The sequence below is a fragment of the Caloenas nicobarica genome, chromosome 13, assembly GCF_036013445.1.
Source record: "Caloenas nicobarica isolate bCalNic1 chromosome 13, bCalNic1.hap1, whole genome shotgun sequence".
NCBI lineage: Eukaryota > Metazoa > Chordata > Aves > Columbiformes > Columbidae > Caloenas > Caloenas nicobarica.
Genome location: NC_088257.1, coordinates 19,242,783 through 19,351,278, shown reverse-complemented (window position 1 = coordinate 19,351,278; position 108,496 = coordinate 19,242,783). Strand labels below are relative to the sequence as shown.

At 49.9% G+C, this 108,496-nt stretch overlaps 8 protein-coding genes, 2 long non-coding RNA genes and 1 other non-coding gene across 18 annotated transcripts; 6 read left to right on the top strand and 5 right to left on the bottom strand.

Annotated features, from left to right (window-relative positions):
• The first annotated feature begins 1,270 nt into the window (after positions 1-1,270).
• Positions 1,271-4,140, top strand: LOC135994132 (uncharacterized). 2 transcript variants are annotated; one of them, XR_010606963.1, is made up of 3 exons: positions 1,271-1,727; positions 1,867-2,671; positions 3,831-4,140. It is a non-coding gene; the product is annotated as an uncharacterized LOC135994132 (long non-coding RNA). The 2 variants fall into 2 exon arrangements; XR_010606962.1 differs by having other exon boundaries at positions 1,272-1,698.
• LOC135994138 (small nucleolar RNA SNORA74) lies at positions 3,471-3,670 on the top strand. Its single transcript, XR_010606965.1, has one exon. It is a non-coding gene; the product is annotated as a small nucleolar RNA SNORA74 (small nucleolar RNA).
• A 2,670-nt stretch (positions 4,141-6,810) lies between the features above and the next one.
• MATR3 (matrin 3) lies at positions 6,811-33,104 on the top strand. Of its 3 annotated transcripts, none has more exons than XM_065643724.1 (15): positions 6,978-7,057; positions 15,090-16,169; positions 20,592-20,653; positions 21,287-21,328; positions 21,589-21,692; positions 22,873-22,925; positions 23,382-23,507; positions 24,131-24,256; positions 24,442-24,612; positions 25,903-26,034; positions 27,407-27,450; positions 27,895-28,285; positions 29,999-30,392; positions 30,972-31,093; positions 32,686-33,104. In XM_065643724.1, exons 2-15 carry the CDS (start codon positions 15,279-15,281, stop codon positions 32,734-32,736), a joined length of 2,709 nt encoding a protein of 902 aa, XP_065499796.1. In that variant the 5' UTR covers positions 6,978-7,057; positions 15,090-15,278; the 3' UTR covers positions 32,737-33,104. The 3 variants fall into 3 exon arrangements, with proteins under 3 accessions (XP_065499797.1, XP_065499796.1, XP_065499795.1); XM_065643723.1 differs by lacking the exon at positions 6,978-7,057 and adding an exon at positions 7,131-7,220; XM_065643725.1 differs by lacking the exons at positions 6,978-7,057; positions 15,090-16,169 and adding an exon at positions 6,811-6,883.
• Positions 33,105-36,372: 3,268 nt separating this feature from the next.
• On the top strand, positions 36,373-45,333 carry PAIP2 (poly(A) binding protein interacting protein 2). Its single transcript, XM_065644065.1, has 4 exons — positions 36,373-36,498; positions 40,503-40,662; positions 42,817-42,996; positions 44,247-45,333. The coding sequence occupies exons 2-4, from the start codon at positions 40,525-40,527 to the stop codon at positions 44,310-44,312; spliced, it is 384 nt and encodes a 127-aa protein (XP_065500137.1). The 5' UTR covers positions 36,373-36,498; positions 40,503-40,524; the 3' UTR covers positions 44,313-45,333.
• Positions 45,334-47,915: 2,582 nt separating this feature from the next.
• SLC23A1 (solute carrier family 23 member 1) lies at positions 47,916-52,304 on the bottom strand. Its single transcript, XM_065644100.1, has 15 exons — positions 52,269-52,304; positions 51,721-51,783; positions 51,438-51,539; positions 51,188-51,345; positions 51,020-51,108; positions 50,873-50,940; positions 50,620-50,801; positions 50,399-50,519; positions 50,135-50,291; positions 49,278-49,425; positions 49,077-49,182; positions 48,876-49,005; positions 48,551-48,694; positions 48,322-48,417; positions 47,916-48,163 (listed from the first exon to the last, which is right to left on the bottom strand). The coding sequence occupies exons 1-15, from the start codon at positions 52,302-52,304 to the stop codon at positions 47,916-47,918; spliced, it is 1,848 nt and encodes a 615-aa protein (XP_065500172.1).
• A 452-nt stretch (positions 52,305-52,756) lies between these two features.
• On the bottom strand, positions 52,757-53,782 carry MZB1 (marginal zone B and B1 cell specific protein). Its single transcript, XM_065644358.1, has 4 exons — positions 53,591-53,782; positions 53,217-53,323; positions 53,038-53,142; positions 52,757-52,934 (listed from the first exon to the last, which is right to left on the bottom strand). The coding sequence occupies exons 1-4, from the start codon at positions 53,780-53,782 to the stop codon at positions 52,757-52,759; spliced, it is 582 nt and encodes a 193-aa protein (XP_065500430.1).
• Positions 53,783-55,090: 1,308 nt separating this feature from the next.
• Positions 55,091-60,564, bottom strand: PROB1 (proline rich basic protein 1). The gene has a single exon (XM_065644224.1). It carries the CDS (start codon positions 59,868-59,870, stop codon positions 55,494-55,496), a length of 4,377 nt encoding a protein of 1,458 aa, XP_065500296.1. The 5' UTR covers positions 59,871-60,564; the 3' UTR covers positions 55,091-55,493.
• Positions 60,565-61,084: 520 nt separating this feature from the next.
• LOC135994041 (uncharacterized) lies at positions 61,085-62,540 on the top strand. 2 transcript variants are annotated; one of them, XR_010606949.1, is made up of 3 exons: positions 61,085-61,434; positions 61,586-61,795; positions 62,446-62,540. It is a non-coding gene; the product is annotated as an uncharacterized LOC135994041 (long non-coding RNA). The 2 variants fall into 2 exon arrangements; XR_010606950.1 differs by having other exon boundaries at positions 61,086-61,434; positions 61,586-61,710.
• A 1,851-nt stretch (positions 62,541-64,391) lies between these two features.
• DNAJC18 (DnaJ heat shock protein family (Hsp40) member C18) lies at positions 64,392-76,862 on the bottom strand. Its single transcript, XM_065644386.1, has 7 exons — positions 76,810-76,862; positions 76,592-76,737; positions 75,212-75,397; positions 71,539-71,651; positions 70,778-70,887; positions 68,810-68,982; positions 64,392-65,706 (listed from the first exon to the last, which is right to left on the bottom strand). Exons 1-7 carry the CDS (start codon positions 76,845-76,847, stop codon positions 65,582-65,584), a joined length of 891 nt encoding a protein of 296 aa, XP_065500458.1. The 5' UTR covers positions 76,848-76,862; the 3' UTR covers positions 64,392-65,581.
• A 2,237-nt stretch (positions 76,863-79,099) lies between these two features.
• On the bottom strand, positions 79,100-97,466 carry ECSCR (endothelial cell surface expressed chemotaxis and apoptosis regulator). Of its 4 annotated transcripts, XR_010606943.1 has the most exons (12): positions 97,365-97,466; positions 89,519-89,560; positions 88,388-88,438; positions 87,011-87,124; positions 86,628-86,675; positions 84,747-84,794; positions 83,616-83,714; positions 82,257-82,355; positions 81,636-81,672; positions 80,268-80,367; positions 79,659-79,722; positions 79,100-79,451 (listed from the first exon to the last, which is right to left on the bottom strand). XR_010606943.1 is itself a non-coding variant. In XM_065644128.1 (11 exons), the coding sequence occupies exons 1-11, from the start codon at positions 97,459-97,461 to the stop codon at positions 79,714-79,716; spliced, it is 744 nt and encodes a 247-aa protein (XP_065500200.1). In that variant the 5' UTR covers positions 97,462-97,466; the 3' UTR covers positions 79,100-79,713. The 4 variants fall into 4 exon arrangements, 3 of the variants coding, with proteins under 3 accessions (XP_065500200.1, XP_065500199.1, XP_065500202.1); XM_065644128.1 differs by having other exon boundaries at positions 79,100-79,722; XM_065644127.1 differs by lacking the exons at positions 79,100-79,451; positions 79,659-79,722 and having other exon boundaries at positions 80,241-80,367.
• Positions 97,467-100,287: 2,821 nt separating this feature from the next.
• SMIM33 (small integral membrane protein 33) lies at positions 100,288-100,710 on the top strand. The gene has a single exon (XM_065644443.1). It carries the CDS (start codon positions 100,288-100,290, stop codon positions 100,708-100,710), a length of 423 nt encoding a protein of 140 aa, XP_065500515.1.
• Positions 100,711-108,496: the final 7,786 nt, after the last annotated feature.

The following is a 108,496-nucleotide window of genomic DNA, read 5'->3' as shown; positions in this document are numbered from 1 at the left end:
AGTTCTGCAAATGTGCTGTGTGAGCCAGTCCCGTCTCCCTCAGCCGTTACTGCCGCCAGTACCGGGGCTGTCACCCAAAGCCCAACAGCAAAGCAGCTTTGGGGCATTAGCTGGGCACTTTTATAACCGAAATTGTCTGTCGCAGCTGGGGACTGGCTATGGCAACACACTGTGTTTGTCCCTGCAAGCACTGCACAATGAGATTGACACCAAAAACTCAGCAAAAAGACTCCTTAACGCTGTTTTGAAAGTGTTAAAAGCAGCACTTTTATTACAGTGCGCTGGATGTTCCGAGGATTGCTCCTCTGACCGAGCGCATGTGTGATTCGTGCTTCTTCATATTTATTACATACACCTATTGCATACTTGTTTCTACCGCTTAGTTAATGCATTAAACATAAATTATTTCCATAACGCCGCCCTTTGCCGGCAGTATTGCTATTCCGGAGTCTTCATCAGGGGTCGCTGGTGTTTTCACAGGCTGGTGCCGCCCCTGTGTCAGCTTCTTGACCTAATTTCTTGAGTATGCACATTGTCATTTTGTGCCGTTACTCAGCAAAAGTCACGTAGCTCTTTTCTTCATTTAGCTGAACATTCCGCTTTCCCAGCTTGCAAACCGAGGACATCCCGCGTTGCCTCATGTCCAGTCTCTACAGAGCTGTTGTTTCTCTGTTAGGTTTCTGTTGCATTACGCCTGGTCTTGCTACGTTAGGCCTAGGGGGTTCACTTTTATAACAGAAATTGTCTGTCAGGGCTGGGGACTGGCGATGCCAACACGCTGTTTGGCCCTACAAGCGCTGCACGGTGAGACACAAGCTCATGCTCCACATCGCAGAGTCGCAGAGTCGCAGAGTCGCAGGACATCAGGGGTTGGAAGGGACCTCGAAAGCTCACCCAGCCCAATCCCCCCGCCGGAGCAGGAACACCCAGATGAGGTTACACAGAAGGTGTCCAGGCGGGTTGGAATGTCTGCAGAGAAGGAGACTCCACAACCTCCCTGGGCAGCCTGGGCCAGGCTCTGGCACCCTCACCACGAAGAAGTTTCTTCTCATCTTTCAGTGGAACCTCCTGTGTTCCAGTTTGCACCCACTGCCCCTTGTCCTATCACTGGTTGTCAATGTCAACCAGCACTTTATCGACCCCCGACCTGCCTTTTCTCTATTTACAGAGCTTATTTTTACCCAGCCTGCCCCGAGAAAGGCCGGGCCGGGACCCGGGCCCGCCCCGAGGGGCGCGGCCGAGGCGGCGCCTGCGGAATCACCTCAGCGGCGCGGCCGGGCCCGCGCCCTCTGTGCGCCGGTGCCGGGGCGGGAGCACCGGCCGTGTCCCCGGCCCGGCCGCCGCGGGGTGAGCGGGCACCGGCCGTGTCCCCGGCCCGGCCGCCGCGGGGTGAGCGGGCACCGGCCGTGTCCCCGGCCCGGCCGCCGTGAGGGGAGCGGGCACCGGCCGTGTCCCCGGCCCGGCCGCCGTGAGGGGAGCGGGCGGCGCTGGGACCCCCGGCCCGGCCGCCGCGGGGTGAGCGGGCACCGGGGCTGTAGGCCTGTAGGCTGTAGGCCCGGGCTGCCTCAGCGCCCCCCGGGGCTCTGGGGATGGAAAACGCCACGTGCAATAGTCCCCCCGCCTTTTGAATTGCTATTAATTTCCGAAGCGCAGTTCGACCACGCTGGCTGATAACCTGTGAGGCCGTGGGACTGCAGGGTAATTTCTTCAGGCTCTGCCGTTTAGAAGTAATTTCTCAGCCTGTTATTCAGTTTGATTTTTTTGTTCTTTTCCCTTCTGCAAGGCTGATCCCGGCCGTTTAGCTTTATTAATACAGATTTAATTAATGGAATATGCGAAGTGACGTTTCTCTTGTGCTCTCTGCAGGGTTTCCAGCTGGCAGGAGGCCGAGGCATGTGAGCCAGGCTCTGGGTGCCGGGGGCTCTCAGGGCGACGCGCCCGCCGGTAACGGCTCCTCACCAGCATCCTCCATCCGCGCCCGCCGGTAACGGCTCCTCACCAGCATCCTCCATCCGCGCCCGCCGGTAACGGCTCCTCACCAACATACTCCATCCGCGCCCGCCGGTAACGGCTCCTCACCAACATCCTCCATCCGCGCCCGCCGGTAACGGCTCCTCACCAGCATCCTCCATCCGCGCCCGCCGGTAACGGCTCCTCACCAGCATCCTCCATCCGCGCCCGCCGGTAACGGCTCCTCACCAACATACTCCATCCGCGCCCGCCGGTAACGGCTCCTCACCAGCATCCTCCATCCGCGCCCGCCGGTAACGGCTCCTCACCAGCATCCTCCATCCGCGCCCGCCGGTAACGGCTCCTCACCAACATACTCCATCCGCGCCCGCCGGTAACGGCTCCTCACCAGCATCCTCCATCCGCGCCCGCCGGTAACGGCTCCTCACCAACATCCTCCATCCGCGCCCGCGGGTAACGACTCCTCACCAACATCCTCCATCCGTGCCCGCCGGTGACGGCTCCTCACCAACATCCACCATCCGTGCCCGCCGGTAACGGCTCCTCACCAACATCCTCCGTTCACGAGAACCCCGAGCCTGGCGGCAGCGCGGCCCACGGGGCTGTGAAGCCACAGGCGCACACGAGGCGCAGGGAGAGCTGGGAGCGGCGTGGGTGAGGACTCAGCACGAGCCAACGCGGGGACATGGGCAAAAAAATGGTTTGTTCTGCCGTTTTGTGTAACCCAGGGGTGTCAGACTCGTCACCGGGGGCCACATCAGCCTTGCGGTTGCCTTCAAAGGGCCGAATGGAATTTTAGGACTGTTTATACAGTCCTAAAATTACATTTATACGGCCCTGTTTTAAAAGGTCTATATAAACTAAATCAAATAGATTTAAGTCTTGCATTTTTGAATGCCAGATACGGTTTTAATTAACAAAAGCAAATATTTGTAATACTCTACTAAATGTTTTGAGAACAACAGGAAAGTAATAGGCTTTCAGAATAGGATCAGAAATGGTATGTGGCTTCTTTCCACTCCATGGCAACAATAGCACTAGTTTCACCAGTTTCAGTAACACTAGTGGAAACTCAATAGTTTCCACTCAATAACTGCAATTACATGTTAACTAAAAAGGGATAAAACATTCAGGTACTCTAATGCAGGCTTCAGCTTTTTTGATACTTCTCTCTGACCCTCCTCATCCTCCAAACAGTTACACATGAACACATCTTCTAATCAGAAATAGCCGCAGAAATTACAGCACACCGCTCCACACATTGCTTGAGCAACTTGAAATGTCCCTGTTAGTGCAAGCAGAAGAAGGAAACGCTGGCGTCTTGTAAATGCAACATACAGCTGGTAAAATTGTAAATACCTGAGAGAAAAACAAACAGAACAAAGTTACTTAAAAAACTGTGCTGCGCTCTCTTCTAAGCCCCGCGTTGCCGGGAGTACGTACTTTTGGGTCTCTGCTTCCTTCTGTCCTTTAAAAACACAGGTTTGCGTTGTGTTTGGTCCAGCGGTAGTCAGCTGCCCGTTGCTGCTCGGTGCTGGGGCCGGTGTTATGCCGCTGGGAGAGAAATGTGCTGCCAAGTCACTCCTGGCGCTGCCGGGGCTGTTCTAGTGCCGGTCGGGCCAGGTTTCGGCAGCGCTCTGCATGCTTGAGAGTGGAGGGACTCCTGCGTGGAGTCAGTCCTGGATTGGATGCAGACAGTGCACAGTCAAAATTTAAAAAAAAAAATCCATTGCAGGTATTTTGTTTAATATTGAGTTATATAAAAATGAAGGTCAGTTAATTTAACTGGTCAGTGTTAAGGGTTGAATTTGGGGTCTTTAGAGATGCTCCTGTTAACTGTCTGTGTTTTTTAATTACAGGCAATGGTTTGGATGTTTTGCTGCAGGCGGGGGCTTGCTGGGGCAGCAGTAGTTGTCAGAAGAAAAGGAATCAGCTGTTGGTGCCCATTTGAAAGAGATTGAGAAGATGGGAACTTCCACAATTTGAATGGCAATACTGGAGAAGTACTTGTCAGGATCTGGGTGTAGTAGCTTGAAACATCAAAGGTGGTTGGGGGCAAGGTGTAACAGGAATTACACACACAATTTGTTAATTGGTAATCCTCTCTCACTGCTTGTTTAAAATATTTTTTTATGTGACCTCTATTTATTAAACTTATTTTTATTTAAACTTGGTCTTTTTGGTTTTTGTTATCCCCTAAGGCTGTGGGGTATAGCAGAATTGGAAAGTCACAGTGAATTCCTGTCTGCGGGAGACTCTGAAGAGGCAGGAACGCAGCACTGGGCACCCTCCTGCTACACACACACCCTCTCCGCTGTACCCTCTGCTGCGAGGACTTCCTTTCCTCCAACACTTTTTTTAGGCTAAAGCTTCCATTTTCAGTTTTAAAAAAAATGGTTCAATGGCCTTCAGTCAGGTTACATTACAATTACCCTGTTGTAGATGCTCCAGTGCCATCTACTTAGAAATCAAACAGAAATGTGAGGCTTTTGGTAAAACACTGGCACACATCAGGTTAGTTCCCGAGTTTCCGATGGTTTATGTCAAATAGGTGCTCCAGTTGATATAAATGAATTACAGTGCTCAAGGTTTTCACGGCTCTCCTAATTTTTAAGTGTCCCTGACTCTGCTCGCTTATCTATCACTAATCTCTGAACATGCATTTCTTACACGCTACATGGAAATGTTTGTCAGAGTATTCAACATACTGGAAAAAAGCTTTTTGTAGTTGAAACCTATGACATAACCTAAATAATTTGACTGGTTCTATATGAACAAGTTTTACCTGCGCAATGAATGATCAGGACTTGTGTCGTACCCAGCGATCTTCCTGTTCTCTGGTGCTCGTGCTGGTGGGAGCAATGGGTGCCCATGTCTGGCTGCCCTTGGGGGGCTATAGGCTCTAGTTCTCACTGCTAGGGCTCTCTGCTAAAAAACACACTTGCTGTCTCTGCTTCTGCACCAGGTATTTCTGAAATCGGCAAAAAATGAGGAATATATGCCCTACTGTCAGCCACATAAAGCATGTGCTTTATGGACAATAAATACACGCTGACCGGCTTATTTCCTTGAAAAAACGTGTCTGTAATAAACCTCTACCACATTTGTCTTGGGGCTGAACCCAAGACTTGCGGGCCTGGTTGTGCTGTAATAAAAATTGCAGCAGAAAAGGATGGAAGAAAATCTGTTGGCAGCAATTCTGAGGCCCCACGGTGCTGGAGACAGCTGGAGGGGTGGTGCTTTTTCCTCAAATCCACTGGGTTTTGTGCACATACTGGAAAAGAAAAACAACATGTGGATGTTGAGAACATGCTCTGGTGACCAGCACGTGCACAGGCGCCGGAGCACGCCGTCTTACCGCAGCAGCCGCGTTAGCAGGGCAGTGACGGTCAGCGCCGCGCGGCTCCTGCAGCGCAAACACAATTGATAAAGGTCAAAATGATTCACCTCACCGCCAGTTCAGCGCCTTGTTGACCAAGGGACAACAAAGAAAATTGAGAGAAAACCCACGTGGTCTCAGAAGCACAAAATCCCAGTGTTGAAATAAAGCTGGGGAAACGGAGCAAGGCCCGCTCTCGTACTCAGCAACTGCTAACGTGATTTATGATTCTATTTATTAGCACCGTACGTTTTGCAATCTATATATGACTTTTACTGGGCAAAAGTGGCTGGATCGTTTTACATTTCATCAAGGCGCTTTGCTTTTACTGCTCTGCAGTGCTGGAGCACAGAAGTATTGTTAACTTAGATTTACGTGTTTGGTTTTGAGCAGTTAATTGTGTTTTATCTCGAGCTTGTTAAGAGAGCTGCGTTTCTTGCGATTGTTCTCAGAGCACTTTCATATTATTTCAACGTGTATTTTGTATCAACCTCCCGATTTTTTCCAACTTCACCGTGCTCTCCAGCCACACACAGAGAGGAACAATCGGTCTGTGATGAATTCAAAAGGCGGATTTTTCTCTTCTGGAGACCGAATTCAGCCACAATCCCTCACCTTTGTAAAGCTGCCCGAACACAGCGGCTTCCAAGACGATGGGGAGACCGAGCCTTTTGCCACAAATCTATTGGAAAGAAGGATATCGAATATGGAAGAATTTTAAATCGGAAATATTACTTGCCCAAGTGCTATTTTGGTCACGAAACCCAACGAATTTAAGGAAAGCGCAGGAAAAGTGAACTTTCCTCATACCAGCACAAGGTGGCAATATCGGCTTAGATAAAATCGGCTTTGCACATAAGCTGTGGGGCCTTTTTTTTTTGCCAGAATGTTCTAATGAACCTGACAGGCCCCGAGAGCCCGTTGTGTCAAACGTGGCAGCGGTGGTGCCGCCTCCAGGGTCAGCGCTGAGGGGCAGCGCTCGGGCTGGAGCGGGGACTGCGTGCCTGCCCCGCCACAAAGGAAATAAAACTTTGGTGGCTGGAAGGGCCAAGCGGCAGCGAGGAACCCTTAATATCTCGGGCGATGACACGCCGAAGCGCCTGGTTACCGTCACCCACTCCTCCATCTCCAGTCATGGAAGGTGGGAGTAGCGATGAGGCGCTGAGGGGAGCCTGTGTGAGGAGGGTTTCCCTCCGCCATGGCTGAGGACGCATTTCATCCTGGGGTTCAGAGGGCACCGAGCCCGGGACTGTCCCTCCGGTTGTCAGCCCGGTGGCAGGCGGGGATGGCGGACTGCGCGGGCGGAAAGCGCTGAAGTGGCTGAGGGCGGCCGCGAACCCGCGACCCTGCTCCGTCCTCCGTTCTCCCCCGCGCTTCCCTCAGTCCGGGCCGGGGGGCGGGGACAGGCGGGCGCCGCCGAGCCCCGCCCCCGAGCGCCTTCCCATCGGCCCCCGCGGGAGCGCGCGGACAATGAGCGGGGGCCGAGCGGCGGGCCGGCGCCGGGCGGCGCGGTGGTACTCTCGCGAGAGCAGGGTGAGCGGCTCCCACCTCTCGCGAGACCGGGCCCGGCGGCACCTCCTTCTCCCCCCCCCCACCCCTTCTCCCGGCCACATCCACACACGGAGGGCGGGGCGGGCGGCGGCAGCGAGCGGCGCGGAGCCGAGCCGAGCCGAGCGGAGCGGCACGGAGCGGGGCGGCCGCCGCCGGGCACGTGAGCGGGCGGGCGGGCGCGGTCTCGCGGGCGCGGTCTCGCGAGCGCGGGGCTCGCGCAGCCGCCTCTCTCCCTCCCTCAGTCTCCCCGTCCCTCCCTCCCCCGCCGCCGCCACAGCGAACGGGAGGCGCCGCCGCGCTCCCTTCCCGCCGCCCGCAGGTAGGAGCGGCGCTGCGGCCGCCCCCGGCTCGCCGCCGTGTTGGGCACCGGCGGCCGCCGCTCCGTGAGGGAGCGGAGGGGCGGGAGGGGGCGTCCGTTAGGAACGGGGGAGGGGGGAGCGCGGCGGGCCCGGCAGCAGCGCGCATGCGGGAGCGGCGGGCCCGGCAGCGCCCCCGCCCGCCGCCCAGCGCCCTGCGGCGGCCACGAACAAAGCGCCGCGGCTGCCCCCGCCGCGCCCCTCACCGGGAAGGGCCGGGCTGTGGTGGCCGGCCTGCGCCGCCCGCCCTCCCCCGGCCGGCCCCAGCGCCTGCTGAGGGCACGGACAGGGGGTTCTTTCTCGGCCCTTGGGCGTTCGGGCGCGTAAAACGTGTTTCGGGGTGACCCCGGCTCCAACCGCGCTTCACCCGCTGGCCGGAGCTGCCCCCGAGCGCCCGGCCGGCGCTGCCGGTTCCCGCAGGCGGCCCCGTCCCGCCGCAGCCCCCTAAAAACGGCCCCTGGGCAGCCGAACAGCGCGTCGGTAACGGCTGAAGGCCCTTAGTCCCCAAAACGTGCTCGTTCCGATGTTTTATCCGGCATGCAGAATTAATGAACTGACTCCTCTTTCTGCTCAGTTTCACTTTCATATAATTTCGGCTCTGGTTGCAAATCATGCTGCAGGGATTTTTTAAAAAAATTTTTATCCCTCCTGTGGTGGTTTAATAACGGTCTATGTTTTTTACGTACGTATTTTGTTCCCAAAGTCGAAATGATGAGATGTTAAGTTCACTTACGGTGAAAATAAGCCAAAGTGAAGAAGAACTTTCTCAGAACCCGAAGAACTGCTTTGTTCTGATAAATGAAGCATTTATGCTGTAGAAAGAAGGCTGAAAAATCCCTCTTTTAATGTGCGGCTTTTTTCTTTTGCACGAAGCAAACCTTTGGGAAAAAAGTGTCTGCTACTGTTATAAAACAATTGAATAGTCTTTGTTCTTTTTACTTAGCCTTAAATTCTTCAGGTTTTTTTGCTGTCGTTGGAGTAGGTGGTCCTGACTTCCTGGAGTAAGATAAGTAGGGAGCAACTCTTGTTGGAAATACAAGTCTCTTAAAGCAGTCTGTGTAGTTTTCATGCCTCAGAAGAGGAAAAGGCAACGTTTTTTGATGCTTCTTTGTTAACAATCCGTTGATCTAGTGGTTTAGTCTTCCTGAATTTGGAAACATGTTAATACATTGAAAACTTTATATATTAAAATCATAGATTATTTTTGCAAAATGTATGGGAACATATATATTAACATTTTTAATGTATTACTGAGAAATTAGTGAACTTCTGTGTTGAATTTTATCAAAACAACCACACAAAATGATTAATTACTGAATTACATAGAATAATTTGAGTGAGGATACTGGCACTTGAGCCTTGTATGTGTGTTTGTTTGGTGGTAACCCGATATCTGTACTTTTACATTGTGTGCTAGGTAAGGAGGTAAAATCTGAATGACCGGTTAAAGAATTTGGATCACTTCCTAATGATTTTGGTGAGGCTTGCCACATCACGAGCCTTTTCTGTGTGGTTGTTTTAGGGAAGCTATCTGGAGTTACTCTGTATTGAAAACTTCAGTTTCAGTGTTTTGCAGGTATCTGGGTGTTACATACATCTCCGCACTAAATGGTGGAAAGAATAACCAAGAGAAATTCCCAAATGCATCCTTAAAATGTGAATATCCGTGTTCCTTAAGGTGAAAACTGGAAAATGGTTAAGGAGGAGGGAAGAAGAGTCAGTCTTTGAGACTGCAGACAAGATTAAGTGATCCACAGTATTATTATCCATACAGCTGAAATGTGATTGCCACCTGGTTTATTTGGGGCTACACTTAAATAAAGATGCTCATTAATTTGGTGGGAAATAATGGATGTTTACTGCCCTTCTCTGTGACTTGCATACGTCTCTGCTGAGAGTTTTGGCGAATACAAAGATATTTTGTAATCTAATACTCGACAGTGTTCTGGGTAGCTCAGCAAATCTGGGGGAGAAGCTGCTCACACAAAGCTGTGAAGAAATTATTTCCATTTCATTATGTTAATTTAGGAGCGTATTTTTGTAGCCTCCGTGCTGCTTGCATTCTTCGTCAGTGCTCTAAGTCAACAAATCTTGAAAACAAAAGCGAAAAGCTCACAGTGTTTCTGAACTAATTTAGTTTTCAACTGTTCAAGTACCATATTGTGTAGCCATAACTTAAATAAGAGGTTTTATTTTGAGCACTAAAGCACAGTCCCTTGATTCTTCTCTGCAACCAGATACATGTCAACAACTTCATGCAAGATTTCAGCTGGGAAAGAATGCGGTTTTATCACAGCTCTGGAAGTGCCTGGAGGCAGACTTAACATTCACTGATTATTCAGAAGGCTTTTTAATCACCAGATCAGAATACGAAAGTGTGGTGTGGTGGTTTGGTTTTTTGTTTTAAAAATGATAACATTGGTTCTCTGTCACAGCGATTAACTCTTGTTTTCCATCTGTCCGTGGTCACGTTATGTATGACCTATTTATTTTTTAAAAATATTTTTTTGTCGAGAGTTTTGGTACCTGTGAGGCTATTAGTCTCCAAAATGGATGGAAACGAATAGCGATGTTGTTTCCTCACTTTGCCAAGTGCATGAACGTACGGTCATTATTACCAGAGCTTCCAGGCTGAGATCCTACGTCGTTGTGCGGTGACTCTGGTTTTGGCAGACCCCTTCTGTTGAACCCACTCTAAGTGGCTTCATGGAGCTTTTCGTGCATTCATCTTGCTGTAGAGTTGCAGCTCTGCAGGTAGTGACAACGAGGGGACCTACCTGTAGTAGGAAGGTGTGCGTGGAAGCCATAGAGGTAATTGCATGTTTATGGAGCAGTCGGAGCACAGAATGGTGGTTATTCTATATCTACCTGGCTGTTTCTCTTTTCACTTTCTAAAAAAGCACATTTTTTGCCTCCTCTCCTCTTTGTGCACTGTTCCTTGGACACTTTTTTCCACTTCTGTTGTTTCTGTAAAGGAATAAATGCACTTCTTACTAAAGGATGCTTGAATTTATTTTATAATGAACAGAAATAAGAAATCAGTGCCTTTTACATTGCTTTTTTCTGCATTCAAATGTTGAAATCTGAAGTTCTTTTGAGATTCTTAATTGCTAAACTAGTCATTTTAGTTGCCCATTTATAAATAAGTCTGTTTGATATGTAATACTTCTCTGTTCTGAAGCAATCCTCTGTTACAGTAACTTCAGATCTCAGATTATTATGTGCTCCTCTGATCAAGCAAGTCACTGAGATGGAGCTGAACATAAGGAGTGAAACTCTCTCGGTTGTTCTGCAAGGCCTCAAACAGATTGTTTAATCTGGGCACAAAAAAGCATGTGCCAGGTGCTGCTTAAATTTTTGAGATAATAGCCTTTGAAGATCAGTTGAACAAGATAAGTCGTTCTCTTGCATGTGAAACAGCAATATTAAGTAACCACTCTGAATACAGACACTGAAATGGGCAATAACCTGCATTTTCTCCGTCTAAGACTGCTGGATAATTCCTCCTTTGCCTTTGGAAAGACAGTGGTCTCTTTTGTATTGTCTGAGTTAAAGTAATCTTGTAGACTTCAAATCCACGACAGTCATTCAGCAGCTAGATAACATCTGATCTCACTTCCTTGCAAGTTCTTGGGTTTACTGCCATTATTTCCCAGAGCAACATGGGGAACTGTCTGCCTAAATTTTTCACTTGGGCTTCCGGATCTCTTCCATCTATAACTTTTTTTTACTGTGACACATTGGTGATGCTTTTGCCAAGAAGTGTATTAATTCTTCCCTAGCAAAAGGGATTACTGCACTGAGTGTAACTCATGAGGGAGGGGAAGAAATCTCTTTAGAATTTTATCCCAAAAGCAGGGATTGTGGGTCTGAAACTTCTTTGAGACTTTTTTCCCAAGGGTGTGCAGCCTTCAAAAGTCTTGTGTTGTTACCAACTGGGGGTGTTTTTTCAGCTTGCAGATGACTTTGTGTTTTTTACCATAATTGAGTTGATTTGATTAAATTTAATGTGATTTGAGTAATTTTTTTTTAAGTGAAAGTGAAACTGACTAGAAAGTGAAAATAGTTATTCTCAATTTTTGAGACTTTTCTATAAATAGTGGAAGAGGAATGGGTAAAAGATAAGTTGTTTTATGAATGAGATTAATATTAAAGCTATACTATGTATACACAGATTTAAAAAAGAGTGGTAGAAGGAATAGGGAGCTAAATTATTTTCAACCTACCGTTGTTCCATAAAATATGGTAATCTAAGGTTATCATGTATCCCAAGAATTCACTTAATTAAACTATTTTCAGGAACAAAATTAATATTTATGTGGAGTTCTATAAGTTTTATTGAAGAGTTTATAATCAATTCTACACAAAAAGAAAACCCCTCTATAGTGTTTGAAAATCAACCTTATTTTGGCCTTTATTTGGTAGCAGTGTATCCTGTAGGATTCAAATTTCTTATTTTTGTTGTCTGCCTTTACAGAAAACTCTTGCCACTTGTAGATATAAAGTGTTTTTTTCATTGTCCACATTTGTCTGGAAATCTAGTAACATTTTGACTTTCAACTTATTTCAAGGTTGCTTTATATTATATATTTTCAAATCTTAATATAGCCAAATTTCTGTCCACAGATCTTAAAAATGTATTTCTGTCTGTTCCCAGAATAGCTGAAATTACATGAAGAGCAATTAGCATAACGCTTTCAACTTGGCTAAATCCCATCTGGCTCTTTAGACAGCTCTGCTCAGTTGTACTCCTCTTGTTGCTGTGACTCAGTTGATGGCACGCTCGCTTCAAACCTGGCTTTGGGAACCCGTCTCTATCAAATACTGACATGAAATCTTTCAGAAGTGATCACTGTAAAAAATGCCGTTTAAAAATCACATAGTAAACCTGACCATGTGGAAGTTAAACATTCCTTGGTATGATTTTTAGAGCTCTTTCCTCACCTCGTTTTGTTGTTGTCTTCATCTGATCTTAAAGAATGGAGACAGTTAGGAGTAGACTGCAACAGTAACTGCAAGATGACAGTGATGTGATACATCATGATTTTTGAGGATAAATCAGAAACTTCGTTTTTGTAAGTACTTGAATATTAACGAGGCGTAGGGCACTTCACTGCCTAGCACACCAGCTGCCCACATTATATTCTGTCTTCATCACACAGTCGTCTTACTGTCCCACTTCATACTTTTTCATAAGATTGTCCGTCCTTGTTTCTTTGCCTTTTTTTTCCCATCTTTGTTGCTTTTATTTTCTCTTTGCTTCTTTCATCTCTGGGTGTTTGCAGCGGCAGCACATCGTGGAGCTGTAAAACCTCCGCGTGTCCTGTCATCAGGTTCTCTGCAGCCCAGGTCCCAACCAGACTGGGATGTGATGGGTTTTGTTCTCTGCTAATCCCTCTGGAGCAGCAGACAGTGAACTGCCAATTGAAACTCGTGACAAGAGGATTAGTGAGCGTCTGTTCAAAGGGAAAAAGGGTATTTTTGAAGAGCGGAGAACTTTCCTGGTTGAGTGAAAGCTCGCATAGTGCAGCTCTGTGTGTTAGCAGCAGGACGCACCTGCATTTCCTGACCATGTGGTTCTCTGCTGAATCGCTGTCAGGGTCTGGTTTGCAAAGCTCTCTGAATACCCGATTTTATGAAGAACCTAGTAAGTTCAGTTTCAAACCGTTCTGTGTGTGAATGAACTAGAAGGAAATTTAGATTGAAAAATGGGAGGAATAAGGATTAACTTGTAAAATTGTCATAAAGTACTTTGAAGAGTACTGAATGTATGTAAGTTAAAACATGGTACCCAAGTGAATATTAGTGTTTTTCTCATGTTTGAACTAAAAACAGTCTTGATTTTTACACTATAGTTCTTAAATGCTTTCTCTTTAGGTGTTCTTCGGTGTGGTCAGCTTGTCCTGAATCTCACACTTAGAATTTGCCGTGTCCGCTCTCCCTATATTCTTGTTTTCCTGTTTTCCTCTGAAGCTTTCTGCAGCGCTTTTCTGTCTTCTGCCTCAGATAATTTTAAACTTACTGCCATCCCCATGTTTCTCAATCTCTTGCTCTTAACCAAATGTTATACAATTAAGCTTGCTTTAAGTGGCTCCAACATATGTGGACCTTAAAAGCATAACCGAAATATGAGTTTAGATGTACTGATAACAGAATACGTAGCAAACTGTATAAAGCAGTTACTTTTCACAGACGGGGTTCTGTGAGGGTTTTGTGTGCTTTATGTATCTCTCACAGAATCCATTATTTTTCTACATAAATACATCGTGCTGCTACTGAGAAACAGAACCCAAGTACATTTCAGCTTCAAGTAGAAAAAAACTTTCCGTGCTATTGAAACAGGGCTCTGGATTGAGCAGGCACTTGTGGTAGAGACATGCCCATAACCTTGACCTTTTTTTCTTCTGTTTCCAGTACAAGAGAAATTACCTTCTGCAGAACTGGTCTCTTCAAGGAAAAGTCCTCGCTTTCATTTTGTCCTTTCCATTCCTTCCCAAACGTACCTGTTCTTTTAGAAGCTGATTTCATTTGGAGCTATGCAATTTGTGCCTGTTCTTTTTTTTTCCTCAAGTGATTATGTGTTTTATGTGCATCTGAGTGGCAGTGCTGGAGAAGCAAAACTGCTCCGCAGAGATCTGAAAGGGCTTTACTACATTGGGGACCCAAGAACAACATGTTCCTGGTGGAATGTTTCCATGTGTGTTGAATTGCTTTAAGTTTTGTGTATCTATCCCAAGGCTGAAAGAGTATGGGGAAAAGTGTTAACAGTTTTTTCTGCTCTGCACGAAACGAACATTTTATGTAAATATATCCATTGTACCATAAAATACGCTATGGATATTGAGACACGGTTTAGTTAAAACTTCAAGTAAATGCAGTTGAACCAAATATTTAAATACAAGGTTAGGATTTTAGTGAGACATGGGGCAGGTATCTCTCATGAGGATTGTTCCAGGATCTTTAACTACCACATGTGGTCATGGTGTCAAAGTGTTGGGCCTGAACCAGGCAAGAGCCCCGGGTGCCGGTGCCATCTCCTGACTCACCAGGGTCTCTTCCTGCAGGGCCAGGGCTCTCCTTGGCTCTCCTATCCCAGTGCTAAGCCTGACCTTGTTTAGCTTGAGGTCTGAGAGGCCAGGCTGATGTCACGACTGCAATATAACAGAATAAAGAATCCCTTCCTAAGTGCTGTTATCTGGATAACTGCAATTTGAACAAGAGGTCTTGTTTACTTCCTGCAAAATTTAAAACTTATTTTTCTTGTTCACATCTGTCTTCATGTCAGTAATTGGAATTTTACTCCATAAAGATTGAATATGATGTTTGGTCTTATTTACCAGATCTTAGAGCAGAAACTTTTTGCCCAAACTTCAGTTACTTTTAACTTCCTTTCGTCCTGTTCTGTGGTGGTATAGGTTTCATTTTCAAATATGTGTTATATGCCAAAATCATCTTGGATTCTATGGACTTCAGTTTTTTGTGGTCTTCTCACAGACACAGTAGAGTGATGTAGGATATAAACAAAACCATTGATCAGAGGTCAAGGCTTATATGCTAGTAAACTCTCAGACATCCCAAACTTCTGAAATTCACTTGTCTTCGGTATGAAAGTAGCTTTTTGTAGAAGAAGAGTAGCATGTATAGGAAACGCTACTGTATTTTTATCTGAAATAATAAATGCAGGTTCCGGGTACCTCTTGAATCTGTTAAGTTACGTAATAAAAGCCTTGTAAGATTGAGATCTTGAATGTTTTTAGATCAACATGATGCATAAGTTGAAAACTGCATCTGTTTAAAGGGATTTATGACTAAAACTGCTTGTTTTTCTACAGAATTGTCTGGTGTTTCTCAGCTTGAAGAAGATCTGCAGTCATTATTGATCCTCTTTCTTGGCGTTACCATTTTCGAAGTGAAGTTTGCCTAGCTTTCTAGTGTGAGCTCTCTTTTCAGCCATCTTTGAGACAAAAAAAAAAGGAAAAATTTTTTTGTGATCCATAAAGTAGACGAGCGATAGTTCTACAATGTCCAAGTCATTCCAGCAGTCATCTCTGAGTAGGGATTCCCAAGGTCACGGGCGTGAGCTCTCTGCAGGAATAGGCCTTCTTGCTGCTGCTACCCAGTCTTTAAATATGCCAGCATCTCTTGGAAGGATCAACCAGGGTACTGCACGCCTTGCTAGCTTAATGAATCTTGGAATGAGTTCTTCATTGAACCAACAAGGATCTCATAGTGCACTGTCTTCTGGTAGTACCTCTTCCCATAATTTGCAGTCTATATTTAACATTGGAAGTAGAGGTCCGCTCCCTTTGTCTTCTCAGCACCGTGGAGATGCAGACCAGGCCACTAACATTTTGGCCAGCTTTGGTCTGTCGGCTAGAGACTTAGATGAACTGAGTCGCTATCCCGAGGACAAGATCACTCCTGAAAACTTGCCTCAGATCCTTCTACAACTTAAAAGGAGGAGAGCTGAAGAAGGTTATGGTAGAGATGGCAGATCATCCACACGGGAACCACCGTACAGAGTACCTAGGGATGATTGGGAAGAAAAAAGGCATTTTAGAAGAGATAGCTTTGATGATCGTGGTCCTAGTCTCAACCCAGTGGTTGACTATGACCATGGAAGTCGTTCTCAAGAATCTGGTTATTATGACAGAATGGATTATGAAGATGACAGATTAAGAGATGGAGAAAGGTGTAGGGATGAATCTTTTTATGGTGAGACTTCGCATAACTATCATAAATTTGACAGTGAGTATGACAGAATGGGTCGTGGTCCTGGTCCTGAGAGATCTCTCTTTGAGAAAAAGAGAGGTGCTCCTCCAAATAGCAATATTGAAGACTTCCATGGATTCTTACCGAAGGGTTATCCCCATCTGTGCTCTATATGTGATATGCCAGTTCATTCTAATAAGGTGAGTTATGCACCAGATACTTCTATTTTCCTTTACGTTGTAGTATCTGTTCTGTTTTTACCTATTTCTTTAATTATTTGTGTAGCCTGGTTGCTTTTGAAATGATCTGAAAGTTGGTTTGAGAGTGAAAAAGGCACTTGGTTTATTTACAAGGTAATTGTTAACAAACATTGTAAACCAGGGCTTTACATTAATGTATTTTGTTTGCCCAGATTGCTTAACTTCAAGTCAAATGACTGTCATCTACTGGGATATCTTATTTATATTTTACATCTACATGGTCTCTTAACCACAAACATCTGGCATTCAAGCAGTTTTGGGGTGGGTTTTTTCATTTTTTGTTGGTTTGGGGGGGGATTGCAGTGTATCTACTGTGCTATTCGGGAAGCTAGTTTCAGCTCTCCTCCACATCTGTCTTGATTGCGGATTTACATGTAGTTAAGATGCATTCTTGCACAGTTCTGCTTTTTTCCCAGCCCAAAGGGAAAGAGTTAATGTAGAGCCCTGGAACGTATTTGCAAAAGTAAAAAAACCACATTTTAGATTAGCTCATTCTTGCCTTTTTAATTTCACTTTAACACTCTGTATCTCATACTATGGCTGAAATTTGTCGTCATTTTTCTCCTTTTTCACAACTTTCTTAGACACTTGAGCCTCACTTTTTATTGTCACATGTTGCATCTCTCCCTGTAGACTCAGCAATCCGTCTGCTGGTGCAGAACCTGCTCTGTGTTCCTAGCAGTGCTCTTTACTTGGATCTTCGAGTATAGCTGGTTATGCTGAGACTTCCCTCTTAGTTTATTCACGACTAGTTCAACTCTCCGCAAAGGCAGCAGGTTACTCAAAACGGCCTGTTGAGTCAGATGGTATTTTCAGAGCCTTCTCACTTTCAGCTTTTCCAATTTTACTCATCTTGCTGATTTTTCAGTGTACTAGGTGATGTAATTGGCTAATACGGTGCCACCCTCATCACAATTAGTGGCTAATTAGCTTGAAGACCTTCAATTGAAAATATAATACATGCTATTACTGTAAAATTGAGACAATGTGGAATTGCTGTTACTAACCATTTCTTTACAGTTACCTCTCAAAAAGTGCTGCTTCTGTACATCCGATCTTTTGGAAACACAAGAATTATTCTGTCCCTGCCAGGAAACGATCAAGCCACTGTTAGAGCACAAACTGTACGACTCCAGCTGATCTGACAGTTTATGAACTCGTGTTGGTTTAATTACTTTTTATATAAAATAAGCACAGTAATTCGGGTTTCTTGTCTCCTGTATTTGACGTTTATTTTCATAAAAGGTTTCAAATGTTAACAGTTTAGATGCCATGCTCAGTTCTGTAAAAGGACTTCGTTTGGTTAGATTGAAAACATTAACTTCTGAGGCCCTTGAAGATGGCAACCTGTAATCCTGTAAGTAGGGTTCTTTTTAGCACTTTATTTTAAAGCCTCGTGGTTCTTAGTTTCCTTTGGTGTGAAGATCTATTGAAAGGATATCCAACATTAAATATCTTTCCAGGTATGAGAAATACCAAATTCTTTTGACAGAGTAACTTAAGTGGCTGACTTCTTCTGTAACATGTAAAACCATCTTTTGGTTTTGTTTTTTTTTTTTTTAGGAATATGCTTTGACTTAAACTACTAGTACACCATAAAATATTTGAGATTGGATCATCTGTTTTCTTATGACCCAAGTTTGGGCTTTGTTTCTAGTTTCAGAAATCGTGTCACCCCAAGAATTTTTCTCTTTCTCTCCTTTTTTCCTCTGCTTTGCATACCTACTAGTTACAGAATTCCTCATTTGGTGTCTCCCATAAAACTGAATCAAGTAGAACTTTTAAAGTAATCTGATCTGAACCAAAATTTATGGAAAGCAGAAAGGGAATGCTTTTCTTAGCTGGGACAATATAAACTTATCGCAGTATCAAAATCTAATTTCCCCCACTTTCAAATAAAAATTATAGAGTATTTTCTTAGAAGTGTATCATAAAGCAATGCGTAGTTAAAGCCTGAGCAAGGGGTTAAGCACCCTTAGTGTAACTTAATCTGGTAGACTAGTCCTCTGTTTTTTTCTTTTTCAGCAATTTTCTTAATTGCTTCTCTAATTCAATGTGTATATATTTTAAGATGCAGTTTGCTTTCTGTCTAATTGTGAAGTAAATTGTGCCCTAGTTTTTTTTAGGCATTTTGTCAATCCCAATCCCTTTATCAAGGTGTTAGATGTGGAGGGATTGTTTTCTCTGCAAAAGAAAAAGGCTGATGCAACGCGAGCAGATGAATTTAGAGGTTAAACACTTGAAATGGTGATACATCTCGAAGGGAAAACGTGGCCATGTCCCTAATAGAGGGCCGTCTAAAATTAGCTAGTTAAATTTGGCCTAATTTTCTGAAAAACAGTGTGTCCTCTTGCTTGCATCAGTTGAGGCAAAAGGTAATCTGAGTTTTAAGAAACTCGGTTCAGATTTTCTCTGGCTTAACTTTGGGCGTTCACGGTCGTGTCTGTAAATATCGAGTGCCCTGGAACCTTGGAGTGACACTTCAGACTGGGGAGGGGCAGGGACTGGAGGGAAGTCCCTATGACGAATTGTGTTTAATACAAATTTAATGATGTAGATATGCACTGTTCCTAAAACTTTCCCTAGGGGGAAAAAAAGATAAATCCCAAGTTATATGCCAGATCTCCCTTTTTTGCCAGTTTAAAAGGTTCGAAGTGTAACAGCATTACATGTCCCAAACTTTGGCTCTAGTTTGCAGATAACTTCTACTCCAGTTTATAATATTAAATCACATGTTAAGACAGCCTTAAAGCCTGTTCTATCTGGCAGAATCAGCCACTGAGGCTTTACAGATTGTGCACCCAAAGTCAGAAGGTTTTTTTAGTGTTTAAAAGACTGTTTTCTAGTGTAGTACTAAAACTTGGTAGAAAGTTTTAAACTGAAGAAACTTGAATAGTTTTGCTTGGGGGTTTTGGTTTTTTATCCTAATTGCCAGCGTATTTATTAATTTATAGTTTCAGAGCCTACATCTTGTGCAGTTAACAAGAAAAAGTGGTGCTTTCATTTTACGTGATGACTGAAGGTTTCATTTCTCTCCACGTTAATTTCATGTATCATGGGGTAATATTGTAGCGTAGCTTAATGACAGCACTTCATGGGAGACTTTAAATCCCGGTTTTTCTCCTTTGTGGAAAGTGTAAGTTAGGCCTTTAGCATATGGAAACACTACAGTGATCCTCAGGAGTGTCTCATCGTATCCAGAGGAATGGCTGTAGTGTGGTGGAAAATGAACATCAGGAAAGACGAAGAATAAGGAAAAAATTGTATGGGTGCTGAGCAGAAATACCCATGTGAGAGACATAGAACAGTTGGCCAATGCAGGATAAGTGTTCACAGTTGAAAATGTAGCCAGTAAGAGAGAAACTCATTGAATTACCCCCCAAATATCTGTAATTACTCTCCCCTTCGTTTCTGTGTGACCCAGAGCGAACTTGCCCCGTGTGTCTCTGCCGATCCCTTTGCTGAGTGACGAGCAGCAGGGTGGGAATGAGGCTGTGGCTCAGAGATGCGCAGAGCTTCTGTCACTTGACAGATGTGAATATCGCACAAACCGACGCTGTTCCTTGTCAGAACGTGAGCTGTGGAGACCCAGCACTCTGTGCATCCAGAACGGAGCAGTTCCCGTGCCTTCCCTCCTCTTAAACAACCAGCTCCCTTCAGAATCAGAATAACCCGCAGAGAAAAAGTAGAAAGCCCTCATTCCTTTCTAGTGCTAAAGCCAGAAGTAGAAGGAATTTTCCTGGCTGATTTAGTTTAATTCCATTATTCCTCCTCCGTACCATCTTGATTTAGATCTTTTTTTCTTGATTATTCCCCTCAGATGATCGTATATTTTTATATGTTACCTGTATACTTGTAGTTTGTCCTAGCTATGCACTTTCATTTCCTTTAGTCTTTCCTTTCTGAATTCCTTGCAATTTCTTGGCTTCTTTATGGTTCTAAAAACTGGAGTGTTCTTTAAATGTTCTTTAAAAGTCTGAGGAATGAAGCAGAGAGAGTGGAGGAAATTCTAAAATTACTGAAGGAAAAAGAAAATCAGCATCCAGCTCTAAAAGTTGAAGTTGTGATGATACACAGGTGCTGTAGCAGTTACCCTGGTGAGCTTTGCACCTCTGAGGCAGGATCAAGCCCATATAATAAGAGATATTTTCATCAGACACCTTTTCACCCAGGTTAGGAGTTCAGAGGTAGGTCCAAATTCAGTGTCTCTTTACAGCACGACAAAATGAGAGTTGTATTATCTCTGTCTCTGTTTTTGATAGTTCAGATTAGAGGAGAAGGTACTGAACTATGTAATGTTATTTTGTTAAAAATGGCTTGCCGTGTGTGGCCGTTAATTTTTAATTATTTACTTTGCTGCAGGAGTGGAACCATCATATCAATGGAGCGACTCACAGCCGACGTTGTCAGCTGCTGCTTGAAATGTAGGAATTTGAAGTACAGTAAACATTCCTGTGGTGTGGGGGCAAATACAACTACATAATGGTCAATTACGTTGCACAAAACAGGTTTATAAAACATGCTGTGCCTTGTAGGGAATAGAATCATGGAATAGTTTGGGTTGGAAGGGACCTTCGAAGGGCATCTGGGCCAGTGTCTCACCACCCTTGGTGTCAAAAAAACTTCCTCTGCATGTCCAGCCTGAACCTCCCCCGAATAAAAACATGCAGCTTAAAAAGAGCATCTCCAGGACAAAAAAGGAATCTCAGTTCATAACTTTTGGATCCTGCTGATCAATATGTAACAGTTTAAAGGGCTGAATCTCAACAGGGGGAGTATACTGTAATTTTTTACTAGTCACGTGTCTAAATTTTTCTTGTAAAACAAAATGTGCAATATGCATTATAAATTTTCGGACATGTTACGTATCGTGAGAAGCTTCTCATTAATAGCAGCACTTCTGGCAAGAGATTCTGCTCATGTCGCTTGTCATGGTCAGTGTTACCGTGTCTTTTATCTGTGCTGACATGTGAAGATATTGCTGCTTGTATGGAAATTATTACATAGGTAGAGATTCTATTTTTCTTACCTCTTCCTTTTTTTGTGTGTCTTTTAAGATACCCAGAATGGAATCCTGACAGTGATTCAGGACATGGAATGTAAGTAGTAATGAATTTTACGACATTTGTAATTTCTTGTGTGAAGCAGAGGATGTTCTTAACACTTGATGTGAAACAGCACACCTCCTTTTCTTTGCCTGGATACCTCCCTTTGTTTTCTACGAGCTGAAGAGCAGCAGTAAAAGTAGCTGAAGTTAACTTTGCCTTGGATGCTCTGCAGAAGTTAGGGGTGTTTTTTGAGATTGAAAGCTTCCCGGGTTTTCGGTTTAAAATTAATGGGTGTTTTCCCCTCTTCCTAGGGGTGATCCCTTTATGTTGCAGCAATCCACAAACCCTGCGCCAGGGATTCTGGGACCACCGCCACCTCCGTTCCACCTTGGAGGGCCTCCTGTTGGGCCAAGAGGTAACAGCAGCAGGCACCTGCTTTTACAAGACCTAGATTCTTGTGCGGTTTGATTCTCTTTGTTTTTCTTGGTTTATTTTATTTTTTACCAGTGTCTTAAAACAACAAAACACTCACTTTTTTGAACAGCAGAACTGAAATACTTCAGTCCCTCCCTGTGCAAAGACTGGTACTCGGATCCCTCACCGTTGCCTTCTACCATCTGCTAATTACCAGCCATGTAATTGTGGCTGGCTTTTAACTGTGTTTGATTAATCCACATATTTTTACATGTCTTTTTCTCCCGTCTATAAGTTTTTAGTATCTGTCTTCTATCGGTGTTTTGCTTGGTTGGGGTTTTTTTTGTGAAACTTTAAATAATTCAATGTCCTAAGTGTTTTTTCCCCTCTTAATTTCGGATAGATTTGACAAATAGATTTAAATAGCAACTGAGAAAAGGGAAGATAGATGGTGTAAGCCTCTTCTTCACAGGAAGGCAGGCTAAGAATCAGGTTCTTGCCTGAAGTTGTTGCTTCTCCCCTTTTAAATGGTTCAAGTGACTAAAAGAGCAAAATGAAGTAATTTACATAGGTATCCTGACAGAGTACAACTATTTCAGACTCTTGAAAGGCATTTTTAGATGATAGATGCATCCATACTTAATTTCATTAAAATGATACTGTTAATTTTTCAAAACACCTCAAACTTGACTTTGAGCCAGACTATCTGAAAGGCTTTTTTCAGGTGTTTCCTAGTAAAATAAGCATTATGGTAGAATTGGTTTTGGTTTAGAACCAGAACTTGGAGTCTTTTTCTACACGGAAAACCTCAGTTGTACAAAATGTATCTTTGTTAAGGAGGTCTCGTATCTTCTGTGTACGGAGATGTTTTGCTGTGGCAAATCTTAGTCTAAAACAGGAGAGAGTTTTCTTATTTTTCAATGAGTTTATTCTCTGCTGTTTCTGCACCGCAGTAAGTGCAGCTTTTTCTCTAGTGTTGAACAGGATGATCAGGAAGGAAGCTCTGAAATAAACAAATTAACAGTCTTGTCAGACTAATGAAATTATTAGTTTTTTAAACTTGATGCTGTTCTGTTTTAGTATTACAAGTGCCTTGTATCTCTTAAGAACTTGTGAAAAGACACGTTAATACCAGTCTTACAGATTGAACTAAGCTTGCTTGTTCTTTTAATTTCTTAAAGGAGCTGGAAATGGAAATATGCAAGGACCGAGACACATGCAAAAGGGCAGAGTGGTTAGTATTAAAAATTTGGTGTGTTTTCTTTTTTTCTAAAAACCCACCATTTTATGTACATATGCTTTTTGTTTGCTTTCATGAAGATCTGTTTGAACGAATGGATTGTCTTTAAAAGGCTTTATTTGTGTGGAAATGCTGAAGCTTTAGAATAAGATTGGGGTTTTGTTGTGCGAAGTACTCTACAAAATATTTGTTCCAAAACTCTACAGGCCGTATTTAAACACTCTCTTTATGACGAACATACAGAATGGCAACTTTGGCACGGCAGGCGTCTTCCTCTCTGGAAATCCCCAGAGATTCTGTGCCTTTCTGTATACATCTCGTTTTGGTTACTGCTGAAGATTTAAAATCAAAAAATAAATAAATGGTAGAGCAGAGCCTTGCAGACTTTTTTTAGGTTAGCTGATACACATCTCCTGTTCACATTGTGTATGTATCCTTTGTCTTTAACAGGAAACAAGCAGAGTTGTTCACATCATGGATTTCCAGAGGGGAAAGAACTTGAGATATCAGCTGCTTCAGCTTGTTGAACCGTTTGGAATAATTACAAACCACCTGATTCTAAACAAAATCAATGAGGTAAGATGAGGCCTTTCAGTGCTGCTGCTGACACTGCGTAGTGTCTTTAGTCTGCTTAATGTCAGAGCTTAATTATTGTGAAATTACTTACTTGGCTACCAAGCAAGATGACACCAAGGTCATGTGTGAAAGGAAGAGTGACTACTGTGTTTCTTTCCTGAAGTGCTGTAATACTGCATTTTAACTTAAATATGGTTTAAAAATCCTTAGTTTTGGTGGTTCATAGCTTTCTTGAAAGTACACTCTGCTTTCAAATTCTGTTCTTGTTCTACTATACTCTGAAAACTTACTTGGTCTTAGTTTGTATTATGCAGTGTCATGTTTTGAAGAGTGGAAAAAGCCAATATCATAGAAGAGAAAAAACAGGCAGCAATCGAATGTTTTGGATCCAAATGTAGGTGGAATGTAAACCAACCAAATAGTTCTGTTTGTGCACCTAAAGAAAGTATGTGCCATTCCTGCCAAGTACCGCAGGGCAGTTCAAGTTGTAACCAAAAGGCGGCTTTTGTTTTTGACGCAGCTGTTTTTACAGGAAAGCAAGGAAGACCTTGAGATTAAAAAAAAATAATAAAATAGTACTAGTTCTTGAAGGAGTAGTGCTTAAATTGTTTGTATGATTTCAGGCATTTATTGAAATGTCGACTACTGAAGATGCCCAGGCGGCAGTAGAATACTATTCCACAACACCCGCGCTGGTGTTTGGTAAACCAGTCAGAGTCCACTTGTCACAGAAATACAAAAGAATAAAGGTAAAACATTCTGCTTTTGTAACGTTGCCTTAGTTTAACCTGGGGCACTCGGCGTTACGAGGCTGTTGTGTTTAAGTTACTCTTTATGCACTTCTCAGCTGTATCAACTCAATCAAGGGACAGTCACCAATTTATATCTTACGTAGCATGTACTACCAAAAATTTAATACCCTTTTAAATTTTAGAAACCTGAGGGTAAACCTGACCAAAAAAATGAGCCACCAAAACCAGAACTTGGCCGTGTGATTCACCTCAGCAATTTACCTCATTCCGGATACTCTGACAACGCCGTCCTCAAACTGGCAGAACCCTACGGAAAAATTAAGAACTACATCCTGATGAGAATGAAGAGCCAGGTAAGTGACCATCGGAGCGCACACATGTGATGATTTGGAACTCAGGTTTTTAGCTGTGAAGAGAAGACGTGCCTTTAATTGGTGCATGTCCAGACTTTCTGCTCTAGCACAGATATGGGAATTATTGGGGGTGTAGGCGGTGTTTGCTGTCCAGCTTGCTGCAAAATGTTACTGTAATGGAAGCTGCATTTAAAGAAAAAAAAAAAAAAGGGAAGAATAGATCTCAGCTGTGAAGGTATATTTAGCATTGAGGCTTATTTTTTTTTGTTATGCAGATTTCTAGGAGTCTTGGAACATTCTTAAGGCCGAAAAAACATTACCTATGAGACACAGACAAATATATATCACTATTACGCATTCCTTTAATTACCCCTTATTTTTCATTCTTTAAACAAAGGCAGTTGCGCTGTGGCTCTCAGAACTTTAAAAAACCCTGAAGATAGTGTGTTGCATGTATATAGTAAAGGGCTTTGGATGTGCGTGTACAATGATTTCTATAAATACACAGGAGCTTAAAGTATTTAGTTTTGAATTTTTTTTCAGCTTTACTGTCCCAGTTTGTTGCTCCCTAGAGTTAAATAGGAAATTCTGGTGCTTTTTCAGAGAGATGAGTGCCTGAATCCCCTAATGCCACACTTGGGGAGTGAAAAACGACTAGAATCCATTGTGTGACACCCAGGAAGTCCTGCCTGACCTTAATTCACCAGAAAAATAAACCCGCTTGCTGTCCAAGTTGTATGCAGAAACAGCTCTGATCTATCTGCCAGTGATCCTTTAGCCCAGATGTGTTTTTAAAAGCTCGTTCAGCAAACTTAGTGTGTCATAGGCTTGTTTCTTGGAGGCACCCCTCACAAAGCAGGGCTGATAGACCAGCGAATGCTGCCTTTCTGTTTAAAGCTTCTCTCAAAAAGTAAAATACTGGGGTAGTTACTTAGCTACCCTGGATCTCCCAGATACTTAAGCACCAAATCAATGAGTTTCATGGTCCAAATGCTTTTTATTTGGAATCATATTTAATTTACAGTGACTTTTTTTTTTGCAGATTATTTAAATGCCTGTTTAATTTCAGAGCTTTCTGTGGGACAGATATTACTGAATTGAAAAGCTGGGGTATATAGAGCACTTTGGTAAATTTAAAAATGTATGGCTAGTTTGGAGAGGATGGATCTAGTTGAATCTCATAATTTTGTTTCAGCATTTGGAAATGCTGTGTTTTAGGTTAAATAGCTTTGCCTGCAAAAGTGCGGTGTAGTTGATAGTCATCATTAATGTGTATTTTAATCTTTTCAGGCTTTCATTGAGATGGAGACCAGAGAAGACGCTTTAGCAATGGTTGAGCATTGTGCCAACAAAGCGCTTTGGTTCCAAGGCAGATGTGTGAAAGTGGATTTATCTGAAAAATACAAGAAACTGGTGTTAAGGGTAAGTAGTGGGTTTAGGTTTGTAATTGTAGTTGAAGGTGTAAAGTGAAGATAGCTATCACTTATTGAGAATTTGGAAGGATTTGCTTTAGTATTTTCAGAACTAGTTGAGTGCGGTTACTTAGCATGAGTGGTGTTACAAGGCCTAGAACAAAGTACAAGGATTTTCTTTTCAGATTAAACAAAGCCCAGACAACTACTAGAATTCAGATTTTAGAATAATTGGTGTAGATTTTAATGAAAGTATCTCCATTTAGAATGTTCTGTAGTGTGGGTTCTTTTTTTCTCACCCTCCCCTGAAAATGATCAGCGAGTAAAATCAAGCTGGGTGGCAGAACTGTCCCCTCAGACATTTGATACTTAGTTCTTTGCTTTTCTTTTCACAGCTGCTGGTGGTTTTGTCCATTTTGTTTTACAGAAAAAAGACAAAACGTTAGTAGGGATTCCTCCTTAAACTATGAAGTTTTACAGCAGAACATGTTTCCTGTGTTGGTCCAAAACCTCTTTCCTTTAGCACCAGGAAGCTTTTTGATCCTGTTGTGGACACTTAACCCCCAGCTACCTTGATAGATTGTCTTATCTAATTTTTAAAACGGAGCTTTGTCAAAACTTGCAATGTAACTGCACTTTGCATGTATAGCTCATATCAAGGAGGGAGGCGTTGGCCAGTTGTGTGGGGTTTGTTTGGTTTTTGTTGTTTTGTTTGTGTGTGTGGTTTTGTGTTGGTTGGTGTTTGTTTTTTTTACATAATACCAGGCTAATACTCTTGCAATTATAAGACTTTCTGTATGAGTCTAGGACATTAGATAGAAAAGCAGGAGAAATCTGAACTGTCAAGCTGTCTCAAAAACATAAGCTTTCTGTTGTGGAGTATGAAGGAATTTTACTATTGCACGTGATAATGCACCGAAAATGAATGCTTTGTGCAAATTCAAATACTTAGGCAACACATTGGATCTTTTTCCATGTTACTGCCATACAAGTGGAATTTCCTATTCAGTAACTCATAAATAAGTGAAATGTGAGTCTGCTGAAGCTTTCCATGTCGCCCACTGCTAATGCCGGAGAGAAGGGAAGAGATTCACACTGATTTGTGCCGTCCGTGAACGCGAGGGGTTGTTCTGGAGCGGGATATCCCACCGAATAACTGATAATGACTGTGAATAAAGAGGTGGGATTTCTAGGCTGGGAAGGTCCTGTCTAACATAATAGCGGTTTGCTAATTGATTGGTAGGTGGTAAAAGTACTTGTGGATTAATGTCATTGAGAGCGCTTGGCTAGATTGTGCTGTCTGTTCTGAATTAATGCTGCGACTGTTGTGTAAATCATCATTACTGTGACTTACCATTTTTTTTTTTAAAATTTCATTTTAGATTCCAAACAAAGGAGTTGAACTGCTGAAAAAGGATAAAACTAGGTAATTAACTGTTGCTAAAGCATAAAGTTGTGTAAAAGAAATATGAAAAGACCTTGCCCAGAGTATAGAAATTACACAAAAGGAGTCAGGCAATCTCTAAGATCAAATTATTCTTCGTTGTATCCTGAGATGAACTGTTTCTAATGCTACCTGCCTTCCTCAAATGATGGAGGTTTCGCAGCCTCTTCAGGCAATCTTCTCCACTCCCAAATTAGCATTGCCTTCCTTCAGTTTAAACCTGTGAATAATTGTCCTGTGTTGTAAGGACCGTTCCTCCTTGCAGCTTTTTGCATATTTGAAGAGTGGTATCTTTTCCTCAACCTTTCCTTTTCTAAACTAAAACACAATCTACTTCAGGCTTGTGTAGAAAAATATAACTACCTCTTTTTAGTCATTTCTGGACTCTCTTGAGATTTACAAGCAGGTATTCTTTATTCTTTACAGAAAGAGAACGTATTCTCCAGACAGCAAAGATTCTCCAAGCGATAAGAAATCTAAGACAGATGCTGCTCAGAAACCTGAAAATGATGGTGCAGAAGCTAAAGTGAAAGAGGAGAAACAAGACGATGCCGCTGAGCCGTCGGGCACTAAAAGCAGCGAACAGGCTGACCCAGATGAGCCGAGTTTGCTCCTGGAATCCGAAGATGAGCTACTCGTGGATGAGGAGGAAGCAGCAGCGCTGTTAGAAAGCGGCAGCTCGGCGGGAGATGATGCGGATGTTGCCAGTTTAGCTGATGTGACTACCGAAGAGAAAAAGGAGACGACTGATGATGCGACCGTCAAAACAGAGGGGAATGTTGTGGCCAATCCAGCAGCAAAGAAAAAGCTTAAAAAGGTAACTGTATAGTAAGGTACCTGTGTCGAAAACCCTGTCTAACTTAAATAGCACACCACGGTATCCTATTGCAGAGCTTTTTCTGTGGGTCTTTAAGACACTCGTGGCACACCTGTCTGAAGAGAAATGGCTGTTAAAGCTCCTGTGGAGAAAGTGGAAGATCCCATTGGATGCAACTTGCAAATGAAATGAGTTACAAATCGCTGTTTCTGTTTCGACAGCACTGTTCACTTGTGGGTTTATACACGTTGCTTCCTGAGGTTTTTCTTGCCTTTTCTCTTTGCCCTTTTAACACCAAGCAGCCAGGAACTGGTTTCTGCCCATAGCAGTTTCTTGTGAGACTGGCTCTGGTTACTCTTGAGCACAGAATTGTGACATTCAAAAAATTATTTATTTGGCACTTGAGGCTGATTTAGACTTGGACAAAATTGTTTGCATATCTGTTCTTTATGCTTAGCCGAAAAGGTAGGCAAGTCCATTTGCAGTTCGCCAAGGCCCGTTTCCAGTTGGGAAAAAATAAATTACTCTGTCGTAGGTCATAGGCTACTTGCTGTGAACTTTTTTCCTCATCAGGTGATCCCACACTCATGTGGTTTTTTGTGTTTTTTTTTTTTCCTACCAGCTGCTTTTGTCATGTTTAAATCATATTCAGTTGTGTGGAGTAGCAAAGTTTTAGTAACATTATTGACTTGGAATGTTGCTTTGCAGAAAATGCATATTCCTTGTTTTGAACGAACAAAGTGTGTGTGGTTTTCAGTTTTGGGGGATTGTTCTGTTGGGGAGTTCATTGCATGGTGTTGGAATCAATACTGCCAATGCGAATGCAGTGATTCTTTCTTATTATGTGGGCACCTGTTGTTATAACTGACTCGAAACCCAAACCGCCTTCCTTGAAAAAACCTATATTCTTAGAGCACAGACGTGAAGCTAAAGCTGTTTCAGTCCTACTCAGATTGCTGTTCCGCGTGTGGAACGCTGATGTCTCCATACCAGCGGGAATGTTGCAACAAAAAAAATCAGAATTCGGACAGACTCACTGCTTTTTAATGAAGCTGGATTTTAAGAGGCCTCCATAGTTTTGGTGGGTTTTGGGTTCTTTTTGTTTCTGGTGTGTGTGTGCGCATGTGTTTTGTTCTTTTATATATATATATATATATATATATATATATAAAAATAAATGTGGGAGCTCTAAGCTTTCCATTTGTGAAAAGGAGCTCCTAATTTTTTTTTTTTCCCCACAAACTTTAATTCTAGTAGGAGGCACAGAAGTGCTCTGGTAAGGTTTTACATTTTATGCAGGCATGGATTTGAGGATCTTGTAGAACTGTCGCAAATAGAAACAAAACCCGTGCGTTCCAAAATGACTTCTACTTAAAATGTTCATGTTAGACTTTCGAAGTAAGAATAGAGGAAAAAAAATACTGAAATTCTCAAGTTGAAAATCACATGTTGATATGATAAAACAGTGGAACCTCATAAAAAAAAAATCAGAAATTGAACATTTGATTCTGGGGCAGTGGAATACATTTAAAAAGAGCTAGTTACACTTCTACATGCTTGAGTAACATTTTGGACAAGTGACGCAGGTCTCGAAGGAAAAATTTAAGCGTTTTTCCTGGGAATTTGGAGAAGATATTTCTCTTCTGAAACTTAAGACAGTTAGAGGGAAACATTTAAGAATAAGCTGACATAAGGAAAACGTTTTCTCTGCAGCGCTATGTGGGTGGCTTTCCACGGAGCATGGAAGGTTTTGTCACTCTGGACGAGGTTGGTGATGAAGAAGACTCGGATCATCAGAAACTCCGCAAGTCGGGTTTGGCACTAAAATCTGCTCCCAAAAACGATGAGAGTCTGGCAGAGATCAAGGTCGACAAGATTGAGGAGCCGGAGCAGGAGAATGAAACACTAGAAAATGGAACCAAACCCGAAGATAATTCGAAGGCTGAAAACGTCGAAGCTTCTGATCCCACAAAAGTGCAGGATGCTGAGAAAAACACCCATGAAAACACAGACACCCAGGACGAGCAGGAAACAAAGACCGTCCAAGAGAAAGCTCTTGTTCCGGATGAGTTTCGGATCGGGCCGTACCAGCCCAATGTCCCTGTTGGTAAGGCTGTTTCCACTCCTTTCAAACACATCACCGTGCATCGCAGTAGCATTTCTCATTTCATTTGCCTTTTCTTTCTGGCAACATGTTGCCACTTAGCATATCATTTTAGGGCCTACCGCTCTCCCCCCGCTTCTTCGCTCCTCCCCAACCCCCTAGTATTTGATTTCTTTTTTTCCCCTTATTTTCATACAGTTCTCCATAACACTTTCCTTAGGCAGAAATTGAATTGGAAGAGGTATATTTTAGCAACACATGTTCAATTAATAACACAAATCACAATAGTGGTATTAGTTTAGATTCATACTAAATAATCAGAAACCGATCACAGAATGTTGTTAGTTCTTTTGAAGGAACCAATAAAATGGACCCTTAATCTGAAAGGTTAATTTTTTTTTTTAAAAAGCCTGCACATATTTAGTTACTACTAGACCCTGGCTTGACTAAACTAAAACAAGGACTTTTAAAGATAAAGCAGCTTTTAATGTAAAGTGAATTATGGTTTTAAGATTTAGCTGAAATGACATATGACATGTAGAGTAGATCTCTTAGTTTATTTTGTGGTGTTTACTTCTCTAGGTGTGAATTATGTGGTACCCAAAACAGGGTTTTATTGCAAATTGTGTTCCCTGTTCTACACAAATGAAGATGTTGCAAAAAAGACCCATTGCAGCAGCCTTCCTCATTATCAAAAGTTGAAGGTAAGGCAAAAACTTGTTCATTTTAAATGGTGTGATTCTTTCCTGGGGGAATAGATCTGAATGAGAATGGGCTGAGGAAAAAAAAAAAAAAAGGCATTCAGGCAGTGGAAATTGGCTTATTCTATAACTCTAACTGAAGCTAGACCTCTCCAAGACTTCATCTGGTGAAAATAATCTGCAGGATACACATTTTAAAGATGGGCTCTAGCAGTTTTTTTGTAAATTTGGATTAAAGAGGGCATTCAGATTGGAGTGAAGGCCAGGCTCAGAAGTAGTGGTGCAGAGTAAATACAGGTAACTCAAATCCCTTCCTGTTGTCCCTTTGAGGGTTGTTGTTTTTTTTTTTAACGGGTCAACAGAGCTGATGTTATATACTTTAAAAAAAAACAACAACAACAACAACAAACCAAACAAACCATATTTGCAACTTCTGATTTTGTGAGCATGTTTTCCAGTCTCTAATTGGATGAGGTATCACATGATTGCATGGCATGAATGATAACGCTGCTGGATCTCTGTGTCCTGGGAGCTGCTTTTAAATATCACCCCTGAGAAAGGGAAATCCTACACAAAATAATAATAATAATGCAGTGTTCACATAAATTGATTTCATACCAGTCAGTGACTGAGCTGAAAACAAACCTGGGGGGTTCCGTAGAAAAGAAGAAGGTGGCGTCTGAGACTCCAAACATTTGCTTTCTCCCTTGGAATAAGGGAGTAATAGTACGGAACCCTAACAAATGTACAGGGCCCCGGAAGGCAGATGGCACAAAGCAAACACCATTAGTAAGGAACAGGTCAGAAAATCAATGCCCAGGCAGAATCCTATAGTAAGAAAAACCCACCTCATCCATCACCCATAGCGCTTTTTTTTTTTTTTTTTTTTTTAATTTTTCCATTGAGGTACCTGATTACAGGACTATAAAGCCTTGATGTAAAAGGGGAAGGGGGGGAAATAATCTCAATTTATTAACTTACTGAAATGCAACATGATTTGGTTTGCTTTTTCCCTGGCAGAAATGCTTGAGTGGTGTTGTAACATTCATGGGGTTTTAGAATTGGGGAAGGAAGTGGGGAAAATGCAGATTTGTACCACAATGACAAGGCGCTTCTCCAGCGAGGAGTCTCGTTCACTGTGAGAGCAAGAAAACGAAATAAATAGATGAACCGATGTTGCTGCCAAATGTCATCAGAGTGATAACAAATCCCTCAAGAGTTCCAAACCAACCTGTCTCTACGGAGGGGAGATGGTTTGGCTCTGGCTTTATAAATGGCAAATTCCCCCCAGGTAAGTGGCACAACTGCTGTCACAAGCCCAGGACAAAATTGAAATTAATTCTGGTTTGGAAGGCAGGAACGGCAGGGCCGGGAAACACGTGTTTAGCGAACCTGAGCTATACGCTGGGCGATGTATGGATAACGTGCTTCCCAGGAGCTCCAGCCCACGGAGAAGCGCCAGTCTTAGTTGTGACCTTTGCAGTTAATAGTGACAGATTTTACAACTTGAAAATTTAATCGGTGTTTCTATTGTTGATGTTGTGACTGAGAAACTCTTGAAATATCTGCAAAATACGATTGCTTTCTTTCAACAGAAAATTCTGGATAAAATGGCAGAAGACCACAGGCAAAAGAAAGAAGCTTAAAAGGAAGGAAGGATGTAAGGAAAAGAGTGGCTTTGTTTTTAATGTTTATCTTTTTTAAAAGCAGTACAAGTAGTAGATGGAAATACTGTATTCTTTTTTGTTTTAGTGAGATACAGTAGGCATTATAGGTCTGTTCATGTGTTAAATGTTGTAGCAAAAAGCATATGCAGTTAAGTTAATGACGAAAATCTGTTCTTAATGTGAGAATGGCAACAAGTTTTTGTTTTGACACTTCAAGCTATTAAAGAAAAAAAATCTTGCACCCTTGTGGAAAGCTCGTCTATGGGAAGAAAACTTCATTTAAGTTACTACTTTCAAGCTTCAGAAATTGTCTTTCAGTTCCATTCTCAATAAAAAATAAGAAGTAACTCTGTATTTTTATTTTATCTGGAACATTCCATATTTCAGTCTGAGCCTAGCAGATATTTAATTTTGAGTGTGAGGCTGTCATTGCATTTCACTTTTGAAAAGTCTTTCAATGTAAGTTGCATTTTTTAAATGTTGAACTGCAGTTTCTTTTAATGTCATTGCTGTTATATAGCAAATAGCAAAGTTAGTGATTAGTCAGCTTTACAACTTTGTGATTTCTTTTTTTTTCCAAAGCTCTTGATAGATTTTCCTATTCGGCTATTCTGTGTATTTTTAGTGAGAAGTAAATGCCCATTCTCCTCTGACCAGTATTATTTCCTTGAGCTCTTCCTGCTTTTACTTGAATCCTGTAGCTGTCATACATCTCTAGTATATTCAAAAGCAGCATTTGAGTCCTGAAATGTAAAAAGGTATCTTTATATTCTTCACATGTAATTTTTTCATACCTGCATTTTAAACCCGGTTTTGTTAAAATCTGTTTTTTCGTCAAGAATCTTTAGATCTGTGCTCTTAATGTACCTGCACATGTGCGATGTGAACAGGAATTTGCATGTGTAACCTGTGTTTATCTGTAGTTTTTGTTATTTACTGCTTATTTGTGAATTCGGATTACTAAAGTAATTTACCAATAAACAAAGCTAGGCAACAGTGATTTGTTAGACGTTTGGCATGGTAACCAGTGTGTCTACTGAGCTCTTCATACTCTTTTAAAAAAATTTTGCATGTTTAACACCTGTGATTTAGCAGCTTACTGCATAACTTTTCTCTTTCCTAAAACCTCTTTTGTTTCTGAGCAAATTAAAATGTCACTTGTTAAAACACTGGTAGGTATATTCTGCTGACAGTTTTTATTTCTTGAGTTTTACGGTGTTTTCATCAAAGCTGAAGTTCAAGCTGCATCACGTGCGGGTAAAAGTGACAAGGGACAAATCTTACACAGAGGCTTTGGTGTTGAGAAGGGTTTCCAAATGTAGGAGGCTGAACCTTGATGAAGTTAATACACACACAAGCTGGTGTGTTTTGTGGAAGTCCTGAGAACTTGTCTTTCCAGTTTAACTTTGTGCTGCTGCATCCGCACAAGGATTTAAGTGTAACTTCAAACAGTGCTGGCAGCACTTTCTCTGAAATGCTAATCGGCAGCTAATGGCACAGACTTTATTTGAACAGCGTCTCCAAATGAACGCAGTGACTCACCCTTGCACTTTTACACAGAAGTGGCTGCTTTGTATGTGGCAAAGTTTTGTGTTGGTATGAAATCAATTAAATGTAATGCAGTGATGTAGTCTTCAAACTACTCCCCAGCTTTCCCAGGTCCCAAAGAAAGCGCAAGCAGCAGCCGTCCTGCACTCAGTTCTGGTTTGTACTCAGATCCCCGCTTGCTTATGATGACATTTGTCACTCATCTGTCACCACGAGGCTGCTTCGTTCATCAGCCAAGCAGAGGATTTGACTTCAGCCATATGGTGTTTGCCAGTCACCCCCCTTCTTTCTAAAGGTGGCAGGAAATTTATTTTTAAGGTCTCCACCTCCCCCAGATATTTTAACAGTTTCCTTACAACATGCAGTTAAGATTAATGTACTAAAATATTACAGCTGTTTTCTTTTTAAAATGGCTTTTGCTTAGCTCTACCTGCATCTGCCACAGCTGTGCTGTGGTTGTAAATGCTGCCAACCTGTGTAACCGCGGGGATTAAACTGTAGGAGGATGTTACATCACGTTTAGTGTCTAAACATAAAGAATTCCCAGGTATAAAGTAACAGCGGCGTAGTCCAACTTCAGAATCTAGTCCCTTGCTGCCATCAGCTCCCAGTTTCTGGTACTGGTAGATGTATTTTGGAACCTGGATAAGTTCTATGCACACGCACAGCTGTGAGGGTCTACAATGCGATGCTTCTGTAAATCAGAAAATAAGTCAAAATGTCGCCGGAGAGGGGTGAGGGGAGAGCACGAGAGCAGCGTGTGAGATATTAGACCGACTCTCACACGTGAATTTCAACTCCAAGCGTCACCCTCGGGGCTGGCGCCTCGTTGTGCGTGTTGTTCTGCAGAGGGATCGCTGGACACTGGGGAGGAATCTGCTACAGATGAGAAAGCCACCTGTCGTGCTGGATTTATTAAAATAGAGTTGCAAATAGTTGTAGAAATCAGAGTAGTAAGAGCAGAGTATTTTTTTTTTAAGGGTGATCCTTGCACAGGTGTTTTAAGGGAGGTAATGTTGAGCGAGTGTATGACAGGCCACAGAGAAAGCTCTTGGGCTGTGGAACAGGTTAGTGATGGTGACTAATCAATATAAACAGCTCCATTCCTGGGAGGATACGTCCCCGGGAATCTGAGCAACCCAGCCTTCCTGTCGAGGTGGTTGTCCCGTACCGGGATTTAGGGGGAACTAAAGCGCTGCGCAGGGAAGCATTAACCAAATCGTTAATGCACCTGTAGCTCCAGCTGCTGAGTGACTGCTCCGGCTGAGAGGCCCTGTTTGCACCATGGATTCTTGAAGGTTTGCGGATTTCTGTGCAGCCCAGCCCTTGGTAACGCACGCGTTGGGGCTTTGCAGTCCTGCATAGAAACATTTTGTTGCCATTTCCCAACTGGTTTTTGGGGCAGTTCTCCTGCTTTTCGGGGCAGGTAGGTGCCGAGTTTTGACTGCAGATGAGGTCAGCCTGCCTGGGCGGGACGGAAGGGCGGTGTTGGGTCTGCTTTCTGTGGGTTTGGGGGCTGGTGAGGGTGCGCCGGGCGGTACCCGCCGTGTGGGCACAGCTCTGCCGGCCTCATCTCCTGTTTCCCAGTATTGAGCCTTAAAAATGCACGAGTCTAGTGCAGAAACGCCTTGTAAACAAGACACGTATTCAATTTCCCTCAGTGAAGCCCAGGGCTCGGTGGCTCCCCCGGGCCGGCTGCTGTCCCTGAGGGGCAGGGCGGGGCAGGGCTCCCGCTCCCGTTCCCGCTGGTGGCAGTGGCAGAGCCCGGCACCGCCGCCATCCCAGCCGGCGCCACAAGATGGCGGCTGCCCCGCCCCGGCGGACTGCGCCTCCCGGCCTGCCCCGCGCCGCCGCGCGAAATGGCGGCCAGCCGGGACTACAACTCCCAGCATGCCGCGCGGCGCGGGGCTGCCCGCGGGCCGAGGCGGCGGCGGGACTACAACTCCCGGCATGCAGCGCGCCGCCTCCGCGCTAGGGCTGTGGCCGGGGGCGCCACCGCCGCTTCCGGGGAGAGGGGGGCGGTGTCTATGAGGTCACGCAGGTAGCGGAAGTGACTTCATGTCCGGCGGGCTGCGGCGCTGGGAGGGGAGCGGGGCGGCGGGCGCGGAGCGGAGCCGGGAGCGAGCGGCCGAGCAGGCGGCGGAGCAGCGCGGAGCCGGCGTGCGCACCCGCGGCCCTTCCCTCTGCGCGCAGGTGAGCTGAGGCGGGGCGGGGGGGGGGCGCGCAGCCCCGGGCCGGCGCTCCCGCCGCGGGCCGGGAGGGGGAGAGGGCAGGAGGAGCCGCCCCCCGCCCTGAGGCGGCGCCGGGCGGTTCCCCCCGCGCGGGGCGGCGGGGCCTGCGCGGCGGGGCCTGCCCCGCGTTATTGTCTGAGGCTCCATCCGGGTCCTGTGGGGGGGGGGGTGAGGGGCGCTCCGGCGGCGCGGGGGCTGCCGGGACGGGCCCGCCGCGGGGGCGGCTCCTGTGGGCGAACAAAGCGGCGGGGAGCGCTGCGCCCGCCCCGCGGCCCGCGGAGCTGCAGCCCGGGCCCCGCCGCCGCCCGGGCCCGCCGCCGCCCGCTCCTCCCCGCCAGCGAGGGGGTGTCGTGGCGAGCAAACCCCCCCCAACCCGGGTTCGACACTCCCGGCCGCGCTCCCCACAACCCGCTCTTTTTAATTTTTTTTTTTTTTTTTTTTTTTTTTAAGCCTTGCTGGCGCGCTGCTAAATTAAGTAAACTCCAGTGCAACGCTTTGAAATGTTTCTATCAGTATTGGCGCCCTGAGTTTGATTAAGAAATCTTATTTATTATACGGAGCATAGTCGGTTTACTTGATAGCCGCCACTTGCTAATCTAATTAGATAAGAAACTGCCAGCGCTCCTGAGTAATCGCTAATAAACAAGTAACGCCGTCTTCCGCAGGAGTTCGAGGGTCTGCATTAAACCAGCTTTGCTCAAACTTCAGCTGCTCCTAAAATCCCACTGCGCTGCTTTTGACTGCTTAAAGCAAATATTTGAATTTATTTTTCCTGTATTTTTGTGTTAGCGAGGGCGAGGACCTGGGTTTTGCCACATGGAATTAGGCCCCTTGACCTTATCTTCCGGGCAGTAAGTAGGAGGCAGTGGATAATCTTCTTTCTGGACTGAGGTTTAAGTGCAAAATCTTCAATCCCAAAGCTTTGAATTTTGATGATGGTCGGTCTAGGGCTCCTTGTTGCTGTAAACGCAGCAAAATGTGGAGAAATGGGTAAATTAACGGACCTTAATGGTGTTTCGGAGTAACGAGCTCCACGCTTCATATAGAAAACACTGAGTTAACTGAAACTCCTGTTGTCTCAGGATTTTTAATTTCCGACTTAATTCCTAAGATAAAAATCATATTTTTTTAGCATCTTTCCTTATGTACTTACACTGTTCTTCCTGCATCACCCCCTGCCAAAATCCTGGAACAATTTGGGACTGGATCTCCGATCACACCGCTATGACAGAATTCTCTCTATTTTCTCTTCCTTAGTGCTACTAATGTTGTATTTCCTGTTCTCCTCTAAGGAGCTTTGAGATCCTCTGCTTTCCACCTACTCCCAGATGGCAAATGGATTATTTTTATTCGCGTTGGTAGTGTAGCCTGCTGCTGTGCCTTGTTTTTCCGCAGCAGCCGGCTTAGCTGGTGGCTTTTTGCAAGACTGAAGCGGTGTTTGGCTCTTCTCAGGATCGCTCATGACTGAAAAGCCTGGATCTAATACCGGCGAAACGAGATTAATCTCGTCCTCGCAGATGAGCACGGAAAGCCAACCGGTTTGTATCTCAAAACGGTGAAACGGAAAGTGCTCCGTGCAGTAGATTTTATGACGAGTTGCAGAAAATCAAATTACAAGTGAGTAAGGGACTGGCCTGGGGCTTCCTGGCTGTTTGTGCAGGAGAAGTTTTTTGTTGACACGTTTTCCTGTGGGAAAACATGAGCAGACTTAGCGCTTCATCAGATAAAGTCCAGATACTCAGGTTGAGCCTCGGATCTTTCTTGGACATGATTAACCGCACCGTCCTTGGGCAGGGACGGAGAAAGTTGTTTCAGCCCAAACGTGAAACCCCGAACTTCTCTTCCTGAAGCAAACAACTTGTGTTCTGCAACACGATTCCACATATTAACCTTTCAGGCTTTTAGAAAAAACAAATAGGGGGGTTTAGTTCTTATTTTTCCCTTTATGGACTTGTCTGGGTGCAGTTTTCTTCAGACAGAAGTTGCCTGGAATTTGGCCTGAGTACCTGATGCTGCTGGTGCCGAGTTATTCACCTGTAATGTTGTTGGGTGCAAAAACCCCAGTGGAATATTAATACCAATATTTACTCCACACAAAAGGGGTGAAAACACCATTGTTGTTTGGTTTTGGTTTTTTTGTGGGTTTTTTGTTGTGTGGTTTTTTTTTTTTTTTAAAAAAAAGCCTTTTTAGAGACTGAGGTCTCTTATTTCTTTTAGTCTCTCCTGTTTCTTAGCTTGTGAACAGCTGAAGCTGCTGAAAGCAATTTCAATCCTGAATCGGGGTGTTAAATGCCACGTCTTTTCCTGTTGTGTGTTAAATGCTGCCAGTAATCCTTTGTAAGTTTGTTTTGAAAGCACATCAAAAAGGACCTGTTTTCTCCTGCTAGAATACCCGGGTTCTGCTCTCATTATTTGTATTTCCTAGGGAGCTAAAGTGGCTTCCGTGCTTGGGTTCGCCTTTGATTTAAAAACCTTGAATAGCGCAGACCAGGCAAGTTACTTTTTCTTTGTGCTTTTCTTAATTGATCGTGTGGATGTGATGAGCCTTTGACCTGGTATTAGCAAGAATATATTTTGAACCCAAACTTGCATTAATTCCATAAATAACAGGAACAACTGAAATATAAAGAGAAAATATGAGCTGCTATGTGATAAGCCCTTGTACTCTAATAACAATGGGGGCTGAATTTTGATACCCTCTTCTCCAAATAAGTCATTGTTTGATGACAAGGAGCTAAAGTGTTGATTTGAGAACGAAATAAAATATTTTCACGTGCTGCTGCATTGTTTCATTGCAAGTTTTTAGCACTAGAAAAATATTCAAGTTTGTTTCGACCTCTTTGCCTCGCATGCTTTATATACTATTAAAAAAAAAGCAACACTGCCAGTATTAGTATCTAAAAACACTCGGCTTTTCCAGTGTTGATGTTTGTACTTAAGCGTGGTGTAGGACGAACAGCAGCGTTGTGTCATTTACTTCACAGCACAAATAAGATTTTCAGTTAGAACCTGGGCTTGGGGCTCTGAACTCAGGGTTCCAGCTTCACACCAGCTTAGGGAAAAGCTGCGGTACCATTCTTATGGCAAAGACTCAGCCTAAATGTAGGTTTTGCCCTGCTTTTGGCTGTGGTTGGGTGGAACAGGACGCGCTCCCCGGCTGTACCTGCGTTCCTAGAGTGCAGGAAGGTGCGATGTCAGATTTGGGATGCGCAGAAACGCTGCACACGCTCCAGTCGTGACTCAGCCCGTGTTCGTCAATGGGGCGAGAGGAAAGTGGTTCTGGTGTTGTCTTTACCCGAAGCTTCTCAATCAGTGGCTGTTGCTAACGAGGTGGCTGTAAGGGCTGTGGTGCCAGCTTGGCTCTGCGAGGAGTCACTGCGTAAGGGTTTCTGGCAAGGTTTCCCAGCAGGACATGGCCGTGCAAGTTGGTTCGTATGATCACAAAGAACATCCCGGAGCTGTATTTGGGTACAATAAAAGTCACACCAAAGTTTCTCCTACAACGAGTGTCCTTGGAAGTTCCCCCGAAGTGTTGCCTGCCTCCTGATACAGCACAGACACAGGGGAGTTTGTTGAAACTCAGCTGGGAGCTTTAAAAGTATTTTGGAAAACAAATTTTCTTTTTGCTTCTTGAACGTTGCCTTAAATATTTTCCACCTGGCAAGTACAAATTCCTTCTGGTTTTTTGTTAGTTTGCGGTTTTGTTTGCTTTTTTTCCTGTTGCTTTTCATTGGTCTGGTGCTTGGCATTCGGTGAGGTTTAATTTGGGAAATGAATTCGTCACTTGAATCAGCGTACAATGGAAACGGCGTTTGATGTTCTTGTCGCGATCAGCAGAGCTCTGCTCTAGTCACTTCGAGCCTTCCTGGAGCCTTTAGGCGCAGCCTTCCCTTGGGCTGGGCTTATGCCAAAGCAGGGCGATCAGCAAACCTGCACAGCTTTAATTACTGCATTTCTTAATTGCAGACTTCGAATCAAAGGCGCAACCATGAAAGACCCAAGTCGCAGCAGCACTAGCCCGAGCATCATCAGTGAAGACGTGATCATCAATGGTCACTCTCACGAAGACGACAATCCCTTTGCGGAGTACATGTGGATGGAAAACGAAGAGGAATTTAACCGGCAGGCAAGTGATTTCCCTCAATAAATATCTTGGGATGCGCTTTACCATTTTCTAGCTGAAGGGAGAGGTGCTGTGGCTTAGCAGCTGGGTACGAGACTGGGCGTCCTTTACAGACAGGGTTTTTAGATAGGCTTGCTAGAATCGTGGTCAATAAATGCCTGTTTTTGTAACTCTTCTAGAAAATATGGGATGTGTGGCTTGTTCTAATGCATCCATTAATTCTTTGCTTATGTGAGAGGAAGGAAAAACCATAACTGACAGACTTTACGTGGCACTTTGGAAGGGACAGGCCTTGCTGGGCTGCGGGTTTGACACGTGCAGATGTGCCGGTTCTGAGCTGAACACGTCCCAGTGCGTACCTGTCCCCTCAGCATCACTCGACATAGCTGTTGAGTGATAATTCTGTTCGTTGCTTAATCCTTTGGTGTCTCACAGCTGGCCTTGGTTGGGAGCTGTAACTTCATCTTCCACCTTGCGTCTGGCCCCAGTTTTCTCTCCCACGGAGGCTGGAACAGCCTCTGCCCACCGCCCCTTTCTTAATCAAAACTTGGTCTTTGTACTCAAGTAGCTGCTTTCTCAGTGTGACTGCGCTGGCTTGAGCTGCTGAAACGGGATGTGTCTGCTGCTCGCTCTTTGTGCTGCCAGCGGGGCGCAAAGCTCATCTGAAATTCAGGTTGCTCGGGAAATCCGAATTCTCGTCTACACGTGCCAGGATGGTCTCAGCGTCGTTTCCTGTTTGGTGGGTTTTTCCTCCCAGGGCCTGCGCTATGCTTAGCAGCCGGGATGTGTCGTTCTTGGGGAAGGAGCTGAGAGTTGTGCTGTGAATAAACTGTTCTTCAGGTCTGGACTGTTTTCGGAGCAGAGGGAAGGTGGGAGCATGGCGGGAGAACGGTCATGGTCAGGCAGGCGAACACCACGTGGCAGCCTGCGCGAGTTAAACTCAGGCTGGAAAACACAGGCAATACTAATGTCAAGACATTTGGGGAACTAAATGTTATTTTGTACTTGAAGAGCTGCCGTTGGAGGCACCTGGAGGTGCACAACCACATACCAAAAAGCCAGGAACGGGGCAAGCCCTGCTGCAATACAAGCTCGTGGCTGCGTGCCCATGGCTCTGCAGGACGGAGCCAGCGCTCCCGGGAGGGACTGCTTAGGGCCACTCTCCTCGCTGGAGTGTTTTACTGGGGAAATCACTGAGCGGGTGTTCATGCGGGATTTGGATGGTCTGGGCAGTGGATCACGGCCTGTGGTGGTGAGTCCCTGTTCCCAAAGCCGCGTGTCTTGAGCACCAAGTGAGCTGGTAGGCCCCAGGACCTGGATTTCACAGCAATCCTGCACTCTGGGGTTAGCTTGTTTTGATTTGGTGTTTGTGGTGTGTACCTGAATTTCCACTTCAGGACCAAATTGATTTCAGAGCAAAGGATAGATAGGAAAACTTGTTTGAGCTTCCATTGGGTGGACTTTTAAATCTGTCCGCTCCCTATTTTTCCGCTCCCTCGTGTCTGGCAAGTCATTCACGCCGGCTTCGATTTCCTTGCTCTCCACTCTTCAGCGCTGCGATGCAGTACATGGAAAACCCTCCAAAGCTTGTTTACTGAACAACCGAGCAAAACTTTCCTTTAAGCTTTGCAATGCTTGTCAGTTCTGCATCGCTCGATTTGTCCTGTTTATAGTACGGCAGGTCCAAATTCTTAACAACCGCTAAGATCACATGGAGTTCCTCAGGAGAATGATGCTGGTGAGTGCAGGGACGCTCCTTGTTCCAGGTGACAGGCACTGGTGGTTGTTTTTCCCAAGAATCTTGCAGGACGTTTTCCCGGGGAGTGTTCCTGCCCACGGGTGTTGTCCTTGTTTCCCTTCCTCATACTTGCAGCAAGTTCAGTCCAGACTAGTTGGTACAACTGAGATTTTCATTTGGAACAAAGATTTTCCTCCTTGAGCTCCTGGGTGGTTCACCTGCCATTCCCTTTTAAGTGCAGCCGAAATTCCTGGGCCAAAGCACTTTTCTACCTTTAAAAAACTGAAAGCTGCTTGCTTGTTCTCCTGCAAGTCCTGTTGCATAGTGAGAAAGAAGGTCAGCCAGGTACACAAACTTTGGAAGGAAGACACAAGCTCTTGTTAAGTTTGTTGATGAAGTTTGTTGATCTCGTTGCGTAGATCGAAGAGGAGTTGTGGGAAGAAGAGTTTATCGAGCGCTGCTTCCAGGAGATGCTGGAAGAAGAGGAGGAGCATGAATGGTTTATTCCAGCGCGTGATCTCCCGCAAACGATGGATCAAATCCAGGACCAGTTCAATGACCTTGTTATCAGTGACAGCTCATCACTGGAGGATCTGGTGGTAAATTCAGTTTCTCATCATATTTCTAAAACTTGACATGTCTCTTTGTCTGAGGCTGATTTTTTTGTTGTTGATAATGGCAAGAGAAAATCCTTCACATGTGGGCTGGAGACTCAAACCACGCCTGGCGCTGGTGCGAATGTGAGATGGTTGGGTCAGGGATGTTTCCTTGAGCGATATGACCTATTCCGTGGTTTTCTTCAGAACCACATGGTGCCTTTCTTAGCTCGTGGCATAAATCTAAGAGATTTTGGGTACGCATAGCATGTTACGAAACAAAGGCAGCGAGTGGAGCGCGCTGACCCCGTGAAGTGCCGCGCAGTGACAGGACCACAAAAGTTTAATTCGGCACCTGTCAACACTCCTGTGTTGGGTGGGCATGGGCTGTGTTCTCAGGTCTGGTTTGCATCGTGTGAACCGCGGCAGATCTCTTCCTAGAAATCCTAAGGGGAAAGCGGCTAAACTGTGATTATTCCCCTCTTTCTTGCTGTATACGCTTAGTCCAGAGCTTAACTAAAAGGAAAGGGCAGTTTGTGAGTGTTTTCTCTGACAAAATACGAAGTTACTGGTACGTAGTACAAAACCCACACCGTCACGTTGCACGACTGCTGTGAAATTCAAACGCAAACCCCTACTTTTCTGAGCTTAAGCAGCTGCAGGCAGCAGTTTTAGGCTAAACTAAGAACACAAAAGCCTAATCCTCCATTTCTTGATGATAAAGAGCTCGTTTTGGAGGTGCTGGCTGCCCACCTGTCACTGCAGGACACGGTGGAGCAGTTTGTGAAGTGAGAAGACAGGGTAGTCCTGGCATAGAAATTCAAAAAATCAATTCAGCACTCATATACGTTAAATTCCAAGGAGTGGCCTCAGTTCCTGGAACAAGTCTCCTCTTGCTTAAATAAGCAAGAGCTGAAAACCTCATGGCACGTTTTGACAGCTCAGCTTCAGAAACAGCTCTTTCAGCACGAAGCGAAGTCGTTGTGTTTGAGGCATGCCTGTGGTTTTCTTGTTTCGTATTCCCTGAGCCCTTATCTGACTGAAATGTCCAGGAAAGATGGATAATTCAGGTACTAGCACAGAGGAGTGGGCTTTTCTAGTGATTATAGAGACCTTTGGGACATGCAAAACCCCTGCTACGTACCTGACTGTTACTCTAAATCGCTAAAGTGTTCCACCTCCAATTGTATTCAGCTGCAAAATGGACCACGGCAAAAATGATTCAACTGGCCTTCTGTTTTTCCCTCCCTCAGGTCAAGAGTAATCTGAATCCAAACGCAAAGGAGTTTGTTCCTGGGGTGAAGTACTTAAATATTTGAGTAGACTGGGCCCTCTCTTGGTGGATGTAGCACAATTTCCACACTGTGAAGCCAGTATTAGAAGATTTAATTGTAAAAGCTCTCTCTTCTTGTCACTGTGTTACACTTATGCATTGCCAAAGTTTTGTTAGTCTTGCATGCTCAATAAAAGTGCTGAGACTGTTATTAAGTAAAAACCTGTCAAAAGTGTAATGGATCCATCCTTGGGCCTGGCTCTGCGGAGGCGGCAGTGAGGTAAGAAGCACCAGTCAAGTTGAGACTAAAGTACCACGTTCATCAAACCTTCTGCAGACTCTGTCTTTTCAAATAGGACTCGGGATTTGCTGAGGATGGTCTGTTTTTACCTAAAGATGTGTTAACTGGTGCTAGTTGCACCCTGATAATGCCTTAACTTAAAAATGAAAGCGAGGATATCTGATTGTTATGCAAATTAGCTAACTTTCCTTTGAAATATTGTTACTAATGTTAATTTTTCCCCTTAAAAAACTTCCGTGCTCCTTTGAAGCAGCACAAGCTTTAACAGCGATTTTACAGACCTGTACAGAGTCGTAGATCTCAGCTACTGAACTAACACCCGAGCGACGGGAAGGAAGAAATTCCCTGTCCTTTGCCGTACGGTATCATGTTAGAAACTTTTCACTTCCCAATTACGTTAAAGGAGATGTGAGTTTCATCACAATTTCTTCCAAGAACCCAGTTCCATACCTAGCACTGCCTATGGAACTTTTAGCGTACAACTTTATTAGAGCTGGATTTAACTGAGAAAACCCTAGCATTAGTGATTTGAGTGGTGCTTTTCCCTTGCTTTGTTTAATCATCACTACACAATAGTCTACAGCACGATGACTTTTTTTTTTTCCCCTTTTAATAAAGCTAGAACAGTTTTGGCTTCTTAAACTTCATATTCGGGTAGGTTAAGCTGCCATACGTGTTCAGTGTGAATAGTGTTTAAGTTGAAAATATTGTAAAAAAATTATATTTTTTCAAAAATATTTAAAAAAATAAATAATAGTAGAACTGATGTGGTGGCTGTCTCGTGAATGCGCATCTCGCGTGGCGACGCTCGGCAGAGGGAAGGGGCGACGTGATGGGCACGGTGCCCGTCACGCTGTTTTGTCACCCTCACCCCAGATGCTCCGCTGAGGTTGGACTCGGCTCTTTTCATTCTTCTCCTCTCGCTTTGTGCGTTTATTTGGGCACGTTTTAATCCCGGCGGTCCTGGTTCTCAGCGGATGGCGCTATATAGAGCGGGTGGCTTCATAGCTTTGTTGGGCCTCGCTGTTAATCTTGTTCTTGTTGTTTTTAAGCTCTGGGTAAAGCAAACGGGAGCACTTCAGAAATGACGCAGTGCTGCAGAACGGGAAGAGCCAGACGAGGCCTTGGCGCAGGTGTTGGCCCGTGGTATGACCTCGTTTGGCTCACTCCAGGTGGGAGAACCCTCGGGGGATTCATTTGGGCCAACTTGTTTTACTGCTACTCTGCAAAATGCTAATTGCAATTATCTCGGGCTCCTTCCTGAGCGCTACCTTCCCCCTTTCTAACCTGAGATCTGCCCTTCCTGGGAGCAGCAAAACTATCCTGGTGTTTCCACTGGCTTGGAAATAGTTTAGGCTCAAGCATCTGGAGAGTAAAGGTCAGGAAATAATGTACTGCTGTGCCCCGGCTTATTTTTAGCTGGGGTTGGGGTTCCACCAGAGAGCCCCAGCACAGCTGCAGCCTGGGTGTGATGAGCCCAGGGCCTTTGGCCACCAAACGCTGGGGCTGGGATCCAGCTGCTTGTGACACGGCCTGGCCGGGTTTGGGGGTCTCAGCTTCTGGGTTTTTTTTCCCTGCCGTATCCCGGCCAACTGAACAACACGGGGGTTTATTGATGGCGTGAACTTCCCTGTGGTGTCTGTGGGGAAGGGGCTGGAGCACAAGTGTGATGGGAGCGGCTGAGGGAGCTGGGGGTTCAGCTGGAGAACAGGAGCTGAGGGGAGACCTTCTGATCTCTGAACTGCCTGAAAGGAGCTTGGAGCCAGGGGGGGTCGGGCTCTGCTCCCCAGGAACAAGCGCCAGGACCAGAGGAAACGGCCTCAAGTTGTGCCAGGGGAGGTTGAGGTTGGATCTGGGGAACAATTTCTTCCCCAAAGGGCTGTGGGGCATTGGAACAGGCTGCCCAGGGCAGTGGTGGAGCCACCATCCCTGGAGGGGCTGGACAGAAGGAGATGAGGTTCTCAGGACATGGGGCAGTGCCAGGGGTGGGTTATGGTTGGACTCAATGATCCTGAGGGGCTTTTCCAACCAAAATGATTCTATTATTCTATCTCCCTCGCAGTCCTGGCCCTGCTGGGTTTGGGGTCGGTGACTCCAGTGGTGTTGGTGACACAGCGGTGCTGGCGCTTTGGCTGTTGCTGGCACAGCTGTGGGTCTTGCTCTGGCCCCGGTGAGTGAGCTGGGGGTGGACAAGAAGCCAGGAGGGGACACAAGTGACCTAAAGGGTGTTGCACACCGTGTGAGGGGCAACGGGCACAGACTGAGACACAGGAGGGTCCATCAGAACATGAGGAGAAATGTCTTTGCTGGGAGGTGCCAGAGCCTGGCCCAGGCTGCCCAGAGCGGGTGTGGAGTCTCCTGTTCTGAGACATTCAAACCCACCTGGACTGACCAGTGTGATCTGCTCTGGTGACCCTGCGTGAGCAGGCGTTGGACTGGGGGATCTGCAGAGGTCCTGCAACCCAAACCAGGCCGGGGTTCTGTGATTCTGTGCCAGCAACAAAACTGGGACAGCAGAAGAAGAGAAGGGGCTGATCCCTTGCAGAGCGTGGCTGGGCACCGCTGTGCGTGTGGGAGGCAGCGAGTGGTCGCGTTTGCATCACTTGGTGGTTTTGGGGGGTTATTTTTTTCTCCATTTTCTCAACTGTCTTTGTCTTGACCCGTGGGTTGTCTCGCTCGTCCTGTGAGTCCGTGGCTGTGCCACTGTGCCAGTGCGGACAGACTGACAGGGCCATGCAGTGCTGGCTTCAGCTTCAGGTTTTACTGCTAAGCCCACGCCCAGAACTGGGCTTGACCGTTGTCAGCGAGGCCATCGGCCTTGCAGCACAGAAGGGACGAGGGAGTGGTGCAGGACGCGGCAAAAACACTGGTACAGCAGGTGGGCTTGAATTTTTAATTTTTGTTTAAATTTGTGATCTTAAAATAGGCGTCCTAATGCTGGTCTGGATTCTGTGCCCTGCACAGAGCCCGCTTGGGCTGCCGGGTCACCCTGCCCAAGCCAAGGGCACGATGTGGGAATTTGCGGGCCCGGCAGGGAGTTTGTGTTTCCGAGGGCTCTGGCTGGCTCCGGTCGTGGCTAACGAGCTTCAGCAAGTGGCTAACGAGCTTCAGCAAGTGCCGAATGAGTCTCAAGCAGCTACAGCTTGAGGTGGAGCAATGGCACAGGGAGTGATGGTCCTCGGGAGCCGGGGATGTCCCCAAGAGGCAGCTCTGGGTCTCCCCAGCCGTGTGTCGGAGCTGCGCACCAGCAGCCTTGCCTTGGGACTCGGTGGGTGCTCCCGAACCCCGACAGCCCCGCGGGAGCTCGGCTCGGCCTTTGAGGCGCCGGGGCACGAGCCCTCCCCTCGCTCAGACCTTGGTGCACGCGGAGACCCCGTCTGCCGTGTCCTGCGCATCCGCGACCGCCGCGCCGCTGCCCCTCGCCCGGGCCTTAAACCCGGTGAACACGGGGCAGATGGGCACGTGCCGCAGCCACCGGCTCCTCCGCACCGCGCTCATCCCCACCGGGAAGTCGTAGCTCCTCAGGCTGGCTCTGGCTGCGCTGTCTGCGTGCGCGCCCGCCTTCCACTGCACCAGCCCTCGCTCCTCCTGCGTCCCTGCGGCAGCCGGCACCACGTCGGCACAGACCCCGGCCCCCCGGTATGCCCGGTGTCAGCCCCCCTCGCCCTGCCATCCCCTCCTTCAGCTCTCAACCAAAATGAATCTGCCCCCAACGCGCCCTGATTCCTCCCCTGGCTCCGCGTGCTTTAATTACCCGGGATGGTGTTGTCCAGGATGAAGGCGATGGTTCCCCCGACGAACATCTCCGTCGTTAGCAGCACCGTCAGTATCTGGTCCAGCTCGGGGACACCTGTGAGAGCGCGGGGACTGAGCCAGGCTACGATAAGCTGGATTTGTTTAATTAATCATTGCTTACCCAGGGTGGGCAAGAGCCCGTGAGACCTGAACACCCAAAATCGGGGCCTTTCATGGCGGGTGGGCACCTGTGTTAATGGCCTTGGGGTGCGAATCCAGGTAGTTTGGCAGCGTCAGCCCGAAAAACATGGCGAAACCCAGCACGAAGAGGTTGCGGGAGGAGTTCATGTCCACAAACTGCAGGTTGGAGAGGCCGACGGCCGTGATCATGCCTGCAGCGGAGACGGCGGCTGCGGCGCGGGCCGGGCTGCCCGGCGGCAGCGAGCGGCGTTCAAGCCCGACCCAACCCCTCCAAGCCTGTCTTGCATCCCTGGGGCCCCGAATCGCTGGGGATACGGCCCAGGGCTGATGCTGCCAGTGCTCCGGGTTTGGGGGCAGCTGTGGCTGCGTTACCGAACAAGGTGCAGAACATCCCGCCGAGGATGGGGTCGGGCAGGGAGGCGAACAGCGCTGTGAACTTGCCGATGGTGCCCAAGACGAGCATGATGCCGGCCCCATATTGTATCACCCTCCTGCTCCCCACCTGCACCAAGACAGCAGTGGGTGGTGGCACCCAGACCCCCACCCGAGGGGGACCCCTCGCCACCCCCGTACCTTGGTGATGCCCAGGACGCCGATGTTGGGGCTGGAGGACGTGGAGCCGTTGCCGGTTCCCAGCAGCCCCGCGATGATGCAGGAGATGCCTTCTGTGAAAATGCCCCTGGGGAACAGCGCGACTGGGCTGGTCCCCATGGCTGCGGCGTCCCTGCCCGCTGCCCGGGGTGCCACCGCAGCGGCAGGGACCACCGGCACTACCTGTTGATGGCGTGCACGGGGGGAGCGGGGGCTCCTGCCAGCCGGGCACAGGAGTAGTAGTCCCCGATGGACTCGATGATGCCTGCCAGCGTGGCGCTGAACATGCCCAGCACGGCTGCCGAGGTCACTGTGGGCAGACCCCACTGACCTGCCCGGGGGCAGAGCGGGGTGTCAGGGTGGGGGCACCCAGACCCGGACCCCCTGGTGCTGCCCAGTGCCACTTTGGGGCCCCTCTGGGTGCTCCCCAGCCCTGGTGATCATAGAATCATAGAATCATTTTGGTTGGAAAAGCCCCTCAGGATCATCAAGTCCAACCATAACCCACCCCTGGCACTGCCCCATGTCCTGGGAACCTCATGTCCGTCTGTCCAACCCCTCCAGGGATGGTGACTCCAGCACTGCCCTGGGCAGCCTGTTCCAATGCCCCACAGCCCTTGGGGGAAGAAATTGTTCCCCAGATCCAACCTCAGCCTCCCCTGGCGCAACTCGAGGCCGTTTCCTCTGGTGCTGGCGCTTGTTCCTGGGGAGCAGAGCCCGACCCCCCCTGGCTCCAAGCTCCTTTCAGGCAGGTCAGAGATCAGAAGGTCTCCCCTCAGCTTCTGTTCTCCAGCTGAACCCCCAGCTCCCTCAGCCGCTCCCATCACCCTTGTGCTCCAGCCCCTCACCAGCTCTGTTCCCTTCTCTCAACTCGCTCCAGCACCTCAAGGCCTTTCTTGGCGTGAGGGGCCCAGAACTGCCCCCAGGATTCGAGGTTTGGCCTCCCCAGTGCCCAGCACATGCCGCACCAGGTCCCCACACCCCCCAGGACATGATGGTTCTGGGGAGACCTGCGCGCTGTGGGGCTGCCCAGCACTCACAGGGGTAGGGGACCCGAAACCAGGGGGCCACGGACAGGATCTCCCCCCGGGCATCCGTCCGGGCCTTGTAGCCGTACGCGTCGGGCTGGCTGGGGAAGACCCCAGTGCGTGTCAGCACGTAGCAGAGCAGCCACACCACCATGATGGCCAGGATGATCTGCGGGGGCAGAGATGCATCCCCCATCGCTTGCAAACCCATGCATGGAAAAAGGGGGGATTTTTGGGGCTCCCCCCAGGACCCGGCAGCTCTCGGCCGGTCCGTACTGGGAACAGCTTGAAGATCTGGACGCGGAGCAGGACGAAGCCGCGGCCGCGCCGGTAGCCGGGCAGGCGGATGGTGATGTGCCGCAGGTACTGGGCAAACAGCACGATCAGGAAGATGGTCCTGGGGGTGGGGAGAGAAATGAGGTCCCTTGTGCCCCCGGCGTGCTCCTGGCTCCAGTGGGGCCAGCCCTGTCCCCTCGTTCCCCACCCCTGTGCCGTACAACGCGGCGATGCCCCAGTGGGAGCCAGCCCGCTCGCCCGCCGCCTGGAAGACTGAGAGTCCGATGAGGGACACGGTGGGGGTGACAGTCAGCGGCCCAATGTAGCTGAGCAGCGCCCCGGGGAGCCCCAGCAGCCCGATGGCCACCTCCACCAGGCTGGACACCACGATGGCCCCCTGGATCTGCAGGGAAAGAGGGGGGTCGGCATCCCGCTCGGGATTTTGGGGTCCCCGGGGGTGGCGGCGGGGGGTACCTCTCGCATGCGGGGCTGCCACACATGGGAGGTGTTGAGCGGCAGGGTCCAGTTGCCGTAGATCTGCTCTGGGGATGGAGGGCGGTGAGATGGTCCCCGGGATGGGGAGGACCCGCTGGACGCCTCCGACAACCCCCCTGCCCTCACCTTCCGGGGGGCATCGCCACTTCTCCAGCGCCAGGATGGACTTGGCGGGGACGAGGAAGGCCAGCGCGCTGGCCTGGAACAGGGGCAGCCTGGGGGGGACAGGAGGGGGACGCCTGCGCCCGCGGCCTGGGGACGGGCAGGGGGTCCCCGCCGGGGCCGCGGCCCTACCTGATGCCCACGGTGGTCTGGATGAGGGTGGTGATGCCGACGCAGGTGAAGATGGTGCCGATGAGGTAGCTGACGGTGAGCTGGTCCTTGCCCACGCACAGGCTCTCGGCCAGCAGGAAGGGGACGGCGATGGTGCCGCTGAAGCAGGTCAGGTAGTGCTGGGGGGCACGGGGGGCTCAGCGGGGCTGAGGTGCCGTGGGGACGGGGGGCTGGGGCTCTGCCGATGGGGGGATCCCCTTCCAGGCCGTACCTGGAAGCCGAGCAGGATGCAGAGGTACCAGGGGGGCACGTCCTCGATCCGGTACAGCATGTCCACCTCCGGCCGGGGGGGCCCCGTGCCTGCCCCCGGGTCCTGGTGTGCGGGGGGCACAGCTCAGCCCCAGGGACGGGGGGGACACTGTCCCTACAGGTGGCACCATTTGTCCCCCGGGACCCCTCGTGCCCTCAGGGATGGGGTCCCAGGTGCTGCTGTCCGTCTGCTGCTGTGTTAGGGGGTTTGGGGTCCGCACTGTGCGGGGTGTCCCGGTACTCACCCTGCCCGCCGCGGGCAGCTCCTTCCCGGGGGGGTGTGGGGGGGCAAGGGCCGGGTTCCCGTTCTGGCGGCGGGGCGGGAGCCAGGTCAGTGTTGTCCCGCGTGTCCCATGGGAACGGGGACGGGCTCTGTCCCGGGGACACAAGTGCCACCGGGCCATGGCTCAGCACACGCGGCCGGTCACCTCCCCCAGCACCGGCTCTGCCCCCCGAGAGGGGTCTGGTGCCAAAACCCACTGTCCCTGTGCGATGGTTTGTCCCCAGGGGGTTGGAGGGGGGTCCCCAGCAGCCCTGGGGTAGCTGGAGCACCCCGCAGGTGCCAGCAGGGGTGGCACAGCCCGTCCCAGCCGCAGCGTCCCAGCCTGTCCCCATGCCCCTGGGCTTCACCGCAGTCCCCTGGCTCACCCCATCCTTTGCCAGCCTCAGCTGCCCATCGTGTCCCCGAGCTGGACCCCATCGGGGTCGGTCCCCCCTGTCAGCCCCTTCCCTCCCCGCTGCCCCAGGATGCGGCCAAGGAGGGGACAGGGATGGGGACACAGGCTGCGTTCACCTGTGGCTGAGCCAGGTCTCCCGAGCGGGTCCCCATCCTCCGGCGATGTGGCCCTGGCGGGGATGTCACCGCACGGGAGGTTTTATGGCTGTGGGAAGGACTTTAGTCACCACCCGGGCCGGGGCGCGGGGAGGCGGGCGGGACGGCGGCCATTGGCTGCGGGTTGTGAAACCAGGAGAGCAACCGTGGGTACGGATCAGCTATTAACCGCTTTAATTAGGGCTGGCACCGCCACGGGGCCGGGGCGCTCCCGCCATGAGCATCGTGCGGTAAAACATTAGAGCCGGCGGGTTACAGAGTAATTCCTGTCCCACGGGGGGCCGGCGGCACCCGCTGCCATTGGCATCATCCCCGGCACCGAGGGACTGTCGTGTCGGCGGCGACAGGCGATGCCAGGAGCGCGTCCCCCTCCCGCGCGTGTCGGCTCTCCCTGGGGACGAAGTCAGCTCCGAAGGTCGCCGGGGCATTAAGCATTAACCGCGCCGGGGCTACAGCTCGTTCTGCAGCGCCTTGGGGGGGGCCGGTCCCCCGGCCTTGCCGCGGGCACAGGCCCCCTTGTCCCCATGGCACAGCAGCTCCCGCAGCGCGGCCGGGCCCCGCCGGTGCGCCCCGTAGATCTGCGCCTCCCCCCGCTCGCCCACGTAGCCGTGGCACATCTTGGACAGCCTGTGAGGAGCCACGCGTGGGTCATCATGCCACGTTCCCTCTGCCACAGCGGCGAGGGGACAGTGCCTGTCACCCCCCCGTTGCCAACCGCCCCCCGACTTACCTGCCCGGCCAGGGTCCCCCCGTCACCATCACGCTCATGGGCTCCTGTCGAGGCAGCCCCGGCCCCGCCAGCCGCTTCTCCCCGTCCAGCTCCTGCACCCCATAACTGCGGGGAGAGGCAGGGGTTGGGGACACCACGGTCCCTGGGGACACCCTGGTCCCCGAGGACGCCCCGCTCACCTCTCCCAGCCCTGCGAGCAGCTCCTCTCCAGCACCTCCGTGTAGTCGGACTCGCTCAGTGCCTTCCTGCCCCCCTTCCCCTCCGCCCTGCGCAGCTGCTCCTCGATCTGGGGTGAAAAAGGGCAGAAACGGGCCACTGAGGGTGTCTGCGTCCCCAGGACGCTGCTCCCGAGGCGGCACAGGGTCTGCACTCCCTTCCTTGCAGCTGAAGCGCTCTTGCACGGCGTGGTGAGGCCATGAGTAGCTGCAAGGGTTCACCAGCCCCAAAGGGCTTTTTTGTGGTGCCCCAGGGGATCCGGCAGCATCTCGCAGGCTGGAGCATCCCCGGAGGGCTCTCACCCCCGGTTTTGGGGTGCCGTGTTCCCAGTCCCCACCTGGAAGGCGATGGCGTGGCAGGCGTCACAGCGCAGAGCTTCGGGCATGTGGGGCGAGAGCCGCTCCTCGGGGCTGAGCTGGGGCGCGGGGATGGAGCGGGATGGGGCGCCGGGGGGGTCCCCGCACATCTCCTCGGCCCCCGTCCCCGCCAGCAGGCCCAGGGCCAGCCACGCCGCCAGCGCCGGCTGCATCCTGCCGCGATGCCGAAAGCGCCGGGGCGGCGGCGTGGGGCAGCTATAAACCCGCAGGCGGTGATGCGCGGTGATGCACCTGCATCCGGCTGATGCCACCACGGCCATCCCCGGGGCGTCGCGGCGGGGGGTCGCCTGTCCTCAGCCGACTGTCCCCTCTCTGGGAGGTTTTTGGTGTAATTCAGCCCTGTAACGTGTGACCCCTCTTCCTCCACCCAAATCCTTGCTGGGATGGTGTGGACACTCCTGGGGGTTTGGGGCTCAGGCCTGGGATTTGGAGCTCAGGGCTGGGGTTTGGGGTTCAGGGCTGGGGTTTGGGGTTCAAAGGCTGGGTTTGGGGTTCAGGGCTGGAGTCTGGGGTTCAGGGCTGGGGGCTCAGGACTAAGGTTTGAGGTTCAGGGCTGGGGATCTGGGCTGGAGTTTGGGGTTCAGGGCTGGGGTTTGGGGTTCAGGACTGGTGTTTGGGGTTCAAAGGCTGGGTTTGGGGTTCGGGGCTGGAGTTTGGGGTTCAAGGGCTGGGGTTTGGGGTTCAGGGCTGGGGTTTGGGGTTCAGGACTGGTGTTCAGGGCTGGGGTTTGGGGTTCAAAGGCTGGGTTTGGGGTTCAGGGCTGGAGTTTGGGGTTCAAGGGCTGGAGTTTGGGGTTCAGGGCTGGAGTCTGGGGTTCAGGGCTGGGGGCTCAGGACTAAGGTTTGAGGTTCAGGGCTGGGGATCTGGGCTGGGGTTTGGGGTTCAGGGCTGGGGTTTGAGGTTCAGGGCTGGGGATCTGGGCTGGAGTTTGGGGTTCAGGGCTGGAGTCTGGGGTTCAGGGCTGGGGGCTCAGGACTAAGGTTTGAGGTTCAGGGCTGGGGATCTGGGCTGGAGTTTGGGGTTCAAGGGCTGGGGTTTGGGGTTCAGGGCTGGAGTTTGGGGTTCAAGGGCTGGGGTTTGGGGTTCAGGACTGGTGTTCAGGGCTGGGGTTTGGGGTTCAGGGCTGGAGTTTGGGGTTCAAGGGCTGGGGTTTGGGGTTCAAGGGCTGGGGTTTGGGGTTCAGGACTGGGATTTGGGGGTCAGAGTTGGGGATCTAGGCTGGGATTTAGGGTTCAGGACTGGTGTTCAGGGCAGGGGTTTGGGGCTCAGGACTGGGGTTCAGAGATCACTGTTGACTGCAGAGTCCCCTCCTGCCCCTGGGGACCAGGGAGTCACCCCTCGAGCGCTCCAGGACAGACAGACGGACAGACCACAGGATCCGAGTGCCTCAGCTCCCTGACAGGGCCACGGGAGCCCCTCACACTCCCCTTTACAGACGATACAAACACGAGATGGATCTGTAGGATTTAATGCTCTTCTCAGCATTTTTATTACTATTTTAGGGAGACTGTGCCACAGCCGCGGCTGGGGGGGCTGGCGGTGACCGGGCCACCGTCCCCCTCTGCCGACCAGCCCAGGTCACCTCGGCACAGGACAGGGAAAGGGGGGCCATGCGAAGGGGTCCCTTTGCTGACCGGGGCCCATGACTTCAAGCCCTTCTGGAGCTGCCATATACTCACACTGGAAAATACCCTTTTTCTCCCCATTTCCATGAGGAGCCGGTGAGGTCCAGCCGGTGCCCATTACCCCTCGGCACTTCGCCCGCTCCGCCGCGGGCAGGGGGTCTGCGGTGCTGACTTTGGGGTTCGAGCCCGGCTGCTCGGGAAGGGACACGCCAGGCGGGTCTGTCCCCACCGAGGATTGTCACATCGGGAGCAGGGGTCCCTTCTCGGGGCTGGTGGGGGGCTGGCCGGGGCCGGGGCTGGCCCGCATCCCCGTGGGGATGTAGTACAGGCCCTCCAGGTACCCGCAGTCGGGACCCCCAGCAGTGGGTGGCCCCTCACTCTTGGGAGCGGGGCTGAAGGTCCCCGAGAAGCTGGGGTTTTCGGCAGCTGGCAGCTCGGCGTGCACCGGGGAGGGGGCAGCAGGCGGCGGGGGTGCCGGGAGCCCTGGGAAGCCGCTGTAGGGCACATAGGGTGGAGCGTAGACCCCTGGGGCCATGACCATGGGGTTGAAAGGAGCCTGGTAGAGCCCGGCGTGCGATGCCGCCGGTGGGATGAGCACCTCCAGGTACTGCCCCGTCTCAGGGTCGTAAAGTGTTTTCAGCTGGGGCTGCCGCGGCGGCTCCATGTAGTAGCATTTCCCGCTGTCGGGATCAACGAGCATCCTCCGGTGCGTGGGCAGGTGGGGGGCGAAGGGCTTGGTGGGGCTCTGCGTGCTCTTACTGCTCGGTGAGGGGCCATCGGTTCTCCTTGGGAGATGGGGGGCGTCCTCGGGGCAAGGCTGGGGCTGGGCTGGGGGCAGCGGCACCGGGCGCTCTGCAGCCACCGGGCCCTCGGGGAGCCGGGGCAGGGGGGCATCGGGGCCCTGTTTGCTCCAGGGTGCTTCCCCACCAGGCGGGGTCCCTAGTGGAGCGCCGGATGGGTTGGGGACCAAAGAGGAGCCAAAGGATGAGCTGGCCATGTTGGAGATCGATGGGTGCCCAAGGGATGCAGGGACTGGGTTGGTGATCAAGGGGGATCCAAAGGATGAGCTGGCTGGGTTGGGGAGCAAGGGGAAGCCAAGTGATGAATTGGTCAGATTAGGGGCTGAGGGGGTCCCAAAGGATGCACTGGGTGGATTGGGGACCAGTGGGGGCCCAAAGGATGCACTGGATGGATTGGGGACCAATGGGGGCCCAAAGGATGCACTGGATTGATTAGGGACCAAGGGGGTCCCAAAGGACGCATTGGCTGAGTTAGGGACCAGAGGGGACCCAAAGGATGCACCACACAGATTGGGGACCAAGGGAGTCCCAAAGGATGCGCCGGCTGGGTAGGGGATCAGGGGAGTCCCAAAAGACTTGTTGATAGGGTTGGAGACCAAGGGAGTTCCAAATGATGTGCTGGCCAGGCTGGAGGCTGATGGGCAGCCTGAAGAGGAGTTGGTCGTGTTAGAGACTGAGGGGGTCCCAAAGGATGCGCTCATTGGCTTGGGGACCGAGGGGGCCCCAAAGGATGTGCTGGCTCGGTTGGGGACCATGGGGGTCCCAAAAGACACGCTGGTTGGGTGGGGGACTGAGGGGGTTCCAAAGGACGTACTCGCTCGGCTGGGGACCATGGGGGTCCCAAAAGATGTGCTGGTTGGGTGGGGGACTGAGGGGGTTCCAAAGGACGTACTCGCTCGGTTGGGGACCATGGGGGTCCCAAAAGACGTGCTGGCTGGGTGGGGGATTGTAGGGGTCCCAAAGGACACACTGGCTGGGTTGGGGACTGCGGGGGTACCGAAGGACACACTAGCTGGGTTGGGGACCGCGGGCAGCTTTGGCATGGGAGAGGATTTGGGGGCTCTCACAGGAATTGCTAAGTAGTTGGAGTTCTCCGCGGGGAGGTATGGCTCGGTGTCCGCCGGCCACTTCGGTGAATGCTCCCAGGCCTCCCTGCGCTCCGGCAGCTGCCCGGAGGGACCTTCATCACCGTCCCCAGCTCGAAACGGGGCGGTGGGGGGGCTGGTGCTGCCGGCAGAGCCGCTGCTCCCTGCCGACACCTGCTCGCTCGTGGGTGGCTTCGGCGCGCTGCTCCCCGCCGGTGTCCGAGGCTGCGGGCGCACGTTGCTGCTGGCCGGGGGGGCGGCTCGGGGGTCGCCGCCGTCACTGCTGCCGTGCCGCTGCACCGCCGAGCCAGGCCCCTCAGTGGCACGGAGCACCTCGGTGCCGCCACGGCCACGTCCGTCCTTTCCCTCCGTGGGGCTCAGCGGTGGGAGCAGGACGGTCTTCTCAGTCCGCAGCACCGCGCTGCTCTGCGCCGGGGAGGCCTCGCCGGCCGCCGGGGACCGCCGGCCCACCAGCACGTGGAGGTGGGTCTCCACGTGCGGGACCCCCTCGGCCAGCGGCGCCCGCGGCGGCACCCTGAGCTCGCTCCGCTCCCGGCGCGGGGGCGACGCCACGGGGCCCTCCGTGGTGGCCGGAGCCCTCCGCGTGGCCTGGACCCTCGTGATGTGGACGGGGGAGCCCTGCTGGGGCGCGGGTTGGCTGCTGGCGAGCTGCACGGGACCCTCGGCGTGTGCCGGGGCCACCTCTTGGCCGGTGGCCGCCTGCGTGTCCCTGTCCCCTGGCTCCGGCGCCGTCTCCTGCCGGCGGACTGAGGTGCAGTGGATGACGAGCGGGGCGGCTGGCGGCGGCTCCCCGCTGCTCACCGGTGCCGTGGTGCCGGGGGATGCGCCGGCGGCCCCGAAGCAGAGGCTGTAGCTGCTCTTCACCAGCTTGCGCACGTCCCGCGGCTGGGGGACGCGCGCCTTCCCCTTCTCTTCCGTCTTGGGGGGCACGGCCGGCGGGGACCCCCGTGCCGGGGTGCCGGGGCTGTGGGGCCGGCGGGGCACGGCCGGTGGCTTCTCCTCGCGCTGGCCCTGCGGCACCAGCCTCACGTCCTGCGCCCGGGAGGTGAAGAGGCGGCGGGGCGGCGCGGCGGGGCTGTCGGGCTCCACGGGGAGGGTTTGGGGGTGGCCAGGGCGGATGGCTCGCTGCCGCAGGCTGGGCCACGGCTTCGGCGCCCTCTCGAGTCGGGGGGCAATGTCCAGCGCCTTCCCCGCATCGGGGTGTGCTTCGAACAAGGCGCGTGCCCGCCGGTAACGGATCCGCTCTGACGCCGGTTCCTCAGCGACACCGGGCAGCCGGTGACCCTCCAGCACCTCCTGGTACTTCATCCTCTCGTTGAGTTCGTTGAAGGTCTTCTTCAGCTTGCAGACGCTCTCCCTCGTTGCCTCGCTCAGCACCACCCCCTTGGTGGGACGGGCGGTGGCGGCGTCCCCCACGGCCACCGGCATCCCGCCGCCACGCAGGTCCTCGGCGGAGAAGCTGCAGTCCGAGCGGGACAGCGAGCTGGACTTGCCCTCCAGGCCGTCGCCCAGCGGGTCGGTGCCGGCGGAGGACGGCCCCGAGGAGGTCGAGCTGCCCCGCAGCCCCTTCTGCTCCATCTTGATCCTCTGCTCGTACTGCATCTTCTTGGCGAGGACGTTTTTCACCAGGGACGAGGCCGCCCTGGTCTTGCTGGCATCGCTGTCCAGGGAGGCCGTCTTCATGAACTGCTTGTAGTTGAGCCTGAAGTCCTCTCCGGCGGCCCTGCCCTTGCTGGGGGGCTCCTTCCTGGCGGGGGGCAGGGGCTGGGGGGCCGGACCATCACCCCAGGGGCCAAAAGCCGTCTCCTTCCTCTCCTTCCTCTTCAGCAGGATCTGGCGCTTGGGGACCGTCCTCTTCTTGCCGTGGCCCTTCCTGGCCTCCCCGCTCTCCAGCTCCACATCCACACACTCGAACTGCTCTTTCCCCAGCAAGCCCAGCAGCTCCCCGTCCACGCCGGTGGGGAAGGGCCAGCCCACCCGGCCATGGAGGGCGGTCACCGCGCCCCGGGACTCGCCGCTGGCCGCCGGCCACCGCCGCGGCCGCCCGCCGTCCTCCGACAGCGAGTTGGAGAGGCTGGAGGAGGTGTGGGAGCTGCACATGTCGAGGTGGGCGCCGGGGAGACCCGAGAGGCTGCGGAAAGCCCTGGCCGTCAGCGCCCGCACCTCGCCGTCCAGCTCGTCCGAATCGCTGGGCGTCCCGCCGAGCATCCCCCCGGGGTTCCGCGGCCGAGCCGGCTCCCCGGCCGTGCTGGTGGCAGGCTGCCGGTCCCCGCCGAGGGCACCCATCCTGCTCCCCGGCGCCGGGCTATTCTTAGCCGCGCTGGACAGCTGAGCCGGCCGCGGGCGGGCGAGGGGGCCGGGCGGTGGGGGGACAGCAGGGGCCCCCGCCGGAGCCCAGCGCCCCGGAGCAGCCCCCTCGGCACGGCCGCCCCGCCGCCCCGCGTCCCGGGGCGGCGTCCCCTCCTCATCCAGAAACTCCAGGCAGTCCTTGAAGGTCTCGGTCCCCTCCGAGCACAGGGCGGAGTGGTAGGAGGAGACGGAGGAGCCCGACATACTCTTGGCGAGGTCGTCGCGGGGGAGGCCGGGGAGGTGGCCCTCCTCCTCCGACGTGGACCGCTGGCCGTCCCCACCGCCGCGGAGACCCTCGCCATCGGTGCTGGGCAGCTCGGCATGGGGCAGCAGCACGGAGTCCCTCTTCCCACGGGGCATCGTGGCAGGGATGACCCCAGGGGGTGCCAGCCGGTGCGGGGGGACCCTCCTTGTGCCGGGGACGCTCTGTCAGGGACGCCGGCTCGACCTTCTGGTTCCCTCGCCGTGAGGGCGGCTGGACCCGGCGGCGGGACGGGGCAGCCCCTCGATCACATGGGCCTCAGCCAGCGCCAGCCCGGGGGAGGCGATGCCAAGTGCGTTGCAGAGATGCCGCTGCTGCCCCCGGCTTCAGGGGGCTGCTGGGGGCTGCCAGCCCCGTCCCCCACCCCTCACGCCGTGCTGCGGCTCCCCACATCCACAGGAGAGGCCCAGGGTGTCCCCGTGCCCCAGGGGGGTACCCGGGCCGTCCCCCCAGCACAGCGCGGGGCACGGCGGGGCCCTGGGATGCTGCTCCGTCCCCACCGCGGCTCCTCTCCCGGCGGCTCTGCCCGCCGTGCCGCAGGGACAGCGCGTCCCCGTCCCAGGGGCTGCCCTACAACCCACCCGCCCCAAGCAGCAGCTCCCCCAAAACTAATCGCGAGCAGCCAGGAAGCAAAACCCAAGGACTGGAAACCAAACTGGGCACCGAGCACCTCTGGGACTCACAAGAGCCGAATGATGGATGGCTACTATTTGCCTTTTTCGGGGGGACCCAAAGCAAGCAGATGGGGCACCCGGCATGGCACCAGGGTCCATGCAGCCTGCCGGCCCCAACTGCGGCTGGCGGAGCTCGGCCCCAGCTCTCGGGGGGATTTTTGCAGTGAAGCAGCAGTAGCAGGTGCTCCCCGGCACTGCCAGCCCCGCAGCAACCCGATGCCCGAGTCAAGTGGGTTCATGCAGAGGCTAAATTTAAACCTTGGCAAGGAAAAGGAGGAGAGGAAAGCTCCCCTGATCGCCAGCCTGCTGCTTAACCCTTCGCTGCTGAGCAGGGCTGTGCTTGCCGGTGGCACTTGTGGCCATGGGGAGCAGAGGGGACCTGCCTTGGGTACAGTGGTCTCGTGCAAGAAGGCGTGTGTGGGATTTCAGATCCCTAACTCGCTGCAGCCTGGCTTTGCAGGAGCCGGTGGGATGGGCTGTCGGTGGAGGAGCTCCCCGTGCTGCCTGGGCTGCTCGCAGCACCCCGAAACCTTGCCGCTGCCTGGGTGCTGCAGCCACCCTATGGTCCCCAGGCGAGGGGACGCAGCTCTCAGCCTGGCGCTCCCGGAGTGTCCCCAAGCCCAGGACGGCAGCCCGGCCGGCGCCTCCTGAGTCACCGCTGGCTCTGTCCCCAGCGCAGCCGGACGCGCAGCGCGGGGGACGCGCGGACCCCCAGCGGGGGGGATGCAGCTCCCCGGGGCTGAGCTGCCCCCTCGGCCCCCGGCTCATCCAGACCCCAGAGAAATGCTGCGTCACTCCCCCCGTCGCACTGACGGTCACATCCAGTGTCCCAGAGCTGGTGGAAAAGGGATGTTGGTCCAGCCCGGGGTCACCGCTGTCCTGCTGAGCCCCCCGGGGTGCACGGGGGGCACCGCGCTGAGCGAGGAGCGAGGGCGGAGACGGCACCAGGGGAACACGGGCTGCGGGAGCTGGTGATGCTCTGGATAAGGTAAAATAACCAGCTCACTGAGCTCTCCCCGGACGCAGAGGGAAAGGTCCTTGCGCTGCTGCCCACACGTCCTGCTGCCCCAGCAGCGGGTACGAGGCTGATTGAGAGCAGCGACTTGTCTAATTGCTTTAAGCCTTTGCCTCTTTCCCAGCACACAGCACAGCTCTGCTGCTGCTGCACCCTTCTCTCCGACACCGAGTCCTGCCCAAACCGAAACAGTGTCAACAGCTGCCACAAGCGGGTGACAACACCGGAGGCTGCCAGGGTGGTTGGAAGGTACCGCCGCACACCCGGCCGTTCATCCGCTTCCCGGCCCCCGCGCTGGGGACACGGGACGGCCCCGCACGCTCCACAGCGCCGGGTATGGACCAGCCAGCGTGGCTCGATTCTTCCAGCACCCCCGAGGCTGCCGGGAGCAGCCTGAACGGGTGTGTGGTGGGAGCACAGAGGGAACAGCCCGGGCGGTCCCGTCCCACCGCGGCTGCCGGTGACACACCGGGCAACAGCCGCGCTCCTGTTCTGCATCTCCTGCTCCGCGGGGACATCCCCCCTCCTCGGCATGGAGCGGGATTTCTACACAGGAAAGAGAGGGGAGGGCATGGCGGAGATCCCCGGGTGCTCCTGCCAACCAAAATACGACCATACGATGCTGATCAATATCTCAGGGTGGGTGTCAGAGGATGGAGCAGACTCTGTTCAGTGGTGCCCAACGCCAGGGTGAGGGGCAACGGGCACAGACTGAAACACAGGAGGGTCCATCGGAACACGAGGAGAAACTTCTTTGCTGGGAGGTGCCAGAGCCTGGCCCAGGCTGCCCAGAGCGGGTGTGGAGTCTCCTGCTCTGAGACATTCAAACCCACCTGGCCCGACCTGTGCGATCTGCTCTGGTGATCCTGCGTTAGCAGGGGTTGGACTGGGGGATCTGCAGAGGTCCTGCAACCCAGCCAGCCTGGGATGATTCTATGATGATTCTGTGACTTCGGGTTAAGAGGCTGTAAACCTGTCTTCCAGGTGCAGAGGGAACAGCCTGTGAGGCACAAGCACGTTACAGAAGAACGGGTGGACCCAGGCTAAGCCGGACTTGCTAATTAAATACTGATTTATGTTTAAACCAGCACGATACTGCCTGTAGACTTAACGCTGCATTTGCTTATTAACTTTTGTGCCAGCACCTCTGACCTGGGGCCGGCACCAGGAGGGAGCGATGGCTGCGGGTGCTGCCGGGGGCAGGAGGAGCCTCTCCCAGCCCCAGCGGCTTTCGCAGCTCCAGAGGAGCTGGAAACACCAGCCCAGCTTGGCAGAGGCTTTTGAAACCGCTTCTGGGGCTCAGAGCGGAACTGTTTCCCCGAGAACCCCATCTCCGTCTGTCCAACCCCTCCAGGGCTGGTGACTCCAGCACTGCCCTGGGCAGCCTGTTCCAATGCCCCACAGCCCTTGGGGGAAGAAATTACCCGAAATTTCCAACCTCAGCCTCCATTTATCATGAGAACATCCAAGGATGTGGCTCTGAGCAACCTGGTCTGGTTGCAGACGTCCCTGATCTGCTGGGGATGTCCCTGGTCTGGTTGGATGTCCCTGGTCTGGCTGGATGTCCCTGGTCTGGCTGGATGTCCCTGATCCATTGAACACGTCCCTGACCTGCTGGGGATGTCCCTGCCCATGACCAGATGCTGTGTGAAGGTCCCTCCCAACCCAAACCCTTCCATGATCACAGAATCACCATTTTGGTTGGAAAAGCCCCTCAGGATCATTGAGTCCAACCATAACCCACCCCTGGCACTGCCCCGTGTCCTGAGAACCTCATGTCCGTCTGTCCAACCCCTCCAGGGATGGTGACTCCAGCACTGCCCTGGGCAGCCTGTTCCAATGCCCCACAGCCCTTGGGGGAAGAAATTGTTCCCCAGATCCAACCTCAACCTCCCCTGGCGCAACTTGAGGCCGTTTCCTCTGGTCCTGGCGCTTGTTCCTGGGGAGCAGAGCCCGACCCCCCCGGCTCCCAGCTCCTTTCGGGGGTTGCAGTGATAAGCTCCCCCTGACCTCGTGTCACCCCAGCGCTGCCATGTGCTGATCACCCCGCGCCGGGGGCGTGGCCTGCTCAGGCCCCGCCCCCAGGGTGCGCGGGGCGTGGCCTGCGCAGGCCACGCCCCCCGCCGTGAGGCCTCCAGGCCGCAGCGCCCGCCGCCATCTCCGGCAGCCCCGCGGCAAATGGCGGCCGGCACCGGGCCCGTCTCCTAGCAACGCGCGCGGCCGCTCCCCGCCCCGCCCCGCTGTCTTAAAGGGGCCGCGGCCGGGAATCCCGCAGGGTCTGCCCCGCAGCCACGGAAATGTCAAGTCTTCATTAAATTAACTAACTAACTAACTACGCCTTTGCAAGCCCTTGCTATTCTCGGGGAGCCAAGGGAACCCGGCCTGCTCAGAAAACACCCTTTTCTCCCTTCAGAGGCTCAAGAAATAATTAGAATTCAAGTGCATTTTAGCAAGTAACCTTTGGTTAATGGCAGCAACGCATTTAAAGAGCCACAGGAACGAGATACCATCTTTCTCCCCTTTTTTTCCCCTTATTGAGCAGGATGCCAGTGCTTTATAAAAAGAAATAACTGATGCTTAGCACTGAAGGCATTTTGGTGCCAAAAAGTGCACCACTTTAATTTGTTCCTAATATATTCTGCAAACTGTTTAATATATAAAAAGCAACCTTAAAATAATTTCGCTTTTTATACACGCTCATATGATGTGCTCAAAACCGGGAAATACCGGAATGAAGGCTGCCTGTCGTCCTCTGAGCCCCCTTATTGATCCAGAAAGATAAACCCAAATGTTTTTCCCCCACGTGTCACTACAACCCCCTCTCCACACCATTTTTCCCGGTGCTCTTCCCACTCCCACTGACAAACTCTGCTCAGCTTCCCCAAGTTCTCCTGCAAGGCTGGGAACAAACATTAACATGAAAATGCTACTTCAACGAGCCAGTGATGTTGTTTTTTAATTTTTATAACCCCCTACTTCTGGTAGAAGGTAGGTGGTAGCATGTGCAGTCTTGCTAGAAAGTTGGTGTAACCCAATGGCTTTTTTTACTAGGAACTAAACCACATAATTTTCGGTAATAATATAGTTACTGCATTTAACTCCAGGAGGGTCACCTGGAGTAACGCCGTCCCCTACTGCCGACCAGCACAACCGTCCTCAACCTGCCTTTCAACGCCTGCTTTTGTAAAGGAGGATCAAGAGAAAAGAACAACAGGACACTACTACATGGAGCTGTTTCTTTGCAATACTGATCTCTACAGTGAAACATTCAGAACTGCTCAACAGAGTTAAAAATATGCTACATCAAAACTGTACCAGGAAAAGCAGGACCCTTGTAACAGCTGGAGAAGAGTTGGCAGATAAAAATCAGAATTTAACAGCCAGCTTAAAAATACGCCACTGAAAACAGATGAGAAAATGAATACGGATGTCCTTTCTCCACAATCTGGCAGACATGGGAATCGGTGCAATTCACAGACTCGGCTCCTTGTGCGATGTCGCTGTCAGCATCTCCGCGTCTTGCCTCACCATGGAACAGAACGGGCACGGCCCTCCGGCCAGACCAGCGCGGTCCCACGTCCCTGCGACAGCCCGGAGAGTTTGGAGCTCACATGCTCACCTTGAGCAGGTGCCCAACTCTTCTGGATTCAACACTGCATGTTACAATCGAACGGAAACACGCCGCCTTCCACCTGAATCCCCATCGCAAAGCGCTGCAGAGCCAGGACATCTCTCCTGCTTCATGCCGATGTCGTCCGGTCGAGAGAATCACAGGTCCATAGAAAATACAGAAAGCCAAGACATGTGCCTGCTGTCCCGGGAAGCGCACAGCGTTTGGACGGCAGACAAAGCACGGACGAAGACGGGTTCCAAACTAGTAGTGCCTCCCACGGAATTAATTTACAAAGTGCCACTGGTCCTTGGAACCAAATCTAGTGTACAGTATATATTACAGCAAACACCGGCTCTGCAGCTGCTGCTGGCCCATCTCTGCACTCTCTGTAGAAGGAATCGAATATTCAGACTCTTTACAAGAAACTCCTTCCCTTTTTATGCAAAGGAAAATAGAAACATAAGTTAAACCAGCAATAAATAAAACTACAGAAGGTGTGTGTTCTGGTCAGCCCCCTTTGTGCATCCCGATCAGACTGGAGAGCTTCTCACAGTGCTCAAGTTTCAGCGATTCCGCTTTCTGTTTTAACCGCTCATCTCTGTACAGCTTGGCCAAATTGGACAAATCAGACTCTGAAAGATGAAAAAAAATATATTAGGATGAAGCCGCGAGTCTACTTGAAAGAACTGTTTCTCAGTGCTCTGTTTTCCTCATGGCATTTTTTTTTTAATTCACCTTGCTTCAGTGAAACTGGGCATGTTAACGATGTTCTCTGGATGGCAGCCATCAGGTTTAACCAGGCTAGCTACTTAAAAAAAACCTATTTCCATAATTGCTTGAAAACTCACACAGCTATAATAACCCTCTCTACTAGTGCACTAGCAGGACAAGAACCAAAACAAAAAATAAGACTGTTCCTGTCTACAAAGAGAACAGAAATTGTAAAAATATACATTAGAAGCAATTCTTTTGGCAGATCCATTCTGCACGGGCCCAGAGTACACATCCAAATATATACTTCAAGGTACAGATAATTTTTTTTTTTTTTCTGTTGCACTTCTCAGAATTCAAACTCTGTCTGGCAAGAGGTTTGCCCAGAAGGCATTACAATTATTTTGTTTAACCAATTACAGGAAGGTGAACGGCTAGCTGAGGGATTCCTCTGAAAGGCCTCTGTGCCCATTCATTAACAATCTCAAATGTACTTTGCATATTTTTTCCTCCTTCTTCTCAAAACTGAAGTAATCCCATTGTTTAAATTATTTCCCCCCAGTAACTGAGAGAAATTTCTTTGGCTGATTAGCTAATGAAGTCTTAATATAGCTTTGTCCCCGAAGAGTAATTTAGATCCAGGATTAGATGCACCTAAGAGAACAGCAGCAATTTACTTCTGAAAAGGTCAACATTTCCCTAAGCACAGGCTACCTGACGACAATTTTTCAAAGAGCTTTTCTATACCTTACAAGCCCCTCATTTTATAAAATCATGCAAAGTGGAAAGAGCTTCAATAGGTCCCTTCATGCCTGACATCCCATGTCCCTGTCCCACTGAAATTTAAACCATTTGACCCTCCACCTCTTCACTGAAAAGCTTCACACACTGATAGGCATCAACATTTTCTTTTAGATCAGGCATCGGTTTTTAGGTTTTATGACTTAAGTGCCACAAACCACCGCACACGGCACTTTTAGACACTATTCTGCTGCGAAGGGAGGAACGGTGACAGAAGTGACAAGACACCAATACATCAGTTTCCGTCGAAGTTTTAATTAACGTAGTTGGACACCAGGTAACACTTTTCAAGCCATAAACTTAAGGACTTGAAAAAAAAAAATTAAAAAGTCAATCTGTTCTTACATAACTAATCTACGTTCATTTTGCTGGTGCTTAAGAGAAATGCACCCACGGTGCACAGAACAAACGTACATTCAACTGACAAAATAAAACAAGCCGACCACATGAAGTTAAACACTTAAACAAGAACTAATGGACCCAAGTTACGGGACAACAGCTGACTAAGAACTGCCTCAATATTTCCAGAGAACTGCTCCATCTTGCATTCATGGTTTATTTTTACAAACTTGGCTGGACTAAAGTTAGCACAGCCTCAGCTGTGCTCATTACCTGCTCGCTGGCCTAGACGCTAATCATTCTGAATTTTTTTAATTGCGGTGGTCTCTTCAGGCTGCTGCTAACTGTGGACCTGGTAAATACATTTGCAGATGTGTGACTAATAAAGTCTCTACTTGGCACTCAATCACCTCCCCCCTCTCCACTACCAGTTCTGGGGCACCGCACTCCTCACTCCGAGTTTTTGTGAAACAGAGAATATGGTGACTTTCAGTCGCACAAAGTCAATTAAAAGGATTTTTTTTTCTGTAAGGAATAAATTCTATCTCTAAGGCAAGCCTAGGCATGAAGCTACATTGATGGTTATTAATAGCCACATTCTACCTCGAGGCTGCTCCTGCCAGCACCGATGCTCAGCGATCACAAGCCGAGCACACCAGGAACTAAGGGATTGTTTGGGATTTTATAGTCTCATATTATGGGTTCTTTTCCAACTTCGGAGCCTGTATCTATATATTTCTCTTTAAAAGAAAGATTAGTAACTTTTATGTAATACGGGACAAAATAGTCTCCAGATGAAAACAAAACTTTTCCCATCAAAAACGTGTAAGCAGTTTGGAGTCACAACACTGCGTTAGGTCTGGCACAGGATTAAACGAGTCTTGTTGAGACCACGTGTGGCTCCCGTAATGATGCAACAGGTAAAGAAACCGTCAACAAGCGCAAAGTCAGGCTTTAGTAGCGCGCTGAGGACTGTTTTACACTGACTTTACTCATTTTAAGGTGATGAGCTCTTCAGCTGAAAAAAAAAAATCAGTCACAACCACCCATCTTCAGCTAGTCCTTGTAATTTGACTGCTGTCATTTTGTACCGTTATGGAAGGACCAGGGATTTGCTCTATTTTAAATGAGCTAGAAGAGCAGTAATTAACAAATAGCACAATATGGGGTTAAAGTACACAGCTTTATACGTGCCACTGATTGACTTTGGACTGACTTGAGAACTGTGAACGTTCACGTTTTTGTGTTCTCCCTTTCCGCATTTAGTTCTTGTTTTTAAAAGACAGTCTCGACTATGGTGAAAAACACGACCTCAAACTCAGCTAAAGATAGAAAATGCAAATAAGCGCACAAAAAAAGCCCAGAAGCACGCTTTTTGAAAACTGATACTGGTCGTGCAGTCCGCTGCAAGATTACGAAAAGCACCTGAATAGAGTACGGGCTCTGCTGATGAAGTTCTGAAGAAAAACTTAGATCTTCATGTGGAGCCAGGCAAAGCAACAGTTATTTTGCTCCAGCAAAAGAAATGTGGAATAGGTGATGTCTTGAGAACTTTTCTAGCCCTAACAACCTGTCAGAGCTAGATAAGGTGGTAGATGATACGTTTAAAACATCATCACCGAGAGCTATTCAAGCATAAAAACTGCGTGGAAAAAAAAAAATGTCTCAAATGGCGAAATCTATTTTCTGCTTGTCTCTCAGAATCACCTGAAATGAATTTTGACAGACCCTCAAGAATAGTGAATTCAGCGCTCACAGGAGATGTGAGAAATACCAGTGCAAGGTTTGAGACGTTACACGTGTCGGAAAATGAGGCTAAAAACGGCAGCGCTTTGTGAAGCACAACGGCCGGTGGGTCAGAGGCGGGAACAAAAAATCACTTACTTTGCTGTTTCTCCTTCCAGCAGCTGGTCTGAATATAGTCTATGTAATCTTTTTCGACGGTTTTCTCAAGCTCTTGAAGTTCTGCTCCTTGATAATTCTTTTCAAAGTTTTTATCGACATAGTAAGGCACCTGCAAGTTCTCTGTTTCTCTACTTATAACGTGGCCTATGGACCTGTGAAAACATCATGGAGAAAACAGTTTTTTAGCAGTTCAAATATAAAGAAATCGAGAGGTTTTTCTCCACGTTACCATTTCCAGAGAACAGGATTTTCAACACCTCCTTTACAGCTGCTTTCTGCAGGACTGCAGCTCCCTCAACCACCCACCAGGGAAATTACAAGTCTCGGGCACAGCAAACTGCGCACTACAAACAGAATTCACTCGGCCCCGCTTCCCCACCTCTAAAACCACAGCGAAACTACCTAATACTTGGAAATATTTACAAAGAACTGATTCAGAGCTGACACGGTTCCTTCCAAATACTCTGTGTGTGAGTGCTCTCACAGCTCGGTCCAGACATTTCCAAAACATAAGAGCAAATTTTATCTGTGAACGGAAGCTCCGTTCGCTTTCTTGTGTTCTTGCTGGTAATTTCTGGCAAACTAGGTCCAGAAATCCATGGGAATTGACGACAAATATAGAGATTATAGGCAAGGCATACAGCCCAGTACTGCTTAGGGCATGATGCAATTGGTTCTGGATTTTCCTGGTTTCTGGATCCTTTAGCAGAAATGAGAATTTGCAGGGGAGATTCGAGTTACGCTTTCCTTTAGGGTTTTATAATCATCAGCAAGAGAAATGGGGCACAGAATATCCCAAATAACACCCTGTAGGTAGAATCAGCAACTCGGACACAGCCACTGGATTCAACTGTTCTCTTCTACTGAATTTCCTTATTTGAGCAAAGATACTCAGGCGTTTTTTTTCAAACCGCTGCCCAGAGAAAGAGGCAGGCGGCCAAAACTCGAAGGTTACACTCTACTCAATGGAATCCAGTTTGCCCCTTCTGTTTCCTGGACTCCTCTTTTCCTTCTCTCTCGGTATTTCCCAGAGGTGTATTCTTGCTTTATATAACAATTGCTGCTAGTTTTTAGGCTTTGGGGATTTTTTTAGGGATATGATTTAGAGAAGCAGGCTGTGTACCAGGCTCAGGCCTGACTATCTCAAATCAACAGCAGAAGGGGAGGTGGCGAAGCAAAGCGAGAGAGATTAGCTGCTCCGGGGCAGCGTGGGAGGTTTCACACCCTCCAAAAAAACCAAAACAACAAACCCAAACCAAAAAACAACCAGCCTCTTATGCTGGGTTTACACACTGACATCTTGTGGTAAAATATGATAAAGGGCGAGGGGCGGCTGTGACGGCACAGGGAATTTGGGCAGAAAATGAAGCCATTTTGCTGCAAGAAGGGGAGTGTTTGGAGCGCTCTGCTATTGCTCTGTACAGACAGAAAGGCTTTTATTTATTTCAAGGCTTTAATGATTTGTGGAGCATGACAATTCTTCCAGTGGAATTCGGGGTTTCAGAGCAGATTTGGATTTCTATCTTCCAGTGGAATTCAGGTTTCAGGGCAGATTTGGATTTATACTGCACACTTCATTTCTTCCTGGCTTTACGTGGGACTCTCAGCAGTGCTCCCCAGGTCCCTGGGCAGAGCAGGGCTGAGCTACGCCCACATTCCTGCTACTGGGCCACTGCGCGAAACCATTTCACACCAGTTGAGAAACGCTCTGGGCTCAGCGCCTCTGTTTGTTCCGCACACAGGAATATAAAGCACGCCACAGTTAACTTCGCAGTGATAAAGCTTATTCTCAGAGGCTGTTGGTATTTCCTTATTCACAAAACGATAATGCTTTCTAGAAAGAGCAGGACAGAACACTAATGTGCATTTTGCTATCAAGCCCAACTTCCGTCTACCTCCTTATCGCAAATACCCAAGGCCAGAAAAATGTGGTTTTAAATGACTTACGATTTGTAGAATAGGCTGTAGGGTGGGTTAGTGGCCATCAGCTGAGTTATAACCGACACTATTATTATGATGAAAACTGGCATCAACTGAATAAACGCAGAATATGAATTCTGAAAAGAATGACAATAATTAGCGGACAAGGAAAAATACAGACGGAAAAGGATACATCTTTTCACAGAAAGCAGTCTATCATAGATCAATGCACTAAATGTAAACCGAAAAGAAAATAAGAGCAAGCACTTCCAAATTTTGAGAGGGATGACATTTTAATTTCAAAACAACCTTTACTAATAATCTCAGAACAAAAGAGTGGACAAAAGTATTCAAGGGAAAACACAGATCTTTATTTTTGCTCTTCACTCGATTTTTCCAAGGGAGGTGGCATGTGTGTGCGTATGCTGGCAACGAATGACATCTTGTGTCTCATCTAGAGGTTTCCGTTGGTAGAAAAGTATCCCAGACCCATCCTGCCCCGGGCTGGAAAAAAGCCCATGCAGCACCTGGGCAGAAACCAGGTGTGAATTTACTGAAGGATTAAATATGCCACAAGGACAAGCCAGTACTTCTGTACCCATTATCAGTCCATATTTGGACTAATTGTTGTTGCACCAGAGCTTGGAAAAAGCCAGGATAACCATTTGAGGATAAACCCTGAGCATTTAAGCATGAGAAAGTCTGTCCTGGCTTCAGACGTGCAAGTGGACTCCTCGCTCTGGTAAAATATTAATATTTAAGCCCAACAGATCCCCCCTTCTGGCTACCTGTGGCCTGTTTTCTTCCTCCTCCTGCTCCTGCGTCCACACTCTTTCATTTCGGTGCCTCCGCGGATAGTAGTGCGCGTCTCTGGCTACATTTGAGAACATATGGATATTTCCTGTTAAAAGAAACCAAGAGAGAGTCGTGATCTTCACCCAGTTGCTGGCGCTCACCTGTATTTCTCAGAGTTTCTAGCTGATTATTCATGGCCTGACTTACAGCTGTGAGACTGGAGAGTAAAAAGCGCAAACACGCCTCAGATTTAAATGTCAAAATAATACATCATTCCAAAAAGTATACCAGAGAAATTGTAAGGTTTGCCCCCAAGCCCACCTTAATTTAAATCAAACTGCAGCAACATGCTATGATTCTTATTATTGTATCTCGTATTTTAATACTGTTTTTGTCACATTTGCTTGCAAGGCCGTAGCTTGTGTTGCATCCCCAGGCTCTAAGCAGGAAAATTTATTTGCTTCACCAGACTCAGGCCATGAATTATGGCTTTCCATAATTACTGAATATGGTCTTCTACACTCATTTCTACTTCCTCTTCCTTCATGCTATTAATAGATTCACTTAATGATTTTGATAATAAGGGAAGAGATTTAAAAAATGAGTTAAAAAAATAAAGTAAAAAGTACAATTCAGGATTTCCTTTCTTGCACCCTGAATGCAGTTGATTTATTTTTAAAAATTCTAAAATGAGGAAAGAATTGCATATGCTGTTTTGATTTGAAGTTTCAATTCCAATTTTATCACCATATGAATATCTTAATAATAGCTGTGCTCTCCTCTTTTGAAATTCAAAACGTCTTTGTATTAGAGGATTGAAATTTATGGCCTTCTGACAACAGAAATGGAAATCTATTTTTAAGCCCTGGGAAAGACGTCACATTATTTTACACTCTTATACTGTCCTTTCTCTCAATGTCCCAAAGAATTCTGCAAGAAACCTGGGTAGAAATGACCTTTGCTATTGTGTCAAACTACGTTTCATTGTTTGTTCAAAGATTTTTCCAAGGCTCCAACAGAGAGCCATGCAAGACCAGCTTGAAAAAGGAATGTTTATTTCTTTAAAGTTGGTTTCTATCATTCAGCACTGCTCAAATCAAGCGGTAAAAATACAGAAGCGAGTGTGGGAAGCAAAGAATGGGGTGTGCAGGGTGCTGAGAAAAAAAGTTTTCCCAAATCTTAAGTTTCTCAAAGAATTTCTGCCAGCAGTTTTTTTTTTCCTTCCATGTGCATTTTTTTTTTTATGAGAAGGAAGTTCAACTTGTAGCCTCTACCCATTCTAATGGCAGCACTACGCCACGTGGAGAGTTTCCCGTTAGACTTTTAACATTTAACATTTTCGCTTTTTTTTTCCACTGAATATCCATAGAGGAAAAATGTGTGGTAAATGCAAAGCCACAAACCTGCCTGCAAAAGCTACACAAATGAGTTCACCCCAATGCAAACATTTCAGATTCACATTTCCAGAAAGCCCGGGGACAGCAAGGTATCAGAAAAACCCAGCACAACACGGCAGCTCAGCACAAATTTGAGCTCAGGCACACAAGTCCTACTTAACATTGTGAGAGTTTAAAACACAGTCTCTTCGTATCAACTATCTGGACACCCTCTTATTAGTAATTCTCTTGCCAAGTAGAAACTGTGTCGACTTTGCTTATTTGGAAAACTACCAAACAGATGATTTTCTGTAATTTAAAACTCATTTTTTGATTAGGAAAATGTACATAAATACAGACCTAAACATTCTTTTGGCAAGGAAACTATTGTTTACTCCCAAGAGCTATCACTATAAAATTATCATTTTATTTTCTTATTCTCTGCCACATTGATAAAAATTTCCATTTAGTTCTTCCTGCCACCCTGTCAAACCCGCCGTGCCCAGTACCCACATTCCTCCCGCGGCTCCTCAGTTTCTTGTCCTGGACCTCAAGCGTCCCTGTCACCGCAGCCAGGCAGCAGTCACGTTCCACGAGGGCCACGTCTCGCTGGTGGCCGAGGCAAAAGGCGCAGCAGCTGCGATTTCTTGGAAAGTCAGAAATGGAAAAAATTGCAAACTCAGTGCAAACACCGAGCTTGGCTCACTTTGCACATCTACCCATCAAATTTTGAGAACAATTCGAGGTGGCCTTAGCTGCAAGATGCTACCACACAGAGTAAGGTACAAGGAGCTTGTAAGTGATTAGCTTTAGCCTGTAGTAATTAGCATGGACGTATGTTGCTTTATTCCACACCTCGGAGGTGAGAAGGTTCACGAGAGTGCTAAGGCAGTTCGGCAGGTACTGCCTTGGGCTCACCATACCTTCCAGATTTACTTTTAACCCAAACATGTATTCCGCTCATCTTGCAGCATCTTTCTACTTTCACTACAAACACAAAAGCCAAGGCTGGACCAAGATGTGCACAGAGCTGCTCCAGGTACGGATCTCCGGCCGTGTTCCTGGATTCTGCACACCCGTAACCGCCAGCCTGTCCTGGCAGGCGGCGCTTTCCAAGCTAACAAGTTTTAATGTCTTTACAATACACAACTTGCCACCAGCCAAATGAACTACCATGTTTTCCTAATTATAGGAGTACCGAGATCACGGCGCCAGGAGCCACGCTGCACTGGAACGCAGTCGGGTGTACCTGCTACATCACCATCCGCAGATACCTCTGGTCCCTTCCCATTCCCACCTCGTTTTACCTCCCACACCACTGCCGGCTTCAGACAGTGGAGGGAAGAAAAGCAACGACGAAAAGAACGGTCTTCAGCTACACTTTGCCAAAAGAATGTTTAGGTCTGAATTTATGTACATTTTCCTAATCAAAAAATGAGTTTTAAATTACAGAAAATCATCTGTTTGGTAGTTTTCCAAACAAGCAAAGTCGACACAGTTTCTACTTGGCAAGAGAATTACTAATAAGAGGGTGTCCAGATAGTTGATACGAAGAGACTGTGTTTTAAACTCTCACAATGTTAAGTAGGACTTGTGTGCCTGAGCTCAAGTTTGTGCTGAGCTGCTGTGTTGTGCTGGGTTTTTCTGACACCTTGCTGTCCCCAGGCTTTCTGGAAATGTGAATCTGAAATGCTTGCGTTGGGGTAAACTCATTTGTGTATCTTTTGCAGGCAGGTTTGTGGCTTTGCATTTACCACACATTTTTCCTCTATGGATATTCAGTGGAAAAAATATTAAAAGTGAAAATGTTAAAAGTCTAATGGGAAACTCTCCACGTGGCTTAGTGCTGCCGTTATAATGGGTAGAGGCTAGAAGTTAAAAAAAAAAAAAATGTTGCCTAGCCAGGAATCAAACAGCCTAACACCTTGACAGGCTAAAATGTTCTCACCTGTAACTCGTACTGTCAGAAATCGCCAGGACAGGCTGGGAGGTGAGGAACGTGTCCTGGCAGCGAGGGGTGTCACCCCACGGCAGCCCTCTCTCCCAGGAGCGCTCCTGGACGGCAAGGCTGGGCTTTGGGTTTTTTTGGGGAATGGAGTTACTTCAATCTGAAGTTTAAACCGTGCGTTAAGGGAGCTTTTCCAGGCATAAAAAGCCAGGAAGGGAGAAAAGAGCGAATCCAAAAAGGTTTTTGCTCTTTTTAGACGTATAATCAGCTCCCTGATCAATACCAAGAGAATTTCCTTTACGTCTAGTATCAGTTTTAAAACTACTGCAGACAGATACCAACCTGTAGGAAAGTGCCCACCAAAAAACACATTGAATATTTCTTCTGGTGTAATGTCTGCTTCGAATTCCGTGTAGTAATCATAGTGCCTGGCCTGGCCAGCGCTGCTGTGCTCTTGGTCGCTTCCGAATTCATCGTATCGTAATCGTTTTTCGGGGTTGCTCAGAACGGCAAAAGCATTCCCTATTGCTGGAGAGGGAAGGAAGAACAGTGTTACACCAGCGGACTGCACCGTATTGCCAGATCGCAGACTTTTATAAGCAGAGTAGCAAAAAAGCCCGAACAGGTATAGAAAATTTGTGCTCAGCTAAAGATTTAAGTCACTTTTGAAAGCAGTGCCTTTGTAAAAGAAGTGTTATGACACTGGCATTACCTGTGATGGGACCTATTTCCTGCTGTTGCAGACACCAGGAGAAAGACGAAAGTGTTAAAGCATAGGGAGAAAATTGAAATATTTGCAAAACTGAGGTGATAGCTCCACTTCAAGAGACTAAGAATGTCACATTTTATCAGATCAAACTGCGCACTGATATAGAAGTGCACCTCCATATGCCATTTAGAGTCAATAAAAGTTAGTAACTGCAGAGACTAATTAAAATGCAGACCCGTATTCTAAGTCTTTCCATCAGCAGATATGCCTGTGAAGCCGTACAGCAGATCTGTTTCACACTTTATGAGTATTTGTTTGGTTCATCTTCTTCCCTGCTCTTTGACAGAACATGGCTGCAAACAAACTCACCGAGAAATACAACCCTAACGCACATAAAAAATCCTTCAAAACCTCCCTGTTTTAGTAGACTATGAACAAATATCCTGCTTTCTTGGCGCTGTTGCAGGGAGCTGCTACGCCGCATGGAGAAGGCATGAGATGCGACAGTTGAGACGCTGACACTGGTGACACAGGTCTAGGCTGCAACATTACTGAAAAGCCCAGACGCAGAACGCTGGCCTCAAATTTCGTATTCTTGCATCTATGCCTGTATTTTTATTCATGGCACAGAGCAGTTATAGATTACACAACACCACACTCTCTCGCATGTGCCGCTGTTGTTTCCAAGCATCATCCCGAACCTTCGGCCGCGTCTAGGAACGAGATTAGGGATCCGCTTCCCTTCGCTTCAATGGAAATTGAGGATTGAAGCGTCAGCCTTGCCGAAAAGCTGCGGGATTTTCACAGAATCACAGAATGTTAGGGATTGGAAGGGACCTCGAAAGATCATCTAGTCCAATCCCCCTGCCAGGGCAGGACGGCGTACAGACGTCTATAAACCGGACGAGCTATACGGGCCTGCACGATCCTTTATATAAAGCGCAGAATTCTAAGTCCGAGGCGGTTTGTCCTCGTTTTGATGTCGTTTTCAGAGCCAGGCCCGCCCCCCTCACCTTTAAACGCCTCGGTGGCCCCGGGAGCGCGGTTCTTGTCGGGGTGGAACCTGAGGGCCAGCCTGCGGTAAGCTCTCTTCAGCTCCTCCTCGCTGGCGTCCCTCCGCACCCCCAGGATCTCGTAGTAGTTCCGACACCGCTTTATTCTAGAAGGCAGCACAGCGTTACCCCTCCGGCACGCCGCCCCCGCCCCCCGCTCCCCCCGCCGCCGCTCTCACCGCCTCACGCCGTCCAGCTGCTCCGCCGTGTAGGTCATGGCGGCGCCGGGGCCGCCCCCGGCCCTCAGAGCCGCCCGGCGCCCCGGGCCGCCCGCGCCGCCATCTTGTGCGCGGAGGCGGCGGCCGCGCGGGGGCCTCTGGGAGCGCGAGTCCTCGGCGGCGCCGCGCGGAACGCCGTACCCAGCGTGCGCCGCGCGGGGGCGGGCCGCGGGTGCCGGGTGACGTCGTGGCGCGGCTCGGTGACGTCATGGGCGGCGCTGCGAGCCGCGGCCCGTCACGGGCGCACGTTGTTTGCCGTTCCCGCTTCCTTTTCTGAAAGATGACGAAAGGGTGAGCAGCGTGAGGGGAACGCAGACCGCAGGTTTCGGAAACACCAGCCAAAGGGAGAATCCCGGTCGCTTACCTTTCTGTTCCTTCAAATAACCTGCATTTTCTTTCTTTCTGCTTTTGTCTGAGCTTCCGTTTCGTTAAGTATGTAATAAAAGACAAGACAGGTTTATCTGCTTTCAGAAATCAGCTTGAAAACCACAGAGCAAAACCGAATGGAAAAACCGCTGGCAAGGTCAATTCACGTTCTGTTTTCAAAAAAATATATTAATGAAAGAAAACATGACTAAGATATGACAACCGGAGAGCATTTCTAGTGACTTCTAAAGCTAGCAAAAAACAACGCCGTGTTTTCAAAAAACATTGCTTGGTTTCCAGACGGTGGTGGGGTGACCAAAACCCACCCAGGACTCACTGTCGTCCACCTGAAATGATCCTGGGTTTATGATCTTTTTCAGATGATGCGAGACGCTGTCATGACAACGTGGTCGTCTGCAAGTAGTTCTGTGTGTTGATGGTGGTCTGTAATTCAGAGCAGTTTGGGAACCATTGCCGGTGCTACCAAAACAGAAACATGTGCCTTCTGATCACAGAATCATTTCGGTTGGAAGAGACCCTCAAGATCATCGAGTCCAACCATAACTCTAGCACTAAACCATGTCTAAAAGCCTTTTAAACCCCTCCAGGGATGGTGACTCCAGCACTGCCCTGGGCAGCCTGTTCCAATGCCCCACAGCCCTTTGGGGAAGAAATTGTTCCCCAGATCCAACCTCAACCTCCCCTGGCGCAACTTGAGGCCGTTTCCTCTGGTCCTGGCGCTTGTTCCTGGGGAGCAGAGCCCGACCTCCGCTTCTTTCCGGGAATAATTTTTTCATCTTGCCAATACAACAGGCTCAGGCGGGATCTCTCAGCAAAGCGTATTTTGTTAACGATTTTGCAAAATCTAATGGTCGGCACACGAAACAGTGCAAAAGCCCCTGCTTACGCCTCCCCAAATTCCAGCCGCACGTTCCCTTCCCTGTCCCCACTGGTTGGTACTGCAGGGTTCACAGACTACCCAACCCTGCCTCAGTTTACCTATCTTACTACTCCAGTTCTAACAACCCTCCCCTTACTTATTTATTTCCATTGAAGGTCTGGTTTCTTGGCTCTCTGGTTAACCTTCCCCCTAGCTTAACTTTCAACCACAGGAATCGGTTTGCATTCCGAGATTAGTGCAAAGAGACTTTGTTTTCCATTCAATGGCTGCATGTCCCTCAGTCCCACCCTGGCCTGGGGTCAGCTTGCATAATTCCATCATTTATTTTTTATTTCTTCTTTCTGTTGAACAAGGTCCAAGTCAGATTTCTCCTTTTGGCTGTGGATCTCTTTTAGAGTGGAGCCTTCCTGTGTAACCTCACCTAAGTGTTCCTGCTCTGGCAGGGGGATTGGACTAGATGATCTTTTGAGGTCCCTTCCAATCCCTAACATTCTGTGATTCTGTGATTCCAACCAAAATGATTCTATGATTCAATGAAAAGTGACGGGTAGCTGGGTCTGAGTGGCTCAGGTTGTGAACCAGCGGGCTCCGAACGTGGGGTGTTGCACTGGAGAGCTAACGGAGGCTTGTTCTCGTTATTGTGGTGACTTGAGGGTGGTTCTTGGTGCTACAGTGAGGTGGAAGGGGATGCTGCTGTTCTGGGCTGCCCAGAAGCTCTGGGAGAGTGTTGGTGCAGAAGATGGAAGCTCTCCCAGTAAACTCATGCTACCAAACTTCAGGAGCTGAAACAGCTCAGTATTTGGCTTGTGGCCGCTCCTTTTTACACTCAGATAAAACCCTATCTGTGCAGAGACCTTGTTCTTTACTCTTAAGATGAGTCTTTGAGCATGTTAGGCCTGTGGGAAGACAGCGATCTGCCTGCCTGAAGCTCAGTTATTAATAATGCAGTATTTAAGAAGGCAATTTGCATTTCAGCAGCACCTTTAATTCACGGCTCTCCAAATGCGTTACAGACATGGATTAACACAGCCTCACAACAACCCTGTGAGGTAGGTGGATATGATCATCCCCACCGCTGCGGGGACAGTGAGGACACCAAGGACCAGGGGCTTGGAGCGATCATGCTGGGATGTGGCCCGGCACTTGGCCATTTGTGTCCCGTTAGGCCTTTAACTTCACGTTGTGCTTTTCTAATGCGCGTGTTTGACTCGACATGGGGCTGTACTGATTAACGAGCCTGCGGCTGGCTGGCACAGACTATAAAGGCCGTTATTCTAAGGCAGCAGTTTATTAGCAAAGTAGACAGTTCTTTGGTGCTTCTTGCTGTTGGAATAATCTGAGGATTTGAAGGCATATAAAAAAAAGAGTTAGATACCAGCCATTGCACGTGGCGGGTTGGAACTGGAGAAAGCCCTGAGATCCCAGGCAAGGAAGCTCTGTGGGGTGCTGCTGTAAGGTATTGATCAGAAAGGACATAATAATTTAATAACATTATTGTCCATGCTTGCTCTTTCCTCAAGGGAAAAAAAACTCAAAAACAAACCTAGAAAGTCACTGCTGGTTACCACGAGTCAGCTTCAAGCTCTTGGTCTTTGGCTTCATAGCACCTGCAAAAGGAACAAAACGTGGTGCATCAGCAACCTGTTTGGGCTGGCAAAAGAAGTAAAGCAATGTGTTCCCTCCAACCCAGTCCCAGTTTAGCTTTCAAACAACTTAAACTTGTGTGAATTACTTGTGTGGCCGGGATCTGAGAGTCCTGATGGGAATGTGCGCCAACATCATCTGTGGGGCAGGAGCGTGGTAAGCTTGGACTAGAGAGTGAGACCTCGGCTTAAGTAAGGCTGGCTTATTTACCTTCGCTAAGTGACAAACCACTCTAGCTCAGCTGGCCCTGGGTAGTGGCACCTATATATGTGAGGTGAACTTGACACCTGGAATTCAGGCAGCTTGGATAAACCCGAGGTGGGCACCCAAACTTTCACCAGGCTCACTGGAACCAGTTTGGACCTTCAGGAGTTTCATGGCAGCGTTTTATTTTATTTCCTTTCTGAAGGAATAAGAGAGCAAAGCAATACCTCGAAGGCATGCTCTTATCTAGCACGAGAAATAATCCCCAGCAAACTTTCTAAAAAGGGAGGTTTAAAAGAAAAACCTTTTCTGACGGCGGGTAGCTCCTGCTGTTGTTCATGTTGATGTTCTTCATGGAGATCAGGGTGATGCTGTTATCCTTCTGGCTTGTGCCTGCCGAGCAGCTGTCAGAAGAGAAGGCAGAATTAACTGCTCTGGAAAATGAAAAAAAGGAGTTTCTTTGCACGTAACAGGAGGCGAACAGGCAAGGCAGGGGACCAGAGCTGATTTGCATTGCCCTTTGAGCTGCTGTCCTGATTCAGGCTCCCCCTTTGTGCCAAAGTCCCCATCCCCATCTGAACACGGGTTCAGAGATCTCTGGGGAAACAAGCAGCGCGTTCGGATTTGGATGCGGTGCTGGTTTTCCTGACAGAAAGCTCTGTTATCACCTGTGTCACTGCTTGTACGCGGAATCAAGGAGCAGTTTGGATCCGGTTCTCAGTGACAATTACCTGCAGCCAGCACCAGAACTGGAACAAGAGGAAACCCTGTCCCGCCATCCTGTGTTTATTTGTCATACAAAGGGAGTATTTTTACATCCAATGCTCCTGCTCGTGTATTGCCAGTGTCTCTCTTAGGAGTGAGAGTTCCAAGTGTTAGGAAGGTGGAATTTCCCTTTCTCCCTACCCCGAGGGCCGGGATTTGCACTTAGTGCCGGTGGAGACTGGGTGACTTTGGAGGTTAGGGCACCTCAGGGGCTGCAGATCAGTTGGATCATGATCATTAGGGCTATTTAGGAAGCATTGATGTCGATGCAAATCTAGCACCTAAATACTTAGAGACTTTGCTCCCGGTGTCCCTCGCTTCTTTCCAAAGCAGGGTTTTTTATTCCTTTGGTAGGAAACTCAGATGGAAAAGTAGGAGCAACATGTTTTGGTCCCTTCCAGCTCTTGTTTCCTGCTCGTTTCCCATGTGCAGCCTCTCTTCTTGGGCGGTGGGTTCAGATGGACCATCCTCCGCTTGCTGCTTCTATTCCAAAAGTCTTTGGACTGGGGCCACCTCATCCTGCTCTTGCTATTATAGATAACAGTAACGGGCATCTTGGAAGATGTGTTTGTGGACCTGATCTCATCTCACTGAGGCTGCTTTGAGATCCAGAACTCAAGTCTGTATCTAGGCAAAGACAGACACGCAAACTGCTTTTGGAAGGTGATGAGTGTCCACAGATATCAGTGCAGCTTGGAAATGAGGGCCCTAAATATTGAACTCCCACCTTGGACTCCATCAGGCAGAGGATGAGGTGCTACCCACGCTCATTTAGGGTTTTTACCTGTATCAGAGAAATGCTTCCTTCCACCTGAAATAACCAAAGCAGCCTCTTTTCCTTGCTAAAATTGGTTCTGGAACGAAAGAGGCACTTTCAGTAGGATGTGAATAGCATGAACAGCCTTACCTCTCAGATACCATGGAGGTCCCTGGTTTCTGTTTGTCTGGAGGGAGAAAAATGATGTACAGGTGAGAAAACATCACAGCCAAGCAACAAAATAAGTCGGATGTATTCAGAATTACGTTGTACGGGGTTATAAATGAAATTAAAATGCGATTAGAGACACCACGGGGGCTATTTGAGAGTCGATGAGAGAAAGTTCTGTAACTGAGGTGACATACAGGCAGGAGCGAGTGCTCTGCTGCCTGTTGAGGCACTCGCATCCTTTGTTCTTTTGGCAATTATTAATATCTGTCTCGCCATAGAGCAGCCTTGCCCTCTAGTGGGGACTGCTCCGTGGAATTCCAAGGGAAAAGGAGTGTCAAACTCCATGACTTTCGCTGGAAGAGCTGCCCATGCCTGGAAATCTGCACCTTTAACTGCAGCAAAGTCAGGACTGTTCCTTGTGCAGACGGGTGGGCTGGGGCTCCCAAGATGTGGTCCCACCACATTCCAAACTGCTGAACCCGTGTTCTTGTTTGGCTTCAGAGCCTCCCCACTTTTTAAAAAACATGTAGGAATTGGCAGATCCATGCGGAAACGGATGACTTTTGGTTAAGGAACGACAAATCATGCCAGGCAAAATACCTTCTGAGTCCTTTGAGCGGTTGCACTTGAACCTCAGGCTGACCACGCTGACCAGGATGATCACGACCACTATCAGGATAACTATGAAGCTGATGACACCTGGGGATGGAGGAAAGAACTGTCTGTGACTGAAATAACAACGTGCCTGTCCTCGGCTTTGGGGGTGGCGGAGACACTTGGACTGTCCTCAAAACTTTGGTAGGAAATCAATATTTTCATTAAAATGAGCATGCTATGCAATAGGCAGGGAAGTAAGTAGTCACTAGAGCAAATGGCTTTATCCTCTTGTGTTTTAGCCTCAAAGGGCTTCTGATAAATTAAATACTTAATTGGTGAAGCAGCACCAGGAGGGCATAAGTTAGCTGATTACACTGGGGATTGATTGAAGTAGATATGTGCCTACTACAGCTGATAAATCTTATCCTAAAGGTGTATAAAGTCAGATAAATATGTAATATAATGGGCAGAGACAGGCTGAAGACTGAGAATGATGTTATCTGTCTCATAAACCAGTGGCCAAGCGCAGACTCGATTCTGACATCTGGCCTCAATAAATCAAACTATTTTTGCGTGGGGATTCTGTCCTGTTAGACTGCTTCGGGACTTCTCCTGGCTTCCCTTGGAGGAGATAAGCAAATGATGTTAATACTTATGAAGTTAACACTTGACTTTTAAAAATCCTTCTGAATTAACGCTTTTTTTCCTATAGTGTTACAGAAATGAGCAAATTGATTTTTGTTGCATGTCTTCAGGGAGGAGAGGGACAGTACAGCCCAAGGCAGAGTGAGTCTCTGAAATCTAAGCTGTGCCTATCTTCAGGTCTATTGCTCAATTAAGATGTGGCATCCTTTGCTGCATCCTCCTGCAGTCTGAAGGATGCAGAGATTTGGCCGCTTCCTGCAGTAATTCAGGGTGGGAATGCAGCCCCAAAAGGTTTGCAGGGAAAAAACCCAAATTGTCTAAGCTTCCAGATCGGTAATGTATTTATTCTAGACCCTGCCAGGGAAAGCAAGGCATAGCATGGGATCATTTGTGCCCAGGTCTTGTCCTAACATGGAGCTGGGGCAAACGCTGGTGCTGGGAGCAAGATCCCAAGCTCAGGTGTAGCCGCGATGGACTTTCAAATTGTCTGTCCCTTGGGCACGGCTGGGAGAATTTATTAGGTGCTTTATTACCTGCTGGTGACAAGTCTTTTTCTCCAGGGTTTTCCTTTGCACTTGGAAAACACCAGGGTGAGTCACGCTGAAGAAAACTGTGGAGCCATCTCTAGGGAAGCATCTTTGATGCTGGGTGCTCCAGACAGCATGTCTCGGCAAAACAGACCCCCCCGTCCTCTCCCCAGGTCGCACAAGACCTTACCAAAAGCTGCCACCGTCAGTGGTGATTTATCATCTGTCGGAGTGGGTGTAGGCAAGTAGCCAGAGAGCACAGGTGTTGGGGTAACTGGCGCTGAGGTGCCTACAAGAGGGGAGAAAACGTAGATTTATAGAAAAGTCTTTATTCCAAGGTTGGGAAGAGGATTCCTAGGCATGCTGGAGGACCTAACTTGCACGTGTGCTTTATTGAAGACGACAACAATGGATCCTGGCCAGCCCCATCAATGGTAACAGCGAAGTGACCAAGACCTGTGTGGGAATCGGATTGTCTTGGTGTGGCCCTGTTTCTCGACAGTCTGAGAACACCCCCGGGGTTTTCTGCTGGGGCCCTGGTGATGGAGCTGAGCCTGGCTGGTGAAGGACTGACCTGGCAGTGTGTCCTGTCTCCCTCCCTTTCATAGAATCATTTTGGTTGGAAGAGACCCTCAGGATCATCGAGTCCAACCATAACCCACCTCTGGCACTGCCCCGTGTCCTGAGAACCTCATGTCCGTCTGTCCAACCCCTCCAGGGACGGTGACTCCAGCACTGCCCTGGGCAGCCTGTTCCAATGCCCCACAGCCCTTTGGGGAAGAAATTGTTCCCCAGATCCAACCTCGACCTCCCCTGGCGCAACTTGAGGCCGTTTCCTCTGGTCCTGGCACTTGTTCCTGGGGAGCAGAGCCCGACCCCCCCTGGCTCCAAGCTCCTTTCAGGCAGGTCAGAGATCAGAAGGTCTCCCCTCAGCTCCTGTTCTCCAGCTGAACCCCCAGCTCCCTCAGCCGCTCCCATCACACTTGTGCTCCAGGTCACCCCACAGCTCAGCAGCACAACTGCATGTTAAAACACAGACCTGGCGTGCCTGGATGGATGTTCTTTTACAACCTTTTGCCATCACGGCGCCTTTCCTGCTGTGACTCACAACCACTGTTTCCACGCTCAACAAGTTGCCCCGAAGTGCTGCTTTTGTGGAGCTTTACAGGCTTTTCAAGGGCTAAATGGGATGGGCAGCATCCCTCGGGTACCCGTCAGCCGTTCACCGGGCTGCCGTGAAGACAGCCTTGCTGTTGGCTGGGAAAAGGGCTGTAAAATATCCAGTGATAACCATCTCTCTGTGAGAGAAAGGAGAAGGCACCTTGAGTTGCTGATGTTGTGGTACTCTTGCTTGTCTTGGGCTCTTGACCTGCACAGAGAAACGCAGAATGTGAATCTTGGCCTTGAGTGTCCTCTGTTTACTGAAAGAATTAACGGGAATGCTGGAGAGGAGAACAGATTCACAGTAATGCTGGTTATATCTGGGAAAATGTGGAATTTGTACTCAGGCTAAAACCTTTCTGCCATACATACTTTGTACTATTTTCCATGTCAAAATAGAAACTCGGGGAACCAAAATCCAGGTACCTTTGTATAAACTGTTCAGGTTCTCCAGTCCCAGATGCAGTTTTTGGGCAGATACAGGAATTAAATAGCAGAAGACTGAACTGGGAAGGTTATAGACTTGCTATTGCTCCTAAATGTTGGGACTTAAAAAAAAATCTGTTCGGGGGAAAAAATTCTGCAGATTATGTGTGTGGATTGACTGTCTGGCTTGTCATTGGAATTACTGTTCTGGGTTATCTAGAAGTAATTAAGCTCATTTTTGTTGGGCTACCTCGTACACCACAGGTAGTTCAGCTGTGGCAGGGTAGTTTTGTTCCAGCAAGTTCTCAGTGGGACAAACTGGCTTCTATGGACCTGTTTGCTTTGTCGCATCTGCTTCCAATGCCTGTTTAAAGGTAGCCTGTGTGTTTCATTCGTACAGAGGGGAAAAAAAAATACTGCCTCCTGGATGTGTGTCGAACGGCCAGATTATCTGCATTGACTTAATGCACAGCTCCGGGCACTGTCAGGAGACTGAAAATGACACTTCAGAGCTGCAGAAGATCATCTGGAGGTCAAGCAGGATCTTCTTTCCTCCTTTCCCATCCCCACCTTCCCAACAGCAGCATCTGGCCAAGAGCCTGTGCTGCCTGGAGAAGGGTGAAACAGCTCCTGGCACCCTGCAACTGGGGCTCCTGTCTTGCAGAAGACATCACCGTATTGGACTGTCATTTTGCCAAAAGTCAAAAGAAAAAGGGGAAACGGTACGAAAAGAGGAAAAGGTATGAAATAACAAATATAACTTGTTCAGAAACTGCATGGAGCAGAACAGTCCTGAGAAGCAGGGACTGCTGCTGGACAGTTTTCTCGCCAGTCATCAATCCCTTCATTTCATCCTGAAATTGTTCTCCCGGCCACAGGAGGGGGCAGAAGCTGTGGTTTGCTGAGCCTGGCACGGATACCCCGTCCATGGGAAATGTTGGGTCTCGCACAATAGGAGCCCTCGCTTTTGGAAGCATCAGCAGTAGTTCTATAGCCAAAGATGTATGGAGCTTTTCAGAGATAAAGCAGGGTTATAATTAATAGCAATCTGCTTGGGCACAGGCGTGCTGGTCGGACATCTGTGCAGGCAGAGCTGACCATGGAGTTTTAACTTTGCTTGTGTTGGAGAAGATCTGAGAGGGACACGGAGAAGCAGAGCAGCGTCTGTCTTGACTGCTGCAGATTTTTGAGACTGAAGCTTTAATGGCGAATTGGCTCAGTTGTCAGATTTCAGACTTCCCACTCACTTGGATTCTGCCCTTGTTCTGAGAAAACTTACTGAATTCTCTATTTTTTACTTACGGGTTGCGTTAAGCAAACTGTCAAAAGCAAATGTTGGTTTTTTTTTTTTGAAATGATGTTAAAAGGCCTCCCTTTTCTTAAGCATAGATCAGTCATTCCAATTCACCCCAGGCAGAGGATGTTAAGTGCATTTTGTCTCGTGTTTTTTCACTGCCTGTATTAATAAGGATACAAGACGCAATTGTGGGTGTTACTGATGGGTCAGCCCCAAGATGAAGACAAGCACTTAGACAACCTGCACCTTGCGAACCGAGTCAGCTAATTGCCATGAAATTATCTAAACTTATTGTTACTCTATAAAAGGACAAAGTACCTCGAGGTGGTGAAGCTGGTGTGGTTCTGCTTCCATGAGACTTTTCATCTGGATCAAGAAAACACACGGAAGGAGAATTAACTCTTGAAGCTGCTTCTAACTGCTCTGGACAGTTGGGTTTCCATGGGGTAAAAAATTTGGTTTGCATGAGACTTGACAAAATGCCACCTGGTAGAGCCTGATCAGGCTTTTTCGTTACGTGCTTGCTGAGCTGCTGCCACATCTGTGTCACGGTTATGTTCTGTGCTTTTGGGGAGCTGGGCTGAGCTGCTCTTTCAGCAGAGACCCCGAAATTCAAAATTTTTGCTACTGAACAAGTAGTACAATGCGGACTAGCCCAGGCTTTCCCTGCCTGAGCAAAACGTGTAGTTTCCCGTACTTACCTTGCGCGGTCGATGCCAGCAGAGTCGTAGCGACAGAAGAGGACTTGGCCGTAGTAGCTGGGCCCACAGGGCTGACATTGGGGTGGGTTGGCGGTGTTGATTTCACCGAAGGCTCTGTGGGGGAAAGCATAGCGTTACTGCCAAGAGCTCTGCTGGGAAACAGCTATCGCAGAGTCCTCAGGCTCCTCGGGAGCTGTGGATAATCCGCCAGGAAAAGCACAGCCACGAGCAGACAAGGGAACAGCCTTTGTCCTGCTCAGCATCAGGGAGCTCTTGTATAATATGTCAGCATTAACTTGGGCTTTTTTCAGTGTCCAGAGGTGCTGAGCAGGAGACACAGGGATAAGTCTGCTTTTTGCCACCACTTTTTTCCCCACATTGAAAATCACTGTATTTTTTTATCACTGGACACTTTAACTGGCTGGAGCTGCCTGGCACCCGTGTGTATCTGTTTGCCTGTTATCTGAAATGCTCACTTATATGTTTCATGTCACTGAGAGTCCCTAAGCACAAATAATGTGGTTCTTGCAGTGGTCTGGTGGCTCCGTCACCTTCCCCAACCTGCTACGCAAAGCTGCATAGCGAGAACATGATCCAGAGCAAGACGTGGGGGAAAAACCTTTCGATAAGCTCTCTGCAAGGAAGGGTGGATCACCAGCCGGGAATTTATAGGCGAGTTCTTATCTAGACTTCTCTTGGCTTTCCAATAAAAATGAGAAAAGAGTGCAAATGGTTTTAAGGAGGGTGGTTTTTTTTTGTTGTTGTTGTTTTTTGTTGTTGTTTTGTTGTTGTTTTTGTTTTGTTTTGTTTTGTTTTGTTTTTTCTGGAAGGAACGGAAGCAGAATCTCAGATCTTTTTCCTTTATGGTTTTGGGGTCCCTTTGGAGAGGTAGCTATGCTTAGGCAAAAATAAAGTAAGGAAACTCTTCAGAGGTCTGTATTACTTCTTTTTCTGTCCTTATGAGTGATTGTTGCTTCCATGAAGGTACATAATAAAGCAACAAAGCAAAACCCCTGACATGAACTAGAGCTAAGGCGGTGTTCAGTCCCTGTGCGGACACAAACATTTTCCAGTTTAGGACAAGCTTCTCCATGCTTCCCCGTTTCCTCTTGGAAAAATGCAGAACATGTTGCCCTGTTGTATGGGAGGTGCTGAGGGTGCGCAAAGCACTGGAAGTTTATAGTTTAAAAAAAAAAAAAAAAAAAAGAGCTGGCTGGCTCAGAAGTCCTTACGCCACAAGTTTTCCTTCTTCCCCACTGCTGTTCCTGTCTGACCTGCTGCTGCACAGATCCATTTATTGCTGGATGGCCCAGCTGCGCTGGGAGTCAGACCAGTTACAAGCTGGGATGCCCTCGAGCATCTCCAGATGAGCGTTACCTGCGGTGTGGTTCTTTACATCAGGGCTGTGTGTTGTTGATTGGGATTGAGCTGTAAAACAAGCAGAGAGAGACATAGAACCATTGTGGTTGGAAAAGCCCTTCAAGCTCATCGAGTCCAACCATAGCCCACCCCCGGCACTGCCCCATGTCCTGAGAACCTCATGTCCGTCTGTCCAACCCCTCCAGGGATGGTGACTCCAGCACTGCCCTGGGCAGCCTGTTCCAATGCCCCACAGCCCTTTGGGGAAGAAATTGTTCCCCAGATCCAACCTCAACCTCCCCTGGTGCAACTTGAGGCCGTTTCCTCTGGTCCTGGCGCTTGTTCCTGGGGAGCAGAGCCCGACCCCCCCTGGCTCCAAGCTCCTTTCAGGCAGGTCAGAGATCAGAAGGTCTCCCCTCAGCTCCTGTTCTCCAGCTGAACCCCCAGCTCCCTCAGCCGCTCCCATCACACTTGTGCTCCAGGCCCTCACCAGCTCCGTTCCCTTCTCTCAACTCGCTCCAGCTCCTCAAGGCCTTACTTGGCGTGAGGGGCCCAAAACCGACCCCGGGATTCGAGGTTCGGCCTCCCCAGTGCCCAGCACAGGGGGTGACATCTACACATGCTTCTTGTGGGATCCCCATAGGGAGGGTTGAAAGATGCCCCAGAAAGGGACCATTTTAGTCAATAAGAGCTGAAAGGGTGGCAGGGGCAGGAGATACTGAGGAGGGAGTTTGTCACTGGGGTGGCTCTAGGGACCTGTGGGCCAAGGGACCTGGGCTCTGAGGGTCCAGGGGGTAGAGCATGCGAACTGCTGGGGATCTGAGAGCAAAGGTGCGGTGGGATCCCTCTGCTTTCTCTGGGCTTCCTGAGACACCACATTGCTTTCCTCCAGACAAGGTTGGGGGCAGAGACCAGAAAAGGGTCATCTTCTGGGGCATGGCGCCCTCCATGGCCCCTGGAGATCTGGGGTGGATGGCGATGGACGGGGTGGGCAGAGGTGGGCAACACGGCGTCCTGGGAAAAGGATGGGAAGTGGATGGGAGTTGTGAACCTAGTTCTCACTTCTGGACTCTCCATTTGCTTCCCCACGTGGGCATGTGCACCCACATCCAAATAGATGTGTAAAGCAGATGACAACCCAGGAGGTACCTGTTACAGCATGGATGGAGGAGTTGGCAGAGGCTGTACTACCTGGAATGAAAGAATAAGAGTATTAGTGGTGCTAATCTGTGGCTGTCACGCATTAGTGTTCTTGCTGGTTGTGTGGTTTGGGTTTTCCTCATCTTCTGTGTGAGCGACTTTGAGATACGTGATTTCCCAAAGAAAGATTTCCCAAAGAAGTAGTAGCAAACACCAAGTGCAAAACTATCAGGTTCTGAGTAAACGAGCACTGGAGTTTATTCAGCCCAGATAAATCCCCTGCTCCCCAGATGGAGCCGGACCCTTCGGGGAACCACCTTCCCCTATTCCAGGGAAAATGCAAATACATTGGTGGGGTCATTCCCTCCTTAATCAGTGCATGGATGAGGTGTGTAAAGTCTTCCAGGAGCCAATGGGACTGTTTTGTTTCTTTTATCTTTTTCCTTCCTGCCTCCTTCCTGTGACCCCTCTGTCCACGTGTTTGCATCCAGGGATGCAATGGAGCTCCATGCAGCCCTGCGGCCGTGGAAATTGGGACAGAGCCAGGAGGCTGCAGCGCGGGGACGGGCTTGGAGCTGCCTCCCCTGGTCTGGATCCCAAGTCCTGGAGGTCCACGCAGGGCTTTGCTTTCCCAGGGTTGTAGGTGTTGCACTGAGTCCCTGGTTTCTCAGCTGAAAGGTGTTTTTGTTTGGTTTTTGGGGGGGGTTTTGGTTTGGGTTTGTGCCAAAGCATCCCTGCACTAATCCCCCGTGTTGCCTACACACAGAATGCCTGGTGCTTTTCTTTAAGCCCCAGCTCCTGGAGTCCTATGATTAGACGAGATGCCAATTAAAAATGCTTCTGTTTAAAATGGGAAAAAGAAATGTCCAGTTCCCATACTTGGAGACAAAACCTGGAAAATGTAAATGCACTTTACAGGCTTGAATCAAACCCGACTGGTCTAACTTTGCAAAGGTGACTTTATAGTTTTTGAAATGTGCATCCTATGTTCTAAACCATAGTGAGTACATAATAAAACAGGGTCTCTTTCCAGACAGGATTTGGCTGTGAAAACCAGACCTGACTTCTCTGACCTTTTCCATGCTTTTCTAGCTTACTGGGCAGCAGGCTGGCAAACCCGTCTTGTTTAGTCCATAAAAGAGAAGGCATGATTAGCTATTTAATTACATAGAGAGGAAGGGACTAATTGGTTTTTTTCTCTCTCTTTTTTTTTTTAATCCATTGGGAACAGGACCAGCAAACATGGACCTTACGGAAAAGGGAGTCTGGGCAATAAGAAACTGTCTTAACATGAGGATAGTGAATTGCTGGGAGTGATGGTGCAGGAGAATTACGGGATATCACTCTCTGCAGGTTCTGAAGAGCAGGTTAAATGAACATCAGTCTAGAAATGTAGACAGGGTTATGGACAGATGTAACATCACTTGCTAAATCAACTCCATGGAGAACGTGCGGTGACTGGGGCCGTTTCCATCGATTCTAAGAGTCTGCCGAATTTTCTCTTTGTCACTGGGCTTCCTCTTCTCCAGCGGCTTTATAGCACAATTTCTGGGCGTCAGTTTGCAAATGCCTTGAGGTACCCTGTAAACATTCAGCACAAAAAGTAATGCGCTGAGAACATTGTGGGGGCCAATGTCCTCGAGCAGCTGCTGAACTCAAGCAGCTCCTTTCTCCAAGATTCCTTTGCAGGAGCCATTGTCTTGTTCTTCCATGGGGAGAAGTAGCTGCTTGTAATGAATTTTCTTTTTTTAAATGATGCCAGGTGTATTTGGTGTACGTGGCATGTGAAAACATGGAGAATTGCTGAAGAAAGAGCTATTGTCTGCACTCAGTCTTTGTTGAAGGAAAAGGGGAATAAAGGTGCTGAGCTGGCTGTTTATTCAGCTATTTTTGCTGCAGCTGAGGAGCAATCTGGGAGCTCGAACAGAGCCTCTAGGGATGGGAGAAGCTGGGAGCAAGGAAGCTGATGCTGCTGCCGTCCCTGAGGGACCATCCCGTGGGCTTCAGCTCCAGCATCCCTGGCACAAGGGCGAGAGGATCCTACTCAACAATTTCAACAGCTCAGCCCCTCGCTGCAGGTCACACCAGAGCGCCGGCTCATCAGGAGTTCTCTGTTTGCAAAATTAACCTGGGCGTAGTTGTAAATAAGGTAAATAAGCTTTTTTTTTTTTTTTTTTTCCCCTCCATTGCTCAGTCCCTGGAGTTCACCTGCCCAAGCAGATGCTCACCCTGGTCCTGCCGCGACTGAGCTTTGCTGCGAAGTGTCCGGTCTCGCTGGAGATCCCCTGGGCACTTTGCTCAGGAGTACGCGGCCCTGGCTCTATAAACACAACCGCACGTTATCTCAACGCGGAGCACGTCTGGCTCTGATTTCTGGCCGCTGCTGCTTGTTAGGCCTCCCCTGCCAACTCAAATAATCGAAAGGCCTGTTAAATGAGGTGTTTTCTTTTCGCCAAGGTGCTGAGCATCCCGGTTGGATTTCCTCGGAGGGGGATGGACGTGTGCGAAGCCGGACGAGCCCCGAGTGGCGCCGCGGGGCCGGGCAGCAGGATGGGCACGAACAAACAAGAGCCACGTGTCGCGGCTCCCGCAGACGTCCCCGGGGGACTCCCGTGCAAACGGTGCTGGAAACCGTTTCCCCCGGCTGCCTCTGCCAGCTCAGCCCCGCTGCCCCCGCCGAGGACCCTGCCTATGTAAACACCTCGCAATAATAATCGGGACGCAGCCAGCGCAGCTGTAATTGCAATAAACATCAAAGCCATTCAAATGACCCCCCATTGAGCGTAAGCGCTGCCAAAATACTTGTTGCTTGTTTGGGTGCAAGTGATTTATAGCCAGATTGTGCATTTCTAGGTGGAGACGGGGAGCTTGCTGAGGGATTTACGATGGGAAATACAACTTTCTGCTCAGGCTGTAGTGGGAAACTGCTGATTACCCAGCAGAGCCGCGGGGCTGCAGAGGAGCGTGTCGGCGCTGCAGGTGCATTTCAGCTCCAACTCGGCATGAGCTGCTGTTTGGTTCCACGGCGGAAGCTGCAGAGCCCGTGTGGCTTTGTGCAGCTTTGCTCCGCCAACCTCGGCGTCACCCTCTGCTTACAGGTTGCAGAAAAGAGACCTAGCAACCTAAAATTAGACTTTTCGATTCATATATTGGCCCGTGACAAAAATATACTGACCTGGGTGAAATGCAGCAGCTGCTGAACAGCAGAGAGCAACAACTCCCAGTTCTTGGGACTTTTGCATGGAAAATAATTCCTGTATTAGGAAACCTAGAAAGCAGAGAGCTCTGCAAAAGCGATAATAATAAACCACACATTTAATGAAGTGTCTAGAAAAGATGCCTCTGCCCTGAGGGTCTCACAGCTGAACAGGTAAGGTGGAAATTGTGGAGGAGACAGAGAAGTGCTATTATGCAGCTGGATAACTGACAGCCTAAATCAGGTCCCAGATCCGCAGAGCTATTTAAGCATCTAATTCCCAAATGACGCGGGGGCATTGGCAGCTCTGTGTCGGGAGGTTCTGAATTGTCGTAACTTGGCCAAAGCCTTATGGAAAGTTTAGAGAGCCAGCAATTAAACCCGGATCTTGTCAGCAATTAAAATCAATCTTAGCCTTCCTCTGCCCCTCCTCGAGGGCTGCGCCCAGGCCTGGGCATCCTCTCGGAGCATCGCGCTCCGTGCCGCTCTCTGGTGAGCTGCGCTGGAAGCAGGTCTCGGTGGAAATCAATTAAAAACCGCTTGGATGTAGAAAAGAAGCCGGGAGACAAACAATATGGGGAAACCGCATGGACGGAGCGGGCGCTGCCACATCACCCTGCGTGCTGAGGTCTGGTTTTTCCATGAAAAGCTGTTGCTCCCGGCAGAGGAAAGCAGCGTGGCTTGTCTCCTGCCTGCAACCCCACTGCTCTGTGTGTTTTGGGGAGCAAATGCCTGCTCCGTCACCCTGCTGCGCCGTCACCCTCCCAGCTGCTGACTGTTCCAGTTCCCTCCCTGACCTGCTTGTTTTCGAGCTCTGCGTTCGCTCCTGGGCTCCGTGGGCTGGTGATGTGGGTCCTGCCCTTCTCCTGGCTACGCTGCTCCCAGGGCTTGTCCCCGGCTCTGGGGTTTTGGAGGAGGAAATCGCTCCGTGCGCAGTTCAAACGAAAGATGGGGAGGGCACCTATCCAGGCCTGATGGGAGCCAGAGCCCAGCCTGTGCTTTTTGCCTACATACAGATTTAAAAAATAATATTATTCATCCGCAGATCTCAAAGCACTTTACAGAGGAGAGGGATAAGCATGAGCTCTGCTTTGTTTTCTGTAGATGGGGAAACCGAGGCACAGAAGAAGGGTCACGAGTTGCAGGCTAGTTCAGCAGCGCAGCTTTCCCGCGTGTACAGGCTGCTTCCCCGGTGGCCCTCATCAGTTTATACGGTTTTCTTCCAAAAGTTGTGTGCTCTGGATGATCGGCTGCTGCATTCACTTGTGCGCTACACCCGGAGCAGTGTCCGCAGAGCCCCGCGACGGCACACGCCGTGCCCGGCAGCCGCACGGCCACCGTCGGGGATCAACCACAGGTGCCCACCAACTACATCTTGCTTCCCCCGAGTGTGTGGAGTCTCTTTGCTCCCATTTCCAAGTTTATTCACAAATTTGTGACTCTTTCCAGTCACTCCAAGATTCCGCAGGCTGTGGGGTGTTTGTGAACCACCACGCAGGAACGTGATCTACTGGAGGGGTTCAGCTCCCACCCAGTGACCCAGGAGACAAGGTGTGTGGCAGACAAGGCTGATGGCAAAGAGATTTCTCATAATTCCTGTTCTTTCCACTTTCTTTTCTCCAGTGTCCAGGCTGGAGCTCCCAGGGAGCGGCTGAGGGACGTCCCTGCCTGGTGCCATCATTTCAGCGCACGGGTCCAGATTTTAGGTGAGTGACCCTGATAATATCACCTAGGTTTGATTGCCAGATTTCAAAGCCCTTTATGGAAAATGTCATTCTATTATCCCTATTTCATATCTGGGGAAAACAAGGCAGGGGAGCGTTACGTGGCTGTGATAAGCGGCAGACACGAAGCCCAGTGGTTCTGTGTCTCCATCCGTGCATTGTCAACTGTGACACGTTTCTCCCACATTTCTAATTACACTAATTTCGCTACGATTCCAGGATTTTTAGCGACTCCAAAGTTGCACAGGTTCTGCGCACAGAGCCTGCAGTTGTGCCTGATGACGGCGGGAAATGGGGGGGACACCCGCCCTGGGTCCCCTCTTGCCCAGAACCAGTGGCGGTGTCCCCAGCGCCAGAAGGGTTTGCCTGGCTTGCTCCGGAGGGTGGACAGACACGCTCCACACCTCCACAGCCCCCTCTTCCACATTTCTGCAACAAACGGCTCTGCACCAGCTTGCTGCCTCATCTTTTAGGTAGCCCAAGCCACCAGCTTTGCCTCTGTACGATGTCTCTGTCCCATCCCCGTGTCCTGGGTCAGCAAACTTGATCTCAGGGAAGCGGGACCCAAAGCAGGGGTGAGAAGGTTCTCCCTGAGCTGGGAAACCCAGCTGCATTTAACTGCATCCCTGGTCTTTCCCCTGGTTTTTAGAAAGTTTAATGAGGTTGAGGGGCAAAGTCCCCTTGAAACTTTTACGCCTCCAAACGCCACTGCAGCTGGAGATACCAGAGAGGACTTTGCTTCCTTCTGCTGCGCTGGGATGATTCAGCTGAAAGGTAAAACCAGCCCTCCCGCCCATAAGTCTACAAAAAAAGAGTGAACGGGAGGTTCCTCCTCGTTTGTGTGATGGTTGGGTCATGCTAGGTGGTGGAGCAATGAGACCTTCTAGCCAAGGCTGGTGCTAGGCAAGGTGCAGATCTGCCTTTCCCAGCCTTGGGCTTAAGCCCACGCCTTGGCTTTCCCAGCAGGAGCGTCCCGGGCGGTGGGTTTACCAGCACCGTCCCCTCCAAGGACACCTGCTGTTGACTCACCTATTGTAAATGGGAGATAATTCCTGGAAAATGTCGCTGGCCGCTTTGATCAGATTTGCAGAGTCATCTGCGGGGTTTCATGTTACTAGAAGGGAGCAGTTTGTTTTGTGAACAAACATTTCTCCTGACCACCTCCTGCTTTCTCTTCCTTCTTCTCCAGCTCAGCGTTGCGCTGGCCACTCCTTTTCAGCCAAGAAATTGGTTTTAGGCTGCACCAGCTGCCCTGGTTTTAAGTGTCTGGAAGGTCCCCTGGTAGCTCAATCTCTGTCCTCTAGCTGCACCCCATGCTTTCAATTTTATAAAAAATATATGTTGACATGTTTATATGTTTTCTCATTTTTCTCACGGTGTTATCCATCCACTGGCTGCAGCGCAGATAAGGAGAGCAGCGGATGGAGCGACAGTGGGAAAATCCTGCTGGGTTCTCATCAGCTTCCAGGAGGAATTTTTCAGTGGAAACGTTTTGTCTGGAAAACGCCAGCCCATTGTAATGGAAACCGTTCATAGGAAGAGGTTTGTTCGGACAAATTTTCTGTTAAGTGTTTCTGGGGGAGGAAAAACAGGTTGGAAATGTTCCAAACCTCCCCACTTCAGCAACTTCAAAATAACAGTGTTTGAACCTTCCTTTAGAAAGAACTGCGAGAGCTTAGAAGTTTCAATTAAGAAGTAATAAATCCATTAACGAATTAATGGACTTGCACAAAGTAAAAAAAAAAAAAAAAAGCCTGTGTGGAAGCAGGCAGGTGTTAGTTTCCAGACAAAGCAAATTGTGCCTTTCCTACGGGGTTAATTCCACCTCCTGGGGTGCAGGGAGAGCTCCGAGCTCTCCTGTCCTGCTCCAGAGCCTCCGATTCCCTCTGTGGCCCCCGGTGTCGGAGACAGGGCCAGAGCAGGTCCCCGGCAGCTCCGTGGGGCTCCCGTCCTCTGCAAACCACACCAAGTAGTTTGAAGGGAAAACCAGCGTTCTGGGCAGGCGTTAAGGGGCGTCGTGATATTCCCAAGGGGCCTTTGTCTGCTAGCGGGCACAATTCACCCCCCTGCTGAAGCCAGCAGGATTGTCCCTAACAAAAAGGGAAATTTTCCAATCTATACGCTCTTACTTCTTATGTAGCTGCTAACTGACTTGTTTTCTGTATTCTCTGCCTCTTAAAAATCCCATTATTACCAGCACAGTGGCTGTGACCCACAGGCAACTTCTATGGTTTAATGAGAAAAACTTTGGATTTGAGACACACCGGATTACTTTTAGGTGGTCGTCTATTAGAAGCAGTGATGATGTTACAGTCTATATTCCTTCGAATGCTTTTCAGCTCTGAGCTACCGCAGCTGTCAGCAACACAAGAGGTGCCTGACGCCGCAGGAAAAAACAACCTGTCACCCTTCGGAGCAGGAAACCGGTTCCTTCATCCCGCACCACGACTCACGTGGGAAAGAGAAGCTCAAGCAGAATTATCACAAAGGAGCAGAATTATTACAATAAGGACGAGGCATGTTCTGTGTGAGTCTTGCACATGGTCTTTGTATTTATATCAACAGGAGGAAAAAATACCTTTGAGGGAAATAACATCCTGTACATTTAAATGTTCTACCGTTACGCTTATTTGACAAAACTCACTTACTGTAAAACGCAGAAACACTCAGCAGAAACACTCGGTTTGTTAACCAGGAAACAAGTTCTTTTATCCCAGTGCCACCAAATAAACCCTGTAAACCTGGTACGGCCACATTTTTCCCAGCAACCTGACTCTGCCACCCCGGAATTTAAAGGCTGAGCTTTCCGATGGCAGCTTGTCCGTGTCCAAACCCCTGGCCCGTTCCCTTTGGTGACCCCCGTGAAGCTGGGCTCCCCAAATCCCCCCGCCCAGCACCGTTTCGCCCTCCCCGAGGCGCGAGCTGAGCGTCTCACCTGGGAAGAGCACGCAGCCGAACAGCCAGAGCAGCGGATGGACAGATGGAACCAGCATCTTCTCGTGGCTCTGCAGCCCCGCCGAGGCTCTGGCCATCCCGGGAGGGGTGAGGAGCGGTTTGCCTGCCTGGGCTGGCTCTCAAAGGGCTTCCTGTTAAAGAATAGAAGGAAACGGGCTGAATCCACAGGGGAACTGTGTTTTTTAGCCCATTATGGTTGGAGAGGATGTGAGCCATCGCTTACCGACAGCAAAGGAAACCTCGCCATGGGTTTGGTGGGGAATTCGGCTCTCAGAGCGGTGCCGTGGTGGGCCTGCCCTGCTTTAGGCCTTGGCCGCTTCTCCATGGTCCTTGGGGTTTTTGGGAGGTGCTGTGTTTGTGGCGAGGGTGTGCACCCCTTGTCCAACCCGCTCTCCATCAGCTGGGGTGGCTGCAGGCTGCCCTGGTCCTTCCTGGATGAGGAGCTGCTGGAGGAGCTGGTCCTCCCCCAAACCTGAGAGCGGGTTTCTTAACATTTCATGGAGGGATCGGGAAATATTTGCTCCTTGTGGGGCCAGGGTAACTCAGCAGCTGGTGCTTCCCCATGCCCCACACCTCCTCGTGCAGCTCCAGTGAGTCTGGGCACCAGGACAGGCTGACTTTGGGGTGCTGGTTCTCATGAAGCAGCAGCAGCATCTTCCCCACGGGACATACAGCACACGGCAGGGTCTGACTTACCCCAACCCCAGCTCCTCGGCAAGGGGAGAAACTGCAGAAATGGGCTGGTCCTGCCCTTCACCTGCCCCAAGGGCTTTGGGGCACTCGATTTCTCAGCCCTGACCTTGGTGCACTTGTCTGTGCACGCCCTGTCTGTCTGTCTGTCCATCCCTCGCTGCCATAGAGGTAACAAGTTGCCCTGTGTTGGATGTGAGCGGGTGTTTGCGGGGAGGAGAAGGGTCTCAGCATCCCCACCGGGGAAGGCTCCTATGCCCCCCTGTCTCGGAGGGTCTGTATGGTTGTTCAGGATGTAAATCCATAGGATTGTGTCTCCTGGCTCGAGAGGCTGCTCCAGCCCCTGGAAAGCCGCAGAGCCCCGGCCGAGGGCGGTGGAGCTGTTCCTGCACTGCATGGAGCACATCGAGGGGTGCCTGGTGCTGCCGGCAAGGTCCTGGCTGTCCAGGACCAGGAGACAGTGGCAGGAACAGAGGGAGAGATGCTCCTTGCGTTCCAATGAGTCCCTTCAAGCACCTCCAAAAACTAAAGCAAACCATCAGACCAAAAGCCACTGGCATCCTACAGCATCCGACAGCAGCCTTTGCTTTCACAGAACCTCTGGTAGCAGCTCCCCCCACCCCCCGTGTTTTCCCTCTCGCACAGATGTGACGCTCAGAGATTACGCTGCAGATTAAGGTTTTACTGAATCCTGAAATGAGAGCAAATGCCCAGAAGCTCTAATGTGCAGCCAAATCCGCCGGACGCTCAGCTGGATGGGGGAAGAGGCATTTCCCATCCCGTCCTCCCCATGAAAGACGGAGCCCAAATATTCACCCCAGCTTGTCTGCTGAGAGCCTCCAGGTAGGAGCAGCAGTGTTTGGGGGTGGAAAGATGGGGAGATGGGGTTTTTTGATGGCTGAAACTCCAGAGGATCCATGCTTTCTCCTCTGATGTGTGATCAGGGTCACTCTGGGTGGCGGGTCTGACTGCATGGCATCCCAGCATCCCTGCATCCCAGCATCCCAGCACCCCAGCATCCCAACATCCCTGCATCTCAGCATCTCAGCATCCCAGCATCCCTGCATCCCAGCATCCCTGCATCCCAGCATCCCAGCATCCCAGCATCTGTGTGAGCACCGACCCAGCACTGGCTCCTGCCCATGACCTCGAGCAGGTCCCAGGTCCCCGAGGTTCTCCATGTTCTCCCCCTGCTGCCGGGGGGGTCCTTCCAGCCCTGAGCGCTGTGTGGATGCGCTTTGCCTGACTGTGCAAAGAGCTCACGTGCAGAAAAGGGATTTTTTTACACCATTTCTTAACTGCATTAAATTTTACTGCCAAGTTGGTGGAAGGAGGGAGGTTTCCTGCAGAGACTGGGGGTTGTGTGTGCGTGGCTGAAGGGAACGGTGCTTTCTCCCCGAACAAAAGGGTTCTTGTCCTGCAGCGGGTGAGAGGAGGGCGGTTTTTTTCCACCGAGGGGTGTGTGGCAGTGAGGGAGGGGACATGGCGCTGATGTGGCACGGGGTGAGGAGCACCCATCCTGCCCGTAGGTGCTTCCTCCTCTGCCCGGGGAATCCCGGGGGTGTGTGGCCGGGGCAGGGTGACGTGGCAGCCTCTGAGGTGACTCTGGCTGCACCTACACCGGAGAACCAGCCCAGAGGCGTTTCTGCTGCTCCTGCCTTCTGCTCCCCAGCCTCGTCACCGCAGACGATGATTCCCCCGCAGCGGGGAGGCCAAGGTACCCGGTGGGGCTGGGGGGGCTCTTCCTCGCTCCTCCTCCCCTGCTCCCCCCGTGCTGCCTCCTCAGGGTTTTTACAGCTGTGGGGTTGCCTCGTGGTGTGTTTTGGTGGGTTGGATCTCCCAGGCAGGTCCCTGTGGGGTTTGGATGTGGATCAGCACCGTGGGGCTTGGGGTGAACAGAGGAGGTGGAGAACTCCAGGGAGGGGGTGTAGTGGGGGAAGAACTCCACACTGAAGGTGTCTGGGACAAGGGGACACAGGGCATCACCTCCTTGGCTGAACGTGTCCTTGCACTGTCCCTACAACCACCAAAATACACCCTGACCCACCAGCCCCAGGGAAGGGGCACTTCGGGGATGGTCCCATTCCCCAGCAGCTGCAAGCACAGGTGGGAGCTGCTGGCTGGAGGGCAGGAGATAAGGACATGGGACAGTCTCTGCTCCGTGGTCACCCTCCCGCACCCCGTCTCTCTGTCCCAGGTCACCCTGCTCAGCCATGAACGTCTCCGTGCTCGGCAGCCAGCTCAGACAGCCCGAGCCCCAGGACGCGGCCGCCTTCACGCCCATCTCCATCATCAGGACCGCGACGAAGAAATCAGATGCTCTGCCCATCATCTCCGTCATCGTTGTCATCTTTGTCCTCTTGGCCATCTTCATCATTGTCATCGTGCACTACGGCCCTCAGCTCCGCACTGTGCAGATCACCCTCCAGCACGAGCCCATGCCGCAGGACCTGGACGATGGGGTGCACCTCACGGACTGGAAGAAGCTGGGATCCCAAAAGAAGCCACCTGCCCAGCCCTGCCCGCGGGACCTGCTCGGTGTGGATGTGCCCAGTGTGAGGTGCCAGTGCTCCTGCAAGCATCACCTGCCCTGCGGGAGCGCCGAGCCCAACGTCATCGAGATCACCTACCTGTGACAAGGCTGGGGGACACCTGGGCAGCACTCAAGGGACCAAGTCCCGCTGGGGAAATAGCAAGTGGGATGTTAGCTTAGCCCGAGACTCACCAATTCCCACACGCGGAGGTTTTATCTCGCCAGGGTTGTGTCTCTCCTCAGATAGAAGGTTGTGTTACTGCAGTGACCATCAGCCCCAAAAGGCCAGCCCAGGGGGACAACTGTCCCCAAACGAGAGCTGGTCCCCAGCCCAGGCTCTGGGGCTGGGTCAGCCCATGTAGGACAGCATTAGCATCGCTTCTGTTTTTTCTTGCTGTGGTTTTACTTGTCCCAGGCTGCCCAGGAGTGCCCAGCAGAGCTGTCCTGGTGCTCACCCAGCCGGGGAGCGCTGGGCGTGTGCTCAGCCCCTTGGCAGGAGCTGGAACGTACATCATCTGGAATCGCTTTCCAGATCAAAGATGTTTCTGTGTGCAGTGTCCTCATGATGCTGTTTAGACGGCACAGAACAGCCTCCAGCCCCTTTTTCCAGCACCTGCACCCACCTTGGTGTTTCAGTGGTGGAGTCAGCGGCAGAGGACAATGTGTCCAGTCCCCCAGGGGAGGTGGGTGACATGGCAGAGGCAGGAGAGGTGACAATGGCACATCAGCCACCCCTTGCAGTTGGCTGAACATCTCGAGGTGTTGGCACTGCTGGAGAAACACGTCCATCTCTGGGCAGAGCCTGCAGCATCTCTGTGCACAATGGCAGGGGTGAGGAGATGTGAGGTCATGTTCTTGTGGTCACCTTGACTGTCCCTGTCGCTGTCTGCTGTCCCTGTGCCAAGGGATGCTCTGCTCGGGGACCTGGGGACCCGGGTGTTTCCAGCACTGGAAGCAGTGGGGCATGTCCCAGCGGAGGAGGGAGCGATAGCATGGATGTTGATGTGGCTCGGTCACCCTGGGCAGAAGCTGGTGGATGTGGCACCGAGGAGCAGACAGAGGGGTGACACGTCATCCTGAGCCCCGTAAGGCTCCTGGGGACAGCAGATCACGATGACCTGCCCAGCCTGGGAGTCTTTCTGCTGCTGGAGGTGCCGGGCATCCCTCGCGAGAAGAAACTGGTCTCAGTTTCTCCTCCCCCGGTGGGAGCTGGATATCAAAGCCTGTCATCAGTGTGTGGGCTTGGGGGACCGTCCCTGCGGGGGGAGCGCAGCCTCTGGGATCACCCGCAAGGATTTATTCTGCTGAATAGTCCCAGGAGTCAAAACGCGGTTCCCGCCTCTCCCCTCCGCACACATGGACAGAAAAGCCAGATCTGTCCGTCCTGAGCCGCACCCCGGCACAGGTCCCCCCATGCGCTCTCAGACAAGAAATGGGACTTTTACCTGTTTCCCCGGGTGCTGGAGGCATTTCTGACACGGCAGATGCTCCAGCATCCTTCCTCTCACTTATTTCCAGCTTTTCTCACTTACTTTAAAGCTGAGTAGTGATTGGACTCGCTGGAAAATTTTGAACTTTACAATAAACATAATTTATATTACTTCTTTGGGGATCATTTTCTGTTTTGATTGTTTCCCTTTTGTTTTCCAGAGGTGATGGTGCATTATCAGCTTTTCCACGCCTGTGTTAGAGGCGATCAGGTCTGTCATTCCAACTGAAAATCCCTGAGAGTCCCGCCTCCCTTTGCCGTTTTGTTAGGATTGCAGATTTTATATTTCTTCAAGAAGTTAGAACAGCTCTTGCCCAATTTCTGAAGGCTTCCTAGCAAGAAGAGCACTCAGTAAGGTTTGGGAGATGCCACAGCCTTTGATTTGCGGTTTCCGGCAATTTTGGTGGTCCTGAGCGCTTTCTTGGATTTCCCTGAAAAGTCAATGCGGAGGGCAGGGTATTTCATTCAAGGTTTTGCATTTGTGATCTATAAAAAAACAGACCTGACACTGACAGTAGTTGAAAAATAGTAAAAGACAATTTATTCCACCCATGCCTTCCCTGAATCTCCCTGCAGAGCGTGCCCATGGAAGGTGTATTGTAGAGATCGTTTATCTGAACTTCACACTTGGCCTCACCAAGTAGAGTAATCTTCCTGACAGGTCAACTCAAGCTGTCTAATTATGATGAAGGGGTCTCTATATTATGTATCACCACGTTTTTCTGCAAGCTGTGGTTTGCAGGACTGGAGAGGTTGCTTGCACAGGCATCATTTGTCGTGCGCCTTCCACCCCCTTTCCGTTTCTCATTTAGGGACTCAGTGCAAGGGTGGCTTGTCTGAAAAATTGGTGTCCCTTCTGTTTGTCAGAAGCCTTTTCACTCCATTTCCACCTACCCAGCTCTGCAGAATTGGTATCGTCATCTGTTGGACAATATTTAGCCTGTTGGCATCATTTTGAGCCCCAGATCTGCCTGTTTGTGTGTTCCCCTGTAGGAAACGGGATAGGACAAGGAGTGATGGCTTTAAACTGACAGAGGGCAGATTTAGATGAGATATAAAGAAGGAATTCTTCACGCTGAGGGTGGTGAGAGCCTGGCCCAGGTTGGCCAGAGAGGTGGTGGATGAAGCATCCCTGGAGACATCCCAGGCCAGGCTGGACGGGGCTCTGAGCAACCTGAGCTGGTGCAGATGTCCCTGCTCGTGGCAGGGGGGGCACTGGGGGAGCTGGGGAGGGCCCTTCGACCCAAACCCTTCTGTGACTCGGTGATTCTGTGACTCCGTGATCTGCATTGTGGTACCCAGACTGGCTGCACCGTGTCTCGGGGACACCGGCTGTGCCCTGCGACGGTGTCACCCATCCTGGGTAAATCACCGGAGTTGTCACCTGGCTTTCACGGTCGTGTCCTTTCAGATCAGGGAGCCGCTTGGTTCAAGGCAAACTCTTTAATTACAGAAACAGAAGCTTTTGTGGCAGCTCCCACTGAAGGACAACCGCAGCGGGGAAACATCATGTTTGCGAAGAAAAGATTAAAAATGTCTAAATATTAATAAAGAGAAAGATAAAATGGGTAATTACTACTAGAACTCATTGATTTGCAGGCGCTGGGGACTCGTAAAGCTCTGATTTATGTGCCAGCGTGCTGTGGCCCAGATCCATCACTTACGCAGCGGAGGAGCTGGGGAAATCCCACCCTTGCAAATCACTGTGCCATTGTTCAGGTACCTCAGGCTGTCAAACTAAAAGCAAATAAAACTGGCAGTGAACGGTGGTGCTGACGAGGCTCCGGTTCCCCCCACGTTTGTCTGGTGCTCTGGTCCTTCCAGCCCAGCCCAGGAGCTGTCAGTGGCCCCTTCTTCTATACGACCTTTTCTGGAAGAATCTAGCATTGAAGCTCTGGCCTTCAGGATTTTTTCCACCTACTTCATTTGCAAACAGATATTTAGATATAACAGTTTGAAATACCGGAAAGAAAAATACTGTAAAACTCATAATAGCAAACTAAATCCTAAAAGCAAGCGATGATCTTTTGCCAGTTTTCTCCTTCAGGAGGACACCAAGGGTTATATCTCAACTCTGCTTCTCATTGCTTTTTCCTACACAATAAAATGTCATTTTTACAGATTCTTCTCTTTTCTATTTGGCCAGTCCTACTGCTCTCTGCTTATAGGACTGTTCTTTGCAAGACTATATAAAATACGTGACAGTTCTCGAGTGGCAGAGGCTATGCATACAAATTGTCATAACATTATTATTCTCTATTCAAACACCGAGTTTGTTCCAATTTATTTCGCTTGCAACTTTCTCCCCCTCCATAATAATAACCTTTTTTTGAACACAGAGGAACAATAACTCTCCTTATCACACCCACTGCACAGGGGAGCTCCTGGAACCCAGCGAGCAGGAGCTAACAGAAACTTTGCCATTCGCAGCTTTCCTCAAAGCCAGATTTTTTTGCCTTAGGAAGCTTTTTTAAAACTACTGCAGCACCTATTAACTCTGTCATGATTAGGGATTTCTTGCCTCTCCTTTAATTTCCCTCCTAATTAAGGTGTTCACCTGCTGCAGGGGGAAGCACCTACATAACCCCTGCACGCCACATGGCTCCCAGGAGCATCCAGCAGGGGTTTTACAGCTGGGCTCGCAGGAAATTCTGGTTTTAATGCTGCAGGGTTGCTTAAATCTGTGCAAAATTTCAGGAAGCTCTTCAAGGTCCTACTCAAAAGAGTCCCATGTGTTAGGGCTCTGGAGGGTAGTGGGGTTCGAGAGAGCTGTTTAATGTTCAAGCATCACTTGGGAGATCTTTGTGATGAGGAGAGACTAAGAGAGCTGGGGCTGTTGAGCTGGAGAAGAGAAGCTGAGAGGGATCTGATCAAGGGGATCAATATCTCAGGGCGGGTGTCAGAGGATGGAGCAGACTCTGTTCAGTGGTGCCCAACGCCAGGGTGAGGGGCAACGGGCACAGACCGAAACACAGGAGGGTCCATCTGAACACGAGGAGAAACGTCTTTGCTGGGAGGTGCCAGAGCCTGGCCCAGGCTGCCCAGAGCGGGTGTGGAGTCTCCTGCTCTGAGACATTCAAACCCGCCTGGCCCGACCCGTGTGATCTGCTCTGGTGACCCTGCGTGAGCAGTTGGGCTGGGGGATCTGCAGAGGTCCTGCAACCCAAACAAGGCTGGGGTGATTCTGGGGTGATTCCGTGAGCACGGAGCAGCAGCGGACTCTGGTGGCGGATGCTGCCCGCTGCAGGCAGGGATGCAGGGATGCAGGCAGGGATGCAGGGATGCAGGCAGGGATGCAGGCAGGGATGCAGGGATGCAGGCAGGGATGCAGGGATGCAGGCAGGGATGCAGGCAGCGAGCTGCGGGGGAATTTCTCCTGGCTCTCTCCAGCCCTGGTGAGAGCACAGCTGGGGTACATTGTGTCTGGGGGGATGTGCCTGGTTTTGGGCTCCCCGGCGCAAGGAAGGCGCTGCTGGAGCAGGTGTAAGGAGACAGCAAAGTCCTCGATGGGATGAGGCTCTGAGCATCCCGGCCCAAAAGGGACCTGACGGGGTGGGGGGCTGGAGGTGGCTTTCAGCCAGTGTCGCCTTCTGATTTCACAGAAAAGATGAGCGCACGGAGAGACCTCTGGGAGAGGGTCCATCCACCTCCCACAGACCCGTGTCCTTGCTGTTCCATGTGAGAGGGTGAAGTGTTTCCTTCCTCCAGAGAGAAGTCCACAAGAATGTCCCCAGTCCCTGCAGGCAGCTGAGGATGGGGCAGGTCCTAGGCCACCTTGTGCATCTGCACCCAGCTCCTCAAACATCTAATGCCCAGAGATGGGTTAGGAAAACATTATTTCCTGCTGAAAAGGGAGTGAGGCTTCTAGAGAAGCAAACCCTGTCTTTGAAGGGCTGAAAATCAGGGCTGTTGAGGAAAAAGGTTAATCCTTGTTGTTAGAGCATGAGCTGGTGAGAAGCAGCTATGCTTTTATTTGCTCCATCTAAATTTGCAGTCATTCCCCTGCTGTGGATGGTGCCCTGGGGTACAACCCGAGCCTGCAAGACAGCGTCCCACCCCGGAGTGCAGCCTGTTGTCCGTGTCCTGACTCTCAGTCACCATTTCCAGATTTGAGATGAGATCAGGTGCTGCTTCCCCACACAGTCCATGGGATATGCAAAGCCCTGAGCACCCTCCTGAGGCCAAATCTTGGTACGTCTTTAGTTGTGCTCATTTCGAAGGTCTCTCCTTTTGGTGCTGTTTTTCATCATTGGATTTGAAAACAAACTTCTCTTCCCTGCTCATTTCGATGCTGCCCCGCGCGCCCTGCCAGTGCCGTGCAGCACGGGTTGTGGTTCCCAGCTAAAACCAAGCCAACCCGAAGCGACAAATAAAATTGGAAAAGCTCCAGCTGTGCAGTGGAGCTCAAAAGAACGTGGTCGGGCTGCTCTCTGCCGTGTGATGGGTGATGTGTGGTGCCTGGAGTGCAGTTCCGCACCCCTGGGGAGTTGGGGTGTCCCCTGTGTCCCTGTCTTGCTCTGGAGCCTGGAGAGCAGCTGAGCTCAGAGGAGTCAGATTTCCACACCAGAAAATGGCATTTACATCTGCTTTGGGCACTGAGAGCATCACATGGAAGCTGAAGAATACTACTGTAATAACTGTGTACAACTGATGCTCTTCCTGAGTTTTAAACTAAATGTTTTAGGTGCAGCCAACCTCCTAGGGGGAAAATTTTATGTTCATAGACACAACATTGTCTATTGGAGCACCTGCGCATTGGAGACGTGTTTTGTTTTGAGCACCAAATCTTATTTTACTGTCTGTGCTTCTGGCGAGTCTCACCTCAACCCTGGTTCGCTTTCCCAGTTTCTTTGCTAGCAATACTTTGTCCATCTTCCACTGAGACGTGGCTGATGTGGTTTGTAGCTCGGAGATGCTTTTGCAGCGTCCTGCAGCCATCCTCCCTGCCAGCTGCCGGTGTCCCAATGGCTCAGGGTCACAGGTCTCGTTTATTGGGATTTATTTCTGAAGCATCACAATAATTAATGCATTAGCTCTTCTTCTCCTGGGCATTCCAGATGTGTTGTTAGCCCAGCTGGAGGAGGGGGACAATGCTCATCTTGGTGACTGTGACTTCTCCAAGCACTGGGACTGTCACCTCAGCCTTTCCCTTTGGTGGCTGGGCAAGCTGCTGCTTAAAATCCCGTCTGCATCCCTGCCTTTGGGGACAAAAAGGGGCGGTTTGGGGCTGCAGCAGCCTGAAGGGGCTTCCTCCCTCTGGCTGGTGGGGTGGGGGTCTGGCGCATGGGGGTGCTGGTGTTGGGGGAATATTCCCCCTGGCACATCAGTGGTGGGTTAAACATGGCGAGGCTGTGCTACAGAATGCTTGGGAGGTGATGGGAAGAAGGATACATCTTGCAGGGCTTTTGAGGAACCCCTGCGGTGCTTGGGCATAATACTTTTTTCCTTTCCTTGGCGATATTTTGGTGCAGTTCTTCTGTTCCTCTCCATCCCTGAGAAGGAAAGGCGTAAAAGAACGGAGGTGGAAGGATGAGACTCCCCCCTCCCACCCAACAGCAGGGCATGGGCTGGGAGACATCCGTCCGCTTCTCCGTCCGCTTCTCCACGGGCAGTGGTGAGCGGGCGAGCATCCCTCGGGGAGGGCCCGCGGGCCGGCTTCGCTCGGCTGAGGAGGAAGCGGGAACACAAAGCAGGGAAATGACTTGGCAAAGGTCACCCGGAGCTGGGGCCGAGCCCGGGAGCCGCACCGGCTCTCCTGCCGCCCCCCGCCACGGCCGGGCTGCCCCGGCCCTTCCTCCCGGAGTGCTGAGTGGTGGCACCAGCCGCCCCGGGGGCAAACGGCCGCTCGGCACTGGGGTGGTTTTGCTTTTGCTGTTCACCGTGGCAATAAAATTTAATATAATAGAAGTGATGAGAGCTATGAACTGGGAGGGGAGGCGGGGGATGGAGAGGCTCAACTGGGAAAATCAGCTGTGAGGGGACGGACGGGAATGGGATGGAGGTATGGCGTCTGCTCCCCAGGAACAAGTGACAGGACCAGAGGAAACGGCCTCAAGTTGCACCAGGGGAGGTTGAGGTTGGATCTGGGGAACAATTTCTTCCCCAAAGGGCTGTGGGGCATTGGAACAGGCTGCCCAGGGCAGTGCTGGAGTCACCATCCCTGGAGGGGTTGGACAGACGGACATGAGGTTCTCAGGGACACGGGGCAGTGCCAGGGGTGGGCTATGGTTGGACTCAATGAGCTTGAGGAGCTTTTCCAACCAAAATGATTCTATGGTTCTCTGGGGGTGCCCAGCAAGGCTGGAAAGGCGGGAAGAGGGGGCAAGGTGGGCACGGGACACCAAGGGGTGCTGGAGGCTGCCTGGAAGATGTGGGGACCAAGATGAAGCTGATGTGGCTG

Excerpts from the sequence above, each read along its gene's own strand:
- MATR3 (XM_065643724.1), top strand. The coding sequence starts at position 15,279 with ATGTCCAAGTCATTCCAGCAGTCATCTCTGAGTAGGGATTCCCAAGGT. Across the intron at positions 20,654-21,286 it reads TGTCAGCTGCTGCTTGAAAT|ATACCCAGAATGGAATCCTG; the intron begins GTAGGAATTTGA and ends GTGTCTTTTAAG. Across the intron at positions 30,393-30,971 it reads CCAGCCCAATGTCCCTGTTG|GTGTGAATTATGTGGTACCC; the intron begins GTAAGGCTGTTT and ends TTACTTCTCTAG.
- PROB1 (XM_065644224.1), bottom strand. The coding sequence starts at position 59,870 with ATGCCCCGTGGGAAGAGGGACTCCGTGCTGCTGCCCCATGCCGAGCTG.
- DNAJC18 (XM_065644386.1), bottom strand. The coding sequence starts at position 76,847 with ATGACCTACACGGCGGAGCAGCTGGACGGCGTGAGGCG. Across the intron at positions 71,652-75,211 it reads TGGTGGGCACTTTCCTACAG|GAAATATCCATATGTTCTCA; the intron begins GTTGGTATCTGT and ends TTCTTTTAACAG. Across the intron at positions 65,707-68,809 it reads CTGGAAGGAGAAACAGCAAA|AGTCTGATTTGTCCAATTTG; the intron begins GTAAGTGATTTT and ends TTCATCTTTCAG.
- PAIP2 (XM_065644065.1), top strand. The coding sequence starts at position 40,525 with ATGAAAGACCCAAGTCGCAGCAGCACTAGCCCGAGCATCATCAGTGAA. Across the intron at positions 40,663-42,816 it reads AAGAGGAATTTAACCGGCAG|ATCGAAGAGGAGTTGTGGGA; the intron begins GCAAGTGATTTC and ends CTCGTTGCGTAG. Across the intron at positions 42,997-44,246 it reads CATCACTGGAGGATCTGGTG|GTCAAGAGTAATCTGAATCC; the intron begins GTAAATTCAGTT and ends TCCCTCCCTCAG.
- MZB1 (XM_065644358.1), bottom strand. The coding sequence starts at position 53,782 with ATGCAGCCGGCGCTGGCGGCGTGGCTGGCCCTGGGCCTGCTGGCGGGG. Across the intron at positions 53,143-53,216 it reads TGCTCGCAGGGCTGGGAGAG|TTATGGGGTGCAGGAGCTGG; the intron begins GTGAGCGGGGCG and ends CTCTCCCCGCAG. Across the intron at positions 52,935-53,037 it reads GGGGGACCCTGGCCGGGCAG|GCTGTCCAAGATGTGCCACG; the intron begins GTAAGTCGGGGG and ends GGCTCCTCACAG.
- SLC23A1 (XM_065644100.1), bottom strand. The coding sequence starts at position 52,304 with ATGGGGACCCGCTCGGGAGACCTGGCTCAGCCACAG. Across the intron at positions 51,540-51,720 it reads AGCTGCCCGCGGCGGGCAGG|GACCCGGGGGCAGGCACGGG; the intron begins GTGAGTACCGGG and ends CCCGCACACCAG. Across the intron at positions 49,426-50,134 it reads GTTTCGGGTCCCCTACCCCT|GTCAGTGGGGTCTGCCCACA; the intron begins GTGAGTGCTGGG and ends GCCCCCGGGCAG.
- ECSCR (XM_065644127.1), bottom strand. The coding sequence starts at position 97,461 with ATGGCCAGAGCCTCGGCGGGGCTGCAGAGCCACGAGAAGATGCTGGTT. Across the intron at positions 82,356-83,615 it reads ACTGACGGTGGCAGCTTTTG|GTGTCATCAGCTTCATAGTT; the intron begins GTAAGGTCTTGT and ends CTCCATCCCCAG. Across the intron at positions 80,368-81,635 it reads ACCTCCATGGTATCTGAGAG|CTGCTCGGCAGGCACAAGCC; the intron begins GTAAGGCTGTTC and ends CTCTTCTGACAG.
- SMIM33 (XM_065644443.1), top strand. The coding sequence starts at position 100,288 with ATGAACGTCTCCGTGCTCGGCAGCCAGCTCAGACAGCCCGAGCCCCAG.